General features: G+C 38.4%; 4 protein-coding genes and 1 pseudogene across 4 annotated transcripts; 2 read left to right on the forward strand and 3 right to left on the reverse strand.

The window, feature by feature from the left end:
* Positions 1-799: 799 nt before the first annotated feature.
* LOC139718347 (uncharacterized) lies at positions 800-19,932 on the reverse strand. Its single transcript, XM_071629824.1, has 20 exons — positions 19,683-19,932; positions 16,773-16,972; positions 15,520-15,670; positions 14,960-15,121; positions 13,278-13,387; positions 12,596-12,718; positions 11,857-11,948; positions 10,537-10,663; positions 9,867-9,944; positions 8,900-9,039; positions 7,947-8,122; positions 6,985-7,068; positions 6,231-6,358; positions 5,516-5,631; positions 4,663-4,864; positions 3,650-4,283; positions 3,100-3,244; positions 2,868-2,927; positions 2,123-2,240; positions 800-853 (listed from the first exon to the last, which is right to left on the reverse strand). Exons 1-20 carry the CDS (start codon positions 19,930-19,932, stop codon positions 800-802), a joined length of 3,150 nt encoding a protein of 1,049 aa, XP_071485925.1.
* Positions 19,933-25,612: 5,680 nt separating this feature from the next.
* Positions 25,613-66,143, forward strand: LOC139718348 (regulator of G-protein signaling 22-like; annotated as a pseudogene).
* Positions 66,144-71,012: 4,869 nt separating this feature from the next.
* Positions 71,013-84,462, forward strand: LOC139718349 (CUB and sushi domain-containing protein 2-like). The gene is made up of 9 exons (XM_071629825.1): positions 71,013-71,088; positions 74,977-75,168; positions 75,767-75,955; positions 76,426-76,707; positions 77,760-77,918; positions 79,653-79,853; positions 81,906-82,079; positions 82,679-82,729; positions 83,366-84,462. The coding sequence occupies exons 1-9, from the start codon at positions 71,013-71,015 to the stop codon at positions 84,157-84,159; spliced, it is 2,118 nt and encodes a 705-aa protein (XP_071485926.1). The 3' UTR covers positions 84,160-84,462.
* Positions 84,463-114,496: 30,034 nt separating this feature from the next.
* LOC139718382 (melanotransferrin-like) lies at positions 114,497-137,298 on the reverse strand. The gene is made up of 13 exons (XM_071629852.1): positions 136,996-137,298; positions 135,694-135,851; positions 127,272-127,392; positions 124,235-124,450; positions 122,498-122,621; positions 121,754-121,934; positions 120,114-120,197; positions 119,455-119,614; positions 118,722-118,886; positions 117,468-117,758; positions 116,654-116,816; positions 115,871-116,147; positions 114,497-115,001 (listed from the first exon to the last, which is right to left on the reverse strand). The coding sequence occupies exons 1-11, from the start codon at positions 137,069-137,071 to the stop codon at positions 116,668-116,670; spliced, it is 1,725 nt and encodes a 574-aa protein (XP_071485953.1). The 5' UTR covers positions 137,072-137,298; the 3' UTR covers positions 114,497-115,001; positions 115,871-116,147; positions 116,654-116,667.
* LOC139718350 (melanotransferrin-like) lies at positions 114,816-116,164 on the reverse strand. The gene is made up of 2 exons (XM_071629826.1): positions 115,871-116,164; positions 114,816-115,001 (listed from the first exon to the last, which is right to left on the reverse strand). Exons 1-2 carry the CDS (start codon positions 116,162-116,164, stop codon positions 114,816-114,818), a joined length of 480 nt encoding a protein of 159 aa, XP_071485927.1.
* Positions 137,299-144,179: the final 6,881 nt, after the last annotated feature.

Genomic DNA, 144,179 nt, shown 5'->3' on the forward strand with positions numbered 1-144,179 from the left:
TGTAGACAACCTTTGCTTAATACATGTAATATAGCGTCGTAGGATGAGCGTCGTTTGTCTAAAGCTCGCTATGCACATGTATTCAGTTAATGGACCAAGCACCTACATGTACTAATAGAGAGCACTCGCAAGTTGGCTTTTGTTGTGCCGAATTGTAGCTAAGGCCCCATTTCATAAAAGATGTTAGGATAGCAACACTTGCTGGAATGGCAACTTTCCATAGCAACAGTCAATCGGGAAACTGGCTTTGTGTCGTTACCATGACAATTGTCATTCCAACAAGAGAACTGTCATATCAACATTTTATGAAACGGGACCCAAGAGTTGCAACGCACTAAACTGATTTGTTAAAATGAAGCTTAAATTTAGTAATAAACTGAATCTCGTCCATACATAATTTGATTGACAAATGTTTCATGTATGTCCCTACATGTACACGTACATAGGCCTAGTTCTAAAGCGTATCTACGCTGAAATAAATCTGCCTATTGCATCCGTATCTTGTTTCCATTCAAATACATAGAATTAACCATTTCAAGCGGCTTGGCAGAAAAAGTCGAATCTTTCGAGTAAGACATGAACATGTACAGCACCATTTGTTTCAATGCACACATGGCATACACCAGCTGTGATTGAATAGTGTTTCCGCGATAGGCCTACAGCATTTACGAGGAGTTTGCTACAGAAAATCATTTACAAATTTTTACATTAATTTATCAAGTCATCGTCTACGGCAAATTAATATTATGTTTCCGTACTCGAAACTTTCTCGTTATTCTTCAGATCCAATGAATATTCCTCAGGAGAGAGCGTTCTTGATTCCTTTGTGTTGTATGATTTTCCCGGCATCACTCTGTAGAGGAGATGAAAAGTGATTACGGAAGAAGAAGGTGAAATCCCTGATTTGGTCAAACACAAAAAACGGTTGATATCTTCAACAAGAGTTTTCAGGATTGAAGGAGGACGATTCACTCCCAGAACATGACTTAGAAGAAAAAGAAGAAGAGAAAAAGAAGAAGAAGAAGAAGGAGGAGGAGAAAAAAAGGAGGAGGAGAAGCGGAAGAAGAAAAGATGAAGGAGGAATTTCGAGAGGAGAAGGATCGAAATTGGAGGAAGAAGATCCAATCATACCCGTTTCATGTGTGCCTATACACATTCCACGTAATAATCCTTTGCATACATATGATATGTTACTACATTGTATATGGTGCCATGATTACTACTATTATTATACGTTATTGTATTATGATTCAGAGGTATATTTCTCTATAGGAATCATTCCATCAACAATTGACAGCAATTAATGAATAGAGATAAGGATAATTGTAGTTACCGTAACGACATGCGGAAAAGCTAGCTCAAAGGCACTTGATTATTGTCCCACTGTCGCTATTGTGAGTGAAATTATCATGAGTTTATTTTTTTGTTTCATGAGTGAGCTGGGCCCCTGACGGATCCCATTTTCTGTTTGAGAAAGTTCGCGAAGATTTTCAGTATAAAATTTCACATAGATATATCGGTGTTGATAAATTACTTTTTGCAATGGGACTATCTGACACACACCTCTGTACGTTTTGTTCGAGCTCTACAGAAACAATTGCATACATTTGTTTTGGGAATGTGATGTTACCCAAAGGTTTATTGGTCAAATGGATAGGAAATTATGTTACAGAATCAAACTCAAATCTCTAGAAATGCTTTTATACGTGTACACATGTACTTGGTTCTACAGAAAACCCAGTGTTACAACGTGGTTTATTTGTATGCAAAATACATGTACTTTATACTGTATTTTCTGTAAGAAACAAAAAGAATCATTACATTATAGCAAATTCTTTTCATTCTTAAAGCAAGCGAAGAAAGTAGACAAATATGTCTGAAAAAAATAAAGGTTTTGTATCAAATATCAACTGGAATCGTATTTACATTATTAGACGTTTTGTAGCTGCCTGTCAATTTTGTATTATTTGTCTTTATGTACTGTATGTGACATTTATTTTGTACCTGAATGTTTAAGGGAATAGAATTTCTTTGTGAAAAAAAGTTTACGAAGATACCCACCGTGTAAAGCCGATTGCCGTATCCGAATAATGTCCGCCAAGGGTTCCTCGTGAGGGCGTACGTTGGCGAAGCTCGTTTCGTCATCAGCGATCGATCTGTTCAGTTTTTGTTGGAGGTACTCCTCGCGTTGTCTCCGGAGTTTCCGATCTTTCTTACCGTCGCTTCGACGCAGTCTCGTTCTGCAGTGAGATTATTAAAGAAATATTTGTACAATTGTAATAGAGCAACTAATGAGTAGGCCTATTTTAGCACCTGATGTGAAAAAAAAAAGTTAGATAAAAACCGTAAAGTGGAAACAAGATTTGCATAACTTAAACTCATGAATCATTATAGCGAAGTGTTTGATTTTATTGATCCTTTGGGAAAAGTTCCTGTTCACTTGAATAACCGTGCTGACTTGTAGGCCTAACCCGTTTCCCTTTCTGCCATATCCAGTTCTTTTCCTGGTTCAATTTTGACATTATTTAATGAACTCATATCATTTGATTGTTTTAGAATTATACATTTTGAATCTATCATGATGTCACGCAATAAGGATTTATCAACAACTATACCCGACAAATTACTGTGGTGATGGGTGCTGGCGATTGACCACAATCATTTTATTGTGTGAATTATTGACCATAATAATTATAGTGCAAAGAATTCATGTTGCATGATGTTGAATGTATCGTCACGTGACCGGAATGCATGTTCACCACTGGCTACATTGTTTGAACCTGTCATATACAGTGATATAAAACACTTTATATGACAGAATATATCCCCATGCAAATATATCTCACTCTAAGGGGGTCGTATCGTACCTGTAAGCGTCCTCAACCTCTTCCATCTCCGGTGCTATTGGTGGAAGCAGTGTGCCAGGCCTGCATAAAAATGGTAACAATTAATATATAATTAGTAACTTATATATTAGATAATCGTATGAATGTGACTTGGTGAACAGAAATGAGTATTGACGGTAGCTATAATGGGTTCTTAGCTTATTTCAGAAAGGGCAGTTGGGGGAGTTGTCACTGCGGTTGAAATGAAACTTACCCTAATCGCTGAAAGGCTAATGCACTATCAAAGAGAGAACTTCTCCTCCCCGTTGTTCGCCGTCGAAGGAACCTCGGGGAAGTCATCTCGGGCTCCTCGTCGTCATCGATATCGATGTCCCAGGTCCTCGAAAGATGCAATGTTCCTGGCGTCAGAAAAGTTTGAAATCGTGAAGTAGACATCGAAATACACATTTTCTCAAAATTCTAAGGAAATTTCGGAAAAGTTTATTAGACCACACACGAATGTCAACAGGTGAGCTTGTTAATTTTTATTTGAAGGCGTCCTTTTTGTTAAGCTGGTCAATAGTCTGTTTAGCTTATGCAAGGCTGCAAACTTAATGCGAATTCCGTTAGATTAGAATTATATAACACTTGGAGCTCGTATTGATCATTATTTTCTCTTCACTGTCATTGAAAGACACACGAGTACACGACGTCAGGCACAAAATACTTAATGACACAAAGACACACGCACAATGAGAAGACAGAAGCACTTTAAAATAGGCCTATGTGATATACCAGCCTTCACAATTAAATGTTGCACTTACTGTTTTGCGAATCTGAGCGTTGGTTGTCTCCGCCTGTGTAGTTGCTCTTACTCCTGCTCCTGCTTAGCTCCTCCCTCTTCCTCCTCCCTCGCCTTCCAATCCTTCTGACGTCACTGCCGTAATCATCATCATCATCATCACTCCGTCGATCTTGCCTCCGCCTTCCTCTTCTTGTGCCACCTCGTTCTCCTCCTCCTCCTCCTTTTTGTTCTCTCTTTCTATCGCCTCTTCCCCCGTCATCGCTACCATCGTTTGGTCTTCCACCTCCTCCCCTTCCTCCTCCTCCTCCTCCTCCTCCTCCCTTTCTATCGTCTCCTCTGTCGTCATCGCCACCATCTCCTAATTCTCCTCCTCCATCTTCTCTTCCACCTCCTCTTCCCTCTCCATCACTCTGTTCTCCATTCCCGCCTTTCCCATCATCATTCCCTCTCCCGTGCGTCACTCGTTGCTGTTGTTGTTCGATAAGAGTCTTCAGGAGTTCTTGCATGGTCTCCATGTCGGCCTGCATCTTTGCGAACATGACGTTATTCTTCTCGGCTAACATGTCCACTTTTCTGTTCAGGCGCGCGATGCCTTCCACGTGGGCTGGATTCTTCTGTTCCTTCAAAAATTCTTCCAACTCGATCATCGAATCCTGCTCAAAGGAGGCAAGAAAAAAAAAACTCAGCTGTTGCTGATTTACTTCTTGAAGTATATACCACATATTTATTTATTTATCTATCTATCTATCTATCATATCTATCTATCTATCTATCTATCTATCTGTATGATAAAGAGATAGAGAGAGAGAGAGAGAGAGAAAGAGAGAGAGGGAGGGAGTTGGGGGTGCTTAACATACTAAACACAGATGCATAAACAAGCCTAATTATCTCGCAGTCATGACAAATTTTATAGCTCCTGACAATTACATCAGATATGAGCGATTCTACATGTATTTCCGAGCCACCACTCCCCCACCATTCATCCCAATTTATTTCGTTCTTCTCCTTTTTTTTTTCGTCTCGTTTTTATACCTGGATGCGGAAAGTAGCCTTCTTTAGATCCTCTCCTTCTTCCGTCACGACATCGTCGTCGTAGTAGACGCTGAGCGGGCTGCAGTGTTCCCGGATGTACTCGGCGTAGTTTTTCCTCGTCATCTGGAAAAGTCCGTCCTCGATGGCTAGCGTGATCTTTGCCTGCTGAATGAGTGCAATGGCGGTCGCGTTGTCGTAGATCCTGACGGCAGAGGGCGACAAACATGGACAGCGTCAACTACGATGACACTTGGTTGTCATCTTACGTAGATGATAACAAAGGTATATAGGTAGATGGACCATTAATGTTAACTATTCGAATGCAACATGAATTGCAATAGGCGTCGAACCCTTGGTTGCTTGCTTCTAAGCATTTTTTTTTTTTTACTTCCGTAGAGGTCACGTAAGAACATCAATTTAATTCAAATCAAAGTGCGTGATGACAAAATTATGTTAGCAGTTAATATACCAAGCATCATAATAATCTCTATCAGATGGTGATACGTCCGAGAAACCAGAGGAATCATGGAGGAATTGGAAGGGGTGGAGGGACGAAGAATACATTAAGGAGAAGAAAACTTATGCTAGTTCCACTTATTACGGAAGGGAGGAAAATATTTGGTGGGGCAACAACATGTCACCCATTTCTGACAAACAAAACATCACCATACCAAAATTGAGTAAGCTCAACAAAACTTTATTCTTCCCCTCGCCACAAGCGCCATCGTCCTCAGTCTCGAGCCATCTTGTTTTGTTTTTTCTTTCCAACTTGTGCAAAACAGGCCACACCCACTTTGCACAAATGCATATTCATGACACACGTACTGAACAATGATATTCCCATAGCATATACCTCTGGAAGGTGTTAGAGAGCATGGCAATGAGCACGTTGAGGCAGAGGACGGCGGAGATCGTTAGGAATGACACGAGCAGGATGTACGCCATGATCGCGTCTTCCTCACGCATCAGCTATAGGTGATAGCAAGAACGAAAATACATTGCCGATATGATGTCGAAAGGATCGAATTGTCAAATAAAATGTCCGTCATGGGATGCAAAATAGAACAGGACGATTTTTCTTTTTCATTGCATGTGTTAGGAAGACGACAATAATTACAAATTCTACTACTACTACTGCTGCTACTACTACCACTGCTACTATTACTACGACGACGACGACGACGAAGACGACGACTTCTACTACTACTAATAATAATGATAATGATGATACTATATACTACTACTACTACTACTACTACTACTTCTACTACTACTACTATCCTACTACTTCTATGCACCACTGCTTCTATAATTATTATTATGTAATTAATGATCATGATAATACGTCATATAACGATCATTCATATTCATCATCAATACCATCATTACATTAAGCATCACCGCTTCATAAGTGAATACAATAGTATTATTATTATTATTTTTAAAGGACTTAAAAACCTCAAAATGGAAAACATCTGGGAAAATATGACTAAATAAAAAAAAAACATGCAGCAATTAAAATGTATTAAGTTTTGATTAAAAAAGTCTACACATAAAAATAGACCCACGTCAAACTCGTATTCGTCGACGAGAGTAATCCGGAAGAGACTGTACATCATTTGGTCTACGCTTGCCATACTAGGAATGGTTCCGTTAGCAACACGCATACCGCCGAAGTTCATCCAGAACGAACAAGCTGGAAAAAAACAAAACATAAAACCACATCATGAGTATAAACAGCATGTCTTGTATTATGTACTCTCGTGTGAATAAGCTTTGAGAAATAAAGCGGTAGTGTGTACTTCGACATAAAAGTCATGAAGCCGGTAATTGGAGTGACAATTATCATAAATACGACCAGACACACATTAAGGTAAATTCATTTTTTAGATTTACAAAGATCCAACCCGATCTAACCCATGTTGTACACTACAGTGGAAGGTGTAACATTTCATGACAATGTGAACAGAACGACATTTTATTGAATGTTGGTTACATAATGTGTAGTTTCCTCTTCTTCAGGTCGCTTCTGCTAGAAATTCGTGCCTGAAAAATGAAAAGAAAAAGGAATCAAAAGCAAACTATCGTAATGTTTTCTTGCCATTTGGGACCTTCTTTTCCCTTTCCCCAATCGTGAGATACCGCTATGGGATGTACGTTCGGAAGGTATACAGTACGCAGTAGGACAAAGACATGAACAAATACCTCGGTATAGTGAATTTCTGGAGTTGTGTATTCAGAGGGAAGCATTAACAAATTTAAGAAGACGATTACGTCTTCTGTTTTCACCAGCATTCATGGACACATTATGAAGGGGCTCACCGTATGGAATGTAGAAGTTGGCGTACAGAAATATGAAGACAGCGAAGTCGTTCAGCACCAAACCAAGCATAACAATGAAGGGCCCTAGGAGATAAAATACATAAGATATTAGCATATTAAACATAAACCGTCAAGGTCAGGTTAACAATATATACATATATGGTTTTTTTTTCTTGACCAAGCACAGGTATGATAACAAGCACATAGGGCCTATAAAAAAAAAAAAAAATCATTTTTGTGTCAGCACTACGTAGGGACCTACCGTACCTATAGACATTGAAGCGCTTACTGTTCTGCAAAATACCTTGAATGAGAAGAATATGGAGCAGTTGAACGGTATATAGAGATAATTATGTAAGCAAACAAAAACAACATTTCAAAATCACCGTTGTCTTCATGGATTTCAAGAATTGCAGGGAATATACTTAACACCACGTGCTTAAAACGAAAAAGTGAGTGAGTGAGAAATAGAGGAGAGAGAGAGAGAGAGGGAGAGAGGGAGAGAGTGTGTGTGTGTGTGACATCTATTATGAACAACCCCCACAAAAACAAACAAAAAAACAAACAAACAAGCAAACAAACTTCCAATGCAGAGGAGCCTTTACAGGTATCACATAGCGAGCTTTAGATATTCGTGACGCGGACGTTCAGAAAAAAAAAACTATTCTGAGTATGCGCAAAATCGCTTATCAAAATCGATCTATTTATAACTCGCGTCGTCTGAGTGTTCACTTTTAAAGCTGGGCTATACTTTTACGTCCGCTCAGTTCACGACGACGCAGAGAGCTACTCGTACTTGATGCACCATTCAAAACGGGGGCGCCAATCTACTTTTAATAGGTTGCGTCCTCGCGTAATCTGAAGCTACACTTTTCGACACGACGCAGGGAGAGAGGAGAACGCCCAACGCAATCGTCGTATTAAACGTCTGCGTCGCAAATCTAAAGCTCCCTATAAATTACCGAGGGAGCGGAAAGCTCGCACGCTCTTCATCAGTCTGATCCAGACCAGGATGATGACGACCGAGAAGACGTCCTTGGTGGTGTGGCTCACTCGGTCCGAGTCGATGAAGATGTCGACTCCGTGGAGGACGCTGACGGCGAGCAGGGAGAGGTAGACGAACCAGTCGAATCCATTCCTGATGGCACCGAGATAATACGAGACGATGGCGATTAGATAGAGACAATAAGTTAGACATGGAGGAAGACGTGCAAACAATAAGGTAAAACAAAATAAGAACGTAAAAATGGCAAAGAGGCAGTCAGACACACAGACACTTTTTGTTTTGTCAATCTGTTATTTTTCTTTCCTTTTCATATAAACAATGATAGAATAGAAATTGGTTAACTATAAAATGATATAGATATTATTAAGACAACATAAATTCCACATGGCCAATATTACGAATGAAAACGAAAGAATTTTGTATATCAAAAATAAAAAAGGATAACATACACACAAACACACGAGCAAAAAAAAAAAAAAAAAAAAAAAAGACAATCTCAACGTGTTATGTCATACGAGCACACGGGTATAAGTTTTCGAATTTGAAATTTCTGTAGCCCGAAATGAAAGGAAGTATATAAACATTCATCTATTTTTTTTTTTAATTCAGCTGCCGGAGCAGACACCAAAGTATAATTTGGAAAAGGTAATTTGGCTGCCGACATCAACAATTCTTGTGACCCGGGCCAAGGGGCCACCGCTATTAATGTCGAACCCTGTGTATTTAGATATCCTTTACTCTATGTCATTACCATTTTCCTTCTTTTATCTCTTTCTACAAGGCTATTACAGCGTCGCATAAAAAGAGATGCCCACATGTATGATTAATAATTGTAACGTTGCTCGAATGGAGGCACCTCCATCTGCCAGCTGTCTGCAAAGGATCTATTCTGAGAGTCACGAGGCTTACCATGCCTCGGCGAAGTACGATGGGGACTTGTCTTGGATCCCTTCAATCTGTTGGTCCAGGTACTGCTTTTCTTGCGGCCATCTTGGATGGGCGTACTCGTAGTCTCGTTCGATGTCACTGATCTTCCATTTCTTCCATTTCTATTTTAAGTATGACAAATGAGAGAAAAAATATAGTGAATACTATGCGATAATATCTATAAATTCAGTCAGTGGAATGTACCATTTCAATTCTGTATGACATGTTTGAGGATGAATAAATTCAATCGATAAAAGAAATCTAATTTGATTTATTGTTATCATTACACATTCATTATCATTTGACATGGTCACCACTTATCATTCAAGTCAACACACATCAATTTTCCTCCTCTTTAATTCCCCACACTCACGCATTTGTGCCATTAGTGAGAAGCATTGAGTCACCGTGCAATTTCACTGGTGTATTCGTATTGGATGGAACTGGTTTAATTCACGAATCCTGCGCTCAATCATGAAGTCATTCTAAGTAAGAATCAATATAGTAAGTTATGAGTTCAGAGGCTTTTGAAAGATCCTCAACTGAAATAAACAATTACATGTGAATGATATAGTTCAAATAAATTACATTCTACCCTATATATGAAACACCCAAAATTACAATTCACAGTTATTATACAGTACCAAACAACTTATACAAAAATGCTGGGACTTGGTGAGCATATAGCTCAATTCCCCTCTCTGGAGCAATGCCCTTGCATTAACGTTCAGTGGCGGATCCAGAGGGGGCGCACCGGGAGCGCTCCCCCTCTTTATTTGTTGTTAAAACAAAATGAATAAAAAGGAAAAAAAAATGAGATGAAACCCGGAAGTAGCACCAGAAATATTGTTCCCCCCCCCCCCCTCTTTACGTAATTCCTGGATCCGCCCCTGAACGTTTACATTCAAAATATCTCAAGGGAATACGAGGATAGACGAAGAAGACTTACCATGAAGGCTGCCTTGGAATCAAAGAATTCCTTCAACTCAAGGAAAATCTGGAATAGTGTCAAGAGTACGCCAGACAGCTGTAGAGCAGCAATATGGAAGATAACGAATTATCTAAATGACATAATTATTGAATCATGTACCGATCATAATTGATATCGAAGGAAATGAGTTATATTAGACACGCATTACTCACTACCAATGATCTCCATCAACACACAAACACATACAGTGTACCAATGGGTACGGAGTTTATTCCTTTGTGGAGCAAGATCTCCGTATTCATACAGGCCTGAGAGAAGATTATAATTAGCCACGCACAGAACAACATGGCTGTGCTCTGTAAAGAGCTATTTTTTATAAAATTTGTTTAAATTTACCGTAAGAATATCGTAAAAATATCAAGAGATGATGACTATAATGATGATGATGACAATGACGACCATGAGAATTCTGATAGAACTGAATACAGACAGATAATGATGATAATCGATGATGATGATGATGATGATGTCGATTGTGAACTTTTTCACACTCATCGTCTCTTATGTAACTGCATTCGTCGCTGTCATCACAGCGATGATTATGACTACCATCATCGCCGTCGCTGCTAGAATAAATACTGAGTCAGTGCAATATCAAACCAAGCCACTGGAGGTACACGACCATTACCTTTAAGATCGGACGCCAGAGATCAATGGGTAGGGTGAACTTGAATGGTGCGTCCAGCGTCAGGGCCAGAACGGTCCAAACCATAATGAAAAGCAAATTGAATGCCAGCTGTTTGTAGGCTCCAAATCTGAAAACAGCAGCAACAACAACAGCTAAAACTACTGATTATTATCGCTATCACTGCAACTTGATAAGATAAGCAAAATCGTGGAAATGAAAGTCCTAGGCTTTTGGCGAAATTTTTCATTCGGAAAAAAAGAGCTCTATGACGCAACTGAATAGAATATACATTTATATTAACACAATAACAACAAATAACAACTCCGAAATTTTGCTTTCTATATTATGCTAACACGTTCATCGTCTGATCGACAACACTTCAGACAAACACAGGGACATTGTATCTAGGCATGGAAAGTAATGAAAGCGAAAAAAAGTAGTAAGTCTAGTAAGAGGAAAACCACTGTCCATTGGATTGGACATAAACTGGATGTTCTGTGTCTGGAAAAGTCACAACCAACTCTTGTCAGTCTCTTCGCAAAGAGCATGACGCACAGTATAACTGGGAAAGAGGTCCGTCAAAAACCGCGGTCACACATATGGCAAAATATCGCGAAGTTTTAGATCGCGAAGTTGTCTTCGCGATCTTTTGCGATCACAGTAGGCGCGGTCACACTGGCAAAAAAAAAAAAATCGAGAAGTTCGGAGGGGGGGGGGGGGGGGATATCCCTAGTTTGAGAAGGGAAGTTTCGCGAATAGTCTTGCGAGAAGTTTGGGTCACACTGGCAAAACTTCGATATCTTAATTAAAAGATCGCGATCTTGAACTTCTCGACCTTTTACCGGTATGACCGCGACTTTTATGACCGCGGGTAAAGTCGTCAAACTAAAATGCCGGGAAGATGGCTGAACGATACTGACCCATCGCGGCTCCCTCCGCCGGTTGCTAGTTATGATGAACAAGGTGGTTTTAGCAGACGCATCATGCTACAAAGAACTTAACAAGACTTTTATGAACTTAACTTTTAACGGATGGTATAGTTTTAGTTGAGATGGGGGATTAAGATTTTAACTATTTGCGAGATATAGAAACCACTTATGAGATATTAAAGAGCATACCATTCAAAGAGGTATTAAAAGTTTATTTGACGAAAATCGGGTTTGAAATGGCATTGAAAAAAGTAAAACAGAGTGGTCCTATATAAAATGTGGGCCCCACCTTTAAATGAGATGAGACATCATTATCTCACAAAATAAGTTGGAAACTAGCTGCAGCCACATCTCAAACAAAACTTTAATCATTTCTCCTACGTTGCTTTACCTGCCAAACTGCGTCCATTTCACATCCAAGAGTTTTCTGATCACGGGATGCACGATCAATTCCAGTTGGTTGAAGTCTACAATGGACTGCAACTGTATGTAAATAGAACGAATGTTTAACACATAATAACGAACATTAATTAAGAAAATAGATATTCAAGTTCGTGGAAGAGTAATTAAAGCAGTCGAAGTTGTAGAACCACCCGAAGTGGCCTTGACAATGCTGGCAAAGACCATAACTGCTAGTAGGAAGCATAATGATACTACAATTTAAAAGCTAGAATGACAATTAACGTATTTTCCAAATGCGGAAAAGTGATTATTTAAACATTTTTTGTTTGTGCCCAAAGAACAATCTTAACTTATGAGTGTGATGAGACTAGAAAGCGAAATATCGTAATCAGGGCACTGATTTACAGAAATTTCTGCACCTACCAAAGTTGAATAATGATATTACCAGATTCGGATTCTTTATTTCATACAATCCTGAGCGTCTATTTCGTCTAAGGAAATTAGTTACTTCGTTCTTGAATTGTTTTGTCGAACATACCACGTCTGTTCCGAAAAAAAAAAACTGCGAGGAGAAATAATTATCGAATTAATTTAGGTGCAATTTGATGTCGACAGTTAAAAAAAAAGAAAAGAAAGCTACAACAATGTGATCAACCGCTATACAATCCATATCCTTAATTCGAAAAATTATTATTGACGAGTGCGTGAAGGGAAAACAAATTTCTTACCACCGTCCGAGCATATACAATACTGTCCGACTTGTCTTGCTGTGGTTCAAGTAGATGGAGGTCAAAGTATTGCTTCCGGCTGGGTCGGTCACACCTGAAGAACTGATTCATACCTTTCATGGCCTATGGATAAGCAACGTAGTGTAAACAAAAAAAACGAATTAAAAGCAAGCAAAAGTTATAGAGTGAATATTACAGTAGTAGTGCTATGAGCCCTAATAGTTTGTAATGTATTTGGTAAAAGTGGGAGCAGAAGTGTAGCATCCTAATTGAAGATCATATCAAAAATTATGACTTTCATCGTAAATACATGTATTTTATATAGAAGGTTGCCCCCAAGTTACAAGATGCGAAAGCGGAAGATAATTAACATAAGTTTCAAAACTAAGGAAATTACAATAATCCAATTAATATAGGAATTTTGACGACTACATAATCTGAACTTAACAATTCACGAAACCCTAGATGCTGCGCAAACTTTTAATTGACTTACATCAATGTACATGTTACATTGGGATACTTGTTTATTTGTTGCTATCTAAACCGACGTACTTCTATTTGCCTTGTTTCCCTATAACTCCTTGTCCATGTATATGACAACTCCACACATAGTAATTGTTCTAGAGACAGCATAAGCTATCAACGTGTACCATAGACAATTTGTCAAAGGTCGAAAACCTACTACGTGGGGCATCTTGGTGACCATCAGCTGCATGGCCGAGTGGCCGGAGTTGTCCGTGTCCGATGCCGTGCCTCCCGACTCGAGTAGCAGTCTAGCCGTCTCGCTACGATCTACGGGGATGGCAGAAGAAAGTGATTGTCGTTATCTTTCGGAAAAGTAGTATTTATCTTTCAGAAAAGTTGCAATATATACTCGTCAGTGGCGGATCCAGATGGGGCGCACCGGACGTGCCGCCCCCTTTTTATTTCTCGTACAAACAAAATAAATAAAAAGAAAAAATGGGAGTGGGGTGCGTGCGCCCCCTTTAATATTGCAAAGGCGCCTCCCCTTACCATGCTTACAGAATTCCTGGACCCTCCCCTGCTCGTGCTGCTCATGATACTTGACGAAATATTCAAAGAGAATGATTAAAGAAAAACATCATTAGAAAAAAAAAATCATCACAGACATTTTACTTCTACCATACTATACTACCACTACTACTACTTATACAACTGTTACTATACTACACCTACTACTGTAATACTATTATAACTACTCTTTGTATTACTTCGGATGCTTTCATCACTACTTCTAGTAGTAGTAATGATCTTGAGGAAAAAATCAAGAAGCAGAAAGCAGAACAAGGTAAAATGAATTGAAAGAGGCGACAGAGAGATAAATAAGAAGACGGAAGCTATAATGTATAATCCTATGTAATACCTTTGGGAGCTATGTCCATAACATTATATTGTATAGTTTTTGGACATGAACGAGCTGTATACATCGTCTTTCAAAAGAGCCCCCATTTGATGGAACAATGAGTGCGTATACTAGTTTATTGCTTAAACAAACTAAGACACTAAAAAAACTAAAAGATATATAGATACACAAACATCCTGTGACGAAATTATATTACAATGTATATGTTGAATAACAAAGAGAAAATTAACTTTTGAAATAATACTCGAAATAACATCAAAGTTTTTTTTTTCAAATGATAGAATTTATTGATTTCTCGAAGCAACATAATTTTACAGAGGATAAATGAATTACAAAGTTATTACTTCAACACAAAAACATTTCTTTGATACAAACAATTTAAACACATATCTGTGTTTTTATACTTTTTTTCAAATATTTAAATATCTTCTTACTAAAAAACATACTATAAAGGGTCGTACATGCGAGAATGCGAAAATAGGATAAAATAACTTTTGGCAGTCCGAAAGCCCGCCCAGGCCCGCCCGACATGGCGACGACGAGTGCACATTGAATAACTTCCACAGGACCATTGCAATTGACTACACACAGCCCCGCCGCCGTACACAAGTGTAACACTTGAGCACAGCGACAGGGCGCGCACAGCCACATTGCAATGTACAGCTAATAAAAGGAAATTCGTAAATACTAATAGGCCCCATGGACAGAAAATCTAGAAATTAGCAAACAACATTCACCCGCCGTCCCCACGCTCTGGCAGGCCCCCAGCGGACTTCCGGCAAGCCATTGGAACGCCAAGGATGCACCCTGCCCGAAAGTATGAATAACATCAAAGTTATTGGCATTGAAGTTACCTTGTTAATCCTATAGGAATTAGCCATAAAGTTATCGGTCGTGTAATGCATTGTAATCACGCAGACTATGCATTTTTTTTGATGATTAATTAATTGAATAATTACGACGTCAAAATCGATTCAGACCTAATTCTGCGGCGACCTGTAGCGGCGTCCTTCCCTTGTAATCTCTGGACCGCAAGGTGGCGCCCCTCTTGATGAGAGCGCGCAGCGTTTTGCAGGCGTCGTTCCGCGCTGCGTAGTGAAGCGGAGTTTGATTTTCGCCCTTAGTTGCGTACTCAATGTCCGCTGTAGAAAGTCAACACGAAGGGGGAGAGAAAATGGAACTATTTTTTTTTCTAGTTAAAGAGTCAACACCATGAGGTGTTGTTCTAAGAGGACTGCAAGAGATGAGGGAAGATAATTATGTGAGTGGACACTCGTGAGGAGAGAGTTCTAGTTTTCTTTTCCTTATTTCACTCGATATCACTTTGTAGGCACTACATGGAGTTTAGTAACTCTCATAAAAATACGCTCCCACACTTTAATCCTTTTTTTTTTTGTACCTGGAACTTTAGACAGTGGGAATAACTTTATAGGATATTTTCTGTGCCAATCAACACTTAGAATTGCAAAGCGCAAAAATGGTTGACCATAACAGTAATCTACAAAGTAATATTAGCACACGACTGCATCATCCGTATTACCTCCGTAATCGAGCAGGATTTCGACCATCTCAGGGAAGTTGACGGCAGCTGCGACGTGTAGCGGTGTTCTGCCGAAAGAGTCGGCCTGGTCCACCCCGCTGCCCCGCTCAATGAGAAACACCGCCACGTCTGGGTCCCAGGTGCGAGCAACCTGTTTCAAAACCACAGCATTTGATATAAAAATCAAAATTGACGATAAGACTTTTTGATAATTATACTGTTCTATGTTCAACTTGATTTCTGTCATATTTTCATAATTTCACAAATAATACGTTATCAGCGACTTATTCCATCTATTATTATGTCGTTAGAATAATTTTAGTCATGATTTTTCGAAATCAACATTGATAACTTCATTATCATCATCATTATTTTGATTATGATGATAGTAATTCGTATCATTAATAATTTTGTGCATAATCATTATCATTATTATCATTTTTACAGTAATTGTTATAATCTTTGCTAGCATCATCATCGTCGTCATTAGGAATGTCAGAAGGGGAATTCAGATATAGAATACATGAATACAGGAACGGGACTATTCTTTCTCCACCAAGGTTAGTCCTCTTTGCGTAGAAACAGTAACCACGGTAGCGATGATCGTAGTCCTCAACAGTTAGGTGTGATGATGGGACGCTACTATGAAGGTGCCATCATAAGAATGATACCAATTAATATCTAGTTCCTCCTTCTCTTCCTCCTTTTACTTCTTCTTCTTCTTCTTCTTCTTCTTCTTCTTCTTCGTGATCTTCTACTGTATCTTCATTGTCTTTCACATTCTCTAGTTTCTTTCCCGTCTATACCAGTCCTTTTGTTGTTCTGCCTTAAAGAGAAATGTTTTCTTCAATGCGTTTAAAAGTCTGTGATACAGTTTTCTCTTCGTTTGTTTTGAAACAATGTTTTTTTCTCTTTTTCTTGAATGTTAGGTAAATGTGTGTACATAAATAAACGCATAGATTTACGGTCTAAAATTGGAGGATTATTGTAAAATATAGAAGTACAAAATGTGAAATAAGGGTTTTAGAAACTCTTGTATCGCCATTTTCTAGTGAATTCTTCTCACGTCATATCCGAGCGAAACCTCTGGAATGTTAATCTGAGACCCCCTAACGATACATCTGTTGGAGGTATGCGCCTGTAAATGACTATACTTTCTCTTCCCCTCAATTAACAAACTCATAGATTTTTTACTGACGTCAAGATATGAGATAGTAACTCTGTTTCTGTTTCTGTTTTGAAGTCCAACCCACCTCGTGAAGTACCGTTTGGCCGTAGCTGTCGGTGCAGTTGATGTCAGCTCCCCGCCGAAGGATCAGCTCCAGGTACTCAAGGTCGATGGCGATGTTGGGGTCAGCCGACATCGCCAGATGACCGAAATAGCCGATGAGTTCGGCATTGGCCACGTTCGGGTTTCGTGGCCCAGAAATCATGTTTGCATCAATGCCGACATCTGAGATTTCCACAGTTTACCTTCACGGGGTTGATAATAATAATGATGATGATGATAATGATGATGATGATGATGGTAATAATAATGATAATAATAATAATAATAATAATAATAATAATAATAATAATGATAATTATGATAACAATAATGATTTTGAAAAAAAATAAGTAATCACCTATCTTCTCGCACCGCACAGAAATATATCTGTATATAATATATGCGATGATGAGTGAGTGAGTTTTTTGCTTTTACTTCAATATGCGTCACTGAATAATTACTCCTCATTTGGGCGTTTCTTTTTTATGAAAGCCTTCCTATTTCCTTTTACTTATCATCAGACAAATCGTATCAATTTAAAAGGCATCTGTATATATTACTTTTTCAGAATCTTGAAATTTTTAGAATTGCGTTACATGTAGCTTGATTAAAATTGCTCATGAATTACACAAATTGTTTAGAATGAGTGTTTAACACCTGGTCTTGTGTTTCTATTTAGTCGTTGTTACACCAGTAAGTGGAAATTAAGATGAATATCATTGTGGGGTTAAAGTGACCTATGCACCACAAGACATACCAGTGTGCTATGATCAGACAATAAACGATTCAATATCAAGTGCAACCGATACGAATATCGATACCAAGATTGGAATGAAGGACCATTCCATCACTAATATCACATCACAAACATCATTAGTATGACTGCCGCGTTATTGGCTTTTGTAATGGAAGTTATTCGATATAATGGAAGGCAATAGTCATTGCCAAGAATCTGCAGAAGTAAAGGAGGCTGATTAAGAAAAAGAAGAAGAAGAAGAAGAAGAAGAAGAAGAAGAAGAGTCAAATGCTTTGCGTATTAGAACAAGACATCTAATTTCCATAATATCACTATAATTATTTCCGCTGCCAGTAGATACCGATATACCAATTTCAGAGTGCTCCTTTTGAGATGGGCGCACAAAATTGAAAGATATAGCATGCAATCAAATTATATGCAAAAAGCATAATTTCTCAAAGAATTCTGGAATCCATGACACAAGTTACTGAAGCTGCTAATGTGCATTCTGAAGAGTATTGTCTTCGTGTGTTTGTTCAAGCGAACTGTCGTAACCAGTCCTGTGATAATGTAGGCTTAGAGGCATATTGGTGAGGCGATTTGTTAAGAAATCCTTTTTTTTTATATAGTTTGTAAGCATTTACTTAGGATAGAAATCTATACGCATTCTACTACCGTTAAGTCACAATTATAATCTGAAAGGACAAGTTAGAATGGGAGCACACCGAAATGTTCATCTCAACAGAAATACTAAGATTATAGTATATAGGGAAATGTAAATCTCAATAGGAATAGCTAGAATTAGAGCTTAGAGAAATGTTCAGCTCTAAAGGTCAGTATAGTTAGAATTACAACGCAGCGAAATGTAATCCTTTAGTAGAGGTGACAAGTTTCTTTTAATTTCTGCATGATGAGTGTTTTACCATAGCGTCCTTGACTACAAGGTCCCAAAACAAAGTTAGAATCGTGAAGTCACTCATAATTCTCAAAGATTATGTGAACATAATTATGAAGTGCATGTAATGTAATAGAAAACATAATGTGTGCTGGGAGAAAATACAATCTTTATTTCAAGGTATTATACTTACGACGAATTTCCGATGTCACAAAAAAAATCAATGAAATAGAAACAATAGGTTTTTGTGTTAATGAACATGAGCCAACTTGTCTTGAGAAATGTAAGCATGTAACTTGATTAACAAAAAAAAATACACACAACTAATAAAGATAACAAAAATGTATAAAAAGGAGAATGCCTTCGTAAAAGAAAAAAAACACTGCGTATAGTACCCTATGTGTCATAGCATTGTGGTAAATTAACATGATCAAATCAAGTAAAAATAGTGAGCAAGGTATATGTCACATTAAAAGTGTTGAGCAAGGAAAAGAAATAGCAGATGAGGAATACGAATTATTATTTTGTTTCGTGTTACTTTGTCGCCACAGTGTACGTGTGTGTGTGTGCTTTGCGAAGGGGGGGGGGGGGGGGGCTGCAGCCCCCTACTACTCCCTTACCTTCTCTATGGCCATTGAGATGACGCTTGCGATTTATAAACCCACCTATTCAAGAGAGTCACAATAAAGGCACTGGTGGATTCTTGGCCATTGTATATCGGGTACATATTCTTCTCACTTCCCTGGTAGGATACATTGATAGCGGGGTACAGCATGTGCATCTAAAGTTGACTACATTTTGTGTTTGTCTTCACTGTATACTGGAAGACCGTCTCAGATACGCACATGAAATTTGGTAAATGTTTGACATCTCCTTATGTCTGAGATTTCAAAGAGTTACATGTTACCGAAAAGTGACGGGTCGCAACGACACAAATGCACTTTTTACATGTCATGTACACCTATCGAAGAAAAAAGCAACTTGAAATATATGCATGACGACTTGTCTACTAATTGCCTATACTTAAATTTGTTATAAAGTTCCTTTACTTTCCAGCACTTTGCGACTATCATCTTGGTTAATACTAAAAAAGAAATACCATTTCAAATCCGGATAAATTATGGAAATATTAAATACAGTTAAACAATTCATAAGACGTGAAAAAAAATCACTGGTAGTAATTTTTGTATTTAACTATATAAAACATGCGATGAGCCATGAGCAATGCCTGTAATAACTTAAAATAACTGTACCGACATTACCTGTAACGCCAGCGCTGTCTGGCCGCTTGTTTCGTTTGACATCCTTGAATTTGTCGACGACTTCGCTACTCCTTCGTGAGAATTCTTCTGTAAGATTAGTTCCGTTCTCCACGTCGATGTCCGTTCCGTTGTCGATTAAATGCTTCCTGTCTGTCTTTTCCGCGATAGTATTGAGTGGGAACACTTTGCCTACTTTTCCAAATATTGCAGTTCTCCTTTTGTTCTTCTCGTTCTTCTCCGCGAGGCTCATGGCGGCAAGAACAAGGGTTGTCGTCTGCGGAAAGAGTCTGGGGCATCCAACGTGCGCGGGCCAAAACAAGCTGTCCCCACTCTAATCTGCGTGATTATAATTACAGAATTTAAAGATTACTCATCGACAACATCAACAAAGGATAACGACACTCATGTAGTCTTATTGATATGGAACTGGACCCCATGGAAGAACAGCAGCTGAAAATGGGTTATCCACTTTGTCTTGTACAGATGAAAAATCAAAAACAGGCAAACAAACAAACAAAAACAGCAACATTTTAGCGTATACCTAAATTACAGGAAGCTTCAAGATTATTGTCTGAGCAAGTAATGGATGTTAAACGCGCAGTGCAAACACACATCACACATGTACACATAATGATGTGATATTATACCGACTGGTACTTTTACATATTGTATTTGTGAATTCCGATTTCACACTACCGGGAGATGTTTCTTTATACGAAACTCTGGCTTTCGTCTGTGATATTTGCTCCTATAGTAAAGGTAAATATCCAATGCTTGTCTACGTGGAACACTGGAAGCAATGTAATTAAGATTGCACGCATAAATAAGAAAAGCGGTTCAAAACTATAAGGGGCATAATATGGATTTCCTATGTAATAATGTCAAGGTTAAAAATCTGGAGAGACCGATTTCATACGAACTAAGTCAATAGCAAGTAATGTACAGTGTACGTACCACTAATTATCAGTACATTTCCAAGGAGAGAATTGGTGCACAATCGCCGATGCTACAAGTTCTTCCAGCTCGCTTTGAGATGATCCTCCAAGCAGATAGTGAAAGTGATGAAAGTGAAACCAGAAGCTCGTGTATTATCCATGTACCATGGATTCGTCACGTTCTGTGTTCACAGGCTGACCGGATAACGTGGAGGCCAACGATTAATTCCCCATACATTGTTTGCCGGTGATCATCGTCAATGGTAATGTATTGTTTTTGTACTACCTACAGCTTCCTCTGTGTCCTGCTGAGGATTCCCTTCCCTCCTTGCTCCAGAGGCGATATGTTTGAAGCGTCCTTCTCATCAGCAAAACGTTACCTACAGTTTTGCTGAAGCGATGCTTCTCTCATTTCGAGCATTGGCCAGAGCTTTTCTAGCCAGAGCTTTTCTGGCTAAAGCTTTTCGGACAAATAGCAGTTGCCTTTTAAGGCGAACTCAAGGTCCAGGCCTTAGACTGTCGTGATGCAAAATCTGCTTATTGTGTTCTCCAGCGAGAGCAATTAGCGCACCTATAGTCTGGGACACATAGTTAAACGCTCCGCCCACAATGCGCGCTCGAGCAAAGGAGATTTGATGTCGTGACAGCGAAGAATAGGAGATTTGGAAGGGGAATGAACATCCCTCACCACCTTTCATTAGGATTTCAATTATCCCCGAACTCATCAAGCGCCTTGGATGAAAAGCTGTCCTGAACAGAAAAGAAGGAGCCAAAAGGCTGCGTTCACATAAAAGTATTCGGTATTCGGTATTCGCTATTCGCTATTCGCTATTCGGGCACCGAGTACACCATCACCCGCACCGTCAACTCACCATCCCATGCAGTGAGGATTTCTTCCTCCTACATCCCAGCAAATCTTATTAACAATTTCTAAACTGCATCAGACTGTCAGTCTGCATGCTTATTTTTGCTAAAGGGCAAATCCAGACCAAAATTGTCATTACAATTGTATTTCATAAACGAGAGAGGGTATACGCTGCAAGAAAATCGAACAAGCTCGATTCCCACTTTGCTATACTTTTCGCAGCTATTCAGTACTTTCGAATAGTGCCCTCTTATGTGAACCGGTATGAGGAAATCCTATCGTTCGATTCAAGCTATTCGCGTGCCCTCGAAAAACGAGCCCGAATACCCGAATAGAATACTTCTATGTGAACGCAGCCTTAGGGTGTATGACATTCGTGGCTCCTAGCTGCGAGAAGACATTGCTCCGGTTTTATTTTCTCCAACGACGTCGGGTTAGGGTTAGGGTTGCTGTTGTTGTTGTTGAGTTTTTTGGCGTTTTTCAGTCAGACTTGACTATTTACGGTCGTGATAGAGCTTTAGGTTTATATAGTTTGATGTGAGGTCGAATAGGGTTCATTTAGGGCTACGTTTATTAGTAGAATTTATGTATGGCTTAGCGTTAACCGGGTGCTGATATTTCGTGAAAACAATTGTCGAAGGAACAAATGTAACGTCAATGGTGGAACCGGCGTATAGACCTACAGGCATGGAATCGGAGGTGAATTTTGTTTACCTTCATTGATATCGCGTGGGAAGCTCATACATATCCAACAAGACAATAAGATGGAGAAGGGGTGGAGGAGGGCAGACGATTGTAATTCGATGTCCTGTATTTTTGCATTTTCACTTCTACATATCTGCCTTTTAACATCTTATAGGGTGTACATCGATTAAGGAAAAAATAGTAGTTCCACATGAGAATAGTATTAAAAATGTTTAATTAAAAATATGTTCAATAAGACAGTGAAACCTTAGTTTGCATGTGACAACAAATCTGTGAAAATGCATTATGATCGAAGGAATACATCTCATTGTAGAATAGTTTTGAATGAGAATAACTTAGAAATTTAAAATGAAATACAGTACTCTCCGCATAATCGGGTAGGCTCGGGGAGAGCGTTTCTTACCCGATTAAGATGAGTACCCGATTAACAGAAGAACACGTCTCATTCACAATATTGACACACACAATGTGTATGTACGTACATGCATTGTATGCTTAACACGCGTGCTTGCAATGCACATTAATTTTTACATACCTTACACTTGCTCAGTCACGAGCAATATTATGGACAAATATGTCTTCAGAAAGCTTTGTCGTTTGACTATAGACTCCTCGCTAACACGCAGGCGTTTTCCGAAATGAACACGTCTCTTTGCGTGCACTAGTCACGTAGAACCTCGGGTTACTTTTCGAGAAGTAACTGGGGAAAAGCAAAATTATGGAGCTGGTGAATGGCCTGATTTTCGTTGCAAACTTCTCGTATTGTGAATGTTGTTGGAGAGCAACTATGTCTATGCAGTTGTGAGTGCCAGCTACATGTGTAATGTTCGTTTACGTGTGGCAAGTCGGTACTGGTACATGCGTTTTCATGTTTAATCACTCCCCAAATGATCGGTCTTCTTTGCAAATCAAGCAGAGAATGCGATTAGCCGTGGAAAATTTGACATTCATGATTTCTTAAAGTTTTTATCTGCGATGAAATGTGGGTAGAAGTTAGATAAGAATAAAATTATTTACCCATTTATGCGGAGAGGCAATCCGATTATCAAGTAATTTTAATGTGCATTGGAACTGATTTTGACATTACTACCCATTTAAACGGAGTACCCGTTTAAGCGATACCCGATTACGCGGAGAGTACTGTATAATTAAAATACAATGGCCAATCTATTTCTCCCTTTTTTGTGACTGGGTGGAAGTTGTTTGCCGATGTGAAAAACAAACAAACCACAAACCTGCAAACAATGGGAACATTCTTTGCCCTCCCTATACTTCCTGCGGTGTTACGAAACAATTTTCAACAAATTCGACACCAAAATGTCTTTGAATAACTCTACATGACAGCAGGGAAGTGGTTCCACCTCCATCGTGACAGTGACACCGGAACCTTCATCCATCCTTGTCGCTTGATTGGTGTGCCTTGATTACGTAATTTTTTAAGTAGATGGATATTGAAAGAGTTATCAAAGACTCGAGGTTCTATATACGAGCTGCTCGCTGCTCGCTGCTCACACAGTCAAACCTGTTTATAGCGGCCACCCAAGGGAGACGAAAAATGGCCTATATAGACAGGTGACCACTATGGACAGGGTGTATAATATAGCTTTTTTATAGTGTTAGTGGCCGCATACGACAGGTGGCCACTCTAGACAGGTGGCCGCTAAGGCAGGTTTCACTGTACCTCCTTGGCGAGACAGTCTAATCGGGTTATTCGGTTGCGTGACTGTGCTCCACAATCATGACGTTGGTCGAGTGCAGAGCCCCCTCAACGTTAATCCACTTCGCAGCTTCATGCTCTTGCCAAGATTTTGTCCTTCCACTCATGGACATACTACACATGGACTATGAACGGCGGTCTTTCTTTGATCCCATCATCACCACCGCCACCTGATTATGTGCATCAGAGTACATTCAGGTGTCTGGGCAATAACGATTGTAACATGTGATCATGCATCGTCACTAACAAAAGAATCGTTGTTCGCATTTCAGTCTTGTTTCGCTGATGTGCCTTTTTCAGACCGAAATGTCTTTGAATAAATACAGATGATGAGGAGCAACAAAACCTGAGAACATGACAAATTTTGTGTCAAGAGATGGGTAATTGCTGATTCGCACATTTTCTCACACGCATAAGACCTTACCTATAATGGCAATATATAGCTGTTCTCAATCATTACCACCCCTTTTTGCTCTGGAATAAGTTGCGGAAAAGTGAAATATTGAGAACACAAATGACAATCATTCTGCCAAATTGATAGCTTTCTTTTAAAAACTGCCTGCCTCTCCCAAGCGAAATAATTGTTTGAGGCATGATTTCCTACATACACCACACCTGCACATTCACTTTACTTGATATTTGTGAGTTATTTTCTTCTGCGCATATGTTTTAGATTTCTCGAATCTCCGTCTTGTTCTTCTCCCGGCTTGCTGGCGGGTGACGATGATGGGATCAAAGAAGTGAAGCATGTTAAAAATGACTTTATGGCGCTTTTGAGATGTACAGGTGCATGAATTAATTAACGATACGATGAATGTCCTCGTATGTTAGGTCCATGGTGTCATCAAGGAGTGTGTCATATTATAAATGAGCAAACTTTTGTATTGAACAGTGTGTCGCAATGATCAACACCTGCTGCTTTTGCAAAGACTTATAGTATTGGTTGAGGTAAGGTGCCAGCTTAATCGACAAAATTTATGGTGTAACTTTGAATGACTTAATGTCATGACGTTGTAATGACGTATTATATCACACTATATTCGGGCCTAGTTACTAGTGGTAGCCCGGTGTCCCGGGGCCACCAGAAATATACCGCCGGGCCACAACTTTTTAAGGAATGATTTATATTGGTGGCCAAATCGGGCCACCAAATTTTATAGTCGGGCCACCAAAAGAAAAAGTTTGTCTTGAGCCTTGATACAAATATTATGATGCGAGTATACTGAGGAATGCTCTTTTACAGCGAACTCACTTGACTTCTTCAAGACGGCAGTTACAACTGGTATGCTCCACCAACTTGACTAGCGCCAGCTATTGATTCTGCTCTCAAAAAGAACTGAAAAAAGCCCCCCCCCCTTATTTTAGTCTTCAAAACAGGTCTGAGTGAGTTTAAATAGTTTGATGATTCTTGCTCTTGACATTTTACTCACAGTATAACTTAAACAGTGAAAGTCACTGGCATTTAATTTCTACTGAAAATTTCTACAGTACATTGCTGATCTCTGCTGATATTTTAGACCAGGACCTTACAGTTGCCCCTATTTTGTAGGACATACAGTTAAAACTAACCGCTTTGAGTCTGCACTCAGAGACTAGCCAATTGTGTTGGAGAAGATCAGCCATGCGAATCGGTTCCTTTGATTGGAGTTCGACTCACAGAACTCTCCATTCTGTGGTTCGACTGGGGCAAACTCCCTCGCTTGCGCACTATGGGGCCCGTAGCAACCCGCTCGAGCGTCTAGTGGTTACGGTGTATTTACACGAAAAAGTTTGGGATTATGCTGCTGCGAAATTGATCGGACTTTCACTCAATGACTGTAAGTAATTTAATAACTAAAGTAATAATTGTACTTTGAATGGGACATTGAATGAATTTCGTACTCATTTCCCGCGTTCACGCTTTGAATTTGCCTGAAAATAGTCGGTTAGCCGATGAAAAATTGATGGAACTGTGGGCGGTATTACACCGGAATGTATGCACCTCGCGTGTAATTCGGGAGTTCGCTGGACAGGTGCAGCGGGACTGGGAGGCGATGTATAGAGTACAAGGGGGTTACAGCGATTGCAACGGGTAAAACCTCCCTGATGTCGGGGGTACTGTGCTGAACGCATGAGAAGCAAGCGGTCGCTCGCGCAGCAGGCTTTGTGGTACAAAAACTAGTGTGATTCCATAGAATGGTTTTACCTGCCAGCACCTTTTGAGTTTTGATGTTGTCTGGATATTTTTCTGTATATTATTTCTTTCTGCTTCCATGTCATATATGTACAGCCCAGTCCCTTTATAGCTTTGAATGTGTTTACATCTATAGGATAATCATATTTTGGAAAACACCATCTCACAATTTGGAGTGTAGCAGGCCTAATAGTGCTAGTAGTACTAGAACCTTAGTGTAGTAGCTCCAATGTATGGCACTGCCCACTGTATACCAATAATTGCTGTCCAACTGAGGAATAGTGCAGTTACTTAGTAACACAATTCTTCAGTATGATATATAAACAGAATGCTATATAGAAAAGGTGTTTAAATAAATCTTTATTAATGACTCAAGTCATTCATTTGAATTGTTTCCAATTATGAAGGTTTTTTTTTTCCATGTGATACACAATAGCATAATTCAGTGATTGTAAGTGTGATGTATGTCCCAAAGTTTGTATTACTTGTACAATAGTATAGCTATGACAGGCCCAAATGTTGTTGTGTGTTTTCATGCTTTATAGGACATAATTATTATTGATATAATTTATAGAATATGTAAATTGAGTATACCCAATGAGAATAAAAAAACTTTTTTTCTGAAGAAAAAATTGTGCTACATATTAAACATTTATGAATTACATAGCTTCAGTATCATATTGATCAGTTTGAGGAATGATACCATTTCAAAGTATGTTGTACCATTTTCTCTTTTGTATATCTCACATTTATGTTCTACATGTATATCATATTTATTAATGCAATGTGTAGGATATCTCTTGTGTGGTCTTAAGGACAAGAAAGATCTTCAAATATTGTACAAGTTTGTTTCCTTATTAAACTACCTTGTCCCAGAAATCAAGAGAGTAGCAACTGTTCGACTGACTCATCAGTACCATACTTTCTTCTCTTCAAGGTTGTAAGCTGTGTCAATGGCAAAGATGCATCCACACAACCCATCTTGACTGGGCCTTGATCGGCTTGATCCATCTTCCTTCGGGCAAACTGAAGAAGGCAGCTCAAGATGCCTGAAAAACGGCTCTCAGTTGGTAAGCAGGCAGTGGCCTCTGTGAATATTCATGTTTATTGAGAACAATTAATTTGAGTAACTGTGCTCATGACTGAGTGATTGATGAATGCTCATGCATAAATTCATATTGTAGTCAGCTAGGTGAATTGTTCGATGCATATTCATAAGCCTGCTATATTGTGTGAAGCTGTGGCATGAATAGATGGGATGGTTTTTATGTGAATGCGTGTTTGTGGGTGGTTGGATGTCAATTGCCAATTAATTTGATTTACGCTGTAGATTTCATGGGCTAGGGTAAAATGAAAAATAGCATGGATGCAGTATGAAAACACAATATATTGGCTTCAATATTGTTGCATGGGAGATCAAATTATGGCGGTCATGTACAATACGGTAACTGTAGTTGTAGCCATTATATACATGTCACGAGCATTTGCTGATGTGTAATACAAATTAACATCAAGTGCGGTAAACAAGCACTGTAGTTGGCATGTATCAAGAGAGAACAGAAAAAAAAGAACAAATGCTATGAAATATTTTTTGACACAGGTTTAGATTTCAGGAGCCTGCATCTAGTTGCACAGGAAGGAAGGTTGATTATAGAGTCAATTTTGTTTATGAATGATCATGGTAAAAATGTCAACATAATGAGCAATGTAATAACTTTCTGGATGTGTCAACAACCGTGGACATGGCAGTGAGTCATATGTATTCAAATTGTGTGTGTTTGACATACAAGCATTGTCCCAAATATATTCTTAGATACACACTGGCAACATTTTTGCCTAATTCTCCAAATCCTTTGACTTCGCTTTTGATGGATTTTTGTACCAAATGTAATTAATTTCTTTTCCCAAATATTTCATTCCTCACAGTTCCCCCGGAAGTGACATCAGAAGATCTGGTAAGATATAAAATGAGATATTTTCATTTCATCATGGATGCAGGCAAACCTGGCTTTGTTGCAACCTGTTTGTAGTGTCCACCTGCTTTATGCAGCCACTTTATATTCCCTTGGAGATGAATCATACATGAAAGAACTTTTTATTAACCCATTCTATACTGATTTGTGAAATCTCCATAGACTTAATACACAGGGCACCAGGTTCCTGTATGGAACGGGTTAATAGCAACTCTTTGTCTAACATGGCCAGCAGCTACCTAATGTATTGTTTGTCTAACCTAGTGGATATTTCACTACAGGTGCAAAGCAGCCACAAACTCCAGGCTTAGTGCAGTAATAGATTGCTCTCCTTTCTGCTGTAAGAGGATTTAAATTTCACATAGTGGCTATTTTGACGGGCAATCAAATTAGTAAATGTTGAAAAATATCTTAATAGCCGAATATTATTTCTGCACTAATTTTGCCACTAGATGTACTTACTAAGTATCAAAGTTAGTAGTGATTTATGACTGTTTGTGTAAGGACAACAAGCGTGTAAGGTCGTTAGCTGGTATCGTATGATATATCAGTACTTTTGGTCACTAACCTGCCCATAGAGGCTATCTGCCTATAAAGGCCACCTTTGACCTTTCCATTCAGTGGTAACTGAAAGTAAGTTAGACTGAGTCAAAGAGACTTCCACTCTTATTAAGTGCTCGCGGTTGTCAACTATCCATCAAATTTTAGCAGAAGAAAGCATATGAAAAACTCCCAAAACATTTTTTAACAGTTTGACTCAAAAGTTTTCTGTAATATAATGTCCATGTGTGTCTGCTTTTGCATTATTATTCTCAAAGAAAAGAAAAAAAATTTCTTTACAAACTTAACATGGGTGGCGTACTTAGTATCATTGCTGTACTTTGTCCAGCGTATTACAAGTACATGCTACTAGCTACCGTACCAGGCTACAGTTTAAAAAGAATATATATATCATCCCCCTTCTTCAAATTCAGTAGCTGTCTTATGGTTAATAACAAGCCACAAAGTTGCTGTACCTTCAATTGCTTAGCAAACAACCTTGTGCTCCCTGAGACTAAAAAGCTTTTTTCAGCAGCATTCAGTTATTCATCCAAATTTGAACTAGTGGTAGATTAGCAAACCCACTCATGTGCAGCAATGCCATGTCCCTCACTCCAACAGCAAGACAATGGCCGTGCACAATTAGGGATAAAGATGGGGGGGGGGGGGGGGGGGGGCCAGAGGGGATTTGGTAATCTTCATTCATTGATAGTTAGTTTCCAGCGATCTGAGCGAAGAAAGAAGAAAGAAGGAAGCACTCCATCTTGTGTCTCATTTGGTGAACAAACATAATGAGGGTTACACTCTTAATTCTTTGGATTAAAAATTAATCTAATAGACCATGAGGAGGGACAAATCCAAATAAGATTTTTGATTTCAAATCTAATGGATTTAATTTCTAAATCAATTAGACTACAAATTGTAATCTTATGTGGATTTGTCCCTCCTCATGGTCATTTATTAGATTACTTTTTAATCCAACAATTTTAGAGTGTAGTAGTGCAAGAGGCTATGTATATATTTTGCTGTACACCGTGTAGGTAACCTAAGCAGGTGCATGTACAGTGTGGATGACATTTCAGAGTGTCCAACTGAACATTTTTAAGTATCCATAGATCAACATCCTATTCACAAAATTGGTCCAGCTGCGCATCTAATATATACTGCAAATTTGAATTGGGTGGCGGATGGACAATGATTAGATAATGCTAGCACTGTATAAAGCGTGAATATTGCCAATAAGGCCACCAAAAACAACAACTTGCAAATAAATCCAGAGCTGATATCAGTCATCGATCCACCCCCATCAAACATCCCGGTTGGCCTCATATTTGTTCATTTACCGCCACCAAAATACTATTTACATTTACGTCACCTTGTCCTGTGGGGTTCAACGCACTCAGTGTGGACACACAGTGCCTACACTGTACATTACGCTGTGTGACAGACACGATTTCACCTCAAAATGCAATTGTATTTTTTTTTTCATATGTGCGAGACAGTTTGTGTGGTATTTAGTTTTACTGTTCTTTCTCATTACTGTGTGGCAATTCTTAGCCATATATGCAAACAGTATTTTAATAGGGTATTTTAGTTTAAGGTGTGATCTTGATTTCTGTCAGAACCACTCTGTTCACTGTCCTTGCTCTCCTTCTTTCCCCCAAATAACTGATCAAATCATGGGCATCACATTTTCATGGCCGGTTTTGGTGCTAGTGTCTACTTAGTGTATGAATGGTTTTTACTGTACACCGTTAGTATTTCATAAGGTAGCTTAAAACCTTCTTGTCCATTTTAGCCTATGTGGTGCATACATAATTATTTGTGTTGATGGTAGAATTTTCAAAACCCTCTCAGTTGCTGAATTCATGGCTGAATTTATAAGTTGCATAAATTGCACAGCTTAATGTTATTCTTTCTTCTTCATTTTTTAAAAACATTTTTCTGATTGTTTGTTGTCAAGTACTATACAGTTGTAGTTAGTTCCATCTGATCATCTCCATTTGTGTGACATTAGGTTTTCTTCAGATACAGCACAAAAAAAAAAAATCAGCTAGAAATTGATTTGTCCTCAAGTACAGTAGTTGTTTTACAGAATTGTGTCTGCCTTGTGGGTTGTGAAATAATTGGCAAATATCTGACACATTCACACGTATCATGTTGGAAACAAATAAGGGATACCCATAACAAGTATCTCATTTATTTTTTTTTTTTTGGTCGTTTTTTTTTTTTTGGGGGGGGGGGGGTGGTGAAGCTATGGTTCTTAAGTATAATCTCAGTTGAAGTAGTTCATGTGCAATTTATGCATGAAGATTATTAATGGTGTTCATGTGATAAAAGGGTTTGTAAGTAAAGTCTAGCTGAGGTTCAGTATTTTTAAGTGGTAATCTTTAGGGTAAATACGAGGTATCCTTGGAGCTGTGGCTACAGGATCAGATCTGTAAACTTTAGCACCTGGGTTAAGTCATTAGGCACATCAGCCTGGCTCTATATATGGTCAGTTTCCAGGGTCAATTTATCGCTTAGTCCTATGTTTAGATAAATGCAAGGCAAAGGGCTTTCCCCCTTTTTTAAAGTTTAATACTTTAACATTTTGCAGCGAAGTTGGAATAATCCCTTTGTGGATTCTGACCCGAAACTGAATTGATTCATATGGCATTAGACTGTGATAATTTCTTTAACCTAACTAAGTGTTGATTGTTTAACTCTTTTAAAACAGGGCAGTGTATATTGGCAAAAGTTCATGAGAGAATGGAACAAAGAGATATATAGGCCTACTTTAAAAGCTGTATTTTGTCACATACCATTATTTTTTTGACTGACATTTCAACATTTTTGCAAGATTTTTTTTTCATGATTTGACTCCAGGCTATTGTAAATAATGCACTAATTAAGCCTGTCTGTATGCAATATTTTTGCATGTTGGCGACCCAACAGTGTTTCCCAACATTCGTGAAAATTAAACCCTCACAAAAACAACAGCTTTTACAGTAGAGCAATAGATAGATTTTTTTTTTTTGCTTAGTTTTATATAAATGTTCCAGTATTATGTTCAATTTGCATACTTATATCCGTCTGTCAACAGAAAAACAAAATCAATTACAGAAGCTGCGAATACAGGTAACAATTTATAGCACACATCTCACTTGCTGCATACTGTTACAATTGAGTATATGAATATAAGAACGACCCAAGTCCATGGAAGACCATTTCGAGTAAACTAAAAAAAACTTCATATCTTTTTTATTTGTCCAATAATATTCTATTTAACAATGATGGGAAGGCAACATTGTATATACAAATTAGAACATATATTATTATGACAATTAATATTTACATTAATTGTGGAGAGACCATTTTATGTGGTGGACTTGGGTCGTTCTTTGATTCATATGGACTTGGGTCGTTCTTTGATTCATATACATGATATTCTGCTATAGAGATGAGAGAAGGATGAGAGAGGGCGCTATTATATGAATGTAAGAATGACCCAAGTCCTTCATTCTTACATTAATATAAGATTTAACTCATTCATTTCAGGCACTTCCGGGGGTAATTAGGATTTATCATTTATACACAAGATGAGTCCATGCATAAGCTACAATTTCCCATGTCAAACTGAATTTGGCCAAAAATTGGACTTGGGTCGTTCTTATATTCAGGTCTTCAACTGTATGTGCACATATGTGCATGTGTCTGTATGTGTTTAAGGGTGGAATATTAACCCATTGAGGACGATTTGATTTTGCTAAAACACATATTTCCCGTAGACGCTTGCCCGAGTATCGGACTCGTCCCCAACGGGTTAATATGAACTGTCTGTAAATCTTGGTCCCATCGCTTCATGTGTACCATCCCATTGGAGTATGCATCAGGTGTAATGTTCCCCCCCCCCCCCCCCCCCCCCCCCCTCCCATACATGGTTCCACTGGGACTAATTGCCCTCAAGAGTGCCTCCAATATGTCATAGATGCACTTTCACCCACACTCCTGATATAGCCACATGAAGCGGGAATCCAATTTACATGCAAATCCCTTTTGTCTTCCTATTGATGTCGCAATCTTTGTTTGCTGTACATACAATTGTGTACAACATAGTTCTCTTTTAGGCAATTGTTATTGCAAAGCATATACCTCGAATATGGCCACACACAACGTGCGATCATTAATGCTGCCATGTAAGCAATGCGAAAGCTTTATCTGACCCCATCACGAATATTCGTCACACATGAAATGCATCCCTTTCATCGAGCAAATTGTAACCTTGAAACTAAGCCTGTCATTTGAAAAGACTTCTGTGCTAGAGAAAGAGGGGGGGGGGGGGAGGATAGGGGGTTATTTATGTTGAATGAATGCAGATCAATAGCAGGTTCTCTCGCTGTCATACTGAACATGGAACTTACGTAGAACATGGGGAGGGGGTAACTAATGTACTACAGGCTAAACGATGATAGAGGGACCCTGGAAGCTTGTGTAAACCTTTAATATTATAGCTCCCTGGATTTGCACTTTTGGAAACTCATTAGGAGCTGATCCGCAGGTTGATAGCTTTAAATCTGCACCAAATGAAACAAAAGACACACAAAAGGAGCTCTGATGCACTCCAATTATCTTATACATGTAGATAGCCCTCCTAGCTTCTTCTCTCAATTGTTCTTCACACATTTTTAGTCTTGTTTTGTTTTTGTCTTCTTTGCAAATAGTAATTTGTCATAGTGTGTAAATACTTTGATGGAGAGAGGTTTGTGGTAACACTAGGTGAGTACATACGCATCAACTGTTGCTTGGCAGAAGAGAACCTAGAAAGAGGAGAGTTGAGGAGGAAAGTGACATGTAGGGAGGGTGTAAGGAAAGCAAATAGTGAATATTATCTCAATTAATTGAGGGGCAGCAGTGAGCCAGAAGTTTTTACATAGTCTGAATGTATCTGAATCTTCTCAGTGTTGTTATAAATTATTGATATAAATTAGTTTTACATAATGTTCTTTCATATTGCAACATGAAACCTGTTTTCAGTGATTTTCTCTTTCTTCCTTTTATATTTTCTCAGACATGCCAAAAAGCCATGCTGATCGAAAAGTGTGCTTTTGGACTCATAAGTTTTGGAATCAAACACTACATAGCATGGAGTGTTTGCATTGTCTGTTGATATCGCCATGTTCTGCTATGATACAAACCATTTATTGATCACTGATAAGATAAGGGTGTATATTGTATGCGGTTATGCTTGGTGCTAATTTTTGTTACATACTTCCTCTTACTTCCTATACATAGTGATATACAAGTATACTTTTATCATTATTATTACTGTTGTTATTATCATAATTGTTATGATATCATAATAGTGTATGCTAACCTGATAATCAGGAATCACTTTCTGGAAAGGCATTTTTATTAGATTCTTTTTAAAATGGCTGCAAAGCTACAGTTTTATCATGGGCTAAGCCAACCCCCTGTGCTACACCCTGATTTATATGTTGCTGCTTTTTGATATATTACATTTTCAAGGAATTTGATCAGTATTAATGAGAGGTCAAAGTGAGGCAACCCTTACAGAATTTAGATTGCTTGGTGCTTCTTCTTTCAAGTTTAATAGCTAACATGTACACGTCCTCTGAGGAGCATTTCATGAAGCATTTTGTCTGACGAAGTTGTCTGACAAATTTGTTCTCAGCCAATTGGATGCAAGGATTCCAGTAGCTTGTAACAGTTTGTCAGGAAAATATCTGACCAAACTGCTTCATGAAATGCCCCCTGATCTTACTTTTTGGATTGAAAATATTCCAAATATTCCACCAAAAAGGGTACATCTGTGATCAATGAATATCAAATCTAAAAATGCAAAAGCCCCCTTGTGTGGGAAGGGGATATCACATAGATACAATGCAATGTAACATACGGTGTATACTGTATATGTGTGTATGTTTCACCAACATCATTTTGTGTCTCAGTTATTTCATCACTAAATTGGACCTAGTCCCTTGGCTGTAAATAAAATGTTTTATTCACAAGGTGGGCTAAGTGCCATATTTATACACTTTAAAGTAAGTCCATCATCAGATTGAGCAAAATTAATTCTCTCCAGCGATACCTCACTTGTGATATGATGAGGAATATTCTTGAAGTTTGGGTGGAAAATATCCCACATTTTCCTATTATGTTTAGCAGTTTAATCGCAAATATTTCAACTTAGTGAGAATGGATTTTCAAACTCATTTTGAGAACAAACTCGGTTTGATCCCTCCTTTGATTGCAAGTCTGAGATTTGTATAAAATCCAGCTGAGCTCAATATACAGATCTGTTATCAGACTGGAAGTGTAAAAGTCTCTATTATGTTCACATAATTGTGTTTGATGTGCCAATAAAACAGGATAATCGTGTATCAGTGCAAACATAACGTACACTAATTTTGTATCTGAGTAGTTGCTCTCGCTTACAACAGATATGCAATACCATGCAGCCTTATTTGTCATCAAACATTCATTATATGAGTAGCACATGTGATGATTGTGAATGTCTACAAGAGCATAGTACAATTGTTTGCAAATAATATCTTGGCCTTTGTAGATATCAAGATTCAAAGTACAGACGTACAGTACAATATTGGTTGCACGCAATAAATGCACTAGTAGTGTACATGTATTTACTTCAAGAAGTCAATCATCCAAAGGAAGAGCTCGGTTGTCATTAGGAAAAAAGAACACTCATTCTGTCAAACCAGGATTTGGGAAAAGGAGAGAAACATGCCTAGTAAACAAACAAATGTTAACCACTGCATCAAAGTGAAAGGCAAATATGTTCAAAAAGGTCACTGCGCTAAGAATTCTCTGTATGGGAAGTGCTCTTAGTTGCCCTTTGTATGTTATGATGTTCTAAATTGAAAAAAAAAAAATATCAACGTCCACAAAGTCTGAAAGGAAAGAAACCCATGAAATAACACAAAAAACAAAATGAAACATGGGAAGTTCCCACTCATAGAGCATTATCTCTCAGGCTCATATCTGAATTATTAGCTAATTGGATACATTTTGGCTTCCAGAAGCAAATTATGGATTATATTCAACCTGCAGTAGAGCTCGTGTCAAATTGATGATGTCACAGTCTTTTTTCAGTAGCTTGGGTTGGAACCATTTGTGAGCATGGTTAGCAACAATAGTGTTCATAGACCAGGCCACGTGAGGTTGCAGAGAACCAGTTTCCATGACGATGAATGGCTAAACATCATCCTTTGATACTTCATTCAATCTGTCAGCAATGTGTACAACATATTTTGGATATATGAGATAATATTTACACCTAATTCTCTGTCACTTCATTCATTAATTTTCCATTTCCAACAGAAACATATACTTGTACACTGTACATACATTTCTATGGAAATAGAGTGCAGAAATTACATTACATTTTCATTATCTTTTGTACATTACTATGCTTGTAATCCACATCAGTTTTTCTATTAACCTACATCATGCTAGTGTATGTATCCATCATGTGCATGCATTGCATGTATTTTTGTTTAAACAAATATTAAAGATGTCTATGTTTGTGATAACCAGCGTTGCTCAAGTAAAAGTCTTTTTAAAAGGTTTAGATATTTTGGCCAATCAGATATGTTTACTCCTAAAGGCTTCTTTGAAAAGCTGATTTAGCCATTGAATATGGCCTGGACACTGGGAGACAATGGGCACCAAGCAAAATTCCAGTAGTCAGGGCAAAGTTTCGCCGTGGCAACGCCAGAAGCGTGATGTCCTGTCATCCACTTCTCCCTGGAGTGGTTGAGCAAACACAGACCCACTGGCAGTGTTTAGTGACCACTCTGTGATGTATTGTCATTGCCATTATTGCTACCTCTTGCCCTCCCTGTGTGAATAAAAACCCTCTCAGAATGGATCTTCTACTACTACTTTACTAGGGACAATAGTTTGAGATTGCATGGGGGAGATCCAAGGGGTGGAGAGGGGAGGAGGGAGGGGAGAGGAAAGAGGGGGAGTGAGGGGGAGAAAAAACGGGGGGGGGGGGGGGAGCGGAGGAAAGGGGGGGGGGGAAGAGATGGGAGAGGTTTGTAAAAGGGGGAGGGGGATCGATACTATTCCCTTTCTTTTAAGCCAGTACTTGCATTTTCCTTGTTCAGTAGGTTAATGCATCTATTCCCCTCAAAGTGTATGTCAAGATTGATATTGTATCATAGCACACATGTATGTGCATGCACCAAAAAAAAAAAATGGGTTTGGGTCTATTTTCTGTTGCCATGGTAATTTTGTCATGAATTTATTGCTATCGATAGATATATAAGAGAGATAAATAAGTCTCTTGTAACAGGTCCCACACCTTCAACATTGTTTTTGATTAAGTCCTGATAAGATATTTCTTTTTACCTGAAGGTAAGGCTAAGACAATATTCAAATACATCGAAGATATAATTATTTGATTTGCCCATTGTTACATAATATTGCAAGCAAACATAACCACATTCATATTCTTAATGTACAGTTGAACCTCTCGTATCCGGACAAGTCAGGACCGGGGCTCATCCGGATAAGGGATTAATTTGGCCGGATACGGGAGACTCAATGCTTTATACATGTACATATATACATACACATGTACTGATGTAGCCCATTGTAGTACCACATGTAGTAATGTGTATGCTGCAACCTTTTCATTGTTGCATTTGGGGATGTTTGGGGATGTTAAAATGTCTGAAGGTAAGCAATTTGGAAAGAAATTTGATGTTGGAAGTAATATGTAATTCATGTGTGTTTGTGTAGGAGTTCTCAAGGAGTTATGGGAATCCCCCTTTCCTCCCGGAATTATTTTTTTAAAATATCACGGCGAGATTGCGTCCGTATGATAGAGAGATCCGGATAAAGGGAGGCCGGATAAGAGAGGTTCAACTGTAACTCCATCAGCATCCAGCAGGGAAATGGACTTGTGGTTGTGTCTGTTGTTTTCTTTTTGAAAATCCAGTGACTCAAGCATTCAACACAAAAAGTCTTCCCCAAGTGCTGCACTTAATCTTGCCAACTTCCATGATTTACTCCATATCTTTATTGAAGTTTATACAATAATACATCTTTTTTATGTTAATTGAATGGTCCTCATCAAAGCATACACCTGTAGAGCACCCATTACAGTGGAAGCCATTTATTTCTCTTTACTCGTAGAGTTTCACGCTAAGAAAATATATTTACAACAGCTATTCTGAAATTGCAATACTGACATACATACGCTTCTTTTCATTAAGCTGCATACACGTAGAATATTGTCGTGCCATTAAAACACTGTACATGTAAGTACGTGTGTACACACTATTGTACTGTACGTACAATGCAAGAAAAACAAACAAACTCATAATCCTAGCCTCAACACAATGTCATCTTCTTTCTTGAACCAAAATGAATGTAATCTGATTAATAATGAAACTAGTATTGCACATTGAGTACAATTGAATACAATATGCAGATCTAGACACTTTGTGAGCTACAATGACCCATGCTGTTTTTACAATTCATATGGCGTTCCAATCTCCCACCTAACCTGTTGGTATTTGGACGCTTACTCAACACTTGGGTGCTAGCTCCATTGTTTGCCGTCACTCTGTTTGATTTTCCAATTTGGAGAACTCATACTCCGATTTTTCTCTGGCAAGGACAGTCTGTCCCATCTCTCTGCTGAGTGCGAGGTACCGGTAATTAAACTCTGTGCGTGTTTGATGGATTATCAATGAACATTGCGTGTGTTGCATGGCTGGCGTAAGTACATGTGCACATACTGTACACACGCTCTAGGTATACAGTGCAGTGACTTAATTAAGTGATTGAAAAAAAAATATATAGATAGCTTTAGGTGAGATGAATTTTTTTCTTCTTTTTATTGTACTTGTTCTAGTAGTGGAGTATCAGTTATTCTATCGGAAAATATGGTTCTAGTTTAAAGGCATAATTTACCATTTGCAGATGAAACAAAAACCCAGCATTAGTGCTTTAAAATAGTTCTAAAATGTGAGTTAGGGATAGAAACAACCACTGTAAAAATTTGAATCCGTATAATCGATGTTAAGTACTGTTAAATACACAAAATGTGAACAATAGTTATAATTAAGAATATTTCCAGACTAAACCGTCTACAGTTATATTTTATTGAGAAAAACACTGATATCTCCTTATATTTTAGGCTTTATTGCAAAAATTTTATATGGTAGGATATTTTGTGATACAACAGACCTACACATATGCATCAAATGTGATATTTTGAACATTTTTAAAATCACTGCTCCCAAAGGTAAACAGGACCTTTAAACATTCACTAAAGCATCAAAGTGAATGAACATTTCTACTCTGCATTTTTTGTATGGATTACAGTAGATAGAGTGATGATTTACCACTATAATAAGGGCTTGCATAATTTGTGAAATCATAAATGTGCATACAGCCATCCATGATGCATGGCACAGATGTTTGCTGATTATTTTACACCTGTAAAGCCCTTTTTACACTTGTGTTTCTTAACCCCGGACTTTCTCTGACCCAGGACTATCGTTAGTCCCGTACCAATTTTTTCAGCTTTTCACACACGCCAATTAGTCCTGTACTATCTCTTGTCAGGGGCTAAGGAGAAAACTGACCTTTTTACACTCGTATTTCTTAGCCCCGGACTTTCCAAACCACATGAATATTCGTGATTACGCTGTGTACTGTACACGTACACGCACGCACCGGCAGCACTTGATTATACCTTGTTTCTGATTGGTCAGTGAGGGTCGGACTTCGTCTCCGTTGCTTAGCCCAGGATTATTTTTTCGTTCTGTTTACACTCACTTGCTTGGTACCGCAATTGCGGTGCTAACCCTGCTATTTTGCACGGCCAAATAGTACGGGATTATCGGTGGGGCTAGCCCACTTTGGCAAAAACGAGTGTAAACAGAAAGTGGGCTAAGGATAGTCCCATACCAACGGTTGGGCTAAGGCCCCCTCCCCCCCAGCCCCACCGTTGGTACGGGACTAAGCAAAGATTTACAAGTGTAAAAAGCCCTTATGAGTGCAAGAATTGACCTCAATTTCTCGCAAATGACCTGGTGTCAAGAAAGGCATCCATTTTCAGAGATGGAATGAGATCTCAAATTCCTGCTTATGAATAACAAAGCCCCCCCCCCCCCCCTCATTGCATTCAAGTGTATAAGGTCATTCCCCCCTCCACCAATCACCAATCACCAAACCTCAAACTTAGTATCTCCAGTCTTTGTACTCCATTTGGAGTCTCTTCTTAGATTTCAGAATGCCTTTCATGACCCGAGAGGTCAAATTTTACACGACTGCATCAGTCCCGACATGGTATTTTGCTCAGACTGTCAAGCAGAGGAATGGGAGAATGGAATATAGTGACAGTCGAATACAGTGCCCCCTCTGTTCCTCGAAATTTGCCTTAATTCTCTTTCTCAACTTGAAGTTAGCAGTCACAGCTTATGTTTCCCTATTGTATACATCTCCTCCCCCCCCCCCCCCCCCCCCCCATTCGCCATTCTTTCTTTTGCTGGTCTCAAAAGTTATTACTCTCTTGAATTAATGTATCCAGAAGTCAGTATCATGTGACACACTCTTTTTATATTAACCTGATTAGGATGCACTGATTTTGCTGCAACACACATTTCCCATAGACACTAGCTGGCCGAGTATACTCCTAACTCGTCCTCAGCGGGTTAAACAATTAATGTTTCTCATTCTCCTGATGGCTGTCCTCATCTGAAATGCTGTTTTTCTATATTCATTCATTATTTCTATCATTATAATGACATCCTTTGTCTGCAACTTTTTTTTCTTGGTCTCTTTTCCTCCAGTGTTGGAGGTTTTCTTCTCTCACAAAACATTATGCATAATCTGGCAAAATGTACCTAACATCTAGTTGGGGATTTGTGCTCGGATAGCTGACCTCATGTCACGTATGCAGCACTTAACATTATTTGTAAACCTTCACCCTGGTGAAGATATAGGTAAACTTTTTTTTTTAAGAGAGAGGGAACACCTGTCTATAAAGTCCACCTGCCCATCAAGGTCAATGGGTCATCTTCCCTCCAGTGAGCATGTGGCATATCATATAGAAACCACCTGTCCTTCCCATTAAAGGGATAGGTATAGTTTTGGTTGAGATGGGGCTTCAGGTTTCCATCCTATGGATTTTGAGAAGTAATGAAAAACCTCTTATGAAACCTCTTATAAAATACAAAAGAGCATACAATTCTATAAAAAATTCAATGTTTGAATTAATGAAAATTGGTTTTGAAATGGCTAAACATATCCAAAAAGTAAAGAGGTCCTCATAAAAGGCGCGACCTGCCTTTTACGCCACTTTGTTTTATTTTTGTTTTGAGATATCTCAGCCATTTCTAAACCAATTTTCATCAAATAAACTCTGAATTCCTCCAAGAATTGTACCTCTTTAATATTTCATATGTGGTTTCTAATTATCTTGGAAAAAGTAAACATCTGAATCCCCCATTTCAACCAAAACTATACCAATTACCATCCTTTTAAGACCACTGAATATGTTTCCCCCAGGGAGAATTTGGTGTTTCCTACCAAGCCAGAGGACATCATCAATGTTTTCACTATATTCATGTGACTTTCTTTGCAGGATGACTTCCTGGCGACAGATGAGCTGTTTATCGATTACTTCAATTCCTTTCTACAACTCTCGGTAAGATATGTAGGACCTACATCTAGCCAGCCAATATCCTTGAAACATTAGTATGTACAAGTTAGTGTGCTCTTGCTATAATTGTTAAAAGGAAATGGAACCCAAGTGTGTGAATTGAGATAATGCAGCAATATTTGTAGGTCACATCAATGAAGTTTTGAGGAAAATTGGGACAATCCATTCAAATGCGATATGATTTTAAAAAGTTTTTGTGTTGTCATTGCTGGATGAGAAGACTGCAACAGTTTGTGACATTACAGCACGACAGTGACATAAAGAAAATACAAATAGAATTCAACATATTTTCATTGTTGTAGCATATGAATAAGTGCTTGACTTACCTCTTTCAGAAAGCAGGGAGAATTATATTAAACATTTAACATATGTCAACAACAAGTTGAGGGAATGTGTACTTTTCATTAAAGATGTAATTAAAAGAAAATGTTACAAATGTATGAATGTTCATGAAAGGTTGTAACCCTATACAGTTTTGTAACCCTGTACTGTTTTCTATTTCAACAATAGAATAAGAAATTTACTGAGAGCATTCATATGTGTGCAGCTGTAGGCGAGTGTACAATGATTGAAGGAATGTATGATTCAAACCCACAGACATTTTCGGAGCCCATCATCTTCAACAAGGAAACTGGAGGCTTCGAAGTGGTTAGCAATGAAAAGCAGAGCCTCAAGAACCGCCTCCGCTCCTTGGTCCGCTCCCAGCAGAAGCCCAACCCCATCTACAAGGCAGCGGTTGCCGTGGCAACGGCCAAGAAGCCTCCAAAGATGCCTTGGCACTATGCGGAAGAACTGGAAGAGGAGGTGGACATCAAGACCAGCTTTAAAGTTCAGGTGTGTAGAGTTGTGATGATTACCAGAACTACAGGTACTTGTCATGATAACCAATGCATTACTTCCCTCCAGCAAGTATCAGTGGGGGATCCAGAGAGGGGCGCACAGGGGGCGTGCTCCAAACAAAACAAAAGAAATAAAAAGAGAACAAATGGTGGAAGGGGCGCATGCACCCCCATTTAATTTTGTGAAGGCACCTCCCCTTTATGGAATTCCTGGATCTGTCCCTGAGTATTGATGTCTTAAAATAAAATGATAATTTCCTCTGAGCAATTGTTTTTGCAAATCATTTGTAAGGATTTGGATTGAAATCTGCAGCATAGTTGCAAAGGCTCCTTTTGATATTTTTGTAGTATATAATACTTTTTTATTTATTTGATTTTGAACAGTTCAAATGCATTGGAATTTCTATTCCTGAAATCCTGTTGAACAATTTTAGTCTAAGTGATTCTGTTGCTGTTGTTGTTGAAAAAAGCACTGTAATGTGAAAATTTCTATGCAGTTTGATTGACAAGAAACCAGTAAAAAAATAAAAGCCAATTTATTTGCTTCTTATCTATAATACTATTTTATATTTTGGTTCTGCCGAATTAAAAATACACAAAGTTCATCTTACCTGACCAAGCACGAAAATTTACTCACACTAAAATTTCCAGTGTGACGGTATATAAAACACTTGAACAAAATGGATTTACACCTGTTCTTTATATTTATTATCTCGTTGCAGTGTCTGAACAAAGAGCAAGGCATCCGTTGGGTCAGGGCGGAGAGACTCCCGGCATTCATCCAGAGTGACTGCTACCTGGAATACAGGCTGGCCAAACTCATCTCACAGACAGAGGTAAGGACCAGACATCATTGCATTAAGATGCTAGCTTTCCTAGTACTGCATATTGTATAACTCCAGTGATGGGAAACAGGATTAAACAGCATCATAGCAACAAGATGATTGCATCAATCCCATACAGCTTACTATAATTCTTTTTTTCTCTTTGAGTGTAGTTGTTCAAGTGATCTGTAAAACTTCATATTTGCACCCATTTGCACACATTATATAAGTGCAACATGTTCCCTTTTCCTGGGGACTTTAAGGTAAATGGTGCACATTTTGCCTTTTCAGGTCTTTTCATATCAGTAAAGTGATATTGTCTGAATTTGCAACAAGGTTGAAAGAATACTCCCCAGAAAACAAAAAATGCCCTGATGTCATATGTACAAATGTTTTGTCAGATATATACACGTACATATAAATTGCATGTATTTCCTGTGAATTGGTCCTTGTATTCTGCCCTGGACATACATCCACCTTTTAGTACAGCTATTTCTGCATTTTGATGAAAAATAAAACAAATGGAAACAATATAGAAGGAACAACAAAAGGAATATTATAGTACCAATGTAGACATGGACACAGAGGAATAATAGGAGGCAAAACTACTTTGATATAATAGGCAGAACAAGAGAGAGAAAAAAATTGCTAAATAATTCCAAGTCCAAGGTATAATATGATACACGCAAAACAATATATTCATTAAATATATTTATGACATATACAATATAAATGAAATATCTTATGTGATATACATGTAATTGTCAAACTAATTCTGTTTAAATGCATTCTATTTGTTTTTTTCTTTTAGGTTGCAGACAGGGCAACAGATACTCCTTTGAATTTGTACATTGACCCAAAGTATGAACCATTTGCAATTGAGAAGCCCCCGCCCATTGAGCCGCCAAAGATTGACGAACAGGCCGTCGCTATCCGCGACATGTTTGTGTGCATGGGGTCTGCCTCAACCACACAAACCAAGGAGTGGTTCTCCTCTGTGAAGATATCATCGTCGACGGCCACGACGAGCTCCCTCCAGAGGCGCCCCTCCAGCTCCGTGGGGCCGCCGGGGACCCAGTTCGGAAGTTCGCGGCCCTGCAGCGTCATGAGCGGCCAGGCGACGACGGTCGACAGCGGGTTCGCGAGTCCCTCTAGGTTGGATCCCTTGAGCATGTCGCACGGCAGCAGCTTTCAGGACTTGACGATGGACAGTGTGTCTGATTTGCCAAACAGGGAGCGACTGTTCGACAGTCCGCCAAAACTGCGAGAGTGGAGGCCCCCCATTGGTGATAGTGCGTGCATGGTTGCTGACACTGAGAAAAGAGGGCGTGGCTATGGGGGTGCCTTTCACTTGGACATCCACCGGCAGCCGGAACCAGTCATGGAGGATGACGAGGAGAATGGTGAAGCCGACGAAAAGGCGTCTGTGGAGAGCGGGGAGAGTGGATGTGAAACAGAAAGCCAACAACTTGACGAGACGGAATCCGTTGACCTGACAGAGATCAATAACAATGCCGAACCAAATGAGACACCTGCGGGTGAAGCGGATGGCAAGATCCAGGATGACCCTGCTGTTGCATCCCCACCTGCTCCCAAAGTGATCCGGATCAGAAACATTGATGATGCTGCAAGTCTGGTGGTGTGCGTCTCTCTCAAGAAGGCCATCATGGTGGCGGCGGAGAGTCCGAAGGAGGAGGAGGTGGACAAATTCATCGAAGATCACTTCCTCCAACTGGAAGGTGTCAAGATGGCCGACTTGACGGAGAACTGGGAAGAACAGATGGAGTTGGAGCTGCCTCCTCAAAGTCCAATGACCTCACGAACTTTGACCCTGCAGGTCAGTACAATGCTTATTATGTACATGTACATTGTTCTGGAATTTGTGATGCCTCAAAGTCCAATGCAACATCTCATTTGCACTTCAGCAGCATACAGCCAAAGCTAACTGCATCAGACTTTGTATTTCCTGAAGACAGGTTTAGTGCAAGCACTGCATCGTACTATCAAGCAATACAGTTTGAGAGTTAAGATGTTGCAAAACTATAGCCAAACAAATTATTTCTCCTGTTTTCCCCTGCTTTTTTAGATGTGTAGGCCCCTATATGTCTTTGCACATGAGCTGGGTAGCACAAATGTACATGAAGAGTTTGTTTGCAAAAACCGATAAGTCCATATTTGCCAAACGGAGATATTTGCAATCAAAGGTCAAGAAAAATAAAGAGAATAATAAGAAAATTTTTGCTTCTTTTGACCACAACTTCAGAAATATACCTTTATATGTAGTGACCAATATATCATTTAAAAGGTATTATTTTGTACTTTATGACAGAGATCGTACTTTAAAATCTTCAAAAATGGACTTATCGGTTTTTGCAAACAAACCCTTCACATACTGTTTAAGATTCTGACAAGGTTTAAATCACTAGTGGTATATACAGACTGCATGCCCCATTTTATCACTGCTATCTCTTTTCCTTCAGGTTCCTGACGAACTTGACCGCTCAGCAAGTCGCCTCTCCACCACCCTCTCCTCCGCCAGGGATGCAGGGAGCGGCGAGGCCGACTCCCTTTTTGACAGCGACCAGGAGGAGGATGAGGACCAGGAGGAGGATGAGAGGGATGCCTTCTTTGCCAAGCCACGCCCGACCTTGGACTTCACCAACAAGAAGGGGCTGGACGCCTTCAAGAAGTTCCTCTGGGGCACGGAGGGGGAGAAGTACTGGAACTTCTGGCTGGACATCGACAGAGGGGCCATGATAGAGGACCAGGATGTCAAGAAAGCGTGAGTCAGAAAGGAAAATTTTTGATGGAGAAGAGGACAGGTGGTTGTTTAAAGGGTGTGTACAATTCTGGTCGAGGTGAGGATTTAACTTTTTACGTTTTGCGAGATATTCAGAAACCACTCTATGAGATGTCAAAGAGCATGCGATTCTAAGGGGTATCAAAAGTTTATTTGATGAAAATCACTTTTGAAATGGCTGGGATATCTGAAAACAAGGTGAAACAAAGAGATCCTAATAAAGTTGTGGCATGTCGCCTTTTATTATTATCACTTTTTTGGATATCTCAGCCATTTGAAAACCAATTTTCATCAAATAAATGTTGAATCCTTCTTAAAATTACATGCTCTTTCATATTTCATAAGAGGTTTCTCATTATCTCACTTAAGAATGCTCAAAACATGAATCCCCACCTCAACCAGTACTGTACAGTCCCTTTAAAGTCAGTCTGATGGTAAACAATCTCTCGGGTGCTGCAGTGAGTGTTAAATGTCCATCCTAACTTTTCAAGGATGGCAAAAGAGTAATAACTTATGATTTCTGTATTTGTTTCATCGTTTTTATTGCTGAATCATATCATCATCAAAATCAATAAAGGTTACAAAGAGAATGTAGGTGTGAATGCAAAATTGAACAGGGATTTCCCATTTTTCTGTAGTAGTAATAAAACACAGCTGTCTCCCATGGGGTTCTGTAGTTATAAGGTTGTAGTATTCATTGTAAAGTGATAGGTGTGGAACAGAAGTTTTGCTTATATATTTTTTTATGCTATATCATTGAAGCTGTGTCTGTTTTGCATTATGGAAGCGATAAGTACCCATTGAAGATATTATAGTCCTGAGTATACTTAGGCATTTGTCTACGGGAAATGCATGTTGTGGCAAAATCAGCCCATCCTCAACGGGTTAAAACCAATAGCAACTGGAAGCAATAAAGCAACTGCCAAATTCAGACAAATTTACTAATATATGGACATCATTTTCTGTCTTTACTTTTTGTTTAGCTGCACTTCTCTTTCCAGTTATCATCTGTGTGTATTAATGTTGTTTTAATAGGTTTCCAGTCTTAGTCATTAAATTCTGTTAGGGAATCTGCATAAGATATTCCAAGAACTAACCCTCTCTGTCTCACTGTCTTCCATTATTTCTTTTGAAGCACTGATAGTGATACATCATGCCTTGCTATTTGTCTTTTTTGCTAGTATACTGACAGTTCTTATCTCTAAGAGTCTTTTGCTGATTATGAATCAAGTAAAACCAGAAATGTTTGCTTGTGTTTCAATATAGTAAATTTTGTGAGAGCCAAGGTTTGCAAAATATTAAAATGCGTGCAGAAGTAATAGTCTACCACTCTATGTATTGAATACCAGTAGCAATTCTTGAAAATTTTATGCCGCGAACTACATAGGCTGATAGGCTGTTGACTCCAGTTCCTGAAAAATGTTATTCCCCAAAAATACCTTGCTTTACAGTATTTTTGTCTTTCCATCATTTTGTCACAATAGCAAAGGATGAACAAACATCTTATTTCTACTCTTCTTTTTTTTAAAGGTTCCTCTCCCAACTGCGAGACAAGTACCTCAAGGCAGGGGGCGACTGTGAGCTTCCGGCCGAAATGCGCGATCGCCTTGGCCTGCGGAACCCGTCACACTGGTCATCGATGTCCAAGCTGGTTCAACTGAAGCAGGCTATCATTGAACCCCTTTTGCTCTACTGGTGAGTTTGCACAGATCAACTTTTTTTTTTAAAATTTTAAAGGGGCTAATCAGTGTTATGGAGTAACATACTCCCAGAATGAAATGCCCAAAGCCATAATCAGAATGTGCACATAAGTTTGTGAATGGGGACACTGTTGCTTTGTTTTGTTGCTTTACCAAACAGTATGTGATCATAATTTCCTTTTTCTGTATATAGTTTGGGTCTCATAGGATTGGTATGGGTGGCCCCTTGTTAGCTCTAGGAAGTCCAGGTTGCCAGTTTCATTGCCTGATGATTAGCTGTTATTGTTCATTCTCTGATTTATTTTTTCATATTCTTCCTCTTTGCATTGGAAGCTTGAAAGTATAAGAGGTAAACAAGAGGTGTGGCATTAACCCGTTGAGGACGGTTTGATTTTGCTACAACATGCATTTCCCAAAGACACCTGACCGAGTATACTCAGGACTCGTCCTCAACAGGTTAAGTACACCATGCACATAGATATATATGTGGGACTAACTTACTTCCAAATGATATGAACATGCATGACAGAAGGCCATAGTGACCCTTTTTTGTTTCACTTTCTTTCTTTCTAATTGTAAATGATAGCAACAGTCTTTATGACAACTTTTTGATGTATCGTATCATTTTAATGTTTTCATGTTGAGTGGATACTAAATGACTGCTGCATCACATGCATAAACTGAATATTAACAACATGATTTAAATAAAAAAATAAATCAATCTGTACCATAGGGCTCCAAGATTCTTGATGCAAGAAACCTATCAGGCAACCACACCCGACAACTACATCTACACCCGGCAACAGCTCCTGACCCGACCAGCCCCCGTACCGCACCCCGAGCCAACAACGGTCACCCTGCTACCCCTGCGCCCCAAAACATGCTGGCCACGGCTGAGATCTCATTCTGTCGGCCCTGAGGTTTGTGGTCCAAATTAAGATTAATCATGAAATTGTCTTCTCTTCAATATGACATTGTTGAGTTCATTTCAAGAAATCTCTAGGCAAAGTAAGTAATTTCTTGAAAAAACAAAATCCTTCCAAAGTTTTCCTCAGCATTTGTCAGGCAGAGAGAGATGTATCTTAGAGACTGAACAATTTTAGATTGATGTTGATGTAGCAAACCATTTACCACATGCACATAGAAATGAATTGTTTTTTTCATGGACGAATATATTGATATCATCACATGTAGATGATACAAGAAGACTATACATATTTACATATATGTATTATTTTCAACAAACTTGAACCCCACCCAGAATTTTCAGAAGTGATTCCAGAAGATTCATGCACATATGGTACAAGACATGCACACACACACATTTTTTTAAAATAAATAAATCAATATTTGTATTTGTAGACAATGCTCTTTTTATAACCCCTCAAACTCTATTGCATCAAGCACTTGAATGTCATGTCCCATTTTGCCTCTCCCTGTAGCTGCCGACAAGAGTGCATGTCAATCAACATCTGCACGAACCTCCCCCTCCACCACCTGATCCCAAGCTCCGCCCACAACAGACCACTTCCACCACCACCACCACCATCACCCCTCTTGGAGCGGGCAAGAAGAGCGACCAGAAGGGCCAAAACCACCAGAGAAGCAAGACACTCCCCATCATCCCTCTCACCAGCGCCATGACGACCATCACCCCCAAGCAAGTCCCCTCCCTCGGTCGGCTGTCGGCTCCCAACCCTGCCCAAAAGTGCAATGTGGAGACGATCAACTACGGCTCGCCCGTCGGGCCGGGCGTGATCAGTCTCAAACCAGTCCCGCCCAAATCGGCGCCCCCTTCCCTGGGAGCCCGCAGGAGACGGGCGGAGGAGATAGGCTCGCCGAGAGGATCGGAAGAGTCAAAGATGAAGGCAGGGGAAAAAGCAGAGGAGAAGGAACAAGATGAAACTAAAGGAGATGATGAAGCAGAGGAGGATGAAGAAGAGGAGGACAGAAGATCAAACAGTGAGGCGTCAGATGATGAGAGTGGATCCCAAGTGAGCAAGAAAGAGGCAGACAGGTGAGAACAGTATAACTATATTTTATTTACTATTGTTTGTATAATATCTATCTGTTATCAAACTTCAAAGAGCAATGTGCTACTGCATGTGACATATTACTATTAGAAGTTTGCTCAAATATGAATAATAGTAGTTTTGATATCAGATCACATGTGTGGATATGAAAGATGTCACTGACTAAATATTCCAAATTCTTCACTTTAAATGTGAATGTTTTTATTGTGAATTTATGAAGAAATCTTTTAGCCCTCACAAGAAAGTTAGAGATAATTCGTTGAACATGTTCTCATGACCTGAGCCAGGATTACACTCATGCTGCTGATCTGTCATTTGTCACACACTACAATCAAACCTGTCTTACTGACCACCTGCGTATAGCAGCAACTTGCCATGTGGCCCATTCTCAGTAAAAGCGTTCAAATGCGGAATTTTGGTGTCGCCGACATTCCATGACAGTTTGCGGTTCCCTGAAACCTATTAGATACTATTTAAATGTTTATAATATATCACGAGGACTTTATTTGTTAAAAATAAACACGATCAAATGCAGTTGTCTGCCTTTTTGTGTAGAATTTTGCTGTTAAACTTCGTTAAGACCCCTAAAACGCAGTGTCGCCGGCTATTTCAGAATTATGTTTTATTGCTCCTCTCCGTCCACAAACACATTTTCCAAATATCATTTTCATGGACGATGAGCATATCATATGTGCTAATCACAATACTCAAAAAGTTCCAAAATTTTTATTGACTTCTTTTTTATAGCCTTTTGAAACCTGTCGCCAAATTCACCGCCAGATACGTTACCAGTTTCTTTAGTGTTACAACATTGCGAAAATAACAAGACTATGCAATGACCCTGTGTATATGAAACCCTGAGGATATACTTCATACATTGCAAGTACTTAGATTTTTTGTGCAACAGCTCTTTATTGAGAATACGGTACAATGTTTGAAATATCGATTTTCTACACTTTTATTTGGACAGATACATTACATACTTTTCACGCCACCCACTGCGACAGATATTGCAATGTCAGACAAATTGCATATTATACATTACTCCTCGGAATGACGCATCGATTCAACATTAAAGTTTAGTACAAGTGAGAAATATTTGGTAGATATCGCTCTCATAATAATATGATCGACCATATACGTTACCACAGATACGTTACCCCAGATACGTGACCGAATTTTGCTCATTGGTCTTGTGCTTTCTGGGGATCAAATCTGGTCAAAATTCATCCCTACACATTACATGCTTCGTTTTGTTGGACCTCAGGATTATATTCTTACACCAAAAGGACAGAGAGGTGAAAAAGAGCAACACTTCCACATGATTTTTCTTTCTGCGTCAGTGTATCACAACTTAATGCCATGTTTTCCGACAGATACGTTACCACATAATCAAAATGCTGAAAAGAAATTGTAAATGTTTTTACAAACAAATCGTTGTGTGCTCATAAACTCCAAAGTTCTATTCTATAAAACCCAGCCACTTTCATATTCTATGCAACAACTTTGAACGTTTATTTTACAAGACGAAGCTAAGATTCAGCATATCAGTTTTTTGCTTTTCAGATTTAGCAGATACGTTACGTATAATTCAGGGCACCCACGGTGACAAATAATGTTATGTAAAACAAAGTGTTCATAAAACAATTCTGCATAGAATGACGCTTCCATAAAAAAATTAAAGTTATGTTCAAATGAAGAATATTCAGTAGAAATTGCTCTGTAACTTCACCGACAGATTCATTTACGGTACGCCAGATACGTTACCAAACTTTGAAAGAGTAAAAAGTAGTTTATGAAACGCTTCCGAGAAAAGTTTCAGTGTTCTGTTGCATATTTATTCTAGTGTTTTTCAACATATGAAGAACTACTCAAGATTCATTGATAAGTTGAACAATTATTTATTCATTTTCATTAAAAGGGATGAGCCAAATACGTTACCATAGGTCAAACAACTGTTTAGCATATCGAGTTCATAGAGACTGTACCTACTTCCTTCTAAGTGCCTGCAAAAATATATTTTTAAACCTTGCTTGCATTATCCATCAAAACTTAATGAATATTTATAGTCAGATGGATAAATACATTCAGACGTAAGATGCGAATACTCTGTGAATGAAGAACTCAGCTTTCACATTTAGGGCTCTTTTCCACTACATTTCATAGTTAAAATATTACGTTCAATGTTTAAAATGGTTAATTTGGGCTTACATCATTCGTTTTTACATCAATTCATGAGGTAAATAATTAAACAGGTGATATTTATTAATTCATACACAACTAAAATTATTACTTATATTTTACCAGATACGTTACCAAAGGTGATTCGATGTTTTTCAATAGTTATTTCCCCAGGAAAGCAATTCATATTTGTTTCCTGTGGAAATTGCAGATCGGATCGTTCTCTTTGCATGATTTGTGGGATTCGAAATTTTATTTGTAAGCGAAATTTGCTAAAAATGCAAAGTGAATCTTAAGGTTATATTTCATTTCAGCAAAAAGCATATTTCAACCTACCACACAGAAATAATTTCTACCAATTAGCAAGAGATGACAACATCTTTACCTCTTGAAAACCCCCAATATCTTTAGGGGGGACAGATGTCTTTTCCTGAACAGAAATTGGATCAAAACAATCAATTTAATTCAGAGTTAGGAGTCCATTACAACATGTAAATTTGCGGTAACGTATCTGATTGGTGATCAAAAATCATATATGATGCTCTATTTCAATTCATTTTTACTCAATGAATGGCCATCATTTAGAATGTTCCACGTTTTGTTTCGTATTTGACCGGTTTTGAAGTTTCCGAAAACACATCTTTGAATGTATTACTTTGTGGTTGATTTTTCGGTTTTACTCACATGGAATTGAACACTTAATCTGAGAATGGCCCATATATACGACCACTAAAAACATTTCCCTCCCGGAGAAAGAAACATGTTAACGAACCTGTCTATAGTGGCCACTTGTCTATAATGACCACTTTTTTCATCCCCGTTGGGTGGCCACTATAAACAGGTTTGACTGTATTATGAGATCATCTACCATTAGCAGATGGAGATGCTGTCTTCCAGTGGGATTGCACAGGATAAGGCTTTTGGCTGTGAAGTCTTTTCTATCCATCTGAAAGTGTGTTATTCTTACAAGTAAATTTCACTGGCCATGAATTACAACTGTCACTTATTGCAATTATCCTCCAACCCAGGCCGGCATCTGGCACCAAGAAAGAGAGACCCTCGTCAGCTGCCAGCAGCAAGGCGTCGTCGGTAGAGAGCGAGTTCCTTGGAGGGGTGAGGATGGAGGGACTCCTCCGGGACCTGTACCAGGAGAAAAAGGCCGGAGGATTCATCCGCAGCTTCCTGGAGAGCAGACAGGATGAGGTATGCAGCCAGTATTTTCTTAATTGGAAGAATAATGATTATGACAAAGACAGTGATGGTGATGATGTTAATCGTAGTGATAATGATAATGACAAAAAGAACAGCAACAGTAATGGACAAGAAGAAGGAAAGAATATATGAATGTTAAAGAGAAGAAATGGAAGAAGATGGAATAGAAGATGCAGAAGACAAGAAGATGAAAAAGATGGAAGCAGAAGAAAGAAAGATGGAAGAAATAGAGGAGAGAAGTAGAGGTAGAAGAAGAAAAAAAAAGATGAAGAAAGAAACTGAAAGAAGAATTAAAAAAGGAGAAAGAAGAAAGGAAAGAAAAAGAAAGGAGAATAAGAAGTGGAAAGAAGTTTTCTTGAGATTTGTGTTTAAATCTTCTCTTGCAGAGTTCAGAGTATTGCATTGACTGATGTGTTTTTTACCAGCAAAGAATTGAACATAACCATATTTACAACCTGTGGTGGGAGTCTACAATATTGGGTTATTGTCTCTTGTAAAACTCTATTTTCTTTTGTCTTGTCTTCTCAGACTGCTCTAAACTGCCTTGGCTGCTGGCATGAGCTCCAAGAATACCATGCCCTCTTTTATGCAGAGGTGTTTAACCCCTACCATCTTGCCAGAAAAGCCCAGGTAAGTACACTCTTAAGGAGCATATTGCTGCCATCAGAGCGCACCTTCTAATTTGTGGCAGCTGAAGTAAATTCTGAGAAATTTTCTTGTTATATCCCTCTGGATACTTTAAGCAGCTATTCAGTGTCACAAATGTAAAAGTTGCCATTTAATCATCTGACCGCTAAAACACATCCTTGTTTAATTGTTTCGTATTTACTGGTATATGGATGAGTCTCTGTTAATGTGTCTACCGGTAAAGATAGATTAGCTGGTTATGAACACCAAACAGCGAAATAGAGTGAAATAAAGTTTGGAACTATAAGCTGGTAGGCCTGATTGTGAAACATTTCATAGGTGATGTGTGGAATAATTTCTAAAATTGTATGATACTATGCAGACTCATTTCATGTGGATAATTCATTGTTCACAGTCAATCCAGTCCAAGTATGTGGTGGAGGGGTGCTTCTTCGACATCAGTTGCCCCCCTGCCCTGAGATACCAGGTCTACCGACAGCTGGACCCGCCCTATGAGGAGCTCTTTGATGGCGTGGAGGAACACATCTTGGACTGTCTCCTCGTGCCCTGGCTGGACATGAAGGACAGTGACCGGTCACTCTACAACAAGGTCAGTCAGTGGTATTTTTTTTGGTATCATCCTTGGTCTTTTCTATATCTTTGCATTATGAAGCATGGTCAAAGTAAAACATCTGCATTCTGATTGTTACCAACAGTTGTAATGAGAATACTTTATACTCCTTCCTCGTAAATCCTGAGCACACTGATGAGATTTAACCTATACTGTACCCATTGAGTTTCAAGCCTATACCAAAGTGCTATTCGTCCACTTTGAGATACAGTCATAGACTAAGGATGAGTAGCAGTGGTTCACTCCAGCAAAAGATTTATTCATCCACAAGCAGGAACTGAGACCCTGCGGCTGTCAGATGGTAAAACAGTCTATCTCGAAAATGGCTGTTCTGAGAAAAATGACTTTAAAGTTTAGAGGTTTGAGCTTTTTTAGGAGATGGGTATAATGCATTTTTAGCAATGGGACAAGAAGAAGCATATTAAACACTGATAACTGAAGAATTTTGTGCTTATTTGGGGTTTTAATTATAAAATAAATGAGATTTTTGTGCAGATAGACTGTTTAACCACAGCACATGTATACACTCCCGCTACACATCATAAGATGGTAAAATGATCTATCTTCTAGATAGACCACAAACACTATGTAAACTGGTCTTACTCAAAGATAGACCATTTTACCATCTGACAGCGATGATTTAAAAGATCTCAGTTAAGAAGGTTATGTGGTTTATGTAAAAGATAGCTCGTTTTACCTCCAAAAGATATTACCGACAATGGGCTAACTCAAAGATAGACTGTTTTACCATCAAATCTGAAGGAAAAATACAAAAAAGTACCAAGATAGCGGAAATTATCTCAAAAACAAGACATGATGGGATTTTCTCGATAGCACCATTGGAAAGAGCACCCTCACATGTCCCGGAAAGTGAATTTACCTCAAAAAGTCAAATTTTCGAGTTAGACCGTTTTACCATCTGACGGCAGCTTTGTAATGGAATCAGTAATGCAACCGCTATATTCTTTGATGATCTGTCAGCATAGCTAATGATTGCGTGCTGATTGCTTGAACATGTCTCGTCACCCATTTATAGTAATGTGAACGCGGCAGTCCAGTTGGGATGATAAACCTTAAACATGGAATATTATACATTTAGGATATTGATATCAACAGGTGTTTGATTACAATTTTTCATGTCCTTTTATTATTTCCTCTGCTGGGATGGGGAGGTCATTATATTTCTATGGAAGTTCTGTTTTCACAAAACTTACAACTATAGAATGTCATTTGTTGCCAGCCGATATTTGACTGTTGTATCATAATGGAAGCGTTATATATCCAATTATTACCTGTACAAGGTAGTTTTGCGAGGCAATTGCAGTTGGTATTTTGCAGGGTCGTAGAGTTCAGCAGGCGACATTAGAGCATATCACGAGCACCAGGGGTTTTACATATACAGCGGACTCCTGTTATAACGAAGGCCTCGAGACCGGCAGTTTTCTTTCGTTATATCAGAATTTCGTTATAACCGAACAAATAAACAATAGAAATACATAGAGTGGATGACATTGCAGCCCAAATTTTTACTTCGTTATAACCAGAATTTCGTTATAACCGTGTTCGTTATTACGGGAGTGCACTGTAAACATTCCAGTCTCGCCAATCACCTTAAATGTAAACATTCCGGTCTCGCCAATCACTTTAAATGTAAACATTCTGGTCGACCACAAAGCGAAGACATTCAAGGACGTTGCTGCGTGTCGGTTACACACACCGCAGAAGAACGCCGATAAATCAACTCATACAAGGTTGACCACTTCCAGCAGCACTACACGTCAAACAATGAATAGTCCATTTGTGCTCAATAACTGCACAGTGACAATCAGTTATTGCAACTCTCCAAATTGAAACAGAAGCAAAATTAAAGTGTAAAAACGTTCAGATGTTTGAAGTTCGCCTGTTACAACTACATATATCTTGGAAGTTGGAGTTGAATGGTATACATTGATGAACAATTTTCAATTATTCGACATGTTGGTGATGATCTACAGGTTGTCAAATGTGGCTTGATCTATATCATAGTGTATAGCCGTATTCACATATTTTCCTAATTTATCTTGGGGATTGGTAATAATTATGATTTTGACTGGCCTTGAGGGAGATACCAGATAAATATTGCCCGCACTGAAAGAATATTGCCCTCGTCTTCGACTCGGGCAATATTCTTTCAGTTTGGGCAATATTTTCTGGTATCTCCCTCGAGGCCAGTCAATATTATATACAGTAGTTATTAATCATTCTGTCTCTCTGCGTATTATCTGTCCATCTGTCTATCTATCTATCTATCTATCTATCTATCTTTCTGTCTATCTATCTATCTATCAATCTATCTATCGATCTCTTTCTTCCTCTCTGCCATTCTGCCTTGTCATCCAGATTGAACTGTTTGAGGAAGAGAGGCAGCTAGAGAACATGAAATCCAAGCATCTGCAGAAACTCCAGAGAAGGCTGATGAGAGAGGTAAATATTTAACCAGAAGTCTGGTGAATTGAACACTGAGAGAGACAATGACTTTGAAGGGTGTGTCTACTGTAGATGCAGAGCCCATCTTGCTGTTGTCGGTGATTATTTAAACTCTTGAGATATTCCTGACATATTGTTAATGTTTGGGAATGAAACATGTTGTCACTTTTAGCTCGAGTTATGCTTTGACATTATATCCCTGGGCTGTCTTTGCCAATATTTCTGCAAAAATCCCTTCCATAACTATTTAAGACATTTAGTATAAGATTTACATAACTTCAATTGTGGACAATATTTTTGCCTCTCTCCTCTTAACAATTTTTTGATGTCATATCATTTTCCCCTCTCCCCCCCCCCAAAAAAAAAAAAAAACAAACAAAGCAGTGAAATAGGCCATTGCCCTCACAGACTGAACAATTTGATTACCAAGATCTCTAGATGAATGTGCGGAGCAGTCCTGGCTGATGAGTCAAGCAGTTCAGACCATGGCAATCTGATAAGCAGCATGTATGATGTTCAAATCCCAGCGTGGCAGTGGTGCCCTATGCATGTAAAAGAACCCATGGTGAAGAAGTCAACCGTGCACAAAAAAATGGCTGATAATTGCAGGAATCTTCACGATTAAAGGAGACAGATTTACCCCAGAAAAAGAAGAAGAATGTTTGAGCCCTATTTGCTCCTGAAGCAGGGTTAATCATGTACCCCTGTTGCTCACTTTGTGCCTCTGTTTCCCTTCTCCTACCAGAGAATGGCTACCCCAGATTTCACCATAGAGGGCGAGGATGAGGAGACAAAGAGAGAGTCATACTATGAGACCCTCGCCGAGAAGGTCCCCCAAGAGTTCCGGGATTACGACTTCGACAAGCTCATTCGCAACAGGATGGAGGTGGAGAACTTCAGGCAATTTTTGGGTCAGTTTCAAAAGGAATATATATATATCTATATATTTTCATCTCTCTGTCTTTGTGTTCGTATATCTTTCTCTATCTCTTTCTCTCTCATATATAAGTTTCTATCTCTATTTGTATTTCTATCTATTTCTGTAAGTGTACCTCAGGCAGTTTTTTTCGGTCATTTTTGAATGGAATACGCCATAAATTCTCTCCTTGATTGGGTAGAAGTATATATCTCTATATTTGTATATTCATCTCTCTGTCTGTGTGTTTGCATATATCTTTTGCTCTCTCTCTCTCTCATCTATATGTTTCTATCTCTATGTATCTGTATTTCTATCTATCTATTTACATCTGATTGCTTGTCTACCTACCTGTCTAATTGACTTGCCTATTTTCTTTTCTGTTCATTCATTTGTTGTTGTTTAGATCTGTCTACTGTTTTTTCTCTATATACCCTTTATCCGTTTTTTGTCAAACTTTGTGTTTCTTCCAGAGGATAACTATGCCCTCATGGACCTCATGTGCTGGCTGGACATAGAATCCTTCCGCCGCACTCCTCATTTGGACACGAAAAAGCGCGACGCCAAGGCAACAGAAATCAAGACCAAGTATCTGAACAAGAAGTACTTCTTTGGACCTAACAGCCCGGCAACCAGAATGCAGCAGCATGAGGTTAGGAAGAAAGTTCATAAGTTTTCGAAACTACTCTTATTAAATTATTATTTCAGGAACAGATTTCATAGATTTTAGGAACAGATTTTGTAAGTTTTAGGAACAAAGTTCATAAGTTTCATTAACAATTTCATTACTTTTAGGACCAATTGTCAAGTGTTTTGGAAGGAGTTGCTTTTTCAAACTTTGTCCAAGGAGTGCATTTCATGTCAAGATGATGGATGGAAGTAAATTTGTATTATACTTCTGCCTCTATGCCAGAAAATGTAATAGTTTGGTTTTAGTAGACGTGTCTCTTTGACATCATTTAAATAGTCACTGAAGTATATCCTGTATGACATTTTCACTTGTCAGTAAACTATTGTTTCCTCCTTCAATCTAAACCCATGTTATGTTTTCTAGCAAAGAAATTTGGAATTATAGTAGTGTCTTATTCTTGGAAAAGTACACAAACAAGACAAAAAATAGAGGGTTCGTGGAAAGAGAAGTCATTCAACTCTGCACTCTGGAAGAACGGTTAGAGTATATGAGACCTTTGATGCCCTCTTATTTCACCCTCCTGTCTCCTAGGTGATGATGGCAGGCGGTGGGTGGGGCAAGCTGCTCCTTGACCGACCCCCCAACCCCATCATCCTGGAGGCACAGAAGTACGTCCGCGAGCGACTGGCCCGGAAGTGGCTCCCGCTCTTCATCATGACGGATGCCTTCCAGGAGAGACAGCGCCCTAACATCCGCATGGAGGACGTCGTGGATGACGTCATGGCCAACAAGCGGAAACGGTACATGGCCATCTACAAGGTGAGATGGGTTTGCAGTGATTGCCAATCATCTGAAGCTCAGAAGTTGTTACCAGAATATAATTTTTCATCTACGAAAGTGTATAAAAGGGGTCTGCCTTTTTCATCTATGCATATATTCCAACACACACTCATCAGGCATTATGTATGTGAAAATGACCTTGTACTCTTATTTTTTTTTTGTAAGATTGAAAAATGTGTCCTCAGTTGCTTGATCCTGAAAGAGTAAAGAATAACTTTTTAGAATAAATCCATAGGGAGTTTCTTGTGAAACACTGCTGCATTGTCTAGACTGTCCACTTAGATTTATGCTTTTATGACATGGTGATATCAGCTATTACAGACAGAAAGATAATCATAATCACACTCACAATGGGGATTTTATGCATTACAAATTCTTTTATTGCCCATCGCTTAAAGAAATCTCCCAAAAATTCCCTATTTTGAATTAACTCAAAGAAGAAGTCGTATACTTTGCATCACGTCATATCAGAATAATAATGACTTAGCAATTACAACTTTGTGTAGTTAAAGGACAATTTCACCTTCATAGACATGTGGGTTGAGTGAATGCAGCAATATTAGTAGAACACATCATTGAGAGTTTGAGGAAAATCGGACCATCTGTTCAAAAGTTATGAATTCTTGGAGTTTCAGCTCAGTCACAGCTGGACGAGAAGACATCTATAGCTTATGATGCCACATGTGTACAAAGATATAAAGAAAGAAAAAAGAAAAATCTATATATTTTCACTTTTTACTTTTCACAAAAGAATACTTGACTGCTCTCTTTCAGAAGGCAGGGGAAATAATATTACCCTTAACATACGTCAGTAACAAGTTAAAGAAATGTTCACTTTACTGTAAAACATGATATATTCGCAAAATGAAATTTTCGGGAATTGGAGCTGACAGCCTTTTTCGTGGCATGAAATTTTCGCGAATTGCCACTGGCGTTCAGTGCATGTAGTGTAGACAACAACTTTCGCGTGCATTTTAATTTTGCGAATTTTGGCGCTCGCGAAATTCACGAAATTAAAATGCTCGCGAAAATTCCTTGTTTTACAGTATTCGAAAAGTGAAGTTTTGTGAAATTCACTTTTTGTTTTCCTTGTATCATTGTATGCATGTGACATCATACACTGCAGTAGTCTTCTCATCCAGCAGTGACTGCGCAAATACTTTAAAAATTCATAACTTTTGAACAGATTGTCCGATTTTCCCCAAATTTTCACTGATGTGTTTTACTAATATTGTTGCATTCACTCAATCCACATGTATATGAAGGTGAACTTGTCCTTTAAAGGAAGTTTTGACTGCACAACTGTAGTTCTTGAATGAATTTTCTTGTTGTCTACAAACATATCATTCAAACTCTACTCTTGACAGAGATGTCAACTTGACCGTTGAGTGTCTTGTCACTTGATAACCGTCTGTTAACCCATTATTTCTCACTTGTCTTTCTCCATCCTCACCCTGTCCAGCTCCTGGAGAGCCGCTTTGTGTCCTCCTCCCACGAGATCATCGCCCTGAGGCAGGCCCTCATGAATCCCATCACGTGCCAGCACTTCCGCAAGTTTGTCAGCGTCAAGGGCGACAACCTGGAGAACGACGTCCTATTTTGGATGGAAGTCCAGAAATTCAAGGTATAGGTTGTTTGTGATGAATATGTCTTTTTAGCCCTTTTAGCACTCCCCCCCCCCCCCCCCCGAAAAAAAAAAAAATCCAGTACCATTATACACAAAGTCCTTGGCTTTTGCATAACGGAGAGGCATTCTTTACCTCTATTGTATACGTGTATATGAAGAGTTTGTTCGCAAAACGGGTCAAGCACTATTTTGAAACATTTCAAATAAATCCATCATCAGATACTAGCAAAGCAAAATAAAACCTTTCCAGTGATATCTCACTCATTGAATAACAAAGAATATTTCTTGAAGCTATGATAAAAAAAAAGTATATCCAATATTTTCTTATCATTTCATTTGTTTTTAGCAGCTGTATTTGCAAATGTCTAAAATTGACATAAATGGAGTTCACTTGTTTTGTGGTCAAACTATTCATATGATATATGAGCATATTCTTATATATTACAATCTACTCCACCTATCTATATCCACTTGCAGGAGATGTATCATGCCCACACAGAGGAATCCCTCATCCACCAGAAGATCCAGGCCATCCTGCGCTGCTTCATCAACTCGGAGATCGGTTCCAGCCTCCAGATCGACATCACACCAGAGCAGGCCGACAAGATCCTAGACAAGAGACTTAGGGAGATGGGGCCGTACGTTTTCAGGGATGCACAGGTGAGACTGTAGATTAACCCTATTCTAACTGGGGGGGGGGGTCAAATTGACCCCCTCGTCATTTCGCGCCACGATTCCGCAATGCGCAAAGATTTTGTCGCATCGTTTTATGACTTTTTTCATTGAAGTCTCCTGCATATTTTGAGACCAAATTTGCGACGACCGGGTACACCGTTCTGAAGTTACGTAATGTTTAGCATATGCATGTCAACCCGAAAACAGCTCAAACTCATGATTTCGTGTGCAAATCCAATGCAAATTGTGTTTTTTTGTTTAATTGATATAAATTCGATTATTTCAACTTTTAACCATTGAAATTAATCAATTCTGATGTAGATAAGCTTGAAAAAGTGCCTGCAAGAAATTTTGGCAAAAAACAACAGAAAACAAAAGGTCGAAAAAACAATAAAATACATAAGAAATAATAAAACAACAAAAAACAATAGAAACTGATTTTGATTGCGCTGTTTTTTTACAAGAAAATTGTTTGATGTGTCTTGAGGAACTCAGACACAAAAATTCAGCCATCCTTCAGTCTTTTTAATGGAGTTATGGGTGAAAATATGATTTCATTCATATATTTGCATAATTAATTTACTAGAAATAGAAAGCCAATAGTTTTCTATTGTATGACCATGTAATCTTGTAGTTGACATCTGGCTCTATCTTCAGGCGAAATTTTACAGCAATCGCGCGATCGGCGGCCGAGATCTGAAGGGGGCTCAAATTGACACCCCCGTAAGATCTTGGTCTCAAATAGCCCAGTTAAAATAGGGTTGAGCACACCCTTAGGGTTTTCTACCCCCATTCTTCATATCTTCTGGGGTTGTGGGGTGTGTGTGTGTGTGGGGGGGGGGATTGGGAGCAGCACCTGATTAATGTCCTGGTCTCATGCAAGGTTGTTGCAGCAGTCAAGTGCAGACTTATGATTCATGTTGCTCAGGTGGAATCCTGATCCTGCATTTAAAGCTTGTGTGGCTTTGTTGTATCCAGCCATATAGTTTCTTAGCAAGAAGGTTCACTGCAGTGTTCTATGTTTTGAACAATTATTCAACCTTGCAGTTGCTCTCGAATTTGTTCAAAATACCATTAGCCTTTAGGTTTTTACTGTTACAATAGATATCTATCATACAGCCGATGGTGACCTGCAATAAGTTACTGTACGAATGCAGGGCATAGATCTGGAATGTTTTTAAGCCAACAATGATTTGTATGCATGAAGTACCAACACAAGGTATGAGGGTTTCCAGAATTATGAAATAGTCATGTACATAATGACAAGATAAATCCAGGGTCTGTCTAATATCTTGGTAGCTTATTTCCGGGCTGAACACAAGAACCTCACAAATGCTGTGCCACAGCAGGATCTCATAGAGTAAAATGTTCTGGGGACTCCACCCATCCTCCTGCCCAACCAGAAGTTAGGCAGCCCCTGGATGCTCTAGCCCTCTCTCTTACAACACTTGAAAAAGCCCTTGTATGTTTTCCAACCACCGCAACTTCTACCACCATACCCACTGCTACCACTACTACCACCACCTGCCACTGCCCCACCCACACCCCCACCACCAACACCAAGAGAAATCTGAAGCCTTGTGGCTTAATCTATCAATTTCCTCTCTCATACCACTCCCTTCCCAGCTGACGGTGTTCCGAGTGCTGTCAAGCCACTGGAAGGACTTTCAGAAGTACCGGACGAGCCTCTCGGAGGAGAAGATGCTGGAGGAGCTGGACCGGAAGAGGAGGAAGATGAGGAAGAAGGAGATGGAGCGGGCCAGGATTGAGGATGAGAAGGTGAGGGTTTTGAGGTCAAGAGCAAGGCAAAGTCTGTGGCCTTCCATTATAGTGTTTTTTCTCTCCTGTGATTTTATAGCCGATAAGTACTTCCACAGGCATGCTTCTGTTTTCTGATATAGGATATAGCAGGTCTGCCAACATTCCGACATCCAAATCAGGGAGATTCCACACCGCAATCAGGGAGATATCTGTGTGTTGCATGCATTTCAATGGGCGAAAATAATTCCCAAATCAGGGAGATTTTATTATTTTCTTATTCACACATGAACAGATTTTGACATTTTCATGGAGACTCCTGCAGAATCAGGGAGACTTGGCAGCTCTGATATAGGTATCTGAAAAGTAGATGCAGATAAATAAGGATTACAGAATTATATTAAAGCATGTTGTATGAGAGTGACATTCTTGTGTAATTACATTTTGCCCCTAGATATGTGTCCATCTACCTCACATTATATTCAAGTGTATTTTGGAATCATTCATGGCCAGTTGTATGGCATGCTGCGTGGACACATTAAGGATTTTAGTGGCAATCCATGGCATGTTCAATTAGACTTTACAATATAGGCTCAAGTGCACAAACAGAACACAGAAAGTTTTGGTGATAAGTTCTGATATAAAAAAGTAAGATTATGGCATTCTTGTTTTCCATTTCAGAGAGTGAAAAATGTCACAGTGTCATTTGCAAATATTGGTGTAGATATGGTGATGATACCACCTAGTAGTATTTCAAGTCACACACATGCAGATCGTCATTGATATAATTGTTAATTGAAATCAAGAAGGAAATAGTGTCAATTCTTGTTAGAATGGTGTTCAATCTGCAATGATAGCTTTAATTTTTAAAAAGCAGAGGGCTATAGATTTGAAGTTATGTCACTCTTGATATTCCTTGTATATTCACTCTTCTGGAAAGTATTCAGACGTTTTCCTGTTTGTTTGTTTGTTTGTTTTGTTTTGTTTTTTTGTTTGTTTGTTTTTTTTTGGGGGGGGGGAATTGGAGGTAGATTGTTAAAGATTACAGAAGAGAAGATAAGTGTCATGCAAGAGATACCCTAACAACCTGGTGAAGCATCCTAGCTCATCAGCATTCAATTTAATACTACAAACACTAACTATGAAATGCAACCCGGCCCTGACTTTTGCTCCCAGGAATTTGCCAAGCAGACTGCGGCTGCCGCCAAGAACGAGGACGACCGCAGCTCTGGCATGGGCAGCAGCATGAGCATGAGGCGGATGTCCTCCCGCCTCTCGGGCATCATTCCCGGTTTCCTCGACGACGAGGAAGAGGAGGAGGAGGAGAAGGTGCAGTGGAAGTACTCGGACTACATGGAGGGGATCGAGCGGGAGAAGCAGCTCCTGAATGGTGATGACAGAGCCTCGAGTTTGATGTCAAGTGAGTAGTACTTTTCTTTGTTTTTATTCCCTGCTCCCCATTGTTCCTGACCCCACCCCCACCCCCTGTTGCCTGGCAACATCGAGGATGATGCTACGTTGGAAGAGATGTAGATGATGAGTGTGTTTTTGTGCTCATGATCATTTCAGAGCAGGAGAGGAGAGAAGACTGCATTCCATGTGGTGGCATGATTATTTCTATGGCACTTAAAATCACTATAGATGAGAATAGGCAAAATAATCAGTCTCTTTTCTTCGGTTGTAATCAATCGTTGATAAATCAAGAAGTGATATGGGGTTTCAAAGTCCGTGTTTATTGCAAATCTTTTCTGAAATGTGACCATTCATTTCAAATCAGAGATGCATACCAATGGTCCAAGTAGAGTTTACTTATGGAAGTTCATTGACATTTTTGTGTTTTTTCTGTGATTTTTACAGCAATTGAAAGCCTTGCAGAGGATCAGGATTCGGCAAGATGTGAGAAGGCAGCAAAAAATGGAGCCAACGAATCAGAAAAGCAAGGTTGGTATACTTTGAGTCAACTCTTTACTTGGAGCATGGTTGTCATCACTGGGTAGAAATTTACAGTAATATTATGTACTGAGTTGACATTTAGCTTCGATGAAACATTCTCATAACTGAAGTTGTTGGCAACTGAGAAAGATTTCCAGGGTACTTTATCACTTGTTCCGAATCAGGTCTTTTGAATGTAATGTCAAGCTTTCAGTTCCTTTAATACTTAAAAAGAGTGTATATTGACCTATGTTGAGGGAAGGATTTCAAAACAACTATACACAAAGAAATTGTGTTGAGGTTATATTACATGTATGTAATCAGATTCCCAGTAAAAGTTGCTCCTGGAAATTTTTTGATTTTTTACACTGACTGCCTAATAAATAGATTTCAAAACTCTGTCTTCCATTCTAGCTTGTAGTCTGCTGTGCTCTTAGAAGCATGCCTAATTCAGAGCAAGATACTGGAAAGATTTGTTTCTGTAAGGTGTGCGAATTGGTAGAAGTTATATTTTAGATTTTAAGAATATGATTCATATTTAAAAGAATTTTTTTTAATGACATGATTAAAATGATAACTTTATTATGTCTAATGTTCTTTCCTCATTTGTACAACTATGAACTAGTTGCCAACAGCTATGTACACTCAGTGCTGTTTTGCTAAATTACACAAATAATATTTTGTGATGTAACTGTTTTCCACAAATATTATATTGTGATGTAATTATACATACAATTAAGTACTGCTCTCAATAATCTGTACAGGCAAAACATGAAATTGATTTTTTGTTTGCCATCAAGGCATTGAGGCATGTAATACAAAAATGCGACCAGGCAAAGTAAGACCAGTTTTTACCACAATCTTTTGAAAATGCCAGGTAAAGGGAAGCTGAAGTCAAAGGTCAAACCCTCGGATGGCAAAAACGGGCGGAGCCCCGCATCCAGCCTCAAGGACCAACCGTTGCCTGGCAACAACACTGCCAGAGGGAATGGGAAGAAGAGAGTGACCCTCGTTGAGCCTCCCAAGTCCATGCTGCGTGGGACCAGGTCATCTATCGGGCCAAGGGGTGATGCAGGAACAAAGGTCAGAGGTCAAGGTCGTCCGGTATCACCAGGCCAACCCAAGCAGCCGGTTCCACCAAAGAAGAAGAAGTGATTTTGTCTTCACATGTACTGCATGAGGTTCAAGTACAGGGTCCTTGTATGTTAATCTATCTATGCTCTTTATATCATTTATGGGACTAAAGAAGCACCAGTTTTATTCTTGAATTGGCAGACAATACTGACCAGAGCTTGTAATAATCCAGATTGTCTTTTCCCTTTTGCGCCCTGGTAGGTGATTACATCATTATGTTTTAATTGTGGAAAAAAAAATGGCTGAAAAATATAGAAAGAACAAGACATATGGCTGATTTTTTTTTTGATCACCTACATTGTATATCAAAATATGCAAAACTTTGCAGTTGTGTATAATTGTCACTCATATATGTTCAACGAAAAGGCTGCACTTTTATCGTAAAATCAATTACAAGTGATATTATCTATGCAATTATTCAATGGATTGGAAAACCTGGCGTGATTGTTCTAATGAAATGAGATCATCTATTCCATAGATTTGTATAGCAATATTGATATCATGCAAGGGTTTGTATTTCAGATTTATATTTTTCTCAAATGCTGAAAAAAATGCAAGACATGTGTATATATTACACAGACATGAAGTGTATTTATTTGTATGTGCGTTGTGGACTAAGATTTGTGTATATATTTATGTTAGTGATGAAAACTATGTACACTGAAGAGTAAATGTATAATATACATGTATTACCCTCTGAGCATTCCATTTCCATGTATATAATTTCTTTCAGGATTACAGATCCCTACCACAATCTACAATCTAAAACACCAATTTGTTCTTGTCAAGTGGGTACCGGTTGGAATGTAGATTGGACTTTGTTTAGAATTGTATTGAATTGTTTTCCTAACATTTCCTACTGCTTTTATGTGTACAGTGTACAGTTTATTGTGTAAATTGTACAGCACATTGTGTTTAGTGTTTGAATATGGTCTGCTTGCCACGTGTAGAAAGAATTCCCCATGTGTATCAGAGTGTGTAAGTTGGTGGTGATGTATATGCTTTGACACAACAGAAGTTGAGACTCAAATGGAATAAGCTAGGGTGAGGGTTTGTTGTAGTTTTTAAAGGAAAAGTCCCCCTTCATATGCACATGGATTGAGTGAATGCAACAATATTAATAGAACACATCAGTAGCAATTTGGTGAAAATCAGACAATCAGTTCAAAAGCTATGAATTTTTAAAATATCTAGTGTGCAGTCATTAGCTGCTGGATGAGAAGACTACTGCAGTGTATGATGTCACATACATATATAAGAACAATATAAGGAAAATATAAAAAGAATTTCACAAAATGTTACTTTTTGAAAAATATGCACATTTCCTCCACTTGTCATTGATGTATGTTAAGGGTAATATTATTCCCCCTGTCTTCAGGAAGAGCCAAGTCAAGTGTTCCTTTATGCGAGAAAAGTGAAAATATGTTGAACTTTCTTTATTCTGTATTTTCTTTATATTGTTCTACACATGTGACATCACAAGCTGTAGTAGTCATCTCATCCAGCATTGACTTTAAACATTCCTAGTTTTTGAAGAGATTATCAAATTTTTCCTCAAACTCTCACTACTAATATTGCTGCATTCACTTAATCCACATGTCTATGGACTGAAGGTGAAGTTATTCTTTAATAGTGTGCATGCTTTTATTTTGAGGGGGAGGGGAGGGGACTTTATCCTTAAATAGTATGCCACTTTGTAATCGGAGCCTCCTAAAATTCCCCAAATTTCCTTTTCAACAGACCTTTGATATCACGAGCAAGTGCATGTCAGTGTCATTTGTTAGGCCAATATTCCAGTGATCTCAGCACTGATAACAGGGAATTACAAGTGGTCCCATCAGCTCGAGTTCAGGGAGAATGCAGACATGAACCACAGGACAGTGCCTGAGAAAATTCTTATTTTGTGTTTGTGTAATTACAGAAGTACCCTAGCTGGTAAATGAGCTGTAGCTCAGCTTAGGCCAAGCTTGTGTCATAACACTGATCCTGTATCCAGATGCCCAGTTACTATACTGCCTGTAATGTGAATGTACTGTATTTACAAATTGATATCAAAATTGGACTTCATTGCAAAGAGCTGCAGTTTGTTTGTCAGACAGACTACAACTGCACAGGACAATTGAATTAGATAACATAGTGCAACAAAAGACTTGAGAAGAGTATGCCTTGATGTGGAACAAAAAAACACACACATTAGACCAAACCTTAGATCATTTGTGTAACATATACAACTGTAGATCATTATTTAAAATGGGTGATACCTCCTTTATCTTGTGAAGTTGCGGCAATCAACAGTATGCAAAACAGTGGACAACAGACACAAGGAGAGTTAACTTAGATGTGATTGATTTGCACATTCAAATTCTCATAATTTTCTTTCATATTTGTCTCAGTACCATATTTTGAATCAGTAAGGTTGAGGAGTTTTGATATTAAATGCACCTAAAATTTTGCATCAGTGAATTTTCTTGAGTCATTAAAATAACTTGCTCATTTTATTGTAAGAATGTGAAATCTGGCAACAAAACCTTGCATTTATTAATTTCCGTTGAGAGAAACACATAACATAATCATGACATGAGTCATTTTTAACTTTTTTTTTAAACTACAGGAAAATAGCAGTGAAAGAGGCTGAAAAGTAAATCAAAAGATGGTGACCTCAAGGGGTCAAATATATGACGTCATTGTGGTAATGGATACACACAGTGACATCCCTCCATGAGTGTAAATTAAGTAAATACCGTAATGTGTGCTGTGTAGCAAATTTTTCAGTACATGCACTGACGAAATTTGATTTTCAATAATTGAATGATGCAATATGAACAAATATTCCTCTTCATCTAGGGATGCAATTTTTTTTTTACAAATATTCCATTTGTTAGACATGAAATTTGTAGAAAAAACACCTTCACACAATAAATGTGATAATAAATGGAATAAAAAGAGTTTTCATTCACTGTGTTTGTGTCCTAAATGGTTGTGTGTTGTGTTGAAACAATGATACATGTGATGTATATCCCTTCACAAAATAATGTCATGTTATTCTCCCTATCATCCAAATAAAGGGTGATGCGGACAATTCAGTAAAGATTGCATTCACTAACACCTTCCCCCCCCCCCCCCAAAAAAAAAAATAATAATAATAATCACAAAACAAAGATTATCATCTTGGTAAATGCACACGCCTATGAAGAATGCTGGAAAAAACGCACTTTGCAAAGAATCCACATTACAGTGAACTCTCGTTGTAACGAAGTCCTCCGGACCGGCAGATTTCTTTCGTTATATCGAAGTTTCGTTATAACTGAACAAATAAACAATGCAAAAACATTGAGCCAATAATTTTGCGACCTGGATTTTTATTTCGTTGTAACCGGAATTTTGTTAAAACCGTGTTCATTGTATCGGAAGTGCACTGTATTTTGGAATTGAGTTCACCAACTCCCAAGTCTAGTCGTGATGCGAATATTATGCAGATAACAGCAGTGACGAAATAATGTGAATTTTCAATTACTCTGGTCCCGCAATGATATAACGAAGTCATGCGGGTAATACATGTATCCTCATAATTGAATTTATGAAAGGGTTTAAATGAAGAAATGGACGTGCTCTAACCTATAAAAGATGTCTTTTCTTTCCGTTTGCCCTCTGTGTTATGTGCACAAGAATGATGTTAGAGTTGTGTCTAGCTGAACCGCATTCATGATACATTTACATAACGCATGCACTTATCACTATGATTGCAATCTGGACATTATGTGTAGATTAAAACAAACCATGACTAAGTCATTTAGAAAGCACATACTGCCTTGTTGACATCACTGTCTCTATAATTCTCTTGGCCGAGACTAAACCAACTGACAGCTGGCAGTATTCAAGACCGAAGATAGAGGTATACGCACATCCTATTTCCTTAGCACACAGATTGACTCATTGAACTGTGATTTGAATCATTGTCATTTTGATGTGCAATTCTAACAACGGATAAGCCGCTGTTTTAGGCTCACATGATAGTATCATCCCCATAACACGATATTACTGAGAACGGCATGTTAGTCCAGCTCAGTTGGATTTCTCAGAAACATCCCGAATTTCTCATCACTGTCGTCTTCTTGTATGTTTTGGCGCCAACTTTTTGCGATACTGCCAACCGATACAGTTATCACTGCCGATCTTATTAATTGACCCGTCGAATCTACACGCTGTGGTTTATTTGGAATTCACATATTTTGTTTGATATTTTTTATTTGTGAGTAATATTGTTTTGCTTTTAGTCAGCCACCTTTGTGGGTCAGCTGCCTCGTCCTCTGGTTTCAGGTCGTCTGACCTTAGTCGGAACTGTCGATCAGTCCGTGTTTCCCTCCACATTGTGACGTCATACCAGTTACCTTCCTTGTTGCCTTGTCGGTAGTTCCCTTTTTATCTGTTAGCGGAGTTTCAGTGCATAATATAGTTGGCAAGCACATCACACAAACAGGTACAAGAAGTACCAAAGTTCCCTCTTAGAACTGCAGGCGTTGACGATTTACGTGTTAATCCACCTAGGTGACTTCGCGTTCAAGATACAGTGGTTTCTCCCCGGGAAAAAAGTATTGCTTGAAGAACATGTCAGTCGTTGTCATGGATACCATGTAGTCAGCAATCTTAGGTCAGACTGCATGAATGATCATTCACTTTGACAACCACAGTGAATGTGGAGTGGAAATGCATGCACTGCCATTTGATTTGGAGGAAGAGAACTTCAATTCCCAGACTGGATCCTGAAGTCGTCTCCCAGTGAACGAAAGTCCACGATTGGTTCAAGACGTCTCGAGGTTGATTAAGCCTATCTACCGAAAGACATGTTCACCGCATCCTCCTGAAGTCGGGATAATATTCTTCGTGAGAAACATGCTCAAGTTTGGCCATAGCAGAGTAGGATGTGTGGCAGTGACGCTGTTGGTTGCCTTGGTGTCATGCATCGACAGTGAGTATTTTGACGTTTGGTTGCAAATCGGCGGCTGTCTCTTTCTGAAAGTACATTATTTCCCGTAAGGTCAGTGAAAATGATTCTCTCGAGTCAAGAAAAACACAAAGATGTAGCATAAAACACAAGATTCCAATACAACTGTATTTCACCATTAGTTAAGTCCACACACATTCCTACATTTGTGCCTGAATGACGTTTCTTTGTTTTGTTCTATTTTGCATATTGATTTTGATTTGGCTTTAGACCGTACCAGAATTCAAATTGAGTAGACAATAATCAGGTATTTGTTAACAGGATTGCATATCTCTCTCTCATTATGCTTTCAACTTAATTTCTTTTTTTTAATGGATAATTAGTATTTGGGAATAGTCATCATGTAATCGGATACGACGGTCTTATTTCTTATCCACTACTATACCTGGTCCAATTTAGGGACATAGAACCACGCGAACTTCTCAAATGGAAAGTTATCGCTCGTTTGTATGCAGACGATCCGATGTTGTGACTGATTATTTATGTTAAAGGGATCATATAGTTTTGGTTGAGACCGAACTTCAGGCTTCTAACATTTTTTTTTTTTTGTGGGATAATGAGAAATCTCCTATGAAATATGAAAGAGCATGTGATTTCAAGATTTGATAAAAATTGGTTTCGAAATGGCTGAGATATCAAAAACAAAGCAATCCTAATGAAAGATGGGAGCCACCTTTTATTACGATTACTTCGTTTTACTTTGTTTTGGAACTTTGCATTTTTCCTAGAATGGTATGTTCTGTACTATTTCATAAATCATAAATGGTTTCTTGGTATCTCGCAAAAAGCTCAGTTAAAAGCTCAATCCTCATGTACACCAATACCATCCCATTTAAACATATTTTGTTTTCATTTTATTTCGTACATCTGCCGGTGTCACTTTCATAGCAACGTGCCTTATGTTGTCGTGTTGTAATCAAAGAGTGAAGTATATGGTCAACACCGTGGAAGTTGTCATGCACTGTGCCAACCCGAGCGAGCCGAATAAAAACAAGAATGAAATACATCGCAGAGACAAAACACAAAGATATTTCTACAATACCTATCTTCCTTCCTTCACTGCAAGGGGAAACTACATGTTTCCAAATGCCGCAAACAACAAAGATACGAGACATCGTGACTTTTGTTACCCCAATAATTTGCTTCTCTTGATGTGTGATCGTACTATTGTGACTCTTACACAGATACACACATGTTTAGATGAAAAGTGCACATGCCATAATCAATATACAACATATGAGTATAAAATATACGCAAATATTATGTATACCTACTATATGCACTACTCTCTCCCTTGTTATTCTTGCAAATGGGACACATATGACCTGTAAAACTGAGATATCACGTTTGTGATCTTTCCGGAAGTCCTTCACCCTCCCGGTTTAACTTCCGTTGGGTTGGTCAAAGTACGGTGCATGCCGTGAAAACTTCACAAAAGCATATAATATCAAAGCAAATACATGAAGTCCACACGCACACATAAGACTTTGTATTTATTGGTTCTTGTCAATTTCTTGGTCTTGAACAAAATTGCGGAAATTCTTCTGACAGTTGTTTTAACGGTCACCTTGAATGACGTCAAACGACATCATGGTCATATGATTAATGCTGCTAGTCTGAAATAGGCCTACTTATTGGTTACATGATCGTTCAAACGTATCATATTTGAACCTTATTTTTGTCTTCACGCGTCTTAATGAAGTTCGGGCTGCATTAACTAGGTGCTTCCGTTTTAAGTCATGTCGATATAACTTCTTTTGAGGATAAGATCTCCCCTAAAACACGTGCATGGATCGAGAATTATCAAATCAAATTTACGTCTCTCTTAATAAAATGAATTGTAGTCACATACAGTGAACATAACTCTCAAAGACCATGAAGTAAACTCATCAATCTTTTTAGAAAATAAATTATCTTCGTTCAACAAAGTAATATCAAATGAGGAGAATATGTGTTGTTTTTTATAATTCCGTCATCCAAATAAAAATAATGTGGCATTTCACAGTTTCACGTTTCAAAGGCCACAATGTTACAGATCACAACCACGGATCTGAATCAGCAGAAGAAAAAAATGCTCACATCAAGCGTTGATATTCAAAACAATTTAAATTTGTAATGACATGAAAACTCTTTTAAATGAATGATTAATGACGATTTGTCATTGGCTTTCCCATCTGTTTTTTTTTCCGCAATACATATTATGCACTAACGCACGAGCGTCTAATATTCACTTCACACTCCGTACTGCTGACGCATACCTGTAGTGTAACACGCTGATCCCATGAAATATGATATTTTGAATATTACTCCTCACTTTACAGGCTTCTGTAGACGAATTTGCTTCAAGTGTAACTTCTAGGGGACAAAACAACCCCTCAGACTGACACCGTGATTGCATTCGAATTTGCATCTCGTTGCTATACAAATGATGCACAGGATAGAGTGCGTTAGTGTAGGCGTATAGTGCACTCGAGGGTATTTACAATTGTGAAACATGCACGAGGCGAATCCGAGTGCATGTTGCACTACATTGTAAATACCCGAGAGTGAGCTACGCCTCCACTAACGCCACGAAATAATCCTGTGCATCATTTGTTTTATAAAATGAGTCGAAAATTCGAAAACTAACAGCATTTTTCAGCGTTTTTCACGTACCTTTGTGGGTCAAGACGTCCGAAGATGTTCGTCCCAAACATTTACGCACGTCGCACTCGGAAATCCCGCACATACAGTAAAAGTATAATGGGGGTTGGGTTTCCGGACACTTAAGTTCCCGCATGAAAACTTACTTATTTTACATAGAATATGCACCCTTTACCTTAATGCTTGATATAGACTCCTCATATAGGCCTACTAGACAACATACTCTGAAAACGGCGTGAGAATTAACCTGCTAAATCGTTGGATTTGCCCTTCAAAGTGACTCCATGTACCCGTCCGGTCCCACAACGCTTGGTCTACTGTTACTGTACAAAGTGTACGTAAAGTAGAGTATACGTACGACACACATGTAATGCACAAGGGAAGAAAGGCCGGCCGGCCGGCAGCCCGAACTAGAAGTTGTTTGCAGGATTGACAGCGCGTATGCATGCAATTCAAAGGAGCCGCCGCGCGCACAGACGATCGGCAATAGGATTTAACACGCAGTGCAATGGGACTAGAATAAAGGAAGACACGTGACTCATTTCAGCGCTTCCTATTGGCTACATTCTTGAACCCATTTTATAAAATACGATATACCAATGGAATAACGTTTCGTCGAATAGTCAAATTATGTAATACATGTATGAATGTGATACTGGCATCAATTACAGTCAAGTACATTTCTACCATGGTATTAGTTTGGGATTTTGCTAAAGGCATTATCTAAAAATTTGCAGATGAAACAAAAAAAAAACATCTGCTTTACTCCTTGAAAATAGTTCTAAACTGTAATAGGGATAGAAACAACCAATGCAAAAAATGTTTATCAAAATGATCAATGTTAAATATGGTTAAATATACAAAATATGAACAATAGTTATCGTAAAATTGTTTCTAGAATAAACCGTCTACAGTAGTGGTTTATTTAGGAAAATAGTCATATTTCCTTATATTTTAGGCATTATTACGAAATTTAATATGGTCGGGATGATTTGTGATATAAGAACTGACCTATACACGTATGCATCAAAACTCGAACATTTTTAAATCACTGCTCCCAATGGTAAACATTACCTTTAAGAGTGTTGGTGAGTGTTTTGGTGAATGTTGGTCAAAAGAGAAAGCTCGCATAAGAGCGGGGAATATCGTAGGATGAGGAGTGTCAAGGTATTGGATTGTTTCACACCCATTCCGCTGTTTGTGTAACAGGTCTCGAAAATGTGTGCAACCCGCCACGGTCTTACCCGAACGCGGACGCGCAATGGAGCGACCGGACGTTGGGGGCGTACGTCACGTACACCTGCCGAGATGGTTACCAGATGGCTGGTCCCGCTGAAGCCGTGGTGAAGTATTGCGACCAGAACGGAAGGTGGCGCAGCAAAATCAGACCAGAGTGCACACGTAAGCCAGTAAAAGAAATCATGGACTGTCAAATTGTTTCGGGTCAGGATTCGAGTCCCAGGCAGTGAACAGCAGTTGTGCCCCTAGCCAAGGCATTTTATCCTTCTTCAATAAGTGAATCGTTGTAAGGAAAGTTTAAGCCTCGGCTACCTGCTTACAAATAGTTGCTTATACTTAGCAGTCGCATTTAATAAAAGTTAGAAGAGATTATGATTAGGCAAGATTCACATTGTTGGTTGACGTAGCTTTAAGATATTCAAGCACACCACATTGAGTACAACAACGTGAACTCATTCATTGCTATCGAGTGTAAACACAGATACATGTATGTCACTGATAGTTAATTAAATATATTACATCCATGATCAAATCTTATGGGAAAGAATTCAAAGGACGTGAGTATGATGGCGTGTACCTATGCATAATATATACAATAATGTTTCAAGTATGTATGCAAACAATCTGATTATAGTTGATAATCAACAGTTACTCATACACGCATCTAGCTGTGTATTGCTATTAGTGGAAATCTTCTTCACCGACATTGTGGCATTGAAATAAATCAATATAATGATATCAATACACGTAATATTTGCAGCCATCCAGTGCACAAATCCAAAGACGCCTCTGTACGGCAACGTTACCTATGCCGTGGGCAGTGGCGAGTACGGCTCGGTGGTCGCTTTCAGCTGTGACGAGCACTTCGAACCCGTGGTGACGTCATCGGGACTCTACGCGCAGTGCCAGGCAAACGGAACGTGGTCCAGCGAGGGACCGGTTTGCCATTGTACGTACTAGTTACATGGACGAGATCAGTCGATTGCTATGTTTGTATGTGTGGGTGTTTATGGGTCGATTTGCGCGTATCATTCGTAAAGGTATTATAATAGTTCAATTTCATCATTTTTGCTAACAAAATTATCATTTTCTGTCGTATTTTCGGAATGAAAATAACCAGAAAACAATGTCTGAAGCACCAATACCCAATCCCAAACCCTTGATTGATCGCCATAAAGATATGATATCTTTTGGTTCCTATAAAAAGAAAAAAAAATCGAAAAAAAAAAAGCGAAATGACACATATCTCTTCATTTCGATAATGATAATAATTTGAGGTATAATTCTCTTGACGTCATAATCGTCATGATAAAGTAACATGAGTTATCTTATTCTATTTATTTATTTGTTAATTTATTTGAGGGGAAAGGTTAAAATGCTCTGAGACGTTATGAATTATCATGTCTTTGCCATTCACAGTGAACTGCGACGCACCGGAAGACTTGCACGGCACGGTCATCCACATCAACGACCACGTCTGTCTCTACTACAGCGGGGCGGACGACGAGCCCCTGAACTGGACGGCATCGCAGCAGGTGTGCGCCGACCACGGCGGATCCCTCGTCAAGGTGAGCGACGGCGAAATACAGGCCCTCATCGTCGAGCATCTCGAAGAAATCAACGATAACGTCAATTACTGGATCGGAGCATCCGAACTACAGACCTTGACACAATCCAACAGGTTATGGGGCTGGCAGGATGGTATGTGCTTTAAAGGCTTATAATAATGTACGTCTATTTAGACATACTCATATAATCTATCTATCTATCTATCTATCTTTCTATCTATCTATCTATCTATCTACCTGTCTTTCTATCTATATGTATCGATATCAGAGATGGATAAAGATATTCAATATAAGTGATTATTAATGTGTTAGGGCAATAATGTTGTTTATTTTAATATAATAAGCAACATTTTTTTTTTTGCCCTATAACACGTTAATATCAATTAAACATTTAAAAGGCCGGTACGCAAACAATGCATTTTAGACATAAAGGCGCGTTAGGGAGAATATCCCGATAACAACTTTGAAACAGTCGGATACACAAAGCAGGTTGTGCCATGGAATTTTCAAAAGTTATAGTTTTGCTAACGTCCGACCAGGGAATGTCCGTTATTTGTTTTATGAAATGGTGGCATGATTTTCATTCTGCGGATGCCACGATATCGCGAGATTCTCAAGGCCAGCACCAGCTCCCGGCTAACTGAACTGCACATACAGCTAGCAAGCAGCTGCTGAGAGCAGATGAGCGATCGCTATTGTCGTTGTTAGCGTACTAACGTCCGGTGAGAAATGAAGTTGAGCCTTGAGGTAAAATAAACCACTATATAGTCAAGTCGTAACTTTCCGCCAATCATGTGATTAGAATCAATGTCATCATTTTATGAGTATCCTTTACTGCTTAGGTTTAAGATACGGGTCAAAAGGAATATTTGGTATATCATTTCTTTTTTTCTCAGGCATTCGTACACACTATCAACCTTCCATAGAGATTCTCACATTGAAATGAGAACATTAATGAAATGACCGCCAAAATACAGCCATGACTATTCAAAACTGGCTGCATTCACAGAAATGATTAATATGACCAAACTGTCATAAGAGGAAGAGGAGTGGCTAGTATTTTCATTTGTTTGTTTGTTTATTGATATGTTCAGCCCTATAAGTTCGCCACAAACGCTACTCGCTCAGTTCGTCAAATTACGTAATAGTCTTGCTGTGACCGGATTGGTTCTCCTGAAACGATAGGTTCGCCTGTCCAGGAAACGTTTTGGGGGAATGACGAGCCTACGTCGGATGCAAATGCCGGTAACTCCACGGGGCAATGTGTGGCAGTCGACCCGGCACTCGGCTACGAGTGGAACGACCTGGACTGTTCTCTCAAACACGGCTTCATCTGCCAGTTCGGTGAGATTTTGATCTATGGTGCTGCCTGGTTCAATCATAATCAAATCGTCCACCAGAACGTATGTCATCGTATGTAGTAGGTATCTCGCTTAGCGAGGTACAATCATGAAGGCCCGTCCGAGGAAGCTCGAGGAATTAAATGTTTGTTTTCTTTTCCTAAATGCAAGTCACGTGGTGCAACTTTGTTGTCGTACCCATTGCATACTTCAGTCTGTTTGTTTGTTTGTTTCTTGTGTTTCTTCATTTTCCCGCAAAAATAATTATATACAATACAATGTAACGATAAAATGACAAACAAATTAATGTTGTAAGCAAACATAGTCATAAGCAGTTATTTCATCGTCAATCAGAATCACTTTGGAACTTAATAATGACATCCTTGGATCCACCTTTGATAAGATCATTGTACCTTCTTTAACCATTTTTGTGCCAATGATCCAAATCTGCACAATTTTCACACACTAACATTAAGGACAAGATTTTAGAATGTGGCATGCAGAGAGTTCATGATCTCAAATGCTCACATTTCTCAGAGGAAACATTTATAAAATATTGACTGGCCTCGAGGGAGATACCAGAAAATATTGCCCAAACTGAAAGAATATTGCCCGATTCGAAGTCGAGGGCAATATTCTTTCAGTGGGGGCAATATTTGTCTGGTATCTCCCTCAATGCCAGTCAATATCATAATTATTACCTATCCCCTAGGTAAATTAGGAAAATATGTGAATACGGCTATACACTATGATACAGATCAAGCCACATTTTGACTACCTGTAGAATCATCACCAACATGTCGAATAATTGAAAAATTGTTCATCAATGTATATCATTCAACTCCAACTTAAAAGATACATATGTAGTTGTAACAGGCCAACTTCAAACATCTGAACCCTTTTACACTTTATTTTTACTTCTGTTTCAATTTGGAGAGTTGTAATAACTGATGGTCACTGTGCAGTTATTGAGCACAAATGGACTAGTCATTGTTTGACTCGTAGTACTGCTGGAAGTGGTCGACCTTGTATGAATTGATTTCTCGGCGATCTTCTGCGGTGAGGGTGTAATCGACACGCAGCAACCTCCTTGAATGTTTTCTCTTCGTGGTCGATCGGAATGTTTACATGTAAAGCAGGGAGATTAGATTCCACTTCTCTTCCCACCTCAATGTTTTACAGTGCACTCCCGTTATAACGAACACGGTTATAACAAAATTCCTGTTATAACGAAGTGCAAATTTGGGCTGCAATGTCATCCACTCTATGTATTTGTTTATTTGCTCGGTTATAACAAAATTCTGATATAAGGAAAGAAAACTGCCGGTCCCGATGATTTCGTTACAACGGGAGTCCACTGTATATGTAAAAACCTGGATGCTCGTGATATGCTCTAATGTCGCCTGCTGAACTCCACGACCCTGCAAAATACCAACTGTAATTGCCTCGGAAAACTACCTCGTATAGGTAATAATTGTGGTAATCGCCTCAGACCTACCGTAGGTATTAGGCGTTAGGCGTGACGAGACTCATGAGTAAGGGGTCTTTCTCACGCTCTTACACCATCACACACACACACACACACACACACACACACATTTTCCAAAACATTGATTTCTAACCACCAAAAAGTCACATTTTGTCCATACAGAAAATGCTGAAGCTCCTTACCATGGACAAATTAAATGAGACATCCCGTTTACGTGTGTTTTTCGAACTGATCCGCGTACCATTTCAGGCCAAATTGGCGTATGCAGTGATCCGGGGGTACCACTCCACGGTAGCCGCACGGAACTAGCCTGCCAAAGAGAAGGCGGTGGATTTATTTCCGGCTGTCTGGTCACGTTCTCCTGCGACCCTGGTTACAGGCTCGCTGGTCCGAGCTCATCCACGTGCGATTCCCTCGGAAGTTGGACAGAGGAGCTACCTACATGCAAGCGTAAGCACGTGCTTAATATTCTTTCGGGTTATTCCTGGGTATATAATTATGATAATGATGATAACGACGACGATGATGATGATGATAATGATGATGATGATAATAATAATGATAATAATAATAATAGTAATAACAATAATAATGATAACAACAATGGTAATAATAATAGTAATAATAACAATGATACAATAATAATAATAATAATAATAATAGTGCAATCCACATTTGTAAGGCGCATAAAATCAATCATGCCATGCCTGTAATCACCAATGATTATAGGTCCTGTTTACGTTTTGGAGCAGTGATTGAAAAAAGTGTTCAAGATATCACTTTTAACGCATAACATGTGTAGGTCAGTCGTATCACAAAACATTCTACCTTATAAAATTAAGCCTAAAATATACGGAAGTATCACTTTTTTCCCAATTAAACCATAAATGTAAACGGTTTAGTCTGGAAACATTTTTATTATATTTTTTCACAATTTCTATACAATTAACAAAACTTGATATTGATTACACTGGTTCAAATTTTTTTCATTGGTTGTCTCTATAACCAACTCACATTTAAGAACTATTTTGAAGCACTAATGCTGGGTTTTTGTGTTATTTGCAAATGGTAAATCATGCCTTTAAAGGTCCAATTTACCTTTGGGAGAAGTGATTTCAAAAATGTTCAAGATATCACATTTGATGCATATGTGTTGGTCTGTTGTATCACAAAACATCCTACCATATACGATTTTCGCAATAAAGCCTGAAATACAAGGAGATATCAGTGTTTTTCTCAATAAACCGTAACTGTATACGGTTTAGTCTGGAAACATTTTTATTATAACTATTGTTCACATTTTGTGTATTCAACAATACTTAACATCGATTATACGGATTCAAATTTTTACAGTGGTTGTTTCTATCCCTAACTCACATTCTAGAATTATTTTAAAGCACTAATGCTGGGTTTTTGTTTCATCTGCAAATGGTAAATTATGCCTTTAAACAAGTAAGTTTTCGTGCTTTCTTGAAAGAATCAAGGGAAGATAAAAGGGGTAAGGAACATGTATATAAACATTTTGAGTTTGTCTTTGTGCATGTGTGTGTTAGATTAGTGTATTAGTGTGTCTTTGTGAGTATAATTGAGTCTGTGTATGTCTGTGTGTGTTCATGTGTGTGTACAAGTACAAGAGGGTTATAATTTTATATATCTTGAAAGTCATGTTCTCTAGGAGCAGGCGGATCAATATAGTGATGCCTGACTCCAGCTCTGAGCACTATCTACTTTGCCTACTCCTATTCACTATTCAACATAGAAAGATAAACAAAAAACAAACTTAGACAACCCTGCCGGAAAGAACACACTGTGTCACACATCGTCTTCACACTGTGCTCACATATTCGACTATGTAAAAACGCTCAAATTTAACAGTGTGCAGATTATTTCACACTGTGGTGTGATTTTTCGCAGGGCATTTACATAGTTATATTCTGTTTCACACTGTGAATGGATGATTCACACTGTTAATTGATGATTCACAATGTGTAAACATTATTAAAACGCTCGAATTTAACAGTGTGAAGTGATTTCACACACTGTGTTTATAATGTTTTCACACTGTGTTTCACATTGTGTTTCACGTTGTGGGACACTGTGTTCTCCCTCTAACTCACATTGGTGTCAAAATTGCAAAAATTTCAAAGAAAGAGGTCAAACGTTTTACTTGCCGACAAAGAGCCAGAACACTAATTGTAGTACCCACGCAGGATCACGCTCTTGAAAGAAAAAAATCTCTGTGGTGTAATTGAAGTAGAAGGAGCTAAGTCAGTTAAGTAGTCACTACCATACCAAAAAGTACCTTTTTTTGCCTAAGTTGACTTGGCCAATCGAACCTAATCGTAAAACAATAAATGATATCATGAAACTTGTGACGTTTCAGAATAAAAGTAGAAGCTTTTACCTATGCCTACTGAGGGTTTCTACTTTAGTGATATACTAGAGTCGGAGAACCAAACTGTTACTGACATTTTATCACCCTGCTGCATGTTTTCATTTCAGCGAGACGATGTGGAGTGCCACCACCAAAGCGGGACATGGCCAATGTCCAGTCGGATGAGTATCGGGGCATAGCCGTCTACCAGTGCGCCAACGAATCCCATCCAACTGGGGGAGACGTCTTCGTCTACTGCAAACAGGACGGAGCATGGAGTCAGAGTGCCGTGCAGTGCCAGGGTATGTACGGTGGAGCTGCCCGGTGGAGATCTCATGCGGGGGGAGCTCACTTCATAATATCACGATGTAGAATTTGAGAATGCACCTTCAGGATGTTAACATACAGAGAAGTGTCCAAAGCTTGCGATACGAAATCTACAACAGATCTGCACGGAACCGTCCAACTATTCTATAAGTATAATAAAACACCTGTTCTGATACCATAAGAGTTCACGAAACAAAGGACATCGGCGACGAAATTGTGATCTTACTGAACCCTTGTTGTTGTTTTTTTTTACGCGAACTTTTACTGATTCCAACCTTTCTACGAATTGTTGTTTCTACTTAGTTTTGTTTTGTCCTCTTTCTTTTGATCTTCCCGGCTGCCAATGACCAATGAATATTTACGTAAAAGATAGTGATCTATATGCATTAAGAGTGTAAAGATTTTTGATCCATATTGCCGTGAAGGATTAATTAGAAAAAACACCGTAGGGGGTTTTCAACCTATTTACCTAGCTATACCTTCAATATTATGTTGTATTTCTCTGCGGGGACATCCTGAACAATTTGAAATAAGCTGTGAACTATTTCCTCTCTTTCTTCTCAATCGATGATAGCTCTCTCAGTTGATTCAGCGACGCCGGAACCTACAACGCTTCCACCACTTGGTAACTGAGAAAAATCCACACTCACATTATGATAATATTCATCTATCTATCTATCTATCCATCTATCTATCTATCTATCTATCTATCTATCTATCTATCTATTATCTATCTGTCTGTCTATCTACAGTATCTAACCAATATGAATATTATCTATCTGCCTATCTATCTATCTATCTATCTATCTATCTATCTATCTATCTATGTATCTTATGTATGTATCTGTCTATCTGATCTATTTATTTAATCGATATTTCTAGTCTATACACGTAACTGTTCACCCATCAATCTGTATAACATGATTTGTGTGTGTGTGTGTGTGGGGGGGGGGGGTGTACTACTCTATGTGCCTTTCTTGTAAAGATATGTTTTCGCATTATTCTTTCACCGAACGAATGCGATTAAAAAACCCAACAACAACAAATGGTAGGGTTGATTTGAGAAAATTGATAGGATAAACAAAGACATCTCATACAATTACTGAAAAGAATCTTGATTTATGTATGAAATTGTGTTGGAAGAAAAATAAATCAAACAAATCAAACAAATATAAGGCATGTAAAGTGTCCTCAGTATAAGGCGCTAATAACCATTTTTTCTCAGACTGATCCTTCGTACTCTGTTTTACTTCGATCTCAGACTGGACATTTATTGGCGTAGTCGGCTCTCTCGGGATACTTCTTCTAGTCTCCTTAATCGTCATCTTCATCTTGGCCGCCGTCCGTGGACGCAACATCAGAGCAGCGACGAGCGACCGACCTTTAATCCACGCGAGAGGGCAGAAGCAAAAGACTGACCGTGACCCTACGTACTATTCTATTCGCTACCCAGCCACTCCTTTCTCGCAACCGGAAGGTAGCCATCTTGAGTTTCTGAAGAGGAAATTAAGTGACGTGGATAAGGGCGAGCGCAGACGCGAATTTACCCAAAACGTCGTAACTTACAACGTGCAAAATGTACCTCAGGACGACGGCAACTATCTCGAACCTATAAAACCAGCTGCCGTTGAGGGAGCTAAACTGGATCGGCTAGATAGCGGGGAATATGAAAATCCCCTTAGTCCTAAGAGTTGCGAGTCCAGGCGGGTTGGTGACAAAGCCAAGGACACACCCTTTCCTCAACAGGAGGAGGAGGAATCGAAGAACAGTATGCTGAACGATTACATTATCGTGCTTCCCGATCCGCCAGCGGAATCTAGCGGAGCAGTGAAAAACTCTGCCAGTGTGGCGGTCAGTGTCGAAGGGACAGCAGCGAACGACGAAGTAAAGGGTGAAGCTGCCGACCAGTCAAGTGATGAAGCTAGTGAAGAGAAGAAAAACTCGCCAGAGAGTCCCGAAGGTTGGAAAGACGTAATACCATTGTCCCAGAATGGTCTGCAAGTTCCTTCCTTGAACTATGATAAAAACAACTTTGGGTCGACCGTTGAATTGTAGAGTAATGTGCATATACTATTCGGTTATTAAGATAGAAAAAACCCAACAGAAAAATGATATAAAGAGAAAGGAAAACGAAACTGATATTGGGAAAGGTTCTTGAATATGGCAACGTGAACATAAGAATGGTAAAGGAAATATACAATTAGTAGCTAGGTAGGGCCTTAATATTAGCCAAAAGCCATTTCGTGTTCTTCTACAAAACTTTATCGTGTGTCAAATTGTCGCTTCCAAGTATATCCCCTATATAGAACCGAATTAATCATCAATTCCCGGCAGAATCTTTCGCACCGCATTCAGGGACACCAGACTATCTCCCTTCCTCCTGGCTTCATTCACTGTCCTGTTCTACCACTGAGACAACCAGTCTGCCCACAGTGTTATGAGCTTGGCTTCCATCCCTCTCTCCATGATTCACTCCATGAGAAGACCGCACTCTTTACTGCCCATTTTTCTCGATATTATACCCCATTTAGACCTCCCGATTTTTTTTCTTCTGGTTTTGCGCAGTTCTCGGTGGAGATGAGAATTGGGCTTTTCACTTTTTGCGAGATACCAAGAAAACACTTGTGATATATAGTACAGAGCATACCATTTTAAGAGGAATTCAAAGTTTATTTGATGAAAATCAGGTTTGGAATGACTGAAACATCCAAAAACAAAGTAAAACAAAGCGATCGTAATAAAGTGTGGGTCCCACACTTTATTAGAATCGCTCTTTTTTGGATATCTCAGCCATTTCCAAACCTATTTTCATCAAATAAATGTTGAATACCTCATTAAATTACATGCTCTTTCATATTTTATTAGAGGTTTCTCATTATCTCACCAAAAAATGTTAGAAACCTGAAATTAGGTCTCAACCAAGACTGTACGATCCCTTTAACCAAATGTGTCACATCTTTTCCATCAAACAATATGCATGGAAATTCACAGGCGGTAAATTAAACAGTGGCGGATCAAGAAGGGGGCGCAAGAGGCGCAAGCCCCCCTTTATTTATCGTTAAAAACAAAAGAAATAAAAAGAAAAAAAATGAAATGAAGCCCGGAAGTGGCACCAAAAATAATAGTTACGCCCCCCCCCCCCCCCTTTACAGAATTCCTGGATCCGCCCCTGTTAAAGATGACAGGATGATAATCTATGCAGCTTAATTCCTCTCGGGTTGTAAGGATAATTATTTTCAGGGAGAAGAAAATACTAGCGGTCATAATTGCAAATCGTACTTGACTGTATGGACGTCATATGTGATGCTCCATGTTTTTCTGTTAAAGATATGTTACAGACACCCTATTGCTTGAAAAAAATAAATCTTCAAATCATTTTATATCATCCGATTGAATGTACTCTTTCCCGTGGTAAACTTAATTGTAGCATTTTATTTTATAGTTTAAACATCGATCATGCAAGTTGCATGTCAAACATACCAATAACTGAATTTACTATCCTTACTCAGCTTTCAGTAATCGTAACTTAAATCAAATATTATAGACAAATGAATGTACATATATTTATCTTTACATCAAGTACATGTCCACTCAGGATAATTATCATTTATTTTTCGTTTTGCATTGTATCAAGAAATTCCTCACTATCTACAGCTAATGTAATATGCCAGTATAATAATGTTCATATATATTTGTCACTATCGTCTTTGATAAGAATGTTTTCTTTTTCATTTCCGTGATTATCATACCACATTGCATTTATTATATTACATTATATTGTACCTGCACTGCAAAAAGTCCGGTGTTAAATAGTGAACACCGAGCTGGTGTTAAATTTTCGGCGCTCATTATGGTGTTAAATTAACATCTCCGGGTGTCATTTCCAAATTTTAAACTGTTTTTTGAAGAGTTTCTTAGTAACTGCACTTCTTGTTGATTTTTAATTTAAGCAAGACGATCAAGAATTTCAAATTAAAATACTAGATTTTTGAAAAAATGTGAAAATAAATTTACACCAAAGTAACACCAGCTGGTGTGGTCTCTTATTGAAGCTGGACGGATGTTAAACCATTGATATTAACACCAACAAATATCAAATCAACGCCATGTGGTGTCATTCTTAGAATTAACACCAGTACAGTGTCAAAATAACACCAGGTACAGTGTCAAATTAACACCACGAAGTGTCAGGTGAACACTTTTCAACACCATCACAGTGCATTTTTAACACCTGTGGGTGTGGTCCTCTATTGAAGCTTGATCGGTGTTAGATTTAACACCCGTGGTGTTAAATCTAACACCGATGTTTTTACAGTGTAATGATTCTTATTGATAATATATTTCCTCCAAAGTGAATTGTGATTTTCTTGCCTTGTTGTCTGCATCTTGTGACAAGACAATAATGTTATCACATAGTGGGCAATAAAGAGTTTTGGCGAAAGAATACATAACACATTGTCAACGGTGGTGTGCAAATAATTCCTGTCCTTGAGTGTTCTCCGCTAAAAACATGTTAAGGCGTGATTCAAATTTCATATTGCCATTTCATATCTCATTAAAACATAAACAAGTTCTCGCCTTAGAGTAGATTATATTCTTTTTCTTCATACATTTTCGAAAAATCACTCAAACAGAAAATAATCAGCAAAATATACAGCCATGCAAGTTGTGTCGTTTGTTACTACTGTGGCAATCTGTACCTCCCGGAAACTGAAACTAGACTATATATCAGATTCTAACTGCAGTCAATCGATAGCTCGACACACTGATATCGATAGCATGATATGAACGTATCCGGTTTTTGGTGCAGTGTTTCGAGGGGATGCCCCCTCACGTCAGCTGGGAGGAGGAGTTTCCTCCTAAAATGCATCTTAAGAGCTAGCTAGTGCTTCGACAGTGTACGGGGAGGGGTAAAACAACAATGTGAGCTCAATGAATGATATATATATATGAAATATGAAATGAATGAAATGAATGAAATGAATGAACGAATATTAAAACTCTCTTGATAACAACATAAAAGGCGTTTTAGTACTCTTACTCTAAAGATATGAATATATTTTCCCCCCAAATAAATTCCCTTCGGCCTACCTATCAGAAATTTTACACCCTGTAAGCTCTGATTTCAAGTCTGTATTTCCTTGTCATTATCTCAAAAGACAATCCCCTGTCTACACTTTGCTGAACTTATGTACTGTTACATTTATAAATTCCATTTATAACGTTTGCAGACGACTCCTGCGTTTCCCCTTCGCACTCAGAATAGGACATTTTGTCTTCGTACGTTAGTCTCTAAACTAACAATTTACTTTCTTGGATTCGCGCAAATATATTTTCATTGAACCTTCAGAAAACAAAATTTATGATTTTTAGCAATTCATTCAATAGTCTACCCACAGATATTTCCATTAGATGACACAATCCTGGAAATCGTGCTCACTACCAGGTAACTACATTAAAAAAAAAAGAGAATCAACCATTGATATAAAACATTCCTGGAAGCCTCATGTTGGCTGTGTTTGTTGTAATCAATAAAGTAATATGTGATTTTCCATCATCCTCACGTGTACAATGTTACATTCTACATAGATTTCATCCTACGTAAATTATGGTGTTTTGGCATGGAGTAACACGCCTTCAATATTATCTTAATAGACTATAATTTCTCCTTCAGACAAAACAAAACAAAACAAAACAAAACAAAACAAAACAAAACTCTGCGAATAATTTGTCACACTTCTTGAAGAGCTCATACAGATGTTATTTTCTGAATATAAGACACTAAATATTATTGATCTATTCCGTCATTACTTACAAGACCTAGGTCAATTTATGTACAAGCTATAGAATATCAAACTCTGTCTCTTTTTTTTTTCCGACATGTTCCAAAAACATAAGTCAAATCATGAGTATCCAAAGCGTCATTAGAACGAATTTCAGTTGTCATGGGGGAAAGCCATTCTCACTCATTCTATTTTTAAATCTGCTTGCCCTAAATTTTGAAATCTCCTTATTGACTATATTGAATTTGCATCAAGTATTACTAGTACGTCATTAAGAATTAATTTAGACTGAAATGATTATTGTTTCCGTGAAATTCCTGTACCGGATCTTGAGCAAAATTGAGAGAATCATTAACAGCTTTAAAATCTTCAATCATCCAAAACTTTTTAGTTTATTACCTCTCGACTTTAATATTAGTTTGATCATGGACCCTAAGTAGGGTCCATGGTTTGATTAATACAATTCGTCCAACTCAGTTCTAATGCCAGCCAGTGCGCATAATTATTCTCTCTCCGAATTTCAGAGTTCTGTGCGAAGATTTGTTACTTTTCATCTGCAATTTTCTTTCAACGTCCAGAAGGGTCTGTTTCAAACTTAATCAACTCATGACTCCTTCTCACCCCCCATCCCTTGCTGCAAGAAGGTGACCATAATAAATGCTTTGTAGGGTGTTCAGTTTTGTCGTCAATTATAATGTCCGATATGTTGTCACTTTATATGTTATGTGTTTCTGTCCTCATACACGGTAACACTTTTTTTTTTGGGACCTTATAAGTTATGATTTTGAGGGGTATTACGCGCTCTGCTTCTTAGCTTCCCTTCATTTTTTATATTTTCAAAATCATTTAGTAAATGTCATGCATCGAGGTTTCAGAATTTTTGGTGTGTTTATCTTTCGATATTTACGTAGAATATGTACATTGCTTTTTGCATGATATGATTTACTCTTACATTCTTCGTTGGAAATGAAAATGAAATAAATGAAATGAAATGAAATGAGATGAAATGGAATGAAATGGAATGGAATGGAATGGAATGAAATGAAATCTTGTACCTGCCATTCTTTGGTAGTGACCCTTTAATTTCTCTTCCTTTACCCTCTTTTCTGTCCTCTTCAGTATCTTCCTGTTATTCTTTCCACGCCATCCTGTTATTTTTAAGAGAGATGCCTCGTTTACGCGTTTTTGAATGCGTTTTTATTCAATGCAATTTTCTTCAGTTTTATTAGTTCATTAATCAATCGTTGATTAATTGGGACTGCAAATTACAAACCCTATTTCTCAGCAGTCCCCTCAATTTCCAACAACTTAGTTTGTGGTACGGTCACAGGAGTCGCAGCATTGTAATTCCGTTAGCAGTACTTCCCCTACTTACTACAAGGCTGTACTGATTTTGCAATGTGTGTAATGCATAGAGAACTATTTTTTTTCTTATAAAAATGACGTTTTGGTTAGGTATAGTAACCTATGGTTATGTGTTTACATACTTTGATTAATGACAAAATGAAGTTTTCATTATACCAAAATATATCAAAAAATGAAATTAAATGAATGAAAACCTAATGGTGACCAGCCTGCATAAAGCACATAATTTGACAATGTCGGAGGTTCCTTTCATCTGTAATAGAACCATTATATACAAACAGAACACACATAGATCAATCACTCAGACAAACACACATACGCACAAGCTTTACAAACCCAGCATCGCACTTCTTCAAGAACAACAGACAGAGAGTACTAAAACTCTCTCGTTCCTATACGAACCACGTAATAAAAGGCAAAAAAAAAGGTCTGAGACACGTGAGATAAAAGCAAATAATTCATTCTTTGCAAAAGGGGTTACAATTCGTTAATCCCAAGGCTCATTCATCCTGAAATGAAATAAGGTTCCAAATTCCGAACGTTCGCGGTTTATCCGAAAATTGTAAAAAACAAGTATATGTATGTGTGTGCGTGTGTGTGTGTGTGTGTGTGGGGGGGGGGGGTCGTTAATCCGCAGTTGAAATAAGGTTCCTAATTCCTACAAGGTTCGTTAATGCGCACCTTCATAAACCTCCCTTTCATTGACTTTTTACAAGGCCAATTTTGTTATAAATTAGTGGAAGTTATAGAAATCTATACAGTTGCGTGTCTGGGCCAAAACAAACAAACAAACAAACAAACAAACAAACAAAAATGAAAATTGACAAAGCAAAAAACTTACTTCTCATCCTTCTTATTATTTTCTTGTCAAGATATCTATCAATTGATTTTATCATGTATTTGGGCTTTGGTCACTTCTATCGTATCAGTCATTCATCGTTAAAATATCAATTACGCCCACATCATATCCTGCAAGGTGCTATCAGCTTACAACGTAGAACCAAGGGTCTCTATGTAGAGTCTTGATATTATTGTCCGTCACATTTGAACGCTAGGAATCAACGGATATCACTAGAACAATAAGAACAATTAAAATACAAAATAACATCAACAAAATACTATGCAATCGAAAGAATAGTACCTTGACTCCGTATTACCGTCATGATTTCCGGCACAAGACTCATTATGTTATTTGATAACGATTCAATTGCCACAATGATAGATAGTACCTGATCTTTTGCTTTGATTTGTGTTGCGTGCAAGGGACCTTGTGTACAGCATGCCGTATGGGTTCCAAGTTCCGTCGGGTATTTGACCTGGGGTTAGAGGAAGTCATATATAGATTGCGAATGAGACAAGCAGAAAGACAGCAATGATTGGACGAAATCAGTAAGTCAGAATCACAAGAACTAAGAGCTTGATGATTCCAAGCTTGATATGATCGGGATCCTAAATTCCCATAGACATTGTATGTAAGTGTGTTGGGGCTGACAGAGTTAAGGAGCAGCCTCAGTAATCCGGGCAAAACAATTGAACGCGTTGCATCACACCAGTTTTATCTGTCACATAGATAAAGCATGGCTCGACACTAACTTTTTTGTTTGGTGGCCCGGGGCCACCAAAAATGAAAGTCGGGCCACCAAATTTCAAAAAAGGGCAAATTTGATGGCCCGTCTCGGGCCACCAAATTTTTTTGAAAAGTATGTCAATAAATTCGTAACTTTTTGCGCCGGAAATTAGCAGTTAAATTTGTTTAAAGGATGGATGAAAAGGACTGAATGAGTGCCTGAGAGTGAGTGTTGCAAGTTTGTTGAAGTTTATTTATGAGTAGATATGTCCACCTTCTAATTCTTACTATCATAAAACTTAAATATTTGACTCATTAAAAAAGAAAGGACTTTTAATGTTTTTTATTGTTCTTTTCAGGACACCAAATTTTTCTCTCGGGCCACCAAAATCCTAAATTTCAAATTTTTGGTGGCCCGAGAGAAAAATTTGAGCGCTTTCTGAGAGGATAGCTGTAGAAATGCAATATAACACAACAGGGACACATTAATTCTGTGGTTTTCGAAGTAAACTTCTTAATCAGCCCTACCTTACTTAAAGTGACATTCCAGACGATTTGTATAATCCAACATCATGTAGTACATAAATCAATAGTACCATGTATGGATTCATGGAATCTATTGTGGTCCCCGAGCAGATAAACCAACACTCTAATAACCAAAAACATAATACACTGAACAAGGATGATGACATAAGATACTTACATATTCCAGCAAATAAATGTAGCAATGGGTAGAATTTATGAATGCTTTCTTCTTTTGTTCTGCTTCCTTGAGCACCCAATCATACATTCTTATGCGAAGCTTGTATAACATCAACCTTGTTGACTGTGGCTGATTTGTTATTGATTTTTAAAGCATTCTCATTCCTTATCGCAATCACTATAAATTATTTAATTCTGTACCCAGTATAAAAAAAATATAGATGTTCAAACGAATAATAGTCTGAATGATATGTATGAAAATCATCCGGAGGTCTTCTTTAGATAAGAAAAAAAAAAAGTGACCAAGAATACATCACAATTTAAGGCATAATTTACCATTTGCAGATGAAACAAAAACCCAGCATTAGTGATTTACAATAGTTCTAAAATGCGAGTTAGGGATAGAAACAACCACTGTAAATATTTGAATCAGTAAAATCAATGTTCAGTATTGTTAAATATACAAAATGTGAACAATTTAGTTACATGTATACAATAAGGACCAAACCGTCTACGGTTACGGTTTATTGAGAAAAATACAGATATCTCCTTATATTTTAGGCTTTATTGCAAAAATTTAATATGATAAGATGTCTTGTGGTACAACAGACCTTTATACACATTTAATGTCATATCTTGAAAATCTTTAATGCCACTGTTCACAAAGGTGAACAGAACCTTTAAAGCAAGGCTATCTAGATCTGCCACCTCACATGCACACACATGCACAAATTGGCATTCTTGTTTGCATACCGTGTAATTGTTTGTCTTGCTTTGTTTTCTCTCTGCGCACTTAAGGTTAGGATACCAATTCTGAATACCGGGTAGTCTTAGGGCATAAAACAGAAAATACGCAAGTGATAAAACGGGGGTATACATAAACACGACATAAGCTTCCACCAAACCTTGCTCCTTTCAAAACAAAACAAAACAAACAATCCTTTATTATCTGTCTGGCTAAAGAAGACAGAGGAAGTGAGAGAGAGAGAGAGAGAGGGGGGGGGAGGGAGGAAGGGGGAGAGAGAGAGAAGGTGAGAGAGAGAGAGAGAGAGGGAGGGGAGGGGGGGGGGGGGGGGGGAGAGGAGAGGAGAGGCGAGGACTTAAATCCGCCATGAATAATGTCTCCAATAATGTGCACCAGTGGTTAGCCTTACCTATACTATAGTACATTGTGCTTCTTCGGGGCCAAACAATCTCCCCAACAGGTTTGCTTTTTCACCCGCCCACAGTCTCCGCTTAATTGTTCGATGTCATTTCAGTTAGACATGGCTGTCCTCTCCCGAGCTGCCGCCAACTCGCTGGGACTCTTGATGGTTTTATTCATCGTCTGCGATGCACAGTCTGTCGGTGAGTGACTCTAAACTTTCCCCTTTCCATCCATCCTATATCGATCAAGGAATTACTTAACGGGATGACATTTTATTCCGAATTTCTTTCCGGCGGCGCAGAGGTGTGTTCATGATACATCATGCATGGGTTGATTATGAACCCCGGGAGCAGGTCTCTCGGTGTGAATATGATATACACATTCGCACTATCCTGCATGTTCGCAAGTTGAGCATGAATTTGGATATGTACATTTTTCATGTCACTATACGAATAAACGTGGCATATGACTGAATAATGATTAAAAAGAGACATCGATGTAGACTTGCGTATAGAGGAGTAGATATTTAGATATTCATATCTAGGCCTATTAATATACGCAAGAAATCTGATCGGTAGGATTACAGGTAGAATCTCCATATAGGACTGGTAGTGCAGTGTTAATGCCAATTATGTTTCCGTCTACGTATCATCTATGATAATTACTTGTATGCACGTTGGCTGAGTGCGAATGTAATTTTATGCCATTTTATGTACGCATACGACAAGGTCGCGTTTGAAATGATTTGACTATTATCTTTATTACCGTTATTAACATCATTATTATTCATTTGCCCATACATAACATACCTGCAATAACATAGTCGTTCAGACGATGTATCAATACATGTTCAAATGATAAGATGTATAAGAATGACACATTTTAGTAGTATTGATAATGATGCCCAGTCCATGCTGTAATATCTAACGTTATCAATGGCTCTAGCAAAATTATATACCCTCTATAACTTCCTGGATAATTATCCCAGATCCTGACCCTTAACATAATCTAAATTCTAACCCCAACCCAAACCCTTACCCTAACCCCAATCTTTAAACTCTAACCCCACCACTAACCCGTATCTAACCGGGGGTACACTGTAAAATCATCGGTGTTAGATTTAACACCATGGGTGTTAAATCTAACACCGATCAAGCTTTAATAGAGGACCACACCCACAGGTGTAGAAATTGTATTGTGACGGTGTTAAAAAGTGTTCACCTGGCACTTCGTGGTGTTAATTTGACACTGTGGCTGGTGATATTTTTGACACTGCGCCAGAGTTGATTCATTAATGAAACCATTAATGACACCGCATGGTGTTGATTTGATATTGGTGGTGTTCATTTCAATGGTATAACAGCCGTCCAGCTTCAATAGGAGACCACACCAACTGGTGTTACTGTGGTGTACTTTATCGGAAAATTCTTCATCGTCTTGTTGAAGTTCAGAATTAACAAGAAATTCAGTAACTAAGAAAAAAAACCACAATTTTATATTTTGAAATGACACCCGGAGGTGTTAATGTAACACCATGAATGAGCACCGGAAATTTAACACCAGCTCGGTGTTTCATATTTAACATCGGACTTTTTGCAGTGTACTATTGTCCTCGAGCTAACTGTTCTGATGCCCAAGCTTATAATAATTCATACCCCGACAACCTTAAAAGCCTTCCTGTTTAAAGAATGTTCTCTTATAGAAGAAAAACAACAAAAACAACAAACTACAACATTTTATCATGAGAAAAAGTCCGCAAGCCGAATAAAAGTAACTCCGGTCAGGCGTCATTAAGTAGAATTGATAAGGGAGTTGTGTGTCATCCAATCCGGAATCAATTTTAAATGACGGCACATAACACGTTCACAAACTCGTATGTTAGATGCCTGGAATATTAAGAACATGTCATATAGGTGAGCGAACCGGAAGTTTTACGGCTACTTCGAAACGATCACCTTGCATTCCGCCACTATATACTTGTTTTTTTTCTCTGTGAATTAGTATCAACAAAAATGTGCTGTTGGAAATAAAATCTCACTTGAATTGAATTGAACTGAATTGAATAAATGACACAATGCAAAACTTCCCGCAGTTATCATCTTTTTTTTTCGTAAAGCGAATAAACTCTACCCAAATCATAATGTGTCGTAGAATAACAATCAATCAACAACACCGAATCATTGTCCTGCATTCTTTTACTGTGAACTTATAATAATCTGCTCATGGCATTTTTGGAGCTAATTCCGTTTTGTGAACAGAAAACTGAACTCCTGGCTTGCAGTAAAGGTAACTGCAAAACCTAAAATATTCCACGACCGAAATGTCATGCAGATACTATTTAAAACAGTTTCTCCTGTTGAGAAAACATCTCCTATAAAGAAATTCATTTCCGCAGCTTTATTATCTCATTAGTTTGAACGCCTGTCGTCTGAACAGTACTGTATACCAGCGGCCTTTTACGGAAACGGTATCGATCGACCGATACAATGTTGATAAGCGTATCGATTTTAGCCGTCAATGAACAGAGTTGCTTTGTCTCGTCTTCCTTGAACATCGACACTGAATTCAAAACAACATTACTTTCGCGGAGGCATGACTTTCTTGTAACATTCCCGCTGTAGTAATAAACATACTGATAATTCTGGTTAATTTCCCGGCTGAAGCTGATAAAAATATACCAGATTCTTTCTTGGGAAGGAAAAAAGATACCAACAAGTTAGATGTGTGTGGCTAGGGTAACAGGACATCTCCAGTTTTCACTGCTACTTAATGTGCAAATGGTGACTTATGTCTTCCAGATATACTTTCGCCATTCTTGTCATTTGTATTTCTTTTTATCTAATTTACTCACCAGAAACGAATAAGATATAAAATAACTGCCTAGATATTATCAGCGATAGATTTGAATTTTATCTCCGACGTCGTATATCTCAGCCAACTTTGACAAATTTGATTTATGGATCCATCTATTCCAAAATATAGGACAGACAAAGTACTGCAGAGAGCCAATTTACATGACAATGATAACTAGGAAATGATATTCTGCTGTATCAAAAGCTCTTCTTTACTTACAAGATATTATATAATTAGAGTGTTATTAATCACGAGGAATATAACACTTCACTGAGATCGTATGACATGTATGAGTCCAATGGATTTGGAGATTGATAGATAGATTGATTGTTGCTTCTGATGTACACATGCAGTCTTAATGATTTTCTGCACAACTGAATCGTCCGTAACTTGAGAGGCTTCCTATAGATACTTTCTAATATTTGTACTATTATTGTAGTATCGAAGTGATGATGTCACAGTCTTTTATTACAGCTTTTAACACTGGAACCAGGTGAGAGCTTGGTGAGCAGAAATCGTTTTCGCAAAATACGATATTTCGGGCCAGGTGAGGATGTTTAGAACTAATTTCCATGGCGATGAATGGCTACAATGTGTATATGACATTACAATTTAGTACTCTATTGACCTTGTTTTTATAGAAAAAAAAGATATCAATGCACTCTCTGTCTATTCCGCTCAGAACAAGTTTTCAAAGGGAAATGAACTCCCCGTCCTCCGCCCACATATACTGTTCGGCAGTTGCGCCGTGCAGTGTAGATTGTATGTGCTGTTTACAATCATGTATTACTACATAGTGCCATTCAAAGTCAAGAGTGGGTAGCCATGCATAATAAAGCGTGTTCACTGCAACGTGGGAAACTAAATAACTACAGCATTCCCAAGCACTGCATCCGTACAAATGACTCGATGCCAACATTCATGTACGCAGGCCTCACAACCACTGAAAACATACGACCACTCGTCATACATTCAATAAAGAGTGTTTCATCAAGAGGATAGCTGTTCTCACCCGTTGTATCCTACACTGTGTCGCATTGTCTTTGACATTGTTCATCAAATTTATGCAGAATGTACATGTAGGCCTATAGCAAATATTTTGTCATGATATTAAGAGTTCATTCCGAAATAGGAGCCCAATAATCATAATGACATACAGTGTTACTCGAGATTGCATGTCTCCATGTGAATTCAATGCAAATTGAACATAAATTTGTGACTAGTTGATTTGTAATGCAGAATTGTTGCGCTTAGAAACACCAGTTTACGTGACGGATAAAGTATTAATTTCATGGTACATTAGCAAAGTGATTTTACACGAGAAGATTCACCTTGACGAGTTACACACAAAACAATTAAAACTCTCCAGTATCCTCGAAACATGAAAAATATCTAATAGTGCAAAATATATGCCTTAATGCCCATCATATAATTGTGTACCTTGCGTCCTTTTCTTTCTATGCTTGTTATCATGTCTACGATTTAACAATATGCCACGCTCTCAAATGCTACAGTCGAAGGAGACGTGGAACGTCAAATGTGCGTGCGTGTGTATGTGTACGTGTGTATGTGTACGTGTGTATGTGTGTGTGTGTGTGTGTGTGTGTGTGTGTGTGTGTGTGTGTGTGTGTGTGTGTGTGTGTGTGTGTGTGTGTAAGGGAGGGGGGGGGGCGGTCGGTTGGGGACCCGGGGGTGTTGGTTGTTCAAGGGTAGTGCACGAAGCAGAACTTTCGGAAAGTCCTGTTTTGTTTTGTTTTGTTTTGTTTTGTTTTGTTTTGTTTTTAATAGTGATTTCCCCCGCGACGTCGGAACCGTGATGCCAGCCCGTTATAAACGTATAGGCCTACTACTTATCTAAATGAAATATTCGAATCAAATAATGTAATCACTAGGTCTGCACGCAAAGCTGGAATCTGCTTGAATAATAATTAATTTTGATGTGAGCAGGGAGGCGTTATAGTACTTCACTTGCGTCATTTTTTCAAGAACCTTTGATCTGCACTAAGTTCGTAATACGACATGGAATCTTTTTGTTTCCTTTCTCACAGAATATAGAAAACTGAGAAGAAGGTAGAGTAAACAGGTAGCCTCATCTGCATGACGAAAGATGACGGTTTAAAAAAAGAGAGAGTAGGAGTACGTGTCTTTAATAGAGACAGCATTTCTTTTCTATTCATGCCACAAAAAGTTTGTAAAAGTTACCAGACATGATTTTTGTTTCTCTCACAGAAAACTATTACCTAGGATGTTACGTGGCAAGGAGCGATACCAGAGTTCCAGCTCTAAGCGGACCGCTTTCCGCATCGAAAAGCATGACGGCGGTTCGATGTGTGAGCCGGTGCAACACACAGGGATACAGGTATGCGGGACTAGCGCATGGTAGCCAATGCTACTGCGGACCAGCAACGGACGACTACGCCAGCTTCGGGCGTCTCGAAGAGAGCAGCTGTCGATACCCGTGTCCCGGGGACAGGTCGGTGATCTGTGGGGGCTCAAACGCCATGTCCACCTACCAGAGTGAGTTCTAGAGCTTGGAACAACATGAACTGCCGTGGCAGTGCAATAGTTTGGTTTTGCTTGGGTTATTTCTGCATTTCAGCAGATACAAATTCAACACAAATTCCGAAGATGCAAACGACAGACAAATGCAATGAGAAATATTATTATAACATATTATTGCACACGTACGGAGACATATAGCCTACTATAGGCAATGAAATTATTGTACAAGAAACATATACAAATCATTAAAATAAGATTACAATACAGTAAATATTTCTCCAGTAAATGAGAGAGATAACTGAAAGCAGGAAACGACCATCTTTAGCGATTATGTTAAAAATCGATGGGGTCCGGCCCTCAAAAGAAAAGAAAAGAATTATTGAACGTTAAGTGGCATGCATTTTCTCTCTATGAAGTGGCCATTTGAATATCACTGGAATGAACGACATGATTCACAGAGAACGCTTACATACAAATGGTTATCACATTGCAGTTAGAAAAAGAATGAAAATACAGTATGAAAGTATTTGAGACAAATATCGTATCACTAACTTGTCTAATATAACCCTTGTCCAACAAATAGCTTTGGCTCTTGCGCCTGAAAAAACAAACAAACAACCAACCAACCAAACAAACAAACAATCAAACAAATGTTCACAATGTCATGCACTACGAGCGTTTTAGAGGTTATCATTAATCATAATCTACATGATCTATGCTGGAAGTTATTACGATATTTCGGCAATCGTATAGTTCCTGTTAGCCTTCACGTATTGTTTGTTTGTTTGTTTGATAGATACTTCATTTTCTGCAAATCAATATACATAAGTTACATAATCATGAAGATGCAGGAAATATACAAAGTAAATTCAACGCAGAGTCGTTTGACTTGCATAAACCACGAATATATAAGTACATAATCATGAACATGTAGGAAATATATAAAATAAATTTAACACAGTCTTTTGACTTGCATAAACAACGATATGAAAGAAATATAATAGACAGTAAATATGCATGTCTATACAGCAGTGATAAGAATAACATTTATAGTTAAGAAACGATTATGCAGAGGGCCGCCATTATAAGCATTGCTTGAAAAGATGGCCGGCCCAAGGAAAAAATAGGGACGTATACTAAATTCGTAACAATATAAATTCTGCTGCGAAGATAGCAGGGGAAAATAAACTCTGGTGTGTGATGATGGTGGTGGTGGTGAATGTGCGTGCAAGTGCTTGAAGGTGCACAAGGGCAGATAGGCTGGAATTTAGAATGATAAAATTGGTTTGCTGGAAGGGGGGACGATATGCGCTGTTGCTATCGAGAGACCAAAATTAGTTATATCATTTATTTGTTTTTAGTTCGTATTTGAAGTATACTGTAATAAAATGTGCTTCTTCAAGTTTGCTTTAAATGAAAACAAGGAGGCACACTGTTTCAACACCTCAGGAAGAGTGTTCCATGTATCCGGACCTTGATGTCTAATCGACTTTAAAGCAAGTAAAAGCTTCGGATTACTTAAATGAAAATCATGGGAACGACAGGTAGGGTATAAGTGAATATGGTCATTGGTTACTAGGGTATTATGAAAAAATGGTAATAAATTTCGAGTGTGTTTGTACATAAATATGGCAGTTAGATATAGATGTATATCATGGGCCTTCAAAGTTTTTAGGCGATAAAATATGGGATCGGTGTGAGCCAATATGGGTATTACTCTGAGGGTATTTGACATCAAATTTTGATGTCTGTACTGCATATAATCACGATGGTTTACTTTTCTCTCCTACTGCAGTAGTAATGTATAATTTTACTCTACTGCAAGGATATAAAAGGACGACATACGACACGATTTTATATACAATCCATATATTACGTGACTCGTCAAAATGGATGTTAGACGTATTTCCCCCAGATTTTTCAGTTTGTTGCTCTTTCCAATGATAATGCAGTTTCCCCATTTTATTTTTGAAACATATCACAGAAAGAAAACAGCAGCAATTACATAGACTGACAAAATTTTCAATAACTCTGCTATAAAATGAAAGCGATAATTGGTGTGAATACAGTCGATAGACACATTAGAAACATGCCTTATGTAAAACGAATAAGATTCTGAGATATTGTTGGGATAAAACAGATTGTTTATATATACATAATATACACATTTACGCTTCTGCATGCACACAGATATTCACACATACACACACACACACACACACACACATATATATATATATATATATATATATATATATATATATATCTTGGAATTTTCCACGTGTTGGACTTCAAATGTTATAATTATAAGAAGAATGAATCTCAAATACGCCATCTGTAGATCCAACAAGAAGGTTTTTATTCACAAAATTTTCAACCCGCCGCGGGCCTTCGTCAGTAGTGTATACTAGCATTGTCCTAGCATACACTACACTGTCGAAGACCCGAGGAGGGTTGAAATTTTGTGAATAAAAACCTTCTTGTTGGATCTACAGATGGCGTATTTGAGACTCATTCTTATTATATATATTTTTTTTTCATCCATATTATACACAGGAATTTTCTACAGGTTTCTTTGCTTGTGTGTTGTTTGGTAATAAAGCGATTATACAAAGACACTAAACATGCTAAACGTTATATAACTGGTTATTCTGTGTACAAGCATTTATATCGCCAAAGACGATGTGCAACGTAAGGCTTTGAAAAACATCTAGACATTGTAAAAAGTTTCTTCATTTGTAAATATTTTGTGGGTGTCTCTCTGGTTCTCCGATTTTGATAAAAGTGGGGAATCCTTGTCCGGTCAGTTCCGATTCAGTAGAGGGAGACTTGTAATCACTTTCCAGGGTCTCTTTAGAAAGCAAAGTAGTGATTAAAGTAGGGCGAACACAAAACATCACCACCAGTGCAGCAACCCTTTATTGCAATTATGCTTCTCAGACACATCGCAGACAAGTAAATCCCCCTGGGCCAGTTATTGTCAGTACAACCTTACTTTAAAAATATGTGAATGGTGAAGGCTGACACAACTTACGTCTTTATTTTCTTCTTCTTCTTCTTCTTTTGGGTAATTTTGTCTCCTTCAATCCTGAAGATTAACTGCAGATATGTACACTAACCGGATTTTTTTTTTTTTTTGGGGGGGGGGGGTTGTTTTGCTTGTGTGTGTGTGTGTGTGTGTGTGTGTGTGTGTGTTTGCTTGACAACTTCACTGGGATTTCACCCTTCTGAAGTGGGTTTTTTTTTAGGGTTAGGGTATATGCCCTAGTAAACGGTATTTGTTTACTCTATTATTCATATAAGAATTGCATAATCAAGAACTGTATTTGTATGTAGGCCTATGTATGTATGTGAATGCATGCATGCGGGTTGTATTTGCATAAATGCCAACAGAGAGAATTTTCTATATTGGTCCAAAAAAAAAAAAAGAAGAAATTTGAATCTGAATCTGATTATAGGTCCCCCACACAAAGAAACGACCTTTTCTGAGTCGCCTCCCAAAATTTTAGTATGATGTGAGTATAATGTGCCTTTCCAATGAGCACTGGACTGCCGGAGTGCGACTTGAACTGCTTACGTTTATAAAAGTGATATGTATCATTTGTGTGTATCTTTGAATATGATCATGATTTTATTTTAGGCCTACCATTTAGTTTATGATTTTCAGCATTTATGTGTATTGGACCCCATGGAAAAACAGAATCGTTTAAGGCTTAATAATAAACTATATAAGTTCTGATAGACCTAATTATAAGAGACGTAATGAACCCGAAACCTGCAATCCATCCATTGTGTAATTTTTCTTTGATTATGTATGATTTGAATATTGCTCTGTGTATTCTTGATATGAAATGGAGAAGAAACAAACAAGCAATCCGACAAACAAAAAATTAAACAAACAAACAAACAAACAAACAAACAAACAAACAAACAAACCATGGAGGGGAAAAATTGGTATTAACGCTCAGCCACGATATCAGACTGTATCTTTAGGATTTTAGGATCTTCTATTTTCATTACTTAATTGTTGCCTTTGTTTTACTTTATATATCTGTTTCAGGCAACAGCTACTACACAAGCCTTCTCCTAATGTACACTATCAAATCCTACCTCACTGAATAAAAGAATATGTCTGTACCACCATCTGTATTGATCTGACTTGGTTTGATGGGCGCAATGCTCAACGCCCGTGCAGCCTTCCGTATAGCTGATATCACCTACACCAAGGTGTCTGATAACTCCTTGCCGAGACTATACATTGTCTCAAATCACGCATGTGTGCCTGTCCATCTGGCAGGAGATTAGAGGGATCGTACAGTTTGGGTTGAGACCTAATTTCAGGTTTCTAACATTTTTGGTGAGCTAATGAGAAACCTCTTATGAAAATATGAAAGAGCATGTAATTCTATGAGGAATTCAACGTTTATTTGATGAAAATTGATTTTGAAATGGCTGAGATATCCAAAAAGGAGCGATTCTAATAAAGTGTGGGGCCCACACTATAGTCTTTATTACGATCGCTTTCTTTTACTTTGTTTTTTGATGTTTCATTCATTCCAACCCCGATTTTCATCAAATAAACTTTGAATTCCTCTTAAAATGGTATGCTCTGTACTATATCATAAGTGTTTTCTTGATATCTCGCAAAAAGTTAAAAGCCCAATTCTCATCTCCACCAATACTGTACTACCCCTTTAAACTTTTTTTTTTAATTAGCATACGGTCACTGACCTCGATAATGTCAATCAATAAGGCGGACAGAAGAAGAAAGGCGTGGACAGAACAACACAAAAGAGTAAGAAAGAATACACAAAGAAGAACAGTAAATAGATAGCCCATTGTGCAAAATGTGTGCATTCGCAGGTGTGTTCAGTGGCCTGGAGAACACGTAGAAAATGTTACTATGGATGGGCATAAAATCAAGGAGGTACTAAGCGAGGCTTCGCCTAGTACCTCCTTGATAAAACGGCGTGTCGTACAAAAGAGCATTAAAGCCACGAAAGCAGTTGAGGGGAAACTCAAAATCGGGCTTTTATCAGATACACGAACCAGCAATTTCTCGTTTATCGTTATCGGTGTTCCTGAGTGTTCATATTTAATATGCATAATATTGTGAAACGAGTTGCATTGTTGTTCAGACATTGTTTGGAAAATATACTATACATGTATAACGTTACAAGTGTGGCTGAAAAGGAAGATGATTCATCATTTACTTATGAACCATCATTTTTGTAATGGTTACAGTTACTATTTTTTCATTTTTAAAACTGTGTTTGAATCTGGAGTGGACTCTGTTGTCATGTTCATGATAGCCTGCCAAAGTTACAAAGTCCTTTTACGGATGAATTGAAAATATGATTTTGATATCTCCTTCTATATATCATTTTCAGTCAGTTACCGCCTGTACATGGCATGTAGAAAAACGTTCGAAACTGTCCCCTTTCTAACAACACTTAAAACCATAGAGAAATAAGAAAAACATCATTACATGTATACAAGTGATAAAACATATGGAACCATTCTTTGTAATGACGAAAAGTTTGTAGGAAGAGCTTATGTTCACACATCTTTTGAATGTACTATATATTGCTTGCTTACCTTACTAACAACAGTATTTCTCACTTACCTTTAGAAAAAAAAAAGGATTTCACGTCACAATCAATTACAAGTATCATTACATAAATGCCCTTATAATTACATCACTTTTTTATTACGATTTCAAAAGTGTAATATTTCGCTCTTTTTGTCGGATCCCTAGTAAGTTGTCTGTTAAGTGTACCGCTGGACAGACTGTTTGTATGTCTTTGCTCTATTTACTTAATTTAACTTTGGTGCTGAATCAAATCAAGCTTAACTCTGATACCAGTGATATGGCCCAAGTAACTTCTAGGAGATTAGGAAGACTGATCACCCAATAAAACATGAACTCCTAATAACATAACGTATTCATGATGATGAGTCATCTTGTTATAACTCAAACCATGCATGCTTCCTTACTTCAAGGGATCATGCAGAGGGAGGCAATCAAGGGGAGAACCGATAAATGGTCTGATCTTTTCGTTTAATTGTTTTTTGTCAATGTGAACAGCCAAGGGGTTGTTGATATTGTTGTTATTTTTCTTTACGTTTTCCTTTTTTCCCGTTGCATGGCGTCGCAACCCGTACAATACCGCACCTGTAAACACAACAGAACTATCGCAAGGAATGTGTAACATCGTCGGATATAAAGCAAAAATGACAACAACGAATCAGCAAGTTTCCGCAAATTGAACCATAAAATAATTTTACCGAGGAATCCTTACTTAACCCGTTCCATACGGGAACCTGGTGGCCTGTATTAAGTCTATGGAGATTTCAGAATTTAGTATGGAACGGGTTAAAAGTATGCCTATAATCATACCGAGTAATCCAATTATGAGATATTAGAAGTTCAAGATGTGCTGTCGCTTCGAGGCTTAGTAATGAAAACGTGCCATTATCTTCAATGTCTATCGGGTAGAGTGGCCGAGACAAAAATACCAAAGAGATTTGGAGCTTGCATATCACCGTCCTGTTTCTGTGATAACCAGATCACGAAATCAAATTTCAAATTAAATCGCTTTCCTTAGTTGGAGGACCCCCACCGCCAACTACTGCTGGCCCTACAACTGCGCCACCACCAACAACCACACAACCAAGAGTAACAACACCGCTAAAGACAACGGCACCACCAACCACTACGGCACCAACAACTGTAGCGGTAACGACAAAAACGCCGGCGACAACGGTGGCACCACCGACAACCAGACAACCAACAACAACGCCGACAACAACGGTATTACCCACAACTGCACAACAAACAACAACACCGATGACAACGTCATTACCGACAACCACACAACCAACAACGATGCCGACGACAGTTACACCACCAAGCACCAAGGCACCAACCACTGCAGCGCTAACAACAAAAACACCAACCACAGCGGCTGAGCTATTGACGGCCACAAAGCTATCAACATCGGCACCGAAGAAAACGGCGCCACCAACCAACAAAACGTCAACCGTGGTAGCAGCAACGACAGCAGCCCCAACAACAACGAAGGCATCTGTACGATTACCAACAACAGTACCTACAAACAGAGTTTCTCTGACCACGGCTGCAGCGGCACCCAACACACCAGCGGCCACACGAAAGAAAACGACTGCTCCTCAACACTCCACCGCACCAACACAAACAACCGCCGCAGTCGTGGAAAACACATCAGGTAGGTGTGTCTAGAGTTATGCCAGCTTGCTTTAAAAGATCCTCAAAGACAACTTGATATGTAGTTTATGTCCTTATTTCTGAATATTAGAAGAAATGTGTAGTTAGCATTGTGTTAAAGTAAGAGTATGGAAAATTCAAATCAGAGCTACACGAGCAATATTAGGTCATGCAGTGTAAAAGAAAAGAATTATGTATTGTCATTAACTGTGTCTTTAAATGCACGTCTCGCAATTACGCAGACCTGTGTCCTTTTATTGGTCCAGCCTGAAGTATGTAGATGAATAGACACCATCGTAAGTAGTGTTTGAGGACCTAGAAAAGCCATTCAGTTCACCTTATCATGCTGAATAGGTTACAACAGGACCTACTTGAAATTCAGGTGCTATGGATTAGTTGCTATTAGATACCCGGCAAGACTTGGGTAGCTGCAGCGCAGTATAAGAGTTATCACGAAAATTATGTTGGTGAAAGAGGAATGCTTGAATGTACAAAAATATAGCAAACGGGTATTTTCCGTGCTGACTCGAAGAACAGTAGCTGTATAGAAATGTCATATCTTTAAAGGGGTATCCTTGAATACATTCATTTTTGCGTTATTGGCTATAATGTCTCGTAAATTTAAGTCACTCTCTGCTTTCGACTGAATAATGCAGTTAACAAACGGGTAAATATGTGTAGTTATTCTATCCACAATTTGGTGCAGATGTCATGAATCTAACGAATTACATCTGATATTTCATTGAATTAAGATACTCCAATGATTATGTCATCGTTATAATGATTAAAACACTGCATGATCTACTACAAAGTTCAATTCCAGGACTAAAAGTGTACCAAAATAACGTGTGATCCGAAGTACCCGTAATCTATATGCTCTGTATGGAGATGATCATTACCAACTTCAAGTATGTACATTAACCCCCTTTTTATTTCTTTGTTTACGCGCTATATTATGGCGATTTTCTTGAATCAGTTTTCATCCAGAGCCCCCTTGGCATCACGATCATCACGCTTCTGGTGATTATCGCTCTCTTGACTGTCATCATCTTCATCATCCTGAAACGCAGGTAAACCAAGAATGAACTCACAATCTTTCTCATGAAATTTGTGCTTCAAATCCAATAGGTGCGAAATCATATAGAGAGGGAGAAATGAATCTACACAAGCATTGTTATGCAATGTAAAGAGTTTGATCGCGATATATGGGGTTTGATCGCAAAATAATTCACTCCATTCTGGTGAAGTTGAAATGATAATGATGAATGATATGCGATAAAATCTGCTGAAAACAAAAGTAAAAAAAGGAGAGATATATTTCTAATTATAATTTCAAGAATATCAATTGTTATCTTATAAGTGAAGTTTCCTGGAAATTTTGATTTTGCTCTACTTTACGATGAGCTAACTGAAATGTTTGGAAATGGCGCTTAGCACATTTTGCGATCAACTCTTCATATCTTCCTTTACCTCTCTCCAAAGGTTTACTTTGCATAGAACTTATGATGGATTATCCTTCTTTCTTATGTAAATTCCGCTAAAAAAGAGCGACACTCCCATACACAGATGTTATATTTCTCTTACACGACCACAAATCTTTAACAGGCTGATAGAAATTCATGCACTCTACACTTGTCAACTACAAATTTCATCCTGTGGTCTTACGCTACCAGAATTAGAGAGTCACCATCCCCCAAAAGGTGTTGTGCATCCAAATGGCATGGGTGCCCTCAAGAGAAGATTAATTTCGATCGCTTCAATTCAATTTCATCCAGTTATTCATTGCTCATAAACTTTCGGGCTTTCACGGAATCTGTGGAATCATACTTATTGCTCCATAACTCTTGGGTGCATTGTCCAGAACAGAGTGTATATACTCGTCAGTAAGATGAAAGGAATCGGTTGATGTAAGGTAGAAGATGACTTGTGAATATGTAAGGACAAAAAATACGCAGTCACCGGGTCGTGTTAGCTGCAGTGCTCGTCACGAGTCCGACACACACGAGTCATGTAAGTCACGAGCTCGAAGTTAAGCAAAATAGTCCACAATTAAGCTCGCTACTAACCAAATGAGGCCCACGAGTCCGCCACTAGGCAAACAAGCCAACGAGTCCCATACTAGGCCTAAAAAGCCCAGGAGACGGACATTACATCACAGGGCTTAATAGTGTAGATTTCGTGTGCCCTTTTAGCCTAGTGCCTAACTTGTGGGTTTTTATGTCTAGTGTCGGACTCCTAGACTTTATTTACGTAGTGTTGAGCTCATGGGCTATATGACGCGTGGGCTATATGACTCGTGGACCTTAGTTTCAATGTCAAGCTCGTGGGCCGCATGACTCGTGGGTGTCTTAGTGCGATGACCCCCGTTAGTTGAAGCCTGCATGGGGCTAGCATCTTCCGCGTTTCACATTCGCAACAATCCGATAACACACCCAAATAAGATGAAACCGGTCGAATGCACGATAATTCCTCATTTTGATGTTCCCATTCACTCTCTCCAACTCCTATGTAGAACTAAAAAAAGTGAGAGTGATCCTTCAGATCTTTTCGATGGTGGTGAGTACTGGATTGCTGAAAAAAAAATCCACGTTTGATGTCCAACCAAAATCATTTATCATCATTATGATCCATCATCACAATTGACATCATTCGCTTAAACCTGTGCTCATTACCAGCAACTTACCTGCTTACAGAACGAAAGGGATGAAGTCCTTTCTTGCATGTAATTCAACAATTTTAAAAGTAAAAATACAAACGACGAATGTTATAGTACCTACCAAAAGTGCATGCTTGCATAAATAATACATCTTCTTGTTCGTTTTTTTCTTTTGTCATACACAGACTGAGAATGCACGGATAGGTGATAACAATCCATTCCTTTTCCACGTTTTGTTTTTGTTTTTTTTTCTTCTTATTTGAAATTTATGCTTTCTACGTTCTAAATAGTCAGAGAATCTAGCTCAGTATAATTCAAAGGTGATTGCGAACATTCAACCAAAGTTATGCTACCAATCGTCCCTTAAAGACTCTGTTTACACACAAAACCCCTACATGAGACTTGAAGGGGGATGATGCCCAAATATTTGGATTAAGTGAATTAATGTAGCAATGTTAGTAGAACACCTCGGTGAAGTTTGAGGAAAATCAAACCATCCGTTTAAAAGTGATGCGTTAATAAAATTTCTGTGCCGCCATTGCTAGATGAGAAGACTTTAACAGTTCGTGACACCACTGCGGGACAGCCATAAAGATAAAATTCAAAACGATTTCCACGAAATGTCATTTTTGAATTAAAACTACACATTTCCTGGACATTTTACTGGCATATTCTCAAGATTAATACCATATCAATTGCTTTCTGAAGGAGGTAAGTTAAGTGTTCTTGCATTATGCCAGCAAGCGTTATGTTATATAGGCAGTATAGTGTCTACATGCACCACATGTGCAAAGGACATGATGATTATAATGTTATAGCCTCACAAGTGTCCCATCACCTTAAGAGACGTCTTTACCAAAATTCTGGGTTTTTTTTCACAGTAGATACATGATCTTCGTGTATGAAATTACTGTTGTGTTGCAACGGCCTGGCAATGGGGGTTGTAACTGGTGAATATCTATGATTTACCAAAAATAATTGTGATTTACACATCTCAGTGCAAAAGCAATGTGGACATTATCATCTCATCTAATTGCATGTTGCTGCGAGTAATATCGAATTTCAGTAGAAGCATGCGAAACTGCGAAGTTCCACGCATAGCTCCATTTTCTCATGCTACCTCCCTGTTAATATTCAATGCTGATTTTGGTAAAACTTTACCCATTCTGTTTATTCAAGTTTTACTGCATTGATGTCATAAATTGCCCCTTAAAGGAATGGTACATTTTCGGTTGAGCTGGGGCTTCAGGTTTCCGATGTTTTTTTATGAGGATTTTTCGAGATAATGAGAAAGCTCATTATGAAATATGAAAGGGCATATAATTCTAAGATGAATTCAAATTTTATTTGTTGAAAATGGGTTTTCAAATGGCTGAGTTATCCAAAACAAGGCAATCCTAACAAAGGTGGGTCCCACTTTTTATTAGGATCGCTTGGTTATATAAGAACATTTTTTTTGAAGATATGTCAGCCATTTCAAAACTGATTTATATCTAATAAGCTTTGAACGATTGATCTCTAATAAACTTTGAATTCCTCTTTATAGAGATGCATGCTCTGTAACATTTCAAAAAGTGGTTTCTGTAAGCATCTCGCAAAAAGTAAAAAATCCTCATTTCATCCAATACTATAACGTCCCTTTAATATCAAAATCTTCTGTACTCTTACTCGCTACCTCTCTCTCTCTCTCTACCTTTTAGTCATCCTTTTTTTTTTTCATTCAGGAAACGGAAAGAAGAAAATGACGATGTCGATGGTTCGCATGAAATGAAGGTAAAAAAGCCACTTATTACGGACGAAGACCGGGCAAAAATGTATAGTGAATGAACGTTGTGCAACGTGGGATTCCTTTTAGTGACGATGAACAAGCTACTTATTACGGACGAAGACCCAACGAAGAAGAAACTATATAGAGCGCCGGACCCATGTGGTAATAGTGACTATTTTATCCCGATTGAGATGGACTTAAACATTAGACAGAAGTTTGATATGAGATCCTCGAGAACTCTACTTTACTTGCCCCAAGTGTTACTTGATATAAAAAAAGGTATATTCCCAGAGTTTTTAACGGTAGGTGTACTAGTAATACATTTGTTTTGTTATTTTTTAAAGAAGAAAGAATATTTGAGTGTAGTACTGTCTCTAAACCGATTAAGATCAGAAATCAAAGCTGTTTCACTTTCAAGGCTTCGTCTTTCGTTTCCATGGATACGAAAAAGAAATGAATAATAATCAAGTATCACCTGTGCATGCATTTCATGGGACCTGACGAGCCATTATCTTACATTCAAATGTACATAGAAAACAATGTTCTTTTTTTCCTAGGTATATTGAACTGTACTTTATGGAGGAGAGAAATTTCAGGGTCTTAGAAATGCTAGAAAAATGCAGTTTATGACTTTCAGATAAATCTTTCAGATCGAGAGAGAGAGAGAGAGAGAGAGAGAGAGGGAGATAGAGGGTGATGAAAAAAACCAACGATACACTTTCATTTTAGGTGCCTTGCTACTTATTTTCAATACACGTCCATGTGTTTTACTTAACATTGCGTATAGTCGAAATTGTTTTTGTACACTTCTGCGTTGTCGAATAAAACGCATGTTATGTAAATGTATCTTTCTTTGAAGATTCAGTGTGGTACTGGTCGCATTAACAATGAGTTCGTGATGACCACCAAATCTTTATCTTTCAGTGCAAAAAGATGGTTGTTATTCCATGTATTTGATTCTGAATAGAGTGTTTCATGAAATGGGCCTCTAGCATTTGTAGAGTTCAATGATTCAACAATTGGCCACCATGACTTTCTCATCCTGAGCGTCAAACAAAAATATGGAGGAGGATATATTATACGCTGCTGTATTCAAAGTAAAGCAACAAAAAATACATATACATTTTTTAACAAGACATGGGCAGAATTATCATTGCGACACATAAGGAAATGAATCAGATTCCTGTTATTCATACAATTCTTTGTTTGTTTGTACTTTATATGTGATATCCATTTGACGTTGTGCTTGTAAAGCATTCCAATATGCAATAAAGATTTCCTGTCTTAAGGAAACCAACACCAAATGTGAATTTTGATTGAGTGAAAGTAGTAATATTAATAGATCATATCAGCTGAATTTTGAAGAAAATCGGAAAGTCGATTAAAAGATTATAAATATTTTGATTTTTAGTTCAGTAAAGGCTGGATAAGGAGATTTAGACATTTCATGACGTCATTGTGGACAGCAATATAAAGAAAATGTATAGAGAATTTCAAAAATAGATTTTTCATGGAAAGTACACATTCCATCGACATTACACTGACATATTTAATTAATGGAAATATTATTCTCCCTGCTTTCTGAAAGAGGTAAGCCAAGAGCTCTTTCAAAATAATGAAAAAGTGCAAATATGCTGAATTCTCTTCATGTTTTCTATACGTTATTGTCCATAATGATGTCATGAACACTGTAGTAGTCTCCTTGTCCAGCGATGACGGCACCGAAAGTTTAAGAATTCATAACTTTTGAACGGAGTCCAATTTTCCTCAAACTTTCACTGATGAGATCAACTAATATTGCTGCTTTCACTCAATCCACGTTGATATTTGGTTTGGTTCCTTTAAATACATGTACTTAGAATGTTATCCATGTTGTAACTTCTTACGGTTTCCTGCAAGAGGCATATTGTATTGTGGAATGTTAACACCCATAATTAACTGACATAAAAGGATGAATTATCATTGTGTTCATGAATTTCTGTACAGGGTGCTGACGTCATAATAATTGTATCAACACTCTACGCGATTCATTTAATTCCACTAGGACCTAATGTGATATGTATACGAAGTATATTGGAATGTATACACAATCTGGTCGGAACTGACAATATACCACAGCGAAGCACAACGAAAGAGAGAATTTATAAGTGCGTAAGAAAGGGCGATGTTCGCAATACCAACGGCTCGTCATAGTCCGATAACGAATAAGGTTCGTTAAAGAAAGTGCGTACTAACGAACTTTGTTTGTTTTCGGGCTAACAAACTTTTGAAATAAAGCACCTTATTCATTTCCGATTAAGGAACCTTCAGCATAACGATCGAACCCTCGAAATAAAGAACTGTCACCGTGAAATGAGGAACAATTACTCATCTTTGTTTATTGTTTAGTGTAATGGTTAGTTATTTTATGACAGATGTCAGCACGATAGACCATAGTTTAATTTACATGATTGAAGTAGAAGAGAATGAAAAACATCAAGGTCAACCCCAATTTAGAATAGAGATGATTAAAAAAAGAGAAATCGAGAGAGAAAGAGAAAAAACAGAGGGAGAGTGACTCCGAGAGAGAGAGAGAGAGAGAGAGAGAGAGAGAGAGTATAAAGTGAATAGACACAGAACAAAAGGACAAAAATATGTTTCTGGAACTTGAGTTACCATTTGAATCCTTAAAGACTTTGAGATCTTTGTCTTAAAATCTTTGACCAATAAACCTGCAAATCCTCCAAAAGAGAAGAGTAAAGAAGTAGAAGGGAACAGAAGTTCTGCATACTATGTCTTTAAAAACCGACTAAGGACGAGCAGATTTTGAACAAATTTCCCAAAACGCACGTTCCGTTGACACCTGACAATATGTATAAAGGGCACTTAAATGCGTTTTTTCGACAGGCCGCTGTTTTTTTCTAGCCGTCATTTTTTTCCCCCAATAATATTGTGAGATTTTTCACGTTTCTATTGATAGAAAAACGTTAGGTGTCCGGTATTATGAACACCCAACCATACTGTCTATAGGGAGCAATGATATATATTTTCAGTTTTCAGAAACATTATAGGTTATCAATTAATTCAACGGGTTAATAGGGAGCTTTAGATTTTAGACGCGCGGACGTTCAAAAGGAAAAAAAAATGTTCTGAGCGGGTCAAGTTGACGCACGCTTCTGCGCACGCTCAGAACATGTGTTTTTTTCCCCTCTGAACGTCCGCGCGTCTAAACTCTAAAGCTCCCTGATATAAGGTTTAAGATGGAGAGTTTATGCCCTTACCCATTAAGGTATAATAAAGGGGTTCCATGACATTAATTGCTCCTGCGACAATTGTTCCTATGAAATATCTGCCTATGTAGCAGGAGCAAATGTCGTGTCTCCGTAATAATGACCATACAATCTGCAACCGCCACTTGAAGAAAGAACAAAACAGATGAGACTAAATTCTCACACGATTTCTTTGAAGACTATCCTGGCAGACATTTATTCATCAGCCACAGCAAAATGATATGAATTAAACTTTCATAGAGACCTTAATAAAGTCGTAATTATGAGCAATGAATCGTGAAATTTTGTATAATAAGATTCACTGAAGTGCCATCAATACTTAAGGGTTTACTGTACAGTGGTGTAGGATAAAAAAGAGAAAATTATTTTGTGCTTATAAGTGAAGAAAATCAGCTGCAACAGCAAAGCTATATTTTACAGTGTAATGGCACACGTTTTCATTCCATCGCAGGATTTTTCAAAACAAGCAAACAAGAAATTTTGAATTTCAATCAATGGGATTTCATCCATCCCGATTAAACACTCTTTATCAATTATATCACTAAGAAAATTTCACGGGTTATTCTAGATCTTCTGTGGCCGAGTGGTAGAGTATATTGGACAAGGTATGCGATGTGATTTGCTGTTGAAGTTGTAAACAGGATATGGAAAAAATCTGATCCCATATTTTTCATCGTCATAGGATTACAAAGCGAATGCTAAGAATGTCAAACTATTGATATTTAATTGTATGCGGAGAGGTGGACCGGGAGGTGGGCAGTCAGAATGACTTAGGCCTACGTTCAAATATCTAACAAAGATTCTTTGTAACATGCCGTATATCATGTATATTATCAAAGTCTCGTGCTGCCATTTTGTACGTTGAAGGTGAAAAGGCACACACACACACACACACACACACACACCTATAAGAAAATGAAACACGTTGCAGATAAATGATTTCAGCTATGAGTGCTACGTCTTGTGTTCATGGATGGGAATTCTACTCAATTTCTATGTTTCGTATATAAGGGAAGGGAAGATCCCACCCCATTAGAAAATACAACCACGACTACTCTGTAAAAGTGGAAATTTTCGCGGTGTTGAATTTTCGCGCATTTCGCGCAACCAGAAACTAGCGCGAAAATAAAAGCACGCGAATGTTTTTGCTTGCCGTATGTTTCTGTACTTGGCATCTTGATTCCGCGGGATTAAAGACACGCGAAACTCTTCTCACCCGGCCAAGCGCGAAAAATTAGTCACGCGAAAATATCCACTTTTACAGTATTATGGAATCGGGAAAGAGACACTGCAAACAAAATTAATGACTGACTGAAGTTAGTTATAAAGATGCTTTTTCCAGTATTTCCCCTCATTCTGAAACATTCACAGTGACCAACACTGCTGATTTTTGTCTATTTCTGATCCCCCTTATAACAAAATCCAGTGGGAAGAGAAAGCCGGGATTTGGATGATCTTCATTAAGGACTCCCCCCCCCCCCCCCTCCCGCAAAAAAAAACCAACAAGAAAATAAAAAAAAAAGAATAAGGAGGAGGAAAAAGTCACAGGAAAACTAGATGAGCATGAGTGCAGTTGAGGCAGTCTCTTGAAAAAGATACATCAATATTACCCAAAAATATATGCTTTTCGTTTCACATGTTACCGCGAAGACATCAATTGCCAAACCTTAAGGATCTGTATTGGTCAAGTATGCTGGTAGAAGAGTCTACAAAAGTGGGGAAATATTGTGATATATAACGAAAACGGCGTGGGACACTTTTCAGTGAGAAGACATGTTTTCTTTTCTGTTCGTAACTCCGTTCTGATACTTGGCGTGAAGGTTATTACGCGGAAGTGCTGGCATCATTCAGCCTCAGTTAACGCAGTTGAGGGCGTCGAGATTGCCCAGGTAGTCGGCCCCCAGCCACGTGTCGTACTCATCGCGGTCCCCGACGTCGCTCAGATGCTTTGTCGAATCCTTGAAGAGGAGGTTGCTGCCGCCGAAGTCCGCCGAATCGAACATCTTGAAATTGGTTCCGGTGTCACTGCCGAACAGACCCTGCATGTATACATTGTATGACACGAAGAAGGGGTGCAGATGATGATGAGCGAACTGATAAAAGCGAATCGCCCGAATTCACGGAGGTGGTTTTGAAGATTAAACAAAGGGTGGCACGCGTCCAAAGGGTCGTAAAAAAGGCATACCTTGACCTTTTATACGCGTATGGCCTTTGTTAGTGTGGGCGAAGAATCACGTACCTATATAATTATGCTCTTTGAAATTCGCATACTAGTAACTCGTAGATTGATTCAAACTTAGTATGTAAGCTCGGACTGGCATGATAGCTCATTTTTTGTATTTTTTTTTCCTGGGGGGGGGGGGGGTGGTAAGGAAGGCAAAAGGGGAGGGGAATGCGGGCAACCATTTTGGCAATCGCAACTGCCCAATTAAGAGGCAAATTGATAACGCAAAGATATAAATCATCACCGATACAGATCACTGAGAATACAGCGTCAAAATTTAATGAATGGGGAAGTTGTATCCCAGTAATATTGCATGGGTGCCATCAATCAAATTGTCTTCCAAAACTGTAAGAACAGATACAAGTCATGCGGCCTCACACTTAGATAGCTTGCTTTTTTTTTTTCTGGCGCCGAAATGCATCTCATACTAATCGAAAACGGGCAAATAAACTCTATATCTTGAAATGCTTCGAAAGTAGCGACATCTGGAGATGTACCAAAACTCACTTTCACTACAAATCTGTTAGACAATTGAAATGCCACTTATGACACAATGTTGCCATTTTGAAAACAACATTTCGTTTTCTCACCATGTAATACACTACACTGTAATAATAATACACAATTCCAACTGCATTTTCTTATCAGGATCAGATCAAATGGATAAGGAATCATCTTTGAGACCTGAGCCTGGTCCAGCAAGTTCCAGATCTCCGCCCTCTCAGCCTCCGTTTTGTTGGCGACGGTCACCACGACGTGGGCGGGCACTCTGGCCAGGTTGCAGCTCATGAACTGGTCGACGGGTGCCCTCGACCCGTTCAGACACAGCAGCTCGTAGTCCGAGCTGACGAGGTCGGCGTTCCATCCGAGGCTGTCATCGTCCTCGTCCTCGAAGTCCGTATTTTCTGCCACCGTGGTGTGCTTCACGAACGCGACGTCACCCTGTCCCTCCGTAAGGCACCTTTGGTTGTACGTCATCGAGAAGATACGAGAAAATGATGACCAAAACGGATTTGAAGATTAGACTTACGTAGATATTACATGATAACACTCGATGTACCAGGGCTACTTCAAAGAAGTAATGATGACAAGTACAAAGTACACTGTTGGCATCAGTGGCTCATGATAACGACACCATGAATTCTGTAAACGATGATAACTAAAATGATATTATTTGTAATGACAATAACCGAGTAATCATGGAGCCAGATAAGTCTTTTTTTCAGAACACCTGATCCGACCTGCGGCAGCACTTTCAATAACCATTAGTACCGGTAATCCTCCAATTCTATTAATCCTATTAGTGGATACCCGCATTATAGAATGCAAGATGTCGCCACTAAAGAAGCTAAAGTTTTGTTTGATTTTTGCTTGTTGTATGTATGTGTGTGTGTGTGTGTGTGTGTGTGTGTGTGTGCGTGCGCGCGCGTGTGTGTGCATGCATGCATGCATGTGCCAGAGACATACCTGAAGGCGCCAGCTTAGCCATAGTACGGTTCCGCACCGCTTCTGGCGCAGTGGCGGTTCCCTGTCCCCCTACACTGGTTGCACAAGCTGGCTGGGTTGTCGCCGTTTGGATCGTATTTGGACGATTTTGCACCAGGTGCGCAACTACTATTGAAAAATTTGCCTGCGGGTAGAAGACATCGATGAATGCATATAAACGGTGACAATAGTAACTTAGTTATTCTTAGATAGCATAAGTCATCTCAACGGGAATTGGATCATTGCACTTTGCATATGAAATGGCACAATAATGGAACTGGATGTTTCTTGGTCCTGACAAAAACACGAGGATCAGCGTATTCTGCCCTTCGTGATGGGATGAAGATCAGAAAGCCTAATTGTCAAAGATAACAACCCTATCAGGCCAATCCCGAGTCATTCTTCTATACAGCGAGTGGATGCGGACTGTGACAGGCAATTATAAGAGGGTAGATTATAGTTACGTCGTCCATCAGTCATCCTCAAGAATGCTACAGGCAGTCCAGTCCAGGAGATCCTGTTATTTTTTGTGAAATCTGGCTGAGTAAGACAACTGAATTCAGGATGTAGAATTGCCTCATACATGAAGCCTATCGTGTATTATTATCGACACAATTCATATGACCAGGATCTAAAACTAAAATTCAAACTCTGGCAAGTTTCGTCTACCCAAGATATTAACATCAATTTGCTGATATTTATTGATGTCTTATGAAGGAAAATTCAGCCGTTCATTAGATATCAAAAGTATGAAACCATGCATCGAGATCTATTAGGTCACACACCCACCACCTACCTACTGCTTCCGGCACATTACACGTGGTGCTGTTAACAGTGATGTATCCCTGTCTGATCAGCGTTCCGATGGGGACGTTCCATCCAGACGTCTTGCCGATACCGGTGTGGCAGGATCTTCGCCCGGCGAGGTCTTCGAGGCCGAAATTCGTTTCCTTGCGTGCGACAGCGACGGCCCAGTAGCTGGCATCACCCTGCTCATAGTCCTCGGCAGCAACCGGAACCACGTGATGCTCACGTCCACCAGTGTACAGATCTCCCCCATCAACGGTCATCACGTCAGCATAACCCGCTGTTCGTTTGTTTTTCGAACAAAAAAGACATGTCAAAAAAGTCTCGTGTTTGGTGTAGACCCCCTTTCTTGTATCTTAATAGCCTTTGTTATCATCGCAATGCAACGCTAGAATAATGGACAACCTCGTCCCTCATTTTGCTATGTACACACAATGTACGCTTTCCGTTTTTTTATTTTCTGTTTATTTCAGGCTGTCTTCTGCATTCTTATCCCATAATACATACTACCATACTTTGTCAGATCATCGTTTCTTCCATTATCCTAAATAGCTCCGAGTCAACTTTTTTAAAAATTCTATTATCGGTTTATTGTATACATGAAAATGTCCAATACTTTCTATTGTTTGTGCAAACATAAATAAGATATTTGTAATTTAATGTCCAATTTAGAAGATTTTACGGAAATTAAAATTGAAATACAAAAAATGGAAAATCATGTTTTGTTTTCGTTGTATAATCTCGCTTCATTCTAGTTAAAAGGTGATTAAATTTCTTTTTATTTCTTCACTCATACCAACTCGACGGGATAAATAACCATGGAAGCAATCATTCTCAGCTGTCTAATGTCGCCTAAAAGATATAGAGAATGGTTGAGAGATGAAGAAGCGGTTGTAGGAAATGAATAGGAAAGAAAGTATGCGCCAAGTAATCCAGAATCGTTTCTGAGGCAGTAGAAATGATGGGAATAGAAGGCCCGCTTCTAATTGATTTCACATAATATCAACAGCAAATTCCGTAATCTTGGTAAACAAAAGCAAAGGAGATAATGTAAGCCCCCAAAAGGATTAGTACAAAAAACTTTCAATTTCCCATTTGGATTGTCGATGACTTTTGATCATCCACACTTGAATAGTTCGTTCATGAATGTGCCCATTGTTTTGCGTCAAAACAGCCCATGACCATTTTGCGGTCATTTCGACGGTAGGCCCTATGTGTTGCGTCATGTGCGCTGTCCGCTCACCTGCAATTCTCTCCATGCACGTTCCCACACCTTCCTCCTCGTAACAGGACAGCGCCGGGGTGAGGCCGGCGGCGCTGAAGGCTGCCTTCATACTGCGACACTTGCGGGTCTCGTCGATGGACGTGGTGCACCATCTCAGCGTGTTTGGCGGACACCTTTTCAGGCCTGTTTCAGATAAGCAGATTTTTTTTTTTTAATTTATTCAATTTTCACAGCTGATAGACGGGACTGTGAGGGATCAACGTAAACAGCCGTCTTTCTAAAACTGATACCGGAATTAGAAGAGAAGACTCAGAAACATAACAATAACGCTTACTTTTGAACAAGCATTAACTGAAGAAGATACCATAAATTGAAAAAATAAAGAGGAGAAAGGAGGAAAAATTAAATTACCGTCAGTAATCAACTCAAATACCGCAAAATTGCATACCTAATTTTGAATGGTAGCTTGGCTTATCTGAAATCTCCAATGTGCTCTTCAAAGTATGATTAATAGATAAATAAACTATGTGGATATGCTGAACAACGTGACATCGGCCTGAAAAAAGGGGGGGGGGGGAGGCGGGAGGATGTCTCATTCACTGCCTAGAATATCGGTGTCATGAACAAGTTAATGAAGGATCGTTATCATAGGGCCTATAGAGATCGAATCTCTTAGAAAATGAAGGAATACACAATGATATACCTATCTTTTCTTTGGTTTGGTTTGACGATTAAAAAAAAAAAATCTAACCTGCAATACTGTTAACAAAGCCTCCTAGGTATGTCTTGTAAGTCTGGGGTATTTGCAAATCCTTCAGAGAGCGTGCGTAGTCCTTGAAGAGAAGATCGCGATGCTCCCCCGAATCGAACATTCGGAATCCCCTCATGTTGTTATCGGCAGCGAATAGCGGCTGGATTGAAATGAGAGAAAAAAAATAAAAGACGAAATTGACCAAAATTGGTGTAACGTAATAGATGATCGTAATTGTCGTAAGCACTCATCGTATCAACGGAGCTGATTACGTACATGAGATAACGTCATTTTCAGGAAGTAGGTTATTTTCTGTGGCTCTATTATACTGTTTTTGATATATCTGACGGCATCATAAGTCGTCTAAAAACAGAATAATGAATATAGTAATGCTTTTAACTGTATGATATTATGGAAAAAAAAATATCATGCAAAAAGGGAAAGAAAAATAAAGAGCCGTCACATTCTTATGATAAGGATCGACTTCGCTGTAGCCCGGTGGCCCGGGATCACTAAAAATTGATATCGGGCCACTAAATTTCAAATTCAAAGATTTTAGTGGTCTCCAACGTTATAGTCGATCTCTGTCACCACCACAATAATCAATACACTCACAGAGAAAAAAAAAACTGAATAAAATAAATGAAAGAAATGCATACCAGAGCTGCCTTTAGTACTGACTGGAACGCCTGAATATCGTCCACCGACTTGGTAGGAGAAGTGACCACCGCATGAGCAGGAGACTAATGAAACCAGATTACGGAGAACAATATTAATAAACACATCTGTCATAATTATAGATAGATAGATAGATAAATGAATAAATAGATAAACAAATAAATGAATATATATATATATATATATATATATATATATATATATATAAGTAACAAAGCTGCAACAAAGTTCATGCTGTATTCACCAACGGTTTATTTCTTCATTTGTACGCAGGCCCATCATTTACTGTTATACGTGAAGAAATAAACCGTTGGTGAATACAGCATGAACTTTGTTGCAGCTTTGTTACTTATCTTTTTATCTTGCCAACACGTGGACTACCTTATCAACATATATATATATATATATATATATATATATATATATATATATACATATATATATATATATATATATGAAGAGTTTATTCGCAAAAACCGATAAGTCCATATTTACCAAATGGAGATATTTGGGATTAAAGGGCAAGAAAAATAAAGAGAATAGTAAGAAATTTTTGCTTCTTTCGACCATAACTTCAAAAACTGTACCTTTATATGTAGTGACCAATATATCATTTAAAATGTATCATTTTGTACTTTATCACAGAGACCGTACTTCAAAATCTTAAAAAATGGACTTATCGGTTTTTGCAAAGAAACTCTTCATATAATTAGATATGTATATATATGTACAATATATATATATATATATATATACGAAGTGCTTGCTCCCAAAAGGCGCTAAATCCATTGACAATGATGAATTTAACGCCTTTTGGAAACAAGCTCTTCATTCCGACTGTACATGTATACGTACACATAATTTGTAAGGATGTACACATTTGTACTGCATTTGTACGTAGGCCCATCATTTACTGTTATACGTGAATGAATGATATCATTGTGTGATGACAATATCAAAACATGTTCAGTAGGACCATGCCGATTGAACAGCTCCTTACAACGTTTCAAGGGCAAAAAAACCCCACATCTAATTACATGAGTAAAAGGCTACTACCATCTGATATTTACGCTTATGTGATCATGGTGATGAAACAAACGGAAAAGAAATGTAGAGAGTGAAACAATTAAATCAAGTGAATACTTTGTCATAGTTTGATATTTTTTCTTCATCATTTGTTGTAATGGTCGTATAAAGTACGTACGAAGAATGGCGGAAATTGTTTTTTGATGAATGAAAAAAGAAAACCCTTGAACAGAAGCCCTTACGGTGTCTTAAGCAAAGATTCGTTTGATAGATACGCGTATGAGTCTATTTCTGATCTAAGATTTAAGCTTTACCGTCATTACGAGCGTTCATAAACGTCATACATCAATTAATCTTCATTGTTCTTGACCGTTGATGTAGTATGGCATAAATGAATAAGTGGATATAAGATATGACCGATCTGATGACATTATGAAAACACGATATATTTCGTACATATTGTGTAACATTGTGTTGTATTGTATAGAAAGGAAAAGAAAATTGCCCATTGACAGAGTTGTTGATCCCTTCTCATACGGAATCGTTGAGTGTCATGGGATCTATAGTGAATTCATGCATAATTATTCTAGCGTACATTGGCAAAGTTGCAAGTGGGGGCATCATCGATCGTTCCTCGGGATCCATCGGGGCAGAGCAGGCGGTAGTCGTTCGGGTTGAGAGCGCTATTCCACTTGTCTCCAGCGGGCAGACCCATGTTCGCGCGGAAGGCCTCTGGCTTGAAGAATGCTACATCACCAGCTCCCTCTACGAGACATCTATAAGTGTACACCGAGACCATGTTCTATGTTATTGTCATAACGCTTAACATAGTATTATAGATATGTGGCCGTTAAAAAAAAATGATATCCTAGCTAGGGATTCTATCGCCAAGTATGTAATTTAGATTCCTTCGTTTTGGTTGTCAAGGAGGAGCTGAAAATTTAAACAGTTCACTCACTCGTGTGTGACGTTTTACTCTTGTTTCATTTCCGAATTGGGGAATCCAGGCCTGGGCGCTGGGTCGCTTTAGTATCAGCAAACCTTAGGCCTACTGCATGTTGAAATAAAACAAACAGTTTCTCCTAGAGGAAATAGTAAACCCATTCAAGTCTTGGAATCAACGAACTTTTTTCAGTTTTCGGACAATCGAGCCATTGGACTAATGTGCAGTAGGCCTATAGAACCTTTGGAATAACGAACCTTCCGATGTATGTACTTTAGGAATAACGAACCTTCAGTACTGTATTACGAACCTCCGGAATGAGAAAATGTAACCCTCTCAACCCAACCTCCCCCTCTTTGAATCTTTTTCTTTGTCGGTCTTAGATTGCTCAAATACCTGAAAGCTCCGTCATGGCTCTGATAGAGTTCCGATGAATCGGGTGGGCATTGCGGATTGGTACAGATACCACACAGGTGGGCGGGGTTGGTGCCGTATGGATTTTTGGACGCGGTGAAGGTACCTGTTGTAGAATGGAAGACAAACACAAAACGGGGAGAAGATAACTTTGTAAGACAGTGTAATGATATATCATATTAGTGCATACAGCACACGCACATAACACACACACACACATCCTCACACAAATCTCTACCCTTATAATCAGTCTTAATCCTAATTATGTAAAGGCGCATCCTCCGGCCATTTCTCGACTTGGATTCCTCAGCTCAGTTTTAATTCAACATAATGTAGGTCGTCGTGAATGAAGGATGACCTTACCTACTACAAATTTACGTTCCTGTATCAAAGCTCCTAAATGCGCAAAGATCATAACGGTTTCCAGAATATGACATAATTAATACAGTTCCGTATAAAGGTGTGCTTTTTGACATAATAAACACACCCTTGTACGGAGCGCATAATCATTATACACACGTAAGCTCGATTCCAAATATTGCCTCCTGGGGGGCGTTTCATCAACGAGTTCGTCGGAGGTTTTCACCGACAAATTTGCTATCAGCCAATCAGACGCAAGGATTTACACTGACAACTGTTAAAAGCTAATGAAATCCTTGGTCTGATTGGCTGATAGCAAATTTGTCGGTGAAATCTCCGACGAACTCGTTGATGAAACGCCCCCCTGTTCAGTTAATAGGGAGCTTTAGATTTTATACGCGCGGACGTTCAAAGGAAAAGAAAAACATGATCTGAGCTTGCGCAGTAGCGCGCGCGTAAAGTCAATCTATTTTTAGCTTGCGTCGCCTGAGTTGCTTACTACGCGTAGTGGGCTATTTTCACGTCCGCACAGTTTGCGACGCAGAGAGCTTCTTCATGCACTGATCATATAGGGGCGCGATTTTATTTTTTAAACGTTGCGTCCCAGCGTAATCTAAAGCTACTTTTCCACACGACGCAGGGAGAGGAGAACGTCTAGCGCAAGCGTCGGCTCAAACGTCCGCGCGTCAAAATCTAAAGCTCCCTGTTATGTGCAAAACGAGGAAGACAAAATCAAGAAGTCGTAATTAAATTGGGGTGTACGTCACGAGCGCGACATCCACAAGTCATACAAACCTACAACCCTCAAGGGACTTACCACGTGGTGTTTATCTCGTATCATAATTATAATACACTTTTTTTTTACCTAGTGTTGAGTTCGTGGGGCTTATTTGCCTCGTGGCGCGCTTGCGGGCCTGTGTAGCTCATGGGCCTGTATTATTTGGTGTCTTGCTCGTGGGCTGTATGGCTCGTTGACCTTTTTTTTGTGTGTGTGTGGAGCGCCAAGTGTCGCATGGCCTATTTCGTTACGAAATCAGTCATTTCGGAAAGAAATGACAATATTTCGTTACGAAATCAGTCATTTCGGAAAGAAATGACAAAATTTCGTCGACGAATTTATCATTTCGTTAACGAAATGAACATTTTTTCATCAAGGAAGTGACTGATTTCGTAACGAAATAGGCCATGCGACACTTGGCGGTCCATACAAATTTACCATGGTTTAAACCATGGTTTCATTTGTACCACCTCCGTGAATTCGGGCCTTTGTGGTCTAAACTGACGAAACACGTAACTTTATCTTTTTTGTAACCTAATTTTTGTTTCAAAGGACAGCCTAGCGTGGGACAATAATTCTACCTGGGGCACAGCTCTTGTTGAAGAACTGGGCCACAGCGTTGATTTCGTCACCGCAGTCGACGGGATCCATGTAGCCCTTGTCGAGCAGGAAACCAACGGGAGCAATCCAACCCGCAGTCCGGCCCACGCCCGTGTGACACGACTTCCTACCCTTTAGGTTGGTGATGTTGATGTCCGTATCATTGGCACGAACAACGGCGATGGCATAGTACCTCTCTGCATTAGAGGAAAATTGAGCATGTGTAAGATTTCTGTAACATTGAATGTCACAATGTACCCATACTGCATCACCGGAAATATGAAATATAACACACTGTATTCTATCATTCTTTCAATGTCAACGATGATAATAAAAACGACAACAAAAAGAAAGAAAGAATATGCATAGAATATGAACTTAGAAGTAAGCAAATATCAGCTAGAACTACACAAAGAATGTTAAAGGACAGAGAATTGTTGGAAAGACATGAAATACATTATTGTGGAAGGGCTATCTATCTCAACATTTAGAAGGACTTGTATACTACGTTCTTGTCATCAGCAAAGTGACAAAATATCATCAACTAATCACATTCCATAAGTTTTAATTCTCTATTTTTTTTAAATGTACTCACAAAAAATTCAGACATTACCAGTTTTATATGAATTGAAATGAGTGTAACTTAGAATTTATCAATTTCAATAGCAGTCAAACATCTCATTGTAGCAGCATTGCGAATTGAAGAGTAAAGAACACTATACTAATTTGTGAAGCAATTAAGAGTAAAAACATTTTTTACTGGGGAGAGATGGAGGTGGAAAGAAATGAAGAGCTTTGCTTCCAGAAGGCGCTAAATTCATTGAGAAATGATGGAGTTAGCGCCTTTTGGAAGCAAGTTCTTCAAATACTAAGGCATGAAGAACTGAGAAACTAGGAAGCTTTAGATTCTGACGCGCGGACGCTTGACACGACGCTTGTGCTGGACGTTCTCCTCTCCCCTGCGTCGTGCTAAAAAGGTGCTTTAGATTACGCTGGGACGCAACGTATTAAAAATAGAATCCCCCCCCCCCCCATACGATCGGTGCATGAAGTAGTTCTCTGCGTTGCAAACTGTGCGGACTGTGCGGGGGGGGGGGGGGGGGGGGGGAGGAAGAGGCATTTTCCCCGCCTCTACGGAAGTGTTGGGGCAGACAAATCATTTGTCCCCAAAGCAATTCCCGAGATGAGGACAAATCTCGAACTGTCTTTATGGAAAATTGTCCAAATACCGCCAGAACTATGCACCAAATCGTTGAATTGCAATCATAAACATGCAAACGCTCCGCTACTGGATCCCCTTCGATAGACCATGTACACTTTTGAGATTGACGTTTTTTCCTAATATTTTATCAAAGAGTGTGCAGCAGATCTTTCACTTACAAAAGCTCCCTCTTATGCAGAGGCGTTGATTGGGCGTGGGGGGATGGTTCCCTCACAAAAGTATTTGGGTGGGGACAAACTACCATTTTGCTCCTCCTCGTAACTCCCGAGATGTGGAAAATGTTCTTACTTTTTTGATAGAAAACTGTCTACATATTTCACCCAAAGATGGCTGAATTTCAATTCTGAAAATACAAAATTTCCCTCAGTAAGAGGGGGATAGACCTACCCCCTCCCATACCCTCCCCGTTCTGTCCTTTCTACTTAATACACTCTAGATTGACAGATTTTAAGATGTTTCATCTATAGTGTGTACCAGGTCTGTTACTTCAGTTTAAAAGAAATACAACAGTTGAGTGGGTGGGAGGAGATATCTAGACACTTTCAAGTAAGGGAGGGTTCCCCCCCCCCATAAAAAATAGTATACACTTCTGGGGTTGAAATTTTCCCAGATTACCTCATAAATGTGCTTACGAGATATTTTCATCTGAATTCCACAAATGCAAAGGCAGGCACCCTCTTGGCAGGCACGTCGATGCTGGAGGACGGGGGGCGCGGACGGCGGAGGGGGAAGGGCAAACATATCATTTTGATCCCCAGTTATTCCCGAAATGAGAAAAAATTTTCTTGCGTTTTTTTTTTTTTTTTTGATAGAAAACTGTCCAAATATCTTATCCAAAATGTGCACCACATTGCAGAAATTTCAATTCTGAAAATGAAAAAAAAAAAAAATCTAGCGTGGGAGAGGGATATCCCTTCCACTTTCGGTCCTTTTATTTTTTAGATCGACATATTCCCAAATGTTTTGTGCACCAGGTCTGTCACTTCACTTACAAAAAAAGAACAACAAAGATCCACCGAGGGTGGGAAGGAATATCTTCTTTCAATCAATCCTTTCCAAGCTTTGTTTCCCATTAAAAACAATAGTGGACTTTGGGGATTAACAGCTTTCCGAATTTTCCATTAAAATTTTTCATTTTTATTCGTATTCTAAGAATGCAGAAGCCCACTCGTATGCAGGGACTGCGATCTTGGCGGGCGGGGGAGGGGGGACAAACATGTCAATACTATTTGTCCCCCAATAATTCCCGAAATGAGGATTTTGTTTTTTACGTGTTGTCTAAATATCTCATCCAAAGTGTGCACCAGATTGCTGAATTTCATAAAAAAAAAAAGCAAAATTTATCGTGCTTGGGAGGGGGATACCTCCTCCCAAACCCTCCCCCTCTGTGTCTCTTTTCCGAGCCTTAGTACACTTTTCGGGTCAGAAAAATTCTGAGTGCACAAGATTTATCACTTATATTCCAAAAACTCGAAAGTTCCTTTTTAAGGGGAATATCTCCTTTTAATCAATCCTTTCCTGCTCATTTCCCCCATCACAGATCATTTTTTTTTAAATTTCCCAAATATCTCATTAAATACGCGGTTACGAGATATCTCAATTTCAACTTTAAATAAGGCAAAAGCTCCCTCGTACAGGAAGGGTGGTGATAGCACTCGCTCACGTCTTCTCCCTGCTCCTCAATACGGATTTACGCCGTTGATGCTAAGAACATGTTTTTTTTTCCCCTCTGAACGTCCATCTGAAGGTCCCTACCATATTGTATCTTGTCACTACGAAGACATGGGGACCGTTACCTCTGGTGTAAGTTTCTTTGATGATGGGCACCAGGCCATACTCTTTGCCCGCTTCGTAGATTTCCCCGCCAGTCAAGGTAATGAGATCCGCATGTCCGTCCCGAATCGCCTTGTAGCAGTCCTGTCCACAGATAGATAGGTAGATAGATAGATAAATAGATAGATAGGTAGATAGATAGATAAATAAATAGATATTAGATAGATAGATTGACAAATAGAGAGAGGAAAGGAAGAGATCAGATGATGATGATAATGAAGGTTGGAGTTATCACATGATAAATACGTTCCGCCACAATGAAAACGTGATATTGATTGGTATTGATCATTTCTTCGGCCTCTATGTTTTCTTCTACACAGTGACAGTTCTATTTTTTGTCCAAACTAACCTATCAGGGAAAAAAAATAAACAAACGCAAAGAATTGGTCTTAACTTTGGATGCAGTAAAGCATAACACTCATTTATATCTAAAAACGAAAGCCATTCAAAACACTAGTCTTACGCTTCATCACAACCATTTTTTTCATACCTTTACACATTTCAAAACCTTTTGAAGACTTTGAAATTCAGACAGAGGATAGTGAAGATATTTATATTTTGCTTTAATAGTCTTGAGTAGGCCCTATAATGAGAAAATTCTAATGTCTGATTAAGTTAATTTACATTTTTACAGTTTAGATTGATTATACAAAAAATTACAAATTAGCACCTGAAAAAGTCAAGTCTCAAACCCCATCCCCCCAAAAAAGTGCTACTTATGTGGTTTTCCGGATGAAATATCACATAATGTCATTTCCTACATTAATTGTCTTTATTCATGTTTTTTCGCCTTCTTGCTCGTGGAGGTTATCGCAGTGACTCGTACATTTTGCCTACAGAAAAACAAAACAAACACAATAAGCTATCATTTATGCAAGGATATAGATGTTCCATAGTTTTTGTATCGTTTCGTTTTCTTTTTTTTTCAAGCGAAATGAAAATACGAGAACATGACAAATGGTACGCTGTCACTTTATCATGTTTATCACGTATTCATGTTTATTCACGCACTGTCTTGTCTCCGACAATCATACAATACAAGCACATTGTTATTTCTGTCTATAAATAGCCAACGATTTGCGTTTTTTTTTTTCCAATATCTGGGATGCTGATATGTCCGTGATACTTTTTCATGTGTTTGGCACTACGAATGCTCAAGGAAGAATTATACGCCTTTTATTATTTTTTTGGCTTGTTTTAAATCACATTGTATTCAGCACTCATTTCAATCATACATTTTAAGGGAGTGTCTATTGCATCTTTTGAAAAGGCCGATTACTGATCAGACTTTGAAATGACGCAGACAAATCATTAACCTGTCCCACGGAATAATAGTCACCACTTGCCATGCAAGAAATCAACTCAAATATCAAAGCATAAAAAAAGCTTGTAGCAAGGTCCCTAATCCGTAATCTGTGCCTAATTGCCCCCTCCTCCCCTAAAATTCAATGACAACCCAATTAACAGTACCATATCTTGACATATCTTGACCACGCACACTTCTCTTTAATGCGTATGTGTGCGTGATGTCATATCGCAATAATTCATACAGTGGCATGTAAGTTTGACTGAAAGAAGATGCTGCTACTGTACACCAACGTCCACGGGAGAGAGAAAAATATAAATCAATTTTTCCTTTATTCGAGTCGTAAGTCACCCGGGTCAATAAACAAAGCTGGCATGTATGTTGCCCCAGGAGGTCGTATCGCTATCTGAAGGAATGACAGAATCAATTCACTCTAAAATCATACCGTTGCCAAGATACTTTTAACTGGTGGCTGTGTTTCAATGGTTCTTTCAAACATAGCTCATCCAGAGATTGCGCTATATCATGTGTATTGTTTTGCATTGCTCGAAAGCAAATAAACATAGTTTCATCACGCGCAAGACGTACCAAAAGTATATTAGCATATCTTTGTAAACATGTGTATGAAGAAGGAAATAGGCAGGATATGTTTCTTGTACTATATTCTCATTTATTTTGCTCTCTCTCTCTCTCTCTCTCTCTCTCTCTCTCTCTATATATATATATATAGTACTAAATGTGGGAGAATATAACTATATAACCGATTCTATAATCCATTGTTGCTTTACGTTTTAATTCAAGCTGACTTTAATGAATACAGTAAGACAGTATAACTGCAAATCCAGATCTGTAGACTAAATTACCCTAAAAAAAAGTATAAAAGATTTTGCATGATAATCATGTAAAGTTTACTGTCTCCTTACCACCTCCGGAATTTCATCCATCTCCCGCTTCCTCCTTACAGAAAAAAACAAATAAAACGAAAAAGACAAAACACACTCCACCCCCAAAAATACAACAAAAACAAATAGGGAAAACAAACAAGAAACACATAAACAAACCAAAACACAAATTGAAACATAGTTTTTTACAGTAAAAAAAATCAATAACTCTGTCTGCGAGGGAAGTCACTTATCTAGCCTTTTTTGAATTATATTCACTGTTTCAACTTCTGCAGAAGGTTTAAAGCCGATTTGTTTCTAGAACTTTAAACTCAGCTGAAAAAGCAAAAAAAAAAAAAAAAGTGAGTAATAACGTTTACCTTCTCTTATTGGCTGGCAATGAATAACACTGTACGACATGCAGTGTTTGTGGATGCTTGTTGACTGTTTTTGCAACAAAAAAAAAAGTTTTTTGTTTTCTCTTTCGATTAAAAAAGAAATCTTCTTACCCCCGACCTTATTTTTTCAAGGGATTGTTCTCTTTGAATGTGTTATGACAGGCGCAAAGTGTAAGTGACACGAAAGGGACTTCACCCTTGTTAACCCGAGACACGTCTCCCTGCCGAGAAGGGGGGGGGGGGGGGGGGGGGAGGGGGTGTATTTGACGTTTCGATTCCAAGACCCCAGCACCCATGGGCGGTCCATGCCAACACTGAACCGACTTTTCCTTGTCACATGACATTTCACTCTCAAAAAACTACACATCATCCGTAGCTTGGAGAGGTGCGTCCTTCATGCTTCATAAGGGTGACTTAAATTACTAATGTTAACAAAAGAGCATAACAGAAGTTTCATAAAATTTCACATAAAACAAGAAAATTATATAGGATTTCGGGTGAGGTTTACAGGTTTCGACAGTTCTAAACCAGAAGAGCTGATTGGAACATCTTACTCATCTGGACAGAAATAATCTTCATGAAATTATCGTGTTTTTTTTTTTTTTTTTTTGCACTAGTTAATTTGAACGCGAATTATCATTAACCCATTAAGAGCTTTGCGTGCTGATAGGGGAGGAAAATCACATAGCGTTGTACACATTGTCTAAAGTCCGTGGCACAAAATAAAAAAAAATAAAATAAAAGGGTTTGCAGAGCTTCAGCTGTTAAGTACCCAGTGAAACATGATATCACCAGGATGGAGGGAGTCGAGTTTATTTGCTGGCTGAAGGCTTATACATCTTCTGAAATCTATAAATTCGCAAGCGTTTGTCATGTCTCGTCTGCTGGCTTGTTTCTCTATGTCTGTTAATTTTCTGAAAAAGGCCGTTAAGTACAGACTTGGGGAAAGTTTATGAGTGAAATTCTGCCTGTATATCAGATCCGTCAGGATACCTTTACAGGCATATCATTGTCTCATAAACACAAACTTCTGATTTATGCCCAAGGACTTTGAACTTGGTGTTTGATACATACAGGCACACACGCACACACACACCCATACACTCACACAAACTCTCACACACACACCTTTGAATACGAACTTTGTAATGTGCTGGGTTTCTTTGAAATCTCTATATTTCAATATGTAATACGATCCGCGAACATGTTTATCGTTATCTGAAGCCAAATACAGCCTCTCTTTTATGATGAAACTTCTGACTGATAAGGAGACACTGTAGGTGTTTCCCCTTTTACTACCCAAACTTCAGAGAAATACCTTGAAAATTCCAGGATATCTGGGTGCCACATAGAATGCAAAACAGATCAAATCAAAATTACACGGCAAAACAAAAGGCCAAGCAAAATGAGCATGCGAACGTTTACTAAAACAAAAACTGTCCTTTTTAGCAGCAAAAGACAAGTGATTGTGAGAGGTCAAAAGAAAGCAAACTTTCATGAATATGTTCACCGAATAGAAGCTAAGAATACTTTTGCTGTATTCTTTTTTGCATGTAATGCAAATTTAATGACAACTTCTTTCTCGTCATTTTAACGCTGTTTTTTTTTTCCCAGCATGCACGTGCTGGCCTATTGAACATGTTGAATGTGCCTATGAGCCACGCATTCTTTTATGATACAGATTTGTTCGTCTGTTGTTTATTTATTTATTTATTTTATTTTTTTTTGGGGGGGGGGGGGTATATAAAAATTTCCTTGCTTCAAGTTAAACATTGTGCCATCTATTTTCTTTCTTATTATCCTTCTATTTTTCTGCAAGTCAACCACACGAACTTTGGACATGTACAAAATAACATTCTCTTCTATGGGGCTCCAGGGGCATCTGTATCAATACGCCTTTATATCATGTATAATAATGGCATGCATTACATTTCTAAATGCTTATTATAAGCTGATACAGTGATTAAGCAATTGAACTATAGTTCACTCCTTTACCAGTGGCGGATCCAGAGGGGGCGCAACCGGCGCACGCCCCCTTTATTTTTTCATTAAAAACAAAAGAAATAAAAAGAAAAAATGAAAATGGAACTCGGAAGTGGCACTAGAAATATTACTCACACCCCCTCCCTTTTACAGAATTCCTGAATTCGTCTCTGTTTACACCAAAAAGTAAGTAACATCAGGTATTAATAAACGCAAAAGGAAACTAAACATTGTGGCAAAAATGTGGGAGTAAAAGGGAGTATTTTTCTTGAGCTATTGCAAAGAAAGTCACCGAAAGAAACACGTATCTCCCGACATTGAAGCTAAGCGTCAATTTCAACCAGGTCTTTGGACGTAATCCCGACAATAAGAATATGGATCACATGAACGATAGCCCAAAGTTTCATCTACAACATTTTAAAATCTGGGAGAAAGTCACAGAAGGATAAATTAGCTAGTGCTCGAAAAAGACAGTCATGTCATTTTTCATTTCCACAAAAAAGTGTACTCCCATAGAGATAATACCTCATTTGCACAGCCAAAAGGGCGTCCGACCAAAGTGTCGTTATTTTACAAAATGATCCATCTATTGAGGTCCATGTGTGTGCAAAATATGACGGTGATACCATATACACTAATGAGATTACTGAATGAAGTACATTTGACTTTTGACCCCACTTTACACAGCCAAGATGGCATCTGAGCGACAAATTGTTATTTTGTGAAATTATACTTGCAACATGTTCCTTACGTGTGCAAAATGTGGGAAAGATAGAACGTGTGTTTACCAAGATACAGGATGAAACACTTTTGACCTTTGACCCTAATTTACCTACCCAAGATGGTGTAGGAGTAAGTAGTTGTTATTTTATGAAATGATGTTCATGACATGAACTAAGCATATGCAAAATATGGGGTTGATAGCCATTGTTGTTGTTGATCTATTGCACAGAAAGTGAAAGAAAGAAAGAAAAATAAAGAAAAAAATAAGTTATTGTATAGAAATTTGAAGGAGAAGCATAAAAAAATCAGAAAAAGTTAAAGATAGGAAGGGAGAATAAGACTAACTAAAGAAAAAGAAGAAAATAATGTTGAAAAATGCAAAAAAAAAGTATTGGCAGGGGTGAGCCTCGAACCGAGGACCTTAGAATTACAAGTCGGATGCGCTATGTACTGACCTACAAATTGTATTTCATCCTCCATAGGCCCTGTGTATTATTAAAGCAAAATGACGCTGCATCGAAGACAAGTGCCAATTTTAACCAATTTTTTCGGCGTGATGCCGACGTCGTATGAAAAAAACGGAGAGATCATTACTGATAGCCTAAAGTCTCAGCTACAACATATTAAAATCGTGGAGAAATTAACTGAAGGATAAGTGAGCTAGTGCTCGAAAAAGATAGTCATGTCAATTTTCATTTCCAGAAAAACTGCACTCCCATAGAGATAACATGTAAACTGGTCGAATTTGACAAGATTACTTTCAATCCATTTTTACGAGGTGATGCCGTCAGCCAATCAAAATTTTGTAATTACACTTATGAAAGAGCATTTAATTAGCTACACCACTTAAAAGTCTTCGTGAAAATAGGCAAACTATAAGTAAGATACGCTCGAGTGAACTCGGGATTTGATGACGTCATTTTGAAAATTTACTTTTTTTATTTTAGTAAGAAATTTGATATCTTTTAATCATTTTCCAGCATCGCCAACCCATGAAATGACATGTACAACTCATCAGCTTTCAGAATATGTAAACAAGAAAATGAGGGGGAAGGGGGGGGGGGGGGTCACCGTCCATTCTGACGAGTAAAATCGGATTTAAAATTGGCGGTTTTTTGGCATAGTTGCACTGTATATCGCCATAGACGCGCGCGCGGAATTTCAACTTTGACGGGCATGTATGACGTCATATTGAGTCTTACTGACTTGAAACTTAGTAGACTTATTCCTTGACATTTCAGACATTCGATCCGCGTGAAAAAACTGGAAATTTCTATTGCATATGAGTTCTGCGTGCGTATATGCGCGCGCGCCTACGCTTCCGTCCATTTTTTAATTTTTTTTTTCAAAAAATGCTCCAAATGATCTGAAACGTGTGCAAAAAAAAGAATTGAACTCGATTGGAGCTTGTAAATATTTCAACGTGCGCGTACGCTCACGTTTTAAGGGTAGAGATGAATCTTGAGAATATGAGTAGAAAGAACTTGACTTAAACTATATGTGAAGTAAATTTCATTGAGAAATTCTATTCCATTAATGAGATATGAATGAAAATGTGTTTTCATATAATGACGTCATAGTGACGTCACGGTCAACTGATCACAATGATTTTATTAAATCTTTCGTCTTTGGGACATGATACATATATGGTATAAGTTTGAAATTGATATGCATAAGACTTTCTGAGTTAACCTCTGCACAACTTTTGAGGAGAATAAGGAAAGAAGAAGAACAAAGAATCAGTACAGATACAGAAGGTGATCCGAGAGGATACTCGGACCACCTAATTACATCTTACATTGATCAATCGCTTGCTCTATACGAGGGTTTTTTTTTTTTTTACCTTTTTCACACACAAGAGCAATGTGGTCAAGTGGTTAGAGTACCGGTATCCTACTCAGGATATTTTGGGTTCAAAATCCATAACCCGTATTTATACCCTGTTACAAAAGTTGCACAATGTAAAACACATTTTCCTCTCTGCATGCGTGCATAAACAGACTTTGGATAAGTCCCTATACTATGAGTAAGTGCTATAAAAGGACTGTATGTCTTCATTGAAACAGATATCTGATAAAGATGTTGATGTCTCTAATGCTCTTGAACAATGCAACAATAGACCTATGAAATATTTACCTAGAATTTTTGGAATTCATGTCAAATGTTCCTATTTCATGAATCTGGTGTTCCTTTCATTTAAGAACGAAATAGTTATTGATTTCATAATCATGAATGTCTATAAGCTGAATAGAACACAGTGTCCCACAGTTTGCAACTGATTGAAAAATTACCCTACATCGATTTAAATAAACATGGAATTGATCACTGTTTTAGTAGTATCAATGATACATTTACGTCGATGTAGGGCAATTTGGCAATCAGTTTCAATGAAAAAATTTCGACGGAAGAGTCCCACAGTTTGTTCACAATAATGTTCACATAGTTGGTAATGTGAAAATGCTCGAATTTAACGGAATGATGATTATTTCACACTGTGGTGTGTGTTTTTTTTCCACAGAGAGCTCTCATAGTTATGTTCTGTTTCACATTGTGATTTGATGATTCGCAGTGTGGTCACTACATTAAAACGCTGGACTTGTATACTGCGAAAAGATTCCACACCGTGTTCTCAAATTGTTCACACTGTGTTCTTTCCAGTAAGGATATGACCTCGAAGACAGTCCATTATTACTAACATTACTCCATAAAATGCTGATGTTTAAGGTCTTGTTTAACTTCGTGAGCAGTGATGTAAAGAAAATGTCAAGATATCACTTTTAATGCATATGTGTAGTTCAATTGTATCAGAAAACATCCTTCCATATAGAATTTTTGCAAGAAAGCCTAAGAAATAAGGCGATATCACTATATTTCTCATGAGACCATAACTGTAGACAGTGTAGTTTGGAAATATTTTTATATAACTATTGTTCACATCTTGTATATAATATAACAATACTTAACATTGATTATACTTTTCAAATTTTTACACTGGTTGTTTCTATCCCTAATTCACATGTAAGAACTTTTTTGAAGCACCAGTGCTGCGTTTTTGTTTCATCTACAAATGGTAAATAATGCCTTTAAATCTTACCGCATGCTCGCCCCTCCTCACGCATTCCACTTCCAGCGCCAAATTGTAGGCTCGGAAGGCGTTCTTCATCTCAACGCATTTGGCCTCCTCCTCAGCCGAGATCGTGCACCACCTCATGGGAGGTTTCATCTCCTCCGATGATGCGGCGGTACTCGGAGCTGACCAAAAAAAAGGTGATGTTCTTGATCATAAGAACTTGATAACTATAGCATCACAATGATTATGAACAAACTGGTGATAATGATGTTCAGGATTTTACTTTCATTCAGTTCCTATCGAGAACCCTTCGAACATGATGCAGTTTTAGTCACAGCGATTTGCACCACTAACATATTTAACATAAAAACAGCAATAAAACTTGAAAACAAAACAATTCTTGATGATGATAATCAAATCGTTGAAAACAGTGTTTCAAACTTAGGTAGCTGAATTTAACAATTGTCGAACATGAGTGATTGAACTAAATTTTGAGAGTAGTATGCTGCAATCAGTAAAAAAGTCTATGAACAAAGTAATACAATGTATATTGAGGCGTCTCTTGAATGGTTATCGCTACTCTTAACACTGTTTTCTATATCAAGGGAAATACCGAGCATAGTAAATCCAGTCACTTTTAGATTTGTTACTTTTTTTAAAGTGCAAAGCGTTCATTCTTTATCCAAATTTTTATACCGTCGTATGCATATTATGATATAATTCTATGTATTTCAAAGACTGCTTGTAGCATGTAGAGGGTATAAATGCAGCTCAGACCTTTAAGAGCTTTTGACATATTTTTAAACACCATCTTTATTAAATACTTGTTGTGATGTTATAACAATTGCAGCATGGAATGTTTATTCATAGAACATAAGTCTATCAAGTGAATATTAGAAAGGTAAAGGAACACTTTGCTATGAGTTAAATCTCTGTATGTAGATTTTTGCAGGTAGGTGATACAAAGAAAAAAAAATCTTGATAGTAATTGGTATCAACCTCATCACCAGTCTCGACGTTGGTGTGTTTTTTATGCTCTTCTGGAAAGAAATGTGTTATTAGATTTGACATGACATTTATTAATGATGATCAAGGAGTATCGGCATAACATCAAGTCTGAAAATTCAATAGTAGGAAAGGAATCACGTAACAACACGATTAAATAACATAAAAGTATATAGGAGTTCAAAAATATCTTGGGTAAAATGGATAATGCGCTCGGCTTTACTCAAGTGGGTTTGAAGGAATTTGCTCACGTATATTTATAAACCAAAGTGATTTCAGCTGCATTTTTGAAGCCACTGCATTCTAAATAAATACACGTACCTGGAGATGACATCGAGGTACGAACCCAAACGGCAAATGCGATGAAAACTAGCGTGATCATAGCGGGATTCGACATGTTTGCAGACGTTGCAATCGTATCTCGGTTCTCCCTCAGATTTGTCAGAAAACGTGGGCAATCGTAGTTGTGTCTTACGTGCAGTGGTTGGTTATGACTACTGCTAACCAAATTCTCGAGTTGCGAGTCTATTTAAGAGAGGCTGTCTCTCTGATCATCTGCATCAAGAACTCAGAGGAGTGGGAGGAGTCGCGGAAGAGTAAGTTTTTGAATCGTCTGAAACTTTATTAAAGACTGGAAGACTAGTTAGAACTTCATGGATCCAGAGATTAATGAGCATGCGCATGGCATCGTCAAGAAGGCAAGGTGAACACTGATAGCTAATCCTCACGCACCCTAAGAGTTCATTCAACCGGGCCGGGACTGTCCCCGCTTTACCCCAAGCAGGACGAGTGAGGGGGGTTTGAGGTGTTAGGTGTCAAATGTCAATCTTCAGCCTGATGGGATGGTCTCAGATTTAATAGGCTCCAATAAGATACCATACGGGGAATGGCAGTGGTTGGGGAAGAAAACAAGTACTCGTACCAGTTCGTGCGTCAATTTTGTTCTGGAATGATTCCACAGTCCCTGGATGTGATCATATCAAACTTGCGAACGAAAGCAATATGCATTTATCTGTTTATTTGTTCATTTGTTTGTCTTTATTGTTCCATATTCCACGTTTCAACGATGAGACCGTAAACACACACAACACACACACACACACACACACACACACACACACAAAAGAATGGGCAAATTGTCAATACCGCATGTTTATTAGGACATTTAAACATGCGAAATATGAGGAATCTACATAAAAGCATTGGTTGTAAGGTGAAGATTCCCAGATGTTGATATGAGATAGATATTTACTTGATATTTACAATTGAAAAGAAAAAAATATTGATAAGGGAAATATAAAAGTCGAAGAATAAAAAAACAACACAGAGAAGACAAAGAAAACAATGTTCGCAGCAAAAATCTTCTACAGAGTTAGGTGATCCCCACAGCGAGGTACAAGTCAGATACAGTGTACAATAACAAGATTTATACACGATTACGTGCCACTGATATCAAGTAATATTTAAATGTATTACTTTTCACTCCTTTAAGTCAATCCTTCACCACTATTTTTCCTATGATAATTCCATTTATTCATTTGTTTATTTATTTTTATTTATTGCAATATTCTTTTAGCAGGGTATAGCCCTTTCAGTTGGTTTAGTGTTCTACTCTACCAAGGGGCCCTGCTCACATTATGTACAGATAAAAAGGTCATGAACATCAAAACAAAGTCCAAACAATAAGATAACTTATACTACAATCAACAACTACTCCATAACAAAAATAGAAACAAACTCGAGCATTATTACGATTACAGCTTAACAACAGCTTGATAGGGCAATCAGAAAAGTATTGCCACTTCACCTACCCCCTTTACTATTGTTATCATACAACATCTTCAAATTTCGCACTTAACTATCATTTCTTCATACAAAGAAATACATTATGAACTGAATGATATATAACACAAAATAACGTGAACACACAATTTTCAGTTGATTTCAGTACATTTTCCATTATATAGGCCTACTGTATACCTCTATATGCATGCTTTCATAACCTATCAATCATGCTGAGCACCTTGCATTTTTTTTTTTGAAAATAAACAATGACTGCGCATTTCGAATGAAATTTGGCAAATTATTCTACATATTTGAAGCTTGATAATGAAAAGAGTTAATAATCTGTTTTGGGGGCATTTATAAACAAGGGGTAATTAACGGCACATAGTGCATGAAATGGTGTGTGTCTTACAGCAATTAATTGTCTGAGATAACATGGGCTCATGCCAATGGTTATTTGATACAAATATATGCAACTCTGATACTGAACTCGTTAATGTATTTTGATTGCCATTGTAATTTGGAGAGCATTTGCTTATGTGGCGTTAGTATACAATAATACTGGCTTTTAGAACAATTCTTGCATACCGATTTTGAAGCTTTTGGAGTTTATCCAAATGACAATGTGCACTTCTCCCCTAGGCAACAATACAATAATCTATTTGTGGCAATATCAATCTATCATATGTGACCCTGCACCTCAAAACAAACAAAAAGTCGCCAGTCATGAATTTTTAGTTAAGACCATATTCTGAAAGAGCAGACTTTAATCTTTAAAATGATGTATAACTCAAATCAAATGGACTCTCCTAACCTATCTAAATACTGGAAAGAAAGCATAAACTCAGGAAAAGTGTGAACTGAGAAAAGAGGCAATGAAGTACAGTGTCTATTCAAGTACTTAATCTTTACCAAACCGTGCTGGCTGTGCCATGAATGGGACAAAAATCAGGAAGTAAACCACCAGAGTAACAACAATGAAGGGATTATCAGATTAAAATGAAATTAAGCATGCCTCATTAACATATTCTGTCCATAATTAATGCCAACTTTCAAAGCAGTAGCATTGTCCTTTTAAAAGTTATTAGAGTTGAAAGTGAAGAGTGTGGACAAGGTTTTTCAGAAATGAAAAAGGGATTCTAAAGACACACCTAATCACACTATTCTACCAAACATGTTTGAGATAAACTGCTAAAAAACACACTTTCCTGCCCGTTTTATGATACCAAATGTTAGCATAATGTAAAAGAAGACCCCCTCTTTCAGAAAATATGAAAAAGTCAAGTTCGGCTAGGTTGACCCATTTCACTTATTTTCAGTTCTCACGCAAAATCAGTGTGTGCGACTTCGTTCGTTTTGAGGTGCACGGTCACATATAACAAATGCATCATCATACTTTCAGGCAAATATTGCTTAGTTCTACGAATATATCCAATTATCCGAAAAATCTTGCTAAATACAGCATTCATATGCTTATCCCATCTGAGATTACTATCAATAATCACACTTAAATATTTAAATGCATCAACATGTTCAATACTACTAGCTTTATACACAATATACAAGTTATTCTTATTTATCCTCCCTTTCGATCCAATTGACATAACTTTCATTTTTTAATATTCATAACAAGACAATTCATCTCCAACCATTGACCAATTAAATTCATTTTATCTTGCAAAAGTTTACTTTATTCCTGTACATTTTTCGAACGAACAAACACTGCAGTATCATCATAAAAACACATTTTCAAATCATTTCCCAATTCAACTGTACAAATGCCATTTCTTACAAATAGCGTGAAAAATAATGGACCTAACAGGGAGCCTTCAGGTATCCCAATAAAAACTTTTCTAAACACAGACTGGGCCCCATTGATACAAACACACTGTTCCCTATGTCGGAAATAATCAACACACCACTCTAATTCTTTACCAACAATTCCATACCTACTCAATTTTTGAAACAAGATAGTATGATTCATTGTGTCAAAAGCATGTTTTAAATATCGAAATATCGTCCCAATAGCATAGCTTTGATGAATACACCTGAACATAATATTCATTCAAATCAAGCAAAACTGTACTTGTCGAATGCAGTGGACGAAATCCCAATTGACAATCGCTTAACAAGTTATGATTATTCAAATAGCGATATAATTGTCCATGAACTAATTTTTCAAATGCTTTCATTATGACTGATAGTTATAATACCATACATATAGGTCGGTGAAATTTTGGTTTTTCTTTTCACCTGATTGATGTACTGGTGGGACTCTCGTCTGCTTCCACTCACCGGGTATTGTACTTGTTTCAATGGATGTTTAACAACAGAAGGTGAATGTCGTCTGATCCAGATGCCTTGTGAATACACACATTATCTAGGGCTTTGGCCACTTCTGCCTCTGTTATTTGAGCAAACATAAACTTACTGTCAGTGAACTTATGGTGGTTGTTAGAGCTTTCATTTGACTTTGGTATCTCATTAACTGTAGTGAAGTGCTCATTGAAAGCATTGGCAACGTCACCTGCAGTCGATAATTTGGTACCATTGACATTCAGCTCAACATTTCTAGTCTTTGAACTAGTCGTAAATGACTGCAACACTTTCCACGTCTTTCTAGAATCGTGAGACAAGAGTGCAAGCGTGACATTCATCAAAATGATATTGCCTCTTTAACTTCTTATTCATATCATTAAGTGAATTACGGACTCTCTTATATTTTTCCCAATACATTGTATTACCAGTGTCATCAAATTTCTTTTTCAAACAATCCCTTTCTCTAGCTAATTCAACATATGCATTATTTATCCAGGGCGATTTTTTCCCGTTTTCTCGTTGATATCTTGGGGGCATGCTTATCACATAATGAAAAAAAAAAGATTCCTTACAAATTTGCCTCAGTTGATTTACGTCACGTTGCTGATAATAGGCCTATGTGGACAACGACAGCTCATTGCCATCGGAAAGAAATTGTTCTCTGTCAAATTTTTTGAACGAACGAAATATCCAACTCTGAAAAATATTATTAGGTACTTTGATTTTCAAATTGACACATATGAACGAATGATCACTCAGCCCCATTGAAATAACTCATGAGATTGAGTTTGCGTTTCTCTTCCCGTTTGTTACCAGAATAAGGTCAAATCATGTACGACTACGATCAGTAATTCTCGTGGGCTTGTCAACAATCTGTTGCAACTGATAGATTACGAATCTTGTCTGACATTGGGTTTTGACTTAACATGTTGACGTTAAAATCACCAAGTATCACAACATTTCTGGCAATATCTAACACTGTTTCTATACGTGATTCTAGCTCATCAAAAAACAAAAAACAAAAAACAAACCTGTGCTGTACTACTGGTGGTCGATATACCCACTCCGACATGCCATGGCTGGGATTGTCTTATATTAATCTGTAACCACAGGAGCTCTAGTTACTCACATTCTAAATCACATCGTCATGAATACGACTAATTTGAATGTATATAACAGATTACTCCACCTCCACAGAGGTTTCTGTCTTTTCTTTCCATATCATAACCATTCACTTGCAATTCATCGTCGGATATTGTGTCATCTAACCAACTTTTCGAAATGGTTAGCACGTTAATCGGGTGCACGTCACGAGACCAACACCCACGAGTCACACAGCCCACGAGTCATACAGCCCACAAGTCATACAGCTCACAAGTAATACAGCCCACGAGTCATACAGCTCACAAGTGATACAGCCCACCAGTTATACAGCCCACGAGTTCGACACTGAGTAAATTAAGCCCATGAGTTCGACATCAAGTAAAATAAGCCCTTGAGTTACACAGCCAATGAGTTCGACATTACGCACAAAAGGCTCATGAGACCGACACTAAGCAAAGAAAGCCCACGAGACCGACACTACACTTAAAAGGCTCACGAGACCGACACTAGGCAAAAGAGGTTCACGAGACTGACACTAGGCCAAAGAGGCTCACGAGACCGACACTAGGCAAAGAAGGCCCACGAGACCGACAGGATGAACAGCGCCCCCTATAGACCAATCAATTGTATAGTGTGTCCAGATAATGGCATAAAGAAGGTATAAGAGATGGACAAGGAGAGTTGCTAGGGTAATACCCCGTCAACTGCCTTCCCTCACCCCCTGAATGGTTCAAGATCTTTAATTGTGTTTGCGTATGTGAGTGTTTGTGAAAAAATTCAACAAAATTCAGTAAAAGTGCATGAGATGTTTCAACACTACTTTCGAAAATGCCAAAACACCCTCATTTCCCTATCTGCAAAGCCCATACCGGTATAAATACCTACTTAGAAAAAAAAATGATGTGGACATTCTGATCAACCAACTAGAAAAATACCCAGGTATGAAATGAAGTTCACTACAATAAAATTATTCACAAAATGGTCAATGTTGTAGTGCTCACCTGCTTTACATAATATGAGCGGGGAAGGGGGCTAGTCATCTGCAAAGGTGTTGAAATAATGAAAATCACAGAAAATAATGTAATTGTCAATTAAGGCAGCTTTAAGAATTCGGAAAAAAAAGATGCATCCATGAAAGTAAGTTTTCTATTTCATGAAAAACGTACTGTTTTGAGAAGAAAAATTTTACACACACAAGCCACTAAAATCGAGGTGAATAGCTGCGATTAAAAAAAAGTTTTCATCCGTTGAATTTCATACATTAAAGTTGAAAAGAGAAAATTGCAAATTGAACTCTAAGCAGGCGCATAAAAGCAGGCAGAAAGGATATCTAATAAGGAATACTGAACTTGTGAAGCGAGAAAGAAAAGGGCGAAAAAAAATTTAGATCCTGTCCACCGTCTAAGTAGAAATTAGGAAAGCCTACTGCATGATGACATCTAAAAGTAAACCATTCATCGTTCTTGTCCTCTATCACTTCTTCATTCTTTTTTTTTTTGGGGGGGGGGGGCTGGGTCCAATGAAGAAGACAATTCTATTTTTAAAAAATGGTAACAATTTCGGTCCTCGTAGCATATTAGAACTGACCCCTAAGAGCCACACGTGTAGAAATACAGACTTAATGTCGTTGATATGTAAATGGTGCTGTTATTAGTTAGTAACAGTCTCTTGCTCGACAGCGTAACGAAATTGCACCCGCCAGTGCGTAATTTTCCCCTTAATTGAACACCCTGTACAGGTACATATTTGTAATTGACATGTAGATGGCGCTGTTCATCCTGTCGGTCTCGTGATCCTTCTTTACCTAGTGTCGGTCTCGTGGGCTTTCTTTGCCTAGTGTCGGTCTCGTGAGCCTTCTTTTCCTAGTGTCGGTCTCGTGGGCTTTCTTTGTTTAGTGTCGGTCTCGTGAGCCTTTTGTGCCTAGTGTCGAACTCATGGGCTGTATGACTCGTGAGCCGTATAACTCATGGGCTGTATGACTCATGGACCTCTTTTTGATGTCGGTTTCGTGGACCGTATGACTCGTGGGTGTCGGTCTCGTGGGATGACCCCCGTTAATCGGATTGTGTAATAAAAAAAAAGTGACATCATCCATCTTATTTCTTAAACTTCTTACAATCATATGACGAATCTTACGGCCCTTGCCTTTTAATTCACTGATAACATCACTGTTATCCATCTCATTCTGATGACTAACATTTATGCAATTATTGCTTGAAATTAGTTCAAATTCATTTACAAAAGGAAACTCCTTAAATGTGCATGCATTACAAATCCATTCCTGATCACTCTGATAT

This window comes from Diadema antillarum, unplaced genomic scaffold (assembly GCF_040938485.1).
Source record: "Diadema antillarum isolate AM-2024a unplaced genomic scaffold, OU_Dant_1.0 scf00000093, whole genome shotgun sequence".
NCBI lineage: Eukaryota > Metazoa > Echinodermata > Echinoidea > Diadematoida > Diadematidae > Diadema > Diadema antillarum.

Bases quoted from the DNA above. Each gene is read 5' to 3' on its own strand.
- LOC139718347 (XM_071629824.1), bottom strand. From the start codon at position 19,932: ATGAGCCTCGCGGAGAAGAACGAGAAGAACAAAAGGAGAACTGCAATA. The intron at 9,040-9,866 runs GTAAGTCTTCTT...TACTTAAAATAG, and splicing joins ATTCCAAGGCAGCCTTCATG to AAATGGAAGAAATGGAAGAT. The intron at 8,123-8,899 runs GTAAGCCTCGTG...CGGTGCCATCAG, and splicing joins TCGTACTTCGCCGAGGCATG to GAATGGATTCGACTGGTTCG.
- LOC139718349 (XM_071629825.1), top strand. From the start codon at position 71,013: ATGCTCAAGTTTGGCCATAGCAGAGTAGGATGTGTGGCAGTGACGCTG. The intron at 77,919-79,652 runs GTGAGATTTTGA...GTACCATTTCAG, and splicing joins CGGCTTCATCTGCCAGTTCG to GCCAAATTGGCGTATGCAGT. The intron at 82,730-83,365 runs GTAACTGAGAAA...CTTCGATCTCAG, and splicing joins TACAACGCTTCCACCACTTG to ACTGGACATTTATTGGCGTA.
- LOC139718350 (XM_071629826.1), bottom strand. From the start codon at position 116,164: ATGACGTACAACCAAAGGTGCCTTACGGAGGGACAGGGTGACGTCGCG. The intron at 115,002-115,870 runs GTCTCAAAGATG...GTATACATGCAG, and splicing joins ACTTGCTGGACCAGGCTCAG to GGTCTGTTCGGCAGTGACAC.
- LOC139718382 (XM_071629852.1), bottom strand. From the start codon at position 137,071: ATGTCGAATCCCGCTATGATCACGCTAGTTTTCATCGCATTTGCCGTT. The intron at 120,198-121,753 runs GTACGCTAGAAT...TGGTTTCATTAG, and splicing joins CCACTTGCAACTTTGCCAAT to TCTCCTGCTCATGCGGTGGT. The intron at 116,817-117,467 runs GTAGGTGGTGGG...TTCTACCCGCAG, and splicing joins TAATGTGCCGGAAGCAGTAG to GCAAATTTTTCAATAGTAGT.